Source organism: Hypanus sabinus, chromosome 27 (genome assembly GCF_030144855.1).
Source record: "Hypanus sabinus isolate sHypSab1 chromosome 27, sHypSab1.hap1, whole genome shotgun sequence".
NCBI lineage: Eukaryota > Metazoa > Chordata > Chondrichthyes > Myliobatiformes > Dasyatidae > Hypanus > Hypanus sabinus.
This window is the reverse complement of record NC_082732.1, coordinates 16,160,017-16,304,195: the sequence shown is the minus strand read 5'-3', so window position 1 is coordinate 16,304,195 and position 144,179 is coordinate 16,160,017. Positions and strand designations below refer to the sequence as shown.

General features: G+C 41.6%; 4 protein-coding genes across 7 annotated transcripts in view; 2 read left to right on the top strand and 2 right to left on the bottom strand.

Annotated features, from left to right (window-relative positions):
* The window catches only part of LOC132382011 (claudin-19-like), an 8,877-nt gene extending 2,138 nt beyond the window's left edge, over nt 1-6,739 (top strand). Inside the window, exons 3-5 of the mRNA XM_059951798.1 lie at nt 1,138-1,222; nt 4,359-4,505; nt 6,375-6,739. Of these exons, the coding sequence (XP_059807781.1) occupies nt 1,138-1,222; nt 4,359-4,505; nt 6,375-6,423 (281 nt within the window). The 3' untranslated portion in view covers nt 6,424-6,739. The remainder of the gene's footprint in view (nt 1-1,137; nt 1,223-4,358; nt 4,506-6,374) is intronic.
* Nucleotides 6,740-16,228: 9,489 nt separating this feature from the next.
* Nucleotides 16,229-29,037, top strand: LOC132382010 (claudin-16-like). Of its 2 annotated transcripts, none has more exons than XM_059951797.1 (6): nt 16,229-16,249; nt 16,741-16,874; nt 21,158-21,260; nt 25,103-25,267; nt 26,471-26,662; nt 28,620-29,037. In XM_059951797.1, exons 2-6 carry the CDS (start codon nt 16,761-16,763, stop codon nt 28,706-28,708), a joined length of 663 nt encoding a protein of 220 aa, XP_059807780.1. In that variant the 5' UTR covers nt 16,229-16,249; nt 16,741-16,760; the 3' UTR covers nt 28,709-29,037. The 2 variants fall into 2 exon arrangements, with proteins under 2 accessions (XP_059807780.1, XP_059807779.1); XM_059951796.1 differs by lacking the exon at nt 16,229-16,249 and adding an exon at nt 16,436-16,588.
* A 12,377-nt stretch (nt 29,038-41,414) lies between these two features.
* On the bottom strand, nt 41,415-101,146 carry LOC132382009 (CTD nuclear envelope phosphatase 1-like). 3 transcript variants are annotated; one of them, XR_009508175.1, is made up of 9 exons: nt 100,796-101,142; nt 85,891-85,957; nt 82,359-82,477; nt 76,336-76,407; nt 73,274-73,390; nt 67,595-67,706; nt 63,959-64,043; nt 50,921-58,622; nt 41,472-46,072 (listed from the first exon to the last, which is right to left on the bottom strand). XR_009508175.1 is itself a non-coding variant. In XM_059951795.1 (8 exons), the coding sequence occupies exons 1-8, from the start codon at nt 100,895-100,897 to the stop codon at nt 58,562-58,564; spliced, it is 690 nt and encodes a 229-aa protein (XP_059807778.1). In that variant the 5' UTR covers nt 100,898-101,146; the 3' UTR covers nt 41,415-58,561. The 3 variants fall into 3 exon arrangements, 2 of the variants coding, with proteins under 2 accessions (XP_059807778.1, XP_059807776.1); XM_059951795.1 differs by having other exon boundaries at nt 41,415-58,622; nt 100,841-101,146; XM_059951793.1 differs by having other exon boundaries at nt 41,417-58,622.
* A 13,363-nt stretch (nt 101,147-114,509) lies between these two features.
* Nucleotides 114,510-132,543, bottom strand: LOC132381926 (proproteinase E-like). The gene is made up of 8 exons (XM_059951638.1): nt 132,507-132,543; nt 131,295-131,380; nt 126,288-126,385; nt 124,322-124,450; nt 121,604-121,740; nt 119,254-119,396; nt 116,538-116,690; nt 114,510-114,578 (listed from the first exon to the last, which is right to left on the bottom strand). Exons 1-8 carry the CDS (start codon nt 132,541-132,543, stop codon nt 114,561-114,563), a joined length of 801 nt encoding a protein of 266 aa, XP_059807621.1. The 3' UTR covers nt 114,510-114,560.
* Between the last annotated feature and the right edge of the window lie 11,636 nt (nt 132,544-144,179).

The following is a 144,179-nucleotide window of genomic DNA, read 5'->3' as shown; positions in this document are numbered from 1 at the left end:
GTAACTTCAGCAGTGCGAATTGAAGATGATCTTGCCCCACCTCTGCCCTGTCACAGTGTCCCTTGTTTATTGTGTTTCTGGACTTCAAAACTCAGGCACCCTGATCACGCGAATCCTTAATCCCTACTGCAGTCTGCAGACTTGCAAAAACCCATGTGTGGAGTCATTTTAAAATGACTTTATTTATCTTAATACCTTGTCCACTCTTTCGGACTATGGCCATCCCTGCACCATGCATAATCCTTCACTTGGATTGCTTTCCATAAATATTATTGATGCTTTAATTATCTAGAGCTCTTGAATGCTATTTGGTTCTAATTGGGTATTGTTAAAAACTATGAGTTAATACTGTTAGCGTAGACCAGATATATCTTGGCATTTCCTACAAAGTGCCCTCATAAAGCTTTAGTAACTAGTTGTGTTGTAGAGCGTGATCCTGCAGTACTTCCACTCTTAACCCATTATTACCCTCCATAGATGTCCTGAAAATGAAAGTGAACAGCCTGTTTGAATGCAGGAGAGTAAACAATGAGTATCCTCATCACATTCTGCTTCAGCAGATTAAAGCACACTCATGGAGAGTTAATGTTTAAAGCTGATGAGCATTCTTCCAAATCTATTCTTCTAGTGAAAGGTTTGCAGGACCTGCAACAGGAACTCAATTTCTCCATCCACAGCTGTTGCCTGATCATCTGAGTATCGCCAGCATTACATTTTTGTTTCAGATTTGCCGCATCTGCAGTACATTGCTACTGTGTGAGTTTAAGGTTGAGGTTCATTTATTTGGATATTCCAGCTCGTGTCACTGTCGTGGTTTGGGATTTGTTTGGCTCCCCCATTCATCTTTCTGTCCCAGGATCACAGAGATCAGTTCTGGTTTTCCCACCACTTAACCTGCAGTTGGAGAGCTCAGTAGATACTGAATCTTGGGAATGTATTGGTCTGTTTTGGGACACATTTCCATTTAGGATGCTTGAAGATGAGGAAAGTTCCATAAGTGAGATACTCATTTCTCCTGCCTGGCAATCTTTAATCGTGCAAAGCCAGACTGCAGTCTGCCCATTCATGTCTTTACTGTTGACTTGAAGCTTTACAGAAAACTGACCACTGACTCCTGTCTTGTTGTTTGTTCCACAGGACTCTGCACCCTTGTGGCAGTATCTTGGTATGCAACGAATGTTTCAAATGAGTTCTTTGACCCTTTAACACCAGTCAATGCCAGGTAAATAGTGCAGAGACGAGAATGGATCGGCGATTGTATGGATTGATGATCCAACTACAGACACAGGAGCAAAAATTAATCTTAAGACAATATTGAGACAAATTAACCCATGTCCTGGAGACTAAAAATCTCCTCTCCTTTTGTCCTGGGTGAAGTGATTGATGTGGTGTACAGACTTGTGAGCAATGAGTGTCCCTAAGCGATTTACAGATGGGGGTGCAGGTGTGGGTGCAATGTCATGTAAGTTGGTGCTGTCTCTATCTAAGTACGATCACTGGCCTGCAGGGACTCTCCGTTATGACGCTGGCTTTGGTGGGGCTTCTTCAGGAGTTCTGATATGACTTGCCTGCTCCATCTGCCCCATGTCATCAGCCCCTTCTCTAATACCTTCATAACTAATGAACTGAGTTGTTTCACGGAAATGAAATAAGACACATAAATCATTTACTGATGATATTACTGTTCATTTGCATATTGATATTGCTGTGATGATGGTCAATGAATGACATCACATGTGATATATTGAATCATATATGATTACCTATCTGGACTTGTCTGCATCTGTTTGATAGGTTGACCACACAGTCTTCACCAATGTCTCTCCAATAATATCCAGCTGGGTGGGTATACATTTGCCTCGTTCAAGTCTTATCCAACCAGTCAGAACTAAAAAACTAGAAGCAATGGCTTGCATGAGTGGTTGTTCTTTGATCTGATGCCAGTTCTCATTGGCACAATGCAATTCAGGAATGTTGGTCAAAGACATAGCATAGATTTCTTGTATACTTTGATCACATACCACTTCACCAACCACCATTTCTCTTGATCTCCTACTTTCTCTAAACTGGCAGATTGCTCAAACTGACTTTCATACTAGATGAACAAATAATTCATCCGAGTAATGTGAGGACTGAAGATATCGCGTTTGAGCCGAGTATCAAACTGTGTTCTGAGCTAGTGGCTCCATCTCGTTCCCTGGCATCAGTATGAAACCAGACTGTTCCCAATCTGGAGTTCAGTTTTGCACCTCACACCTGCATCATAACTACAACTGCCCACTCACATCTGGGCTGGCCCAGTCCTACCTGTTGCTAAAGCTTCATCTGTTTCTTTGTTGCCTCTGAGTGTAACTGCTCCAATCCAAAGTGGTGTCCTGTTGCCTACAAACCTTAGATTATCCAAAACTTTGTTACCCCTGTCCTAATTCTCCCCATTCACCCATCACATCTCTGTTTCTGGTTTGACGATTCAATGAAGTGGCTAAAGAAAAGAAGTTTCTGTTTACTTTAATACCTGAAGTTGCCTGAAGTTGCAGTTTCTGCAATGTGATCATTGTCAGTATCCATGGATTTAAGAACCTAGGAGAATGACCCTGAACTCTGCCCCTGAAATCATTCTTGTTAAACTGCTATTGTGTAGAGGGAAGCTGAGAACAGGGCAACAACAACCATCGTACCCTGACCCTCTCTATCCCAATTTGGAAAACTACTACACACTGTCCTGTTTGAGCATGATTCTGCATCTTTTTATATTGATAGTTGCAATGGTATAGCATTTTCAGCCACATTACTGAAATATTAATTTTGCTGCTAATTTCTACCCTGTTCTTATCTTCCCTAATCCATAAACAACAGTTCTATACGCCTTGTTGACACCCCTATTCTCTCTGAGAATTAGGTTCATGAACAGTTTCTATTATAAGCCCATCAGCTCCAAAAGTTATCTCAACTAAACCTCCTTCCACTTGTCTCTTTACTCTGTTCTCTGTACCTCCATCATATCTGCTCTAATGATGGGATTTCTACTCCAACGTCTTTACGATGTATTTCTTTAACTATGGCTATCCTTCTATCAAGTTGATAAGGTTCTCAACCACATCTCCTCTATTTTCTGCATTTTGGGCTCTTACCCCTTCTCTTCCCAACCAGAACAATGATAGTTCCCCTTGTTCTTTTCTTCCAAGCTACCATCCTTCATAATTAATGGATTATCTTCCATAATTTCTGTCAATTTCAATGTGATTCCATTGCAGATGCATTTTCCACCAGCCTTTTAGCATCCCAAAGAGATGTTATATTTACACCTCCCTGGTCCATTTTTTCATCTCCTCAAAGATGCTCAAGCCACTTTCCCATGCAAGCACTGGAGATGTAACATCTTTTACCTCTTCCTTGCTCACCATCCAGCAACCCAAGCAATCTTTCAAGATACAGAAGTGATTCATTTGCTCTTTGTCCAATCTGTAGTGAATTGTATTAATGCTCTTAGTGTGGTCTCCTCCACACTGGGGAAAACAAACACCAACTGGGTGACCACTTTACATAACATTTCAGTTCAAGTGGGTTATCCTGAGCTCCCAGTCACCTGCCACACACAGTCCCATTTCACTTTTATATCGTTGGCTGTAACCTCTTATGTTGGTCTAACAACGTTCAGTGAAAGCTCAAGCAACCACACCTCATCTTTTGTCTGGGGTCTCCGGACCTCGACGTTGGGTTCAACAATTTAAGTTACCATCCCACTGTCTCTGTTCATGGATTAAAGTTTTTAAACTTTTTTTTCTGGTGCCAACTTTTACCTTGATAACACTGGTCAGCACATTATCACAGACTCATTGCCTCTGGTCCCTCTAATCCCCCAGCAACACAAAACAAGATTATTTCCTTGACAATCCTGATCTGGTGATGGGTGCTGAACCTGAAGCATAAATTCTCTTTTTTTCCCCACGGATGCTGCCTGACCTGCTGAGTGTTTCTTGCAATATATATTTCTGTTTTGGATTTCCAGTTCTTGTTTTCTTTTGCTCCAGTTACAGTTTGGAAGTAGTTATATAATTTAAATTTGCTACATTCCTATTTTTATACCTCACACATATTCACAGATATGCACACAGTATGGAAAAATGTTTCTTGGAGGTATAAACATTAGGAAAATATATGCCATGGTTTAAAGTTTGTCCAGAGAAATATGTTTGAAATCCCAGCTGCTAATCAAAATTGTAATTTGTTCAGCATTCAGAATTTTAAAAATTATTATGTATTTAAAGGCAGAAGAGAATATTATTTAGGCCTTAAGTGTCAGTTTTCTGCAAGAATGAAGTTTCCTTCAATAACCACTTACCCATTGATGTTTGCAGGTATGAGTTTGGCTCGGCCCTGTTTGTTGGGTGGGCATCTGCGAGCCTCACAATCTTGGGAGGGTCCTTCCTATGCTGCTCCTGTCCAAATGAAGAAAGAAGGAGCCAGTTGTACTACAGATCATCTCAACTATCCTCAGCCAAAGAGTAGGTTTGAATCACAATTTACGTAAGATGCTCCAATAAAGCAAGAATTAGTAATCTTTCAGCATTAACCTAGCATCCCAAGGACTTACAGAGTTAGTGACAAGATGAAGCAAGGCATTGGAAGCTTGCTGCTTTTATTTTTTCATTTTCTGTGCATACCTCCACCCCTTCAGCTGCCACCACAGAGATATCGGAGAGAACTGACAATCACAGGTCATTTGCCAGGAAATGAACAGTTTCCAATTGATCTATGGAGGTAGTGCTTTGTAAAGATGGATATTAGTGGTGACCACAGGTGGGAGTAGAGGCAGGGCAGAAGGAAGCAAAAGTCAAGTGAAACAACATCCATCTAACCTGCCAAATCATATCCCAGGACAGAACTATTACACAATTGAAATTGGTTACATTCCCATTTTTATACCTTGCACATATTCACACAGCATAGAAATGTTTCCTTCAGCTTACCAAACCAGAACTGACCATCAACCATCCACTTACACAAATCCTAAACTAATCTCATTTTTGTTTTCTTTAGCCTCATTACAATCAATTTGCCAGACCTTTTGCCACTCACCTACACGCTTAGGGTGATTCATAGTGGTTGATTAACCTACCAAGCCACATGGCTTTGGGATGTTGGAAAAGACCAGGACATCCAGAGAAAAGCCATGCAGTCAGAGGGAGAAGCCAGTACTTACTGGGCTCTCCGACCCAGCAGAACTTGCTAAGCAGAGCATGTGTAGAAGGTGCCATTAAATATTGCATAGTAGAGTTACTGTATAATGTTGCATTGTATTCCACTCGCTCCAAGGCAGTTTGCAAATCAGAATCAGAGGCATGTTTATTATCACAGACACATGTTGTGAAACTTCTTGTTCTGCAGCAGCAGTACACACTGCAGTGTATAAAAATATATAGTAATTCATAGTAGGAAATATATAAAAGTAAATAGTGTAAGAAGAGAAGCAAGTGGGGGGAGTAGTGTTCATGGTTTCATGGACCATTTCAAAATCTGTTGGCAGAGGGTAAGAAGCTGTTCCTAAAATATTGAGTATCTATCTTTAGGTTCCTGTACCTCTTGCAAAGAGACCCGGGTGGTGAGCGTCCTTAATTACTAAAATAGGGATTGTTTTTATTTTAGCGTATCATCTGTCATTAACAAACTTGATAAGTTCTGATGGCCAAGAGGCTATTGAGTTGCTTTTAGAGCCCCACTAATGGGGACCTTGCAGATGTCACCATTCTGGTCTGTAGGTGTCTCCAAGCTCTGCAGTTACTGGGAATGAGGTACTGCTGTTGAATTTGCCTGGTATGAGCACCTCTAGAAAACGAATATGTTAATACAAAGCGACTTAGAGCCTATAGTTGTTACCGGCGGATGCAGTAGGTAAAGTAGGCACCAACCAAAACGTAGTATGATTTCACTCTAAGTTTAAGAGTGGCCATAACAAAGAATTTGAGAGTGCAAATGATATCCTATTCATGGAATACTTAAATGTTCCAGAAAACAGACTGGTCTATCGGTCCTGCTGTAGTTGAAGTTGTTAGTCAGTCATCAAGTCGAGTCCGACTCTTCAAGACCATAGGGTCAGTAGGGTTTTCGTGGAGGGAATCAAAAGTATACAACCTTTCTTCTGTGCAGACACTGCCACTGCCCAGGTTGGGACCCGGCTGGATTTGAACTCAGGACCATCTGCCTTGAAGTCCAGTGCTGATGCCACTAAACCACCAGTCAGCTTGAAATGTTGATATCACAGGGTTACTTTATATATTGCTGAGCGCTTCTGATTGCAATTGACAGGGTTGTGATGAGATGATCAAAGAGTTTAGCCAAGTTACTAAAGCTCTGCTTTTTCTTTTAAATTACAGGTCAAATTTAAAGAAAGCAACGTCTGTCAAGGGGGAGCAGTATTTGTAGCAAGCCACTCCTGTGGCATCTCAAAACAATATCCTGTATTTTGTTCATGTGAAGGATTCAGTCAATGGCAAAATAAAACATAATTTTAAAACTTTCTGACTTTACTGAGAAGGTACTTGGAATTTTGGTCAATGTACAAGGCATTGGGTAGCACAGTCGTGATCCCTGTTGCTTAAAGAGAGGCCTGGAATTAGATCTCAAAAACACATACACTCTCTGGTTATTTGTGCTTTAAGGAAACTGAATTTTTGTGTTTATTTACTGATTATACTGGATTCAGGAAGGGAAAATCCTTCAATAAAAACTGATGAAGTGATCTCAGTGTGTCTCACAGTAAATGAATCGCATTGGGGTAGTTGTGCATCCAAATTAGGTTGCTCTATTGCACAGAATATTCAACAGAGAGCTGATGATGAGTTGCCTGCTGCTCTGTTTGATTAAGGGAAGAACATCTTCCAGCAGAATTAATAGTTGTTATTGATTCATATCGATGTATGAAAATCTAAGGGTGGGAGGTCTTAATTTTATATCTGTTCCATATACTAACACCTCTGACAATAGGAACTGGGATGTAATTTCAGAGTACTGCTCAAAACCTTTGTGATTTATGCCAGAGACGAGTGACTTTGACATAAATGGTTTAGCAATTGTCTTATTCACAAAATCATGCAATTTTATGAACAAGGGCCATGAACTACCAAACCCTTTCTCCATATAAAACAGTTCACTATACTTACCATGGACCCAAGCACCAATCTGAGCAACATATTTTGTGATGATGGAGAGGATACTTCAGCCATCTGCTACCATATTTAAAACTGCACAACACCCCCGATGCTTATTTTAAGATTTGTAGCACTTTAAAATAACATTTTCTCTCAATAACTTGTACATTTTCCATTTATCTGATCTGCTTTCTTTCGGATAAGTCACATGGACATTTGAAGTCCAGCTCCTGTTTCCTAAACACAAAGTGTCTCGACTTTATTTATTAATACACAGTGCAGAGCTGGCCTTCTCCGGCCCTTTGAGTTACACTGCCCAGCAATCCCTGATTTAACCCTAGCCTAACCGTGAGACAATTTACAATGACCAAATAACCTACCAATAGGTGTGTCTTTGCATCGCGGGAGGAAACTGGAACTTTCGGAGGAAACTCCCAGAGAGAACGTTCAAACTCCCTACAGGTAGTGGCAGGAATTGAACCCAGGTCGCTGGTACTGTAAAGTGTTGTGTTAATCACCATGCTACCATGCCATCCCAGGGATGTATACACCCAAATAAAGTGCAAAGGTGTTAACCTTGCACTGGCCCACCTATTCTCCATCAAGAAGCAGCTGAAAAGATTGCACACTCAGAAATATGGAGTAACTATCGGGAGTATTTACCTTGAAGGAAACTTGGTTGATGGACGATAAACATCTTATTCCTAGGTACTACATGTTTTCTCCACCCAAGATATCATGGTAACGGTGTGGTTCTCATCAAATTCCACTTTGGTCTGGCACTTACTGTTTCTTGCAAATCACAAAGGTTCATCCCTTTTGTCTTTCATTTAAAATTGTCATTCTCAATCAGGTAAACAAAATCCATAAATATGTTCTCACCAAGATATCAAGGAGTGTTGATAGTGATATATATATAAATGATATGTATGAACTTGTACATGGGCTGATTAGTGAGTTTGCAGATGATACAAAAATCGGTGGAATTGTGGATTGTTTAATTCGGAAAAGCATGAGGTGTTGCACAGTGGGAGGTTAAATATAAAAGGAAAAGATACATTAAAAGCCTGGACCCGTAGAAGCATTGATGTCCGGAGGGATGTTGAGGGCAAGTCTGTAACCCCTTTAGTCTATGGTCAATGTCTATAGCTCCTGTTTTGCCACTATTTCCTACAAGAGGCGACTCAAATGGACGAGGTGGTAAGGAAGGCATACCGTGTGCTCTCTTTCATCAGTTAGGGCATTGAGTATAAAAGTTGAGAAGTTGTGGTTTTGTAAAACTTTGGTAAGGCCACTTTTGGAGTATCATGTGCAGATCTGGTCACTACCGTACAAGAAGGATGTGGATGTTTTGGAGAAGGCACAGAAGAGGTTCAACAGGACGTTGTGTAGATTAGAGCGTTTTAGCTATGAGAGGTTGGACAAACTTGAATTTTTTCCCTGGATCTTCAGAGGTTGTGTGGTGACATGACTGAAGTTTATAAGATAATGGCAGGCATCGGAGTGAGTAACCATCTGAGTCTTGAGTAGAGATGGGATAGCATTAAAATAAGCCAGGAAAAAATGTAGAGGAGACTGTTCAGCTATATTTTTGCACAGACAGCATTAGGCACCTAAGATGCACTGCTAGGGGGTGGAGATAGAGACAGAATTGATAGCTGTGTTCAAGAGACTTTAAATAACCCTGTGACTAGGCAGGGAATGAAGGGATACATACCATGTATTTGCAGGTGGGATTACTCTGGACTGGCATCATGGTCGACACTGTCATTATGGGCTGAAGGGCCTGTTCCTATACTGTGCCGTGTTCCATATCTTCCCTACTTATCTCCCTCAGTCCCTTCATCATCAATAATTTCAACCACCATCCAACTCACCTTCTCTGCCCTCTTAATTGTATTTTTTTTACCATTTGTCCCTCTAATCAACCCATGTTTCAGACCATACTGTTTCTTCAGACAGAGCCCCCAGTGATCCCTTATTCCCTTCTTCCTAACCCTACGCTGTTGCTGGGTAAAGCTCTCTACCAATTCACTCATATCCGCACTCCCACTTTGCCAGTCATCTAATCTTTGACCCTCTGCTTGCTCAGTTTCTGCAGCAGTAATCAAACCACTCCAAACACCTTCACGCCCAACCAAATACATAGTCCTCAAGTGCAGCACAGTGGCACAAAGAGTGTAGATGGAGCTTCACATCTTCAGTGACCCATGTTCAATTCTAACCCCCAGACTCCTGTGTGGAGATCTCATGCTCTCCCTGTGACCCTGTGGCTTTCCTCTGCATACTCCGGTTGCCTCTCACATCCTCAAGATGCCCAGGACACGTAGATAAATGGGAGAACCTGAGGGGAATTGATGGGACTGTAAGAAGAATTCAATTGTATTTTGTTAGATCAGTGCAAATTTTTGCCTGAACTAGACTCGGCAGACTGAAGGACATGTTTCTGTCCTCATACTCTATGACTATGATGTTACTGCCCTCATCACTGATCTTTTACACTTAAGGAACACAGAGCTGAACTGATATAGTAATTAAGCCATTGATCAATGGGCTGCTTTTATCCCTGTAGAATTGTGCTCAGAAGTCCACGGTTATCAACACACTGCTTTCTCTGGTGTATCTCTTACCTCCCCTTCTGCCTTTCCTAATACATGTCCACAATTTTCAACTTTGTTCCCTCTAAGCCCAAAAGACCACTTAACTTGCCCTCCCGACTCAGTGATAGCTGATATTGTTGACAGTTGTTCCTCAAGCACCCAGTCTTTGTATATACGTAAATGTGCTGACTTTAGTCTATTTTCATTGGTCAAGTCTTGAAGAATTTGATATATTGAAGATCACCCATTGCCAAACTGGCTTTCCTTTCCAAAGTGTTTGACTATATTGCAGCCTCCAAGATTTATTCCCATCTTACCCAGAGCTTCTTGTTAGAACAGACCCATTTAAGTTTCCACCATCAATACCAAAACGGTTACCATCAAAATCCCTTACATCAAATGGCATCTGGAGTAAATGTAAAAGAGGATTTATCCTTTACTCTTCGCAACCCACCTGCTGCCCTTAATAGATTGAACATATCATTTTTCTCTGTTTCTCCATTCTCACCTAGCTGAGCTGGGTCTCACTTGCCAGTCTTATTTTTATCTATCAGTCAAAACCTGTGTGGATCTAACAATCGTCTCTTTTCCCATACTTAGAATGCTTCTCCTAACATTCACCCAAGGGCCGTCCATCCTCTCATTTACCTGCTGACCCACAGCAACATCACCCATCAAATGCACATCAGTTTCCACATGTCTACTGATTGTTCACAGCTTGGCATCAAAAACCACTTGACCTCTCCACAGACTCTAAACTGTCCAACCGCTTGTTGGGCATGAAACGCTAAATGTGCAGAAATGATATGCAAATTATTATTGAATTTATTACGGAATAGAAGGATGTCCTTTTCGACCGAGATGAGGAGGAATTTCTTCAGCCAGAGAGTGATGAATCTGTGGAATTCATTGCCACAGACAGCTGTGGAGGCTAAATCATTGGGTATATTTAAAGTGGAGGTTGATAGGCTTTGATTAGTCAAGAAGGCAAAGGTTATGGGAGAAAGCAGGAGAATGGGGGTTGAGAGGTATAATAAATCAGCCATGATGGAATGACCGAGCAGACTTGATAGTCAAAATGGCCTAATTCTGCTCCTATGTTTTATGCTCCACTATTGAGCAGTGTGAAACACAACTAGACTATCGTGACATTTGATCTATGGCCCAAATGTTCATGGTGTTACAAGCCAGTGTCTTCATCCCTTTGGCCTAACTCCACAGCTGTTGAGGACATCATGCCTTCTTTTGTCACCTCCATTCCTCGGAGCTCCCCCCTGCTCCCACTTACTCTTGTCCCTGAGAACTACCACCAGTGTCCTCACCTGCTGCAGATCCTAATCACACTTCAGCTCTGTGCCGTCGTCTGTAACGCAGTAGCAGAATAGGTCAGAAACTCAGCTGTACTACCCACGTTAGCACCCTGACCGGCAGAAAAAGTTTTCCCAACCACAGTGGTCAGGCTAGCTGGTCTATAATTTCCTTTCTTCTTCCTCACTCCCTTCTTGAAGAGCGGAGTGGCATTTATTATTTTCCACTCCTCTGGACCCATGCTAGAACCTAGTGATTCTTGAAAGACCATTACTAATGCCTCCACAATCATTTTGGCTACCCCCTTCAGAACACCAGTGTGTAGACCATCTAGTCTGAGTGACTTATCAACCTTCAGACCTTTCAGTTTCCCAAGCACCTTCTCCTTAGTAATAGTAGCAGTACTCACTTCTGCCTCCTGACACTCCTAAGCCTCCGGCATAGTGCTGGTGCCTTCCATAGTGAAGGCTGAGCAAGTACTTGTTCAATTTGTCCGCCATTTTCTTGATCCCATCATACCTCTCCAGCGTCATTTTCCACTGGCCCAATTTCTACTATTCCCGCTCTTCTACTCTATGTACATCGGAGAAAGCTTTCAGTATCCTCTTTGATATTGCTGGCTAGCTTCTTTTCGTATTTCATCTTTTCCCCCCTTTTGGTTGCCTTCTGTTGGGTTTTAAAAGTTTCCCAATCCTCCAACTTCCCACAAATCTTTGCTCTACTATATTCACTCTGTTATGCTTTTATGTTGGCTTTGACTTCCTTCCTTAGCCACAGTTGTGTCATCCTGTCTTTAGAATTCTTCTTGTTCTATGGGATGTATCTGTCCTGCACCTTCTGAATTGCTACCAGAAACTCCAGCCATTGCTGCTCTGCTATCATTCCTGCATGTGTATCTTTCCAATCAACTTTGGCCAGCTCCTCTCTGCAATTTCCTTTACTCCACTGCAATACCGATACATCTGACTTAGGTTCTCCCTCTTAAATTGCAGGGTGAATTCAATTCTGTCATATTATGATCACTGCCTCCTAAGGGCTCCTTTGCCTTCAGCTCTCTAATCAAATCCAGTACATTACAGAACAGCTATCCAGAATAGCTCACCCCGTAGTGTGCTCAAACACAAGTGGCTCTAAAAAACCATCTTGTTGGTTTTCTACAATTTCTCTCTCAGCGTTCAGCAGCAACATAATTTTCCTAATTTACCTGAATACTGAAACCCTGTTCTTACATTCCTATATAGTAATTGACAAATTCAAAGAAGGGCCACAACTATGACACATCCTTTGACCTTTTGTGGCATCCAAAACAGTTTCAATTTTCTCAGCACATCTGTGAAATGCTTGTGAGGCAATGATGTGACCACATTAAGTGATGCTTGATTCAAAGACTAAACACTTGTTGCATTGTGCTCTGAGCCCAATATCTTTTTCTCGTTTTACCACTATTTTGAGATTTTTGGAGATGTTCCTTGACATCTTCGCTAGTACCAACAATGTCATCCGGGTAACACTGAGGGAACTCAGCAGGAAACATGGACAGTACTCTTTCCCATAGATGCTGCCTGGCCTGCCAAATTTGTCCAGCATTTTGTGTGCGTTGCGAGGCCTCAGCTAATTCCTCTTTGCAGAAGTGTTTTCCTATGGAAAGGTTTGCAAATATATCCTCTATCTTGGGCAGAGATTTGCATTCATTACTGGGTTGATGGTGACCTTAAAATCATCACAGATCCTGAAAGACCCATCTTTATTGGATACTGGGACCACTGGTGTTGCCCATGGACTCCACTCAACTTTGGAAAGAATTCCTTCAGCCTCCATGTGATCTAGCTCACTGGCTACTTTATCACAGATGGTATAGGAACTGGGCAGGATGTGTAAATCTTGGGAGTGTCATTTTTGTTTAACACTATTTTACCCTTGAAATGTTTGATACATTTCCTATGAATGCTGCTTTAACATCATCTATACCTTTCTTAGTTTGCTTTCAGTTGACTCTCTTGCAGGGGATGGCTGGATCTCAAATCAAGTTGTAGTTTTCTCAGCCACTCATTACCCCACAATGCTGGCACTTCTGTTTTTAACATATACAAGCCCAATGTGGTTTGTTGGTTGTTGTATTTCACTGTTATGAATGTAATAACAGGAGTTCTCTCATTTCAGTAGAAGTTCTTCATTGGACATCTGCAGGCTTCAGCTCTGTGTCTTGGAAATGTCATTCAAACTCATTTTGTGAAATGACTGAAATAGCTGAGCTAGTGTCCAATTCCATTTTAATTAATTTTCAGTTCACTTTTAGTGTAAGCCATCTTCTTGTCCCTCTTGACGAAGGGTCTCGGCCCGAAACATTGACAGCACTTCTCCCTATAGATGCTGCCTGGCCTGCTGTGTTCCACCAACATTTTGTGTGTGTTGTTTCTTGCCTCTCGTTAGTTTTCACGTTGTAAATCTCAAGGCTTCTCAGTCCTGTACCACTCATCATTATCAGAGTTTTCATCAACAGCATGCAGAGTACTGCTCTTTCTGAAACTGCCACTTGAATTTTTATCTTTTTCTCTTCCCTGTGCAGTCCATTGTCTGCCTGATACTCTCTTCGAAGGTGTCCAACCTTGTCACATTTTCTGTAAGTTTTTCCTTTAAGCCTGCGTTGGTCTGGTGTATGTGAGCCCCTGCCTCAATGGTAACATAATTTGTTTGACCAGGCAGATTTCTGTACAGGCTGCAAATTTGTTCATGCTTACTTTTATTCCTGACTGCACCTCTATTGCGTCTTTGGCTGCTGTTCCTGTTGATACAGTGATTTCAGCTGCTCTTTTAAATGTGAGTTGTGCTTCAATTAGGAGCCTTTCTTGAATTCTTTCTGGTAAGATTTCACAAACTAAACAATCTCTCGGTGCAATATTAGCACATCACTGAGCTGACAAGGCTTGGACAATTTCTTCAGTTCAGCCACATAAGCTGAAATAGATTCTCCTTCCTTTTGATTCTGCTTAGAAATCCAACATGTTCTGCAGTCAGTCATGGTTTCAGTTCTAAATGTTCATGCATTACAATGATGATATCAACAAAGCCCATTTTAGCTGCTTTGGTTGGAGCATCAAATGTCTAAGCAAAATCTATGCCCCTTTACCAATTGCCCTCAGAAAATCTGACACTTACTTCTCATTGGATATTACATTTGCTTCAAAATACTGCTCAATTCACTCAGTATACTTCAACTGCTTATCATTAGTGCAATCAAATTAATGTATCTTTCCAACTTAGCAATCCATTTCTGTTTTATTAAAAAAATCGTAATTATTATCATTATCACCTCCTGGAAATGAATATTATTAAGAAGTGGCACAGAAAGTACCCACTATTCAGAAATCTGATGGTGGGGTGCAAGAAGCTTTTCTTAAAATGTTGAGTGAGGGTCTTTAGGCTCCTGTATATCCCGATGGTAATAATGAGAATGTCCAGGATGTTGAGGATCATTTATAATGGTACTGCCTTCCTCAGGTGCTGCCTTTATAGATGTTCTCGATGGTGGGCAGGTTTGTGCCCATGTTGGAGCTGGTTAAGTCTACAACCCTCTGCACTTTCTTTTGGTCCTATGAACTGAAGCCTCCATACCAGACAATGATGCAGCCAGTCAGAATGCTCTCCATGGTACATCTGTCGAAATATGTTTGGCCAAGCCACAAAACCATAAACTTTCCTTTTGGTTTCCACAATCTAGATGCCATAGGGAGTGAGGAAGTCAGATTATGTGGGTATCAGAGAGAGGGTACCTTACATTACAGCATAGAAACTGTCCTTGGGGTGCATGTTTTCAAGCATTTTTATCTTGGGAGGATTAAAGGGAGAAGAAGAGAGAGTGACCGGCATGAGAGGGGCCTTTGATTATGTGGGCTGAAATGGAGGGGAGGTTGGTTTTCACTTGGTGTGTTCACAACTCTGCAGTTCCTTGAAGTCAGGTAGGACACCAAGTTCTGATGCTTGGATTGAAATGATAAACCAAAAAAAAGGCAATCACACTGTTAGCACTAATCTAGACACCCCTAACTAGTCTGAGGGAAGTCATAGGACAGGCGTGCAAACAGATTTCTAACAGTAGGGCAGTAATAGTGGGACACTTCCAATGTGTTACTGTTAACAGAGAGTAAAAAGTGATACGTGGCTCACGTCACTAAGTTGCTTTCACAAAACTCTTTAGTAGGCTCATTACTACTCAGCTACTCCAACAAATGTAGGGTCAATTCTGGATTTGGTTTTATGGAATGAAACTGAAGTGGGGGGAAGGAATATCTGTGGCAATGATCATAATTCAATTAGATTTAGCATTTGTGGTGAACTACGTGTGCCTGTCTGGACACGTCCCCTGCTGACTGCTTCTGTAGCTCCTCCCACAGACCCCTGTATAAAGGCGATCGAGGCCTGGGGCCGGCCTCTCAGTCTCCAGGATGTAGTATGGTGGTCACTCACTGCCTGTTCCTTCTTCCAGTCAATAAAAGCCGATATCTCGCCTTTACGTCTCAGAGTGCGTTATTGATGGTGCATCAGCATTATTGTGGAAAAAGAATCATACTCATATTATAGCATGGAAACTGCCCCCATGATCATCAAGTACTCATTTATTCAAATCCAAACAAAAGAAAGATCTGTTTTCCTCAGGAAAGGGGTCTTAAATTAAGGCTCAGGATTTTAAATCATCTGGTAGAAGGAGTAGGAGGAGATGAGGGAAAATATTTTAACCCAGAGAGTGGTAAGGAATTAATTGGCTGAAGTGGTGACAGAGGCAGGAATTCTCACCACATTTCAACATGGCTTGAGTGTTTTCTGTGGGCCTGGTGCAGGAGAATGGGATTGGATTGGCTAGCCCAGTTTTAATTGGTGCAGAGACCTCTTGTGTTGCAAATTTTCCGAGCCCATGCTCCCTTTAATGGGCAGGATAACATAGAGCAGATGGATTCCAGGTTTGATTCTCAGTCTGTGCTGAGTTGGGACAACGTAGTCAACGCTCCACCAGGAGTGTCACAGGAGCTCACAGCCCAAGTCACTGTCACAAAGTTAGGGAGTGAATATGCATCCATACTATTGGTTGAGGACAGAATCAGCACTGCAGCCCAACTTATAGTGTCCAATGTACCTTTGACATTTGTCCTTTGTTGCTGGGTCTCTGAGGGATTACAGGGTGCAAGAGCTGGGCAACAGGTATGTAAGAGGGAAGGAAAATTTGTGAAATTGTTTGAATATTCTTGTAATGAAATGAGAATATGAAATGTTATATTTCTTTATCTGATCGAAGAACTACTACAGCGGGTAAAAGTCGCATAGAAATCCCAGCACAAAAGAGTGAATAAATATTCAAGCGATAAAGAGGTGAATGGGCTGTCTGGATTTTTCCAGCTCAAACTAGCTGTCAAGTCAAAATTTCCGGCTGTACAATGGATTTTTATGGGTCTCTGAGCACAGGAAGGTCAGAATAATTAGGTCCTGTGGCTCTGAAAGTGACTGAATATTTACAATGATTCCTGAGAGTGTCGGGCGGAGGTAATGTTGGTGTAAACCTTTTCTTTCAAATAATTTTTATCATAATTACATGTTTAACTCAAACGAGCGAATGGATCAGGGTATTTTGTTTTGACATTTGAATCCATTCCCTTTCATTAAAAATTCTAACAATGAATATTCTTTTCCTTCAGTGCTCCAGCCTAGAGTGAAGATGATTTTTATGCTGCAACTTATGTCCTTCAGTCTGGCCTTTGTGTCAACGTTTTTCTTGATAGTGGCGACCTGGACGGATTGTTGGATGGTGAATGCAGACGATAGTTTGGAGGTGAGTGAGCACCTGCTGCTTTTGCAATTTATTACCCACTCCGTCGCTCTCTCCACCTAGTCAGCCTCAGTCTCCTGAGTTTTGCAAACCAGTATCTTAAGGAGCTCGTTGTTCTGATTCCTAGCACTCTTGGATACTGGGGTGCTCAAGAGGGTATTAAGGAAGTGGCCTAGCCTCTGTAATGCTGTGGTTGTGAGTTTTGGATTCCATCCCAGAGATACAGTATGCACCACAAGATCAAGATAGCACCAAGGGTACCCTCCTTCCAAAGAAACGTAACACCATTACCTGCTGTGCCTCTACGGGTGAACGGCACTGTCGTGCCATTTTGAAGAGCAGGGTCATTCTCCCAGGTACCCTGGCAAATAGTTATTGCTTAACCAAGCAGTAAAACAGAGTTCGGAGGCATAGTCTCATTGCTGTCTGTGGGATCTTACGGTATATAATTTTTTTGCTCCTGCAATTCTATATGGCACCTGCTCATCAAATATAATTATTTGGCTTTAAGATGATATGCAATATTTTATAGCTGTCAAAGGTACCAACAAAGTCAAGGTTATGTCCACAAGCTTTGAAACTAAGAGGCGTTGTTGTAAAGAGGCATCATCAGAGTTCTTTGTCTTTTGTCATCTGCACTTGTCCTATGTCGGCAAGCCGAACGCTGGTCTGTAGCTCCTGTCTAGTGGGGAGAGGGCAACGGTAATGACCACTGCCCTGCGACACTGAGTTATCATAGGAGAGCACTGGGGAGACAATTAAATGCAGGGTTATTCTTTCAGGGGATGCAATAAACCCTGATCTACAATATTTTAAATGGGACTTGGAACTTGCATTTCTGAATGTTCTGTAAGATTTACTGTAGTCAACCCTGTTGGATTCATGGCAACTGAAGAAATTAAATATCAAAGTTCATAACATTTCATGACAGAGGATTTACTGATATTTGTGAATTTGTCTCCATTGTGTGTATTGTCTCGCAAAATAGACAAATTAGTAAGTGAATTACAAAGTATTCTGCAGGGAGCTGAGTAGGAGAGAAGCTAAATTGAATAATCTCATCAATTAGGAAAAAAGGGATAGATTTCACAATTCACCCTCCTATTTTTTCACTTTTGGTCTGTTAGCAAAAAGCAAAGCCTTTAAATGAATGCTTATTACCTAAGTTACTGTTGCATGCCAGTGGCAGTAAATTAATTGCCTTAATTTGCACTTAAAATATGCTCTGATGATGGCACAAGTTGCATTTATTCTGTAACCATTATTTTTTGTAATAAAACCATGTTAAAACATTATGTAATGGATTATATATGGGCAATATGCCAGTATTTTTTAGGGCAGCAATGAAGGTCCTCCATCTCTGGCAGTGTTCAGGGCTTCCTTCATCATGTCAGCAGCTTCCTCGTGGTTTTCACTACTGTCAGTCATGCAAATCCCAGGTGGAGACTCAAGAATACTGTCACACTCAGATGTAGAAGGATTCTTCATTGCTGTTTCTGTAACAATTTTGTTTTACCAGTCAGGGTCGTTAGCCCTAAGCTGAACATCCAAACCTGGAGGACCACTCTTAACCTGGCCTCTACCCTTTAACCTGTTCAGCATGGGTGATCCTATCAAAAGCCAAAGCGTAAAGCCCTGATTCCAGCCAACATAGCACTCTGGGTCATTGAGGCAGGCAAACCTCCAAACCATGGCCAAGCCAGTATAAGCCCCGTTAAAACATCCCATGTTTGGTTATGGTGACAGTATGCCTTGATAAAACCTATTTGGCCACTCTCATGAGGAAGAGATGCTGGATATGTGATCCACAAAAGAAAAGCATCAGTATTATATCATTGTAGCCTCAAAATGCCATAGTACATGGGCCCCAATCAAGACAGACTTAAACCTCATTTGGATTAAGCAGTGGGTATTGTGTGTACTCGTAGCTTCAGTGACTCAAATTATTTTCCAACCACTGTTGCTGTCTTTATGGAGTTCACACGCTCTGTCAGTGACCACCTGGGTTTCCTTTGAGTGCTCTGATTTCCTCCCACATTCCAAAGATGTGCAGTTCAATAGATTAATTGGTCACTGTAAATTGTCGCTAGTGTGTGAGTGACTGGAAGAATCTAGGGAGATTGATGGAAATGTAGTGAGATTTAAGAAAAGGGATTTAGTGTAAGATTTACGTACATGAGTGGTAGATAGGAGGCATGAACTTGAGAACATGAATGGCCTGTTCTGTGCAGATATCTCAGGCCAATTCAGTGTTTCCAGGTCTGCAATTTACTCAGGAAAAATTCAGGAAGACTTTTGTTCTGAGCTGCATCAATCTACAATTCGTATTCAGACCCGAAGACTGATTGCTATTGAAATTCATATTTGCTATTTTGCATATCTCCAGAATACACACTAACACTATGAGAAACATGGTTTGACAGCCAATTGGGCAAGATCTGGAAGTCTTGATTGGGGAGGGGAGATGGGTATGTCAAAAGCATGGATGTCCTTCCCATTCCCACAGTCAGAACATCTAAACTTGTCTTTTTTTGGAAAAGGTTCTACAGATCCATTTTAGATGGTTAGCATGAACTAGATAGGTCAAAGGTCTTGTACTCTTTAGTACTTTATGACCCTAACTTCCGCATTGTTCTTTCCAGAGGATATTCCTACAATCTATCTCCTCCAACATTACCCACCATCATCTGCGTGGCTAACCCACCTTAATGCCAATCTCTGCTCTAAACACTGGGATTGAGTACATATCAGGATCTCACAAGGGGTGATGAGGAAGTGTTCTCTCAAGGCTACTCACAATTGATTTAACATCAACACCAGTGGAGTTTAAGAGGGTGAAGAGGAGGGTGGGTGGATAAGAAGTAGGATGAACTGGGACTGGGTGATGTATGGTAATTCTGTGCAAGGGCCCTGTTATGGGAGTCAAACTGGACACACTGGAGACTGTGGTAGAACAAAGGACCCTACAGAAAATCTTGGCAATTCTGGACAATGTTTCTCACCCTCTGCATGACACCTTGGCTGAACAGAGGAGCACTTTAGTAATAGACTAAGACAACTGCACTGCTCCAAAGAGCGCTATAGGAGGTAATTCTTGCCCTTGGCCTTTAGGTTTTGTAATGAATCAACCTATGGCCAGGGAAGTGATGATCCCCTCCTGTTAGACTGCTGGGGGTAACTTATTTTTTTATTCTTTCTTACTTCTCTTCTGATATTTGTATACTTGTGCACTTGTAATGCTATTGTGACATCGTTCCTTCCTTTGGGATGGACAAAGTATCTATCTATCTATCTATCTATGATGGCACGGTAGCACAACCAGTAAAGTTGCTGCCTCAGGTGCAAAGACCTGCATTCAATCCGGATTGCCAGTGATGTCCATGTGCATTTGTACCTTTTCCCTATGACTGCATGGATTTTTACTCAGTACTCCTGTTCCCACCCACATCCCAGATACCTTTCCCAGGCAAGTACTTTACTAACAGAAGACAGCAATGGCTTCTGAAAAACTACTCCAATGGAACAGCATTTGGCGAGATACCAGTGGCTTCCCTTTGACTCTGGGACAATTATCTGGAGAGGGCATAGACGATGAGGTGATGGGTTTAGAAAATTTAATGAATAAAGTAATCAAAGCCACAACCAGACCATTCTGCATGTTTCTCTATGGTGAGATGAAGCAAACAGAATGGAAGACTTTAATGGCCAGATATTGTTAATTCCAACAATTATAGGTTATTCTGGCTGGCCTGCTGATCAGTATAGATGGTTGGTGTGCATTCAGTGGGCACAGGGGTAGAAACATTCCTTTTGGCCCAATAAGTGCACACTAAGCATCAGGTGCCCATTTTACACTAATCCAACTTGAATTTCAGTTTATTCTCCCCAAATTCCCGTCATCTCCCCACGTTCTTCTAGTCTACACACTAGGACCAATTTCCATGGCCAGTTAATGTACCAGCCCTCACGTTGTTGGTACGTAGGATGTAACTAGAGTACTGAGATAGAAACACACACAGTCACGGACTGAGTGTGCAGACTCCATGCACACAGCTCTGGTGGTTCGGTTTGAACGCAGGTCTTTGGAGCTGGGAAGCTGAAGCTCTCCCACTCGCACCAGTGTGGGATCTAGTATGGTCAGGCTGGCCTGTAGTCACTAGTGTTCAGCTGGGCTGTACGGAAATGCCCAGGCTAACTTGGAACACCGGTGGCGGAGATAACTGGAGTCTGACTGGTGAGAAACAGACACAAGTGTTCATAACTCTGTTTCTGGCTCACATTCCCAGGTCAGCCAAAAATGCAGGGGTTTGTGGTGGGAGTGTGTCACAAATTCCATGGATGGGATCAGGACGTGTGATCAATATGACTCCATATTAGCAGAACATCCACGTAAGTACCTACAGAAGAACAGATGCTTGAAACATTGAACCAGTTGTCCATCGAACAAATTAGAGGGACATCTGTTGCACACCTAGTCTGTAGAATGTGATTTTTAAGTGTGGAAAACTGTTACTAAAACAATCAAATTGAAAGCATTATGTAGGTAAGTACTCCTGTTGAAAAGTAGGCCAATGTTCTACTATTGTAAGAATCGTAACGGCTGCCAAATATTCCCTGGTTTTCTCTCTGTCATTAGTAATTAATGCCTTTCAGGAGAATTAATGTGATGTGAAGTGCTATTGAAAGGACATAAAGCAAATGTAATTATTTAAAATAAGATGGAGAAATGGGGCAGAAATCTATGTCAGCAAAGTTCATGATTCACAACATGTACCATAATTAACAAGGCTTTACCCTTTCAAACAAATTTGAACACTTACATGTCCAATTCTGGCCAATTTATTTTGTGTTCTCATTTCAGAATTTGGCAGTTGTGGGTCAGAATGTGAAGTGGGTATATAGTTTGTAATCCAAGGAGAATCTTCAGAATACTGTATATTTGTGTGTGCTGTCCTTCCAATAGTTGTATGTGATGTGGTGGTGTTAATGGATGAAAAACTATAGGTGTAATTTAAAGAGATTGGAGGGTTCACCATGTCCTAAACTACATTCATCCTCCAACCAGCAGATTAACAACAGATTAACTGACCATTTATAGAGTACTGAATTGCTGTTCGGTTTCCTACATTGTAACTTTGGCTTCAGAAGTGACTCATTGGCTTGAAGCATTTCGGGAAGTGCTGAGGATATAAAAGATGATGTACACATACAAATGTTCCTTTTCTAGTAAAAGACTGGTTAACTTAAACAGCGTTAAGGATACTTTTGAGAGCTATTCAAAATTCAAAGTTCAAAGTACATGTTTCAAAGGTTTCAAAGGTACATTTAATGCCAGAGAAATGTATACAATATACATTCTGAAATGCTTTTTCTTCACAACCACCTGCGAAAACAGAGGAGTGCCCCAAAGAATGAGCGACAGTTAAATTTTAGAAACCCAAAGACCCCCCCCAGCTCCCCTCCCTCCTGCACGTAAGCAACAGCAAAGCATTGGCACCCATCACCGAGCACTCAAGCCCGCAGCAAAGCAACAACAAAGACACAGGCTTGCAGTACCCCATAGACGACTCGTTCACCCAGTATTCGACATAACACAGGCTCTCTTGCTCCCTAATAAGGGAGAAAGATGTGTCTCCGTTTCATAGCGAGAGAGGAGACATAACAAACAACTCACTGGTTTACGATGTTAGAAGTCCGTTGCTTTGTTTTTTCCGAGCTCTTTGCCCAAAGATCTCGAGTCTCTAGGCACAAAGCCAGAGATCTTCTGACTCCCACGATACACTGATCTCCTGCCGGGACACGAACTTTCGATCTGCCTATCTCCAGAGCCACGAAATCTTGACCACCAAACGTGAGCTAAGCCCTTAGGCCACACCTTTGGCATGTTGGATAACGACCCGTCATGAAACCCCGAGAACAGGTCCCATTCCCGCAAAGAACCGAAGTCAGTGTGTAACTCCAGGTCAGGGTCCTCAAAAGAACCCTGAAGGGGAAAAATAGAGATATTAAAGATGGAAATAGAGCTGTTTCCGAAGATGCAAGCAAAGGAGTTGCTGTTTTTGTGCCATCATAACTAAGCACCACCCTCCTCTTCACCACATGTCACCATATACAACCTTGAGATTCATTTTCCTGTGGGCATAGTCAGCAAACCTATAGCAGGATCAACGAAAGATCAACCAGAGTGCAGAAGACAACGAACCGTGCAAAAGCAGATATAATTAAGTATGAAGAACATGAGCTAATGACATAAAAAGTCCTTAAAGTATGATCAGTGATTGTAGGAGCATTTCAGTGATGGGGCAAGTGGGTGTGGTTATCCCCTTTTATTCAAGAACCTGATGGCTGAGGGGTAGATGGTCGATGATTCACAAATACACCCTCTGAAGTGCAAGACTGGGAAACAGGAGCAAAATAAACTCTGGGAGGCAGCTGACAAACTCCAATATTCCAAAAACAAGTCAGAAAAGTAGCAACAATACAGCTGCTTTGAAAATCTGAACAGAGACGTTATATCCTCACACAGATCTTTTCCGCATTTCCTTCATCCTCATCCAATTCCAGAGCAACTAATAGCCCACAGATCTTTTGCAAGAGTGATAAATTAGTTAATGTGAATGATGTGAAGAGTGGTCTGTTGGAGATTGGATACACTAGAGATATGCTTATCCCCCACAGACAAAGACTCCACCTACAGAACAAGAACTTCACATCAGTTATCTTCAAGTAATCTAACATAGTTTGCTGAAGAATTCATGGTGGTGACTGAACTTTACTCAGAGGCCGAGACAACTCTAACTAGTTTCATTTTGGATTTTCCTGACCACAGAATGGGGGAAAATTCCATCCCGTGCCAGGGTTACTGGGAATATTAAAGAAAGATCAAGGCTGGGAATCTTCAACGTCCAGACTCTACAACAGGGGCTCCCAACCTTTTTTATGCCATATACCCCTACCATTAACAGGGTTGAGAGACCCTGAAGAAATTTCAAGGGCAAATTATGTGTAAAATTATGGTGCCCTCTCTGAGCAGTTTATACATCTCCCTGTGGAACGCATGGATTCTTCTCTGGGTTCTTTCCACAGTCCAAAGATGAACTGGTGAGTAGGTTAATTGGTCTTTCTAAATTGTCCTGTGATTAGGTTAGGGTTAAATTGGGGGTTGCTGACCGGTGTGGCTTGTAGGACCTATTTTGTACTGTATCTCTAAATAAAATAAAAATGCAATTTGCTTTTAATGGGACCCAAAAAAAAAAAGAAAACTTGCTCTAAAAGACTCAGTGATATAACGAAAATAATCAGCCCCAAGCTGTGTAGAAAATTAAGAGCAAGGAAGTTTGGGAAAAGGGATAAGTTGCTAGGCGAAGTAAGTGGAAAACAAGGAGGGTTAAGTCACGGGAATGCAGAGTTGGAGAGCAGCGCTGATTATAGAAATAATAAAGAGCAAGTCCACAGGAAAATATAACACCAAAGCATGTTAAGTGTGAAGGTGTACTAGATATTCAACAGTAATCACAAGATTCAACCAACGATAAAAAGTGGGAAACAACAACAAACATGTTTGCCATTAGCTCTCAGAAGTAGCCATGATACAAAGGCCAGTTAATCTGTGCAAATGGTTGGAAGACAAACATTATTCGGATCCTGGGAAAACCCTACTGAACTTATGTGAAAAGTTTCACAACTTACGAACATTTACCGGTAAAATTTACTTGAAAGATAGCATTCCAGGACTTAGTGACCACTGCAGAGATGCTTCAGGATAGATTATGCATTTATTTATCTGGAGTTGTACAAAACAGATCAGCAGAGAGACCAGTACCGTATCTTTAGATAGAAGGCCCACTAATGCCCTTTGCGGAAGGAAACCTATCAGACTGATCGGTCTGGGAGTGTGTGATTCTCATTCCACAGCAACGAGGTTGCCTTTTAACTGCCTTCCTGATTAATCCACCCACTCTGGCAAAGTATGACAAGTGCCCCTAGGAGGCGCCACCACCTTATTTCAGCCTTTCCAGCAGCCGTGACATCCCGAGAGCATTTGAGAACGGTTGTCAGGAACAGTTTTGAGGCCAGGTTACTGAATCCATTTGGAGACTGCTAAATACTGGAAAAATACTAGTGGTCAAAGAGGATGAGGGAGAAGCTTCACTATGTGGAGACATTTCTGATGTTAAACATGTATATGCACAGAGAGTTTAAAAAAAAAATTTACCCTTGTTTTCTTCCAGTGAAGATAGTGTTGACTCGAGCACTTATGATCACGGCGGACATTCTTGCCAGCTTTGCACTCATTATATTAGTTTTGGGATTGGACTGTGTGAAGATACTAAGAGATGAACCTCAGATTAAATTACGGATCTGCTACATGGCAGGTTTCATTTTTGGAATTGGAGGTAAGGTTGACTCCCTTCGTTGATCTAGTAGCTTATTTCCAAAAAGACGTGTGATTAAGTAACTGAGGTGGCCTCCTGAAGGACTGGTTGGTACGTGCCAGCCTGCTGTTGATCTGAGGACCATTGAGCAGGAGTATCCTGCCAGCACCTGAACTCAGTGATATGTAGAATTGCTGCCATCTCCCTCCATATTCCATGCAGCAAGGTGGGACAATCAACCCAGAACCCACTCACTGAGGCAAAGTGCTCACATCCAGCGAGGCGAGAGTCAGGAATTAATTCAATGCCTCGGATTGCTGAATAGTCTCAGTTTTCATCCAAGTCTAGAGTTTCTGATTGGTATGTTACAACGTCAATCAGTGAAAGCTAGGCTTCACTAAGAGTTACAGGATCTTACAGAACCCAGCAGGTCAATATCTTCAGGAAAAATGGAAGGGATTAAAAATGATTTTAAGCACAATGACATAAGCTGTTCATTACTTTTTCAAAATGTGTATGTGAAACAGGAACCAAGATAGTTTAAAGAGGGTCTGGAGTCAGGGAATATCCCCAGCTTAATACTCTAAGATATTAAGACATGGAATATCCTTTGGACCCGACAGAAGCAATTTGACATTGTTCATCTTCAAGCCAATATAATGCCTGCAAGACAGTAGGGTCAGCATCAGGATTCCCTGAGATAAAGCTTTAAACTGATATGATAGTAAACGGAGGAAAGAATGCTGGTAATAGAGAAACAAAAATGATTACCAATGGGAAGGGAACAGGCACTGAGAAATATTTCAATGACTGCTGGCATTGGTATCACGGGAAACCAGTGAGTCCCATTTCTTTGAATGAAAACTCCAGCTATTCACTCTCCTTAGACGCCCCCATCCTCATAAGTGACAACGATGTCATGATGTTCCTTTTAAAGAGCTGGGTCTGCCCAGAAAATCAAGAGAATCACTAGCAGCCTTAAAGCCAGGACATTGAGGATGCTGAGTATATTGATGACTTGCATTTACTTCTTGTTCGTGAACTTTCCATTAAACTACTTCCATATCGTTGAAGTTCCTCAGACCCTTCCACTGAAGTGGTCACAACTCCCAACTCCTCGCCAGCCGTGGCTGGGGGAGCCTCCGGCATCTGAGTTCTGTCTCGTGTCTTTGCTGAGCCTGAAGGGGGATGGAATATGTTGACGAGGCGCCTGACTGTCTACAGGTGTCCCAGGTATGATTGGATCTGTATGGTACGCCGTGGATGTGTACGTGGAGCGAGCTACTCTGGTCCTGCAGCACGTGTTTTTGGGAATTCAGTATGAATTCGGGTGGTCCTGCTGGCTGGGGATGGCCGGATCAACGGGCTGTTTCCTAGCCTCCATCATGTTAACCTGCTGCCTTTACCTCTTCAGAGGTGAGTTAAATTATTTCATTCCACAGTAATTCTCTCTGTTCCTACATTCTTACCTAAAAGTTCTAAAGCATTCGAAGATTGCAAGCTGCTGTGTTCAAGGGGTTTTGGGAGTGGGAGGGTGGCTGGAATTGGGAGGGAGGGGAAAGATAGAGGTAAGTATCCCAACCACCTAACTGGCATCCCAGAACACCAGAAGCGACAACCACAAGTTTAATTATCATTTAACCATACATCAATACCCAGGAATACAGCCAAACGGAACAGCGTTCCTCCAGGACCAGGGTGCAAAACACAGTACTGATGATCATACACAGCACTAGCACTTATAAGATAGCAGTAAACATACAGTCATGCACAAACAAATAATATAGCCCGTTACTAAGTGAAATTTCCATAGACTGACGGAGCATGAGTGCCGTCTGCAGGGGCGAGCTCTCAACAGTCCACAGATGGATATGCGCATGCAGACACCTAGGGAATCCAGCTTGTCTTCCTCCGGGCCAACATTGGAGAGCAGCACCACCCCGCACTGCCTCCGGTGTCTCCCCTCCTGGTGGCTGCAACAGGCAACACCGCAGCCCTCATTACAACCAAGGCCACACAAGCTCTCCAGCTGTCGGTCTTGCAGTGCTCCGCGTTACCAGTGGGCGACAGGGGATCGCGAGCACGAGAAAAACATCTGAGGCAATCGCTCGCTGTAACACCGCACACCATCTTCGCGCCCCGTGGCAGGCAGCCACACGGTCCGCACCAAGCCCAGCCACCCCCGTGCCTCTGCCAATGGGCAACCCACTGACGGGGTAGACCGACGGTGCTTGATGCTCTCAATGCCCAGCAATCTCTTGCAATCTTAAAAAAAGACAAGGAGACCTTTGGTTGCAAGACAATGTGAGCTGCATTCCCATGCAGTGCTGCCCTACACTCCATAAGCCCTCTTTAAACAGCTTGGGCATTCATGATAGCAAGGTAACCTCCAGTTAGATTCTCAGTTGGCTGTGAAACAACCTGGAAGTGGCCAATGTTGTATTTCACACTGCATTAGCTGTAATCACTTCACAGAATTAAATTACTTTATCCACCACCCCTTTCTCCTTGTACACTTCTGTCTTCTCCTTCCTGTGCTGTCCCTTGGGATTAAGGATGACTTACTTCCATTCCAGTTTGTGTGGTCAGAGATGGCCGTTGAGGCAACATGATAAATGCAAGCTCAGATGGGTCGGGGGGTAATTGGCAGGACAAGTGAGGAGGTTAAGCAGGGCCTCTGTGCACTCTCAGTGTGTGGATCTGAGGTTCTCCATTTTGAACAGTCATGGTCCAGGGTCTCCCAGGAGTCACGGGGAGCCATACGGAAGCCATTCCTTCAATGAGGCGTTAAGTGCATCCTTGCAGCGTTACCTGTGTGTGTGTGTGTGGTAGTCGCTTCCCATGGCAGAGCTGGGAATATAGTGCTTCAGTTTAGTGTCGAGCATGCAAACAACGTGGCCGACACAACTTTGGTAATCTAATGCAGGAATGTATAAACACAGACACACACATGCACACGCACACACACGCACACAGTACAAACAACAATATTCAGACACACACACACACACACACACAGAGTACAACAACAATATTCAGACACACGCACACAGTACAAACAACAATATTCAGACACACACACACACACACACACACAGAGTACAACAACAATATTCAGACACACACACACAGTACAACAACAATATTCAGACGTGCATGCACACACAGTACAAACACCAATATTCAGATGTGCATGCACACAGTACAACAACAATATTCAGGTGTGCATTCACACACACGAACACACACACACGAAGTACAAACACCAATATTCAGATACGCACACAGTACAAACAGCAATATTCAGGTGTGCATAAACACACACACACAAAACCTTCTCTACAATGACACTCATTTCTCTTTCCCCAAACAGATGCTAGAACTGCCCGATACAACCTGTCCTTCTACCAGTATGGAAGAACAGCCACTGGCAAAATGTATGCCATGGATTCGCGAGTCTAGGACCATCTCTTCTGGAACTGTGTTCCAGATTTAAATGCAACAGCTTCTCCAGTCCCTCAAAGGACATATTGCACCCTTCAAAAAGGTGAAAGGCTACATATTGCAGCTGGATTTAATTGTTAATGCTTTCAAATTGCTTTGTTTTGTGTATACTGAATCGCAAAGAGGAGGCATTGATGTAGTTTATTTAAGTGCAATCAATGAGTAGGATCAAAAGTTTTTATTTAGAGCAACAATTTGTCCTAATGAACCCTTTACATGGAGTTGCGATGAAAAGTTCAGTGCAACGTGATGAAAAGAATAAAATGTACCTTTCCAAAGTGTGAAAAGATTCTATATTTACAATCTCTGTTGTGCCTGAAGTAAATTATGAATGAAAGAACATACTAATTGCTCAATGAAATCTTAAGTAGGGTAATTAACTGAATATATCCTGAAAGTTTTTGCCCAAGGAATATAAACAATGGCTTGAACCTTGATGCCTTAACTCTCAAGGGCAAAGACGGACAAGTAGTTCACACACTTAGATTTTTGATTTTATTTAAAAATTGGGGAACAAGAGGAAATGGTGAGAGCTAAAAATGCAGGAGAGGGAATTTGGAATATGCATCCTCTAATGATGAAAGCAAGGTCATCTTTTTAAGCACTATGACTTTAGAAAGATGAGTTAAGAACTTTTAGTGTTACTTGATTCACTGGGGAGATAAAGTTAGTGCTGGCCATTCTGATGAGGTCTTCTATCACTGGGAGAGAACAACTTACTGCAGACCAATTCAATGAGCTCTTGATTCACTGGAATAATCAATCCGATGAGATCTTGATTCACTGGGAGAATCAATCAGATGAGATTTCGTTTTACTAAGAGAATCAATCAGATGAGATCTTGTTTCACTAAGAGAATCAATCTGATGAGGTCCTGATACACTGGAATAATCAATCTGATGAGGTCCTGATTCACTGGAATAATCGATCTGATGAGCTCTTGTTTCACTAAGAGAATCAATCTGATGAGGTCCTGATTCACTGGAATAATCGATCTGATGAGCTCTTGTTTCACTAAGAGAATCAATCTGATGAGGTCCTGATTCACTGGAATAATCAATCTGATGAGGCCCTGATTCACTGGGAGAGAACAATTCAGTGCAAGCCGAACCGATGAGGTCTTGATCAGTATTCATGGACTTCTCAAATCTTAAAGGACACAATCTCTTGACTGTGAGTGTAGATGAAGGAGGATCTCTCTCACCACCATTACCTGGCTAATTCTCTCTTTCTCAACATCTGGCTCATATTTGGACAATTTCTCCACCAGATCAGTGTGAAACTGTACTATCAAATGTGGTATTAGTTTAGACACGGGGAGGAAAATCCCAGTAAATTTCTGCCTACAATAGAAACTCTAAAGCTTTCAAAGCCCTGATTACTAACTAATGTACAAACCAGAATTGTGGCTTCTAACACTGCCTGGTTACTCCTGCTCTAATTCAAGTTTATTGGCATCTGATGACATATATACAATGAAATGAGATGATGTTCCTCCAGACCACGAAGCACCCACTAAACAGAAATCACTCACGGCACATAAAGCTCCATGGACCATGTATTTCTTGACTCGGTTTTGTGGTCAGGAGCTCACAAGCTAGGCTTGCATGATGACTGGCCTCCTGGAGGAAACTGACTCCTTATCTCAGTACAAATCAGCAATGTATGAGCCATAGCTGAGGACAGGCATAAGCTTAAGAAGAGGAGTGGAGGCACGTGCCAATCATTCTATACTTCATGCTTCTTTTCACCATAAAAGCAGGCCATTCAGCCCCTCCAAACTGCTGTCCCATTCAATATGATCCAACCACAGTCTCAATATCATATCCCCACAAACATGACTCCTTTGCAGTTTGCTGAGACAATTAACTGTTTTCGCTCCTATTATGTTTTGAGAGAGACTGCAATGTCATGCTCCAGTGGGTCATAGGACAATAGAAAACTACAGCACAGACAGGGACATCTTACCAAATGCCAGCAACGCTCTCAGCTCCATTCTTTACACTATGGCTCTTTGGGCGCTCATCAGATATTTCCAAACTGAGATATGGGTTTCTCCTTCTCCCACATTTTCAGGCAGTGAGTTCCCAGAGCCTTCCAACTCTTTGAGTAAGAAGAAATTACCTCAAATCATCTCAAACATGTCCACCAATTATCTTAAAACAATGTTCTTGAGCTATTGATTTCTGTCCCAGGCAAAGCAGGCCTGTTAATCTAGTCCTGGCCTTCAATAACCTTAATCACCTTGTTCAGTCTGCAAGTATGCAGAGGTATCTCTCAGCAAACCTAGAGCAGTCAGGAAAGGTCTGATTATGGAAGATTAAGAGAGGTCTGATTATTGTTCTCCCCTTATTTCTTTCAAGCTGTAAATAGTCTATTTTTTCTGGAAGAGTACTGAATGACTATTATTTATTTAATGGATGCATCTACTCCCCATATTTGCCTCTGAGTTAGAGGATGTAGTTTAAGGTACAGTTCGGGGCATGTCTGTTGAAGGCTGGCTGACCTTTGAGCAAATCTGATTAGAATAAAGTCCAGTTATTTAACCCCATTGTAGTGGGATTCCCTGGCATTATTCTGGAAACATCCCTCTCCTATTCTATCCAGAATTTGTAAAAGACCAAAATCCTTATTTATTTGATTGTGGTTTCCGAGCCTAGAGATGGGATGGAAGAAATTTATTTAGTTAATCTCATTTTAATGTTTTAATGTTTTTCTTAGACTTAATAAGTTTTAGTAAATTAAAAAAAATTCTTTTAGTTGTTTATATCCATGAAAGGCTTATCATATGAGGAGCAATTAATGTCTCTTTGCCTATACTTGTTGAAATTTAGAAGAATGAGGGTGGGATCTCAATTGGAATCTCTGGACTGTTGAAAGGCCTATATAGAGTGGATGTGGAGAGGATGTTTCCTATAGTGGAGGAGTCTAGAACCAGAGGTCACAGCCTTGGAATGGAGGGATGTTCATTTAAAATGGAGTTGAGGAGGAATCTCTTTAGACAGAGGGTGGTGAATCTGTGGAATTTGGTGCGACGGGTGGCTATGGAGGCCGGGTATTTAAGGCAAAGGTTGATAAGGTTTTTAATTAACTAGGGTGTGAGAAGTTACAGGTGAGAAGGCAGGAGAATGGGGTTGAGAGGGAGACTGATCAGTCATGATGAAATGGTGGAGCAGACTCAATGGACTGAAGGGCCTAACTCTGCTCCTGTGTCATGAGCTTATTGTAATAGTTTCCAATGGGAATGGCCGAAGCTTTTTGGAGTCTCACATTTAAAGCCACTATCTCCAGTTGTCAAGGACTGGCTCTGCAGTTCAGGGGAAGAGCCTCAGTTGTGGTTTATTCACTGGTGAGGTTGCACCATGGTTCAGCACTTGGAATATGGAAAAAATTGCAGAATGATTGAATTTTTACAGCAGTAGACCCATGACTGATGAAACTGTTGGGCCACAACATGGTGACTCTACGACAAACCTATAACTTAGTTATTACAGAAGAGAAGGAGTCAAAACAAAATCAGAAGTTGCCTGCAGTTTCAAAATAAGCCCTGTAATTGTTCGAACACTTAACATTTTAATTTCTCTGCTATCCGTTATAAGTGGGGACAGAAATCCAAATATATCATTGTTGGTGAATAAACTTTACTTCTGTACCCTGAGCAAAAGTCAAAGCACACACAAGTGGCGAAGATTTGATTACTGAAGGTCAATATATGGACACAGCAAAACAGTCAAAAATACGAGAAATTCTGCAGATGCTGGAAATCCAAAGCAACACACACAAAATGCTGGAGGAACTCAGCAGGTCGGACAGCATCTATGGCAATGAATAAACAGTCAACATATTGGGCCAAGACTCTTCTTCAGGACTCAGTAAAAAGTTCTTCCACTTATATTTCAAGGGGTAAAGGGGAATTTTTAAAAGAGCAATATTGTCTGTTGGTCTACATACTTAGTAAATTATCCTGCAAATCTGTGTTTAAGTTAACAAATTGCAGAGTGTCTGCATTTGCCTTGATACTGATCCACCCAGTTTTTTGAGGTGACCTGAACCTTGTCCTGCTCGAACAATGCAACTGTGAGGTAAAAAGGGTTTTGGCAGCTTCAATCCATTTGCCTGTAGGCTAAAATTTAACAAGCAAGGCTGCCTATAATTCTGGAACAGGCTTGATTACAGAAACATCAAGACTAGCTTCATACATGATGTGGAAAAATACACCCAGACACAGAGTGTACTTCTTTGAACTGTATGTGAGGTGGGACAGTGTAAGGGAACATTTTCACTGCATTTCCTCCATTGGTAATCCTTTCTAAAGTTAATTCCACCAAGCTTCAGGCTTCAATGTGAGTCCAAATACAAGTTTATTCAAAAACAAAAATACCATCATAGTTGCACCATAAACTCACACAACCTAGTTTCTATTTTTAAAAAAAAATCACCCTTTAATAACTAGCAAGGCAAATATCTGTCCATCGCCAAGTAAGTGAACATTTTAAAATGCTGTACACTAGAAAATTAAAATAATGATAGAAAACGCTGTGGACACTCAGTAAGTCGGAGTGCATCTGTAGGAAGAGAAAAAGAGTTCTCATTTTGGGTCAGACAAAGTGACTGTCTCCCTGAGTAGATCCAGCATTTTCTGCTACTTGTCCTTCCTCAGTTGCCCTTGATGAGATGGTCCTGAGCAACCTTCTTGAACCACTGCCATCATCCTGCTGAAGTTGCTCGCTCAGTTCCGAAAGGGGAGAGAATTCCTGGATTTAGACTGAGCATTGATGAAAAAACAGTGTTACCTTTTTCAAGCCCTGTTGTTATGTAAGAGGGAGAGAGGAATATGTGAATGGTGGTGCTCACGTCCACCTACTGCTTGTGTTCTCGTAGACAACAGAGGTCTCAGGTTGGGATGCACCATCAGGTTAACCTAAACAAGTAACAGCAGTGAATTTTTTGATTATGTATGCTCTAGACTCTACAACACTGCAACAGTGGTGAGAGAATGTTTAGGGCTGGGGATGGAGTGCCTACTGGGTAGACAGTTTCATATGGAGAGTTGTTGGAGCTTCTGCCATCTAGAAAGGGGACAGTACTCCATCAGAATCCTTGAAGATAGTCAAAATGCTCTTTAAATACTCCTCTTTAGACTAATGGTCCTTACTGATCACTCTGGACATATAGACAGTCTACATGACTGACAGTTCTCAGTATCTTTCCTTTTCCTTACACCCAAATATTGATATTTATGGCTAAATAATTTCTTTAAACGGCTTTCCCAGCTCCTAATTCCAGCCTCACACATTTGTTTCTTTGAAAATGAGTTACTCCATTTTGGAAATCTCCATAGCTACATTTGACACACGTATGCTGGCAGTTCCTCGGGTGCTGACAACAGTCGTCAATGTTAGGTGCAGAATGGTCTTCTCAAAGCTTACCTCAAACCTAATGACAGCTGCATACCAAATCACTCCAATGCTGCCTGCAATTTGTATTCAGTAAGATAATGCAAGCTACAGAAAACATCACCCGACTAACGATTTGATCTGTATGAAAAGTGCAAGCCAAACTTTTCGAAGTCCCTCGGTACATGTGACAGTGATAAACCAATTCCAGTTCCAAGATATATCCTGTACATATTAGGCTTTGTAACTTGTGCATTCTTCCCATCTTAATTTCTGCTTTGGCCTACAGAGGAGATTCATTCAGACTGCAATAGGCATCACAGTCAGTTGATGCCTTGTCCACACATCTGTGAGAATGCACACCGAGTGGATGAGTGGCTAAACTACTTTAATCCTTATTCCCATTTCTGTTCTGACATGTCGGCCCATGGCCTCTACTTCTGCCACAATGAGGCCACTCTCAGGTTGGAGGAGCAAGACCTCATATTCTGTCCAGGTACCCTCCAAAATGAAGCATGGCCAACAATTTCTCCCAGTATTATTCACCTTCCCCCTTCCCTCTACTTCGTCCCCACTTTAGCCTCTTACCTCTTCTCCTCTCCTGCCTATCTACCCTTGGTGCCCGCTCCTCCTCACCTTTCTCACATGATCCACTCCCCTCTCCTATCAGATTCCTTCTTCTCTAGCCCTTTACCTTTTCCACCTATCACCTCCAGGTTTCTTACTTATCCCCACACCCCCACAAATCCGGCTTCACCTATCACCTTCCAGCTTTTTCCCCCTTCCCCCTTCCTTTCCAGTCCTGATGAAGGGTCTCGACTTGAATCGTCCACTGTTTATTCCTCTCCATAGGTGCTGCCTGACCTGCTGAGTTGCTCCAGCATTTTGTGGGCATAGTTTGTGATTTCCAGCACGTGTTTTTTCTGAGTGGATAAGGGTTGTTCCCAGTGGAAGGAAGTTGTCATCTAGATGGACACAAGGTGGACTGATCTGATTGCCAGAGTTTACTTTTGGGGTGGGACCTGCAGTCTTGGACTGATGGAGCAACAACTGGAGAAAAATCCTCAGTTGTTGGTGCTTGGCCTCTGCTGAATGTTGCCTCCAGATTGAAAGGAACTGCATTTTACAGGTCAAGTGCAATGTGATTTAGTAACTATTTGACATATTCAGTGCCACTGACCAGGAGATAGTTTCTGAGCAAACATGTTTCTACCAGCTCCCAAGTACAACAATATCTGGACTTGGAAAGTACTCTACTGGCTGTAAGGTGCTCAGGACATCCCATACTTTGAAAAGTACAAGTTCACCTTTCCAGAACTTTTCATTTTCTTAGCTTTGCACACTTTTTTTTGCATTTCAAGTATTTTTTTCGTTGTCTCTTGTATTAAGTTTTATTAAGTGAAAACATTAGAGGTCCTGTCATTCAGTAACATCCTTTCTATGACCAGCGTCTCTTCCCCCTATACGTTTCTTCTCCTGTACCACTTCTAGTTCCCCATTCTGGCAAGAATTTGACCTAATTTTTATTTCCTTTCAATCACCACAGACCTTCTGTATATGTTCAACATGTTTTTTTCTCCTGCTTTAGAATGCCTGTATCTGTAGAGACCTTTCCCCTCAATTACCATCTAAAGTGCCTAGTGCCATTTGCTTCTGGAAGGTGCTATATAAAGGTACACTGTTGTTATGGCATTTCTGTCCCAGGTTCAGCTGGTTCAGAACCAGAGTAGGTGGCTGAGTGTTCACACATCGCCTACACGCAGTTGGCTATTTTGGCGTCGTGCATGTGGTATTAATATCATCAGTCAGAGGTTTGTCATTTCATGCATTTGAACGTCAGCCACTGTGCATTCATGTAACCCTGCTTCCAAAGAAGAAGGTCACTCTGGCACTGTGGATCGATTTGTCTTCCCCCGTCCCACTCCAGATTTTTTTCATTATATCCCACCACCACAGTTACCATGGCATGGGTAATCACAAAATCAGCAAACACGGAAATTAATCTCATATTCTTAAGCTTAGATATTTTGAAATAAGGACCATCACTACAACCGTCTGCTGGACAAAGTCTCTCACGTGCAGACTAGAGCCAGAATCCTTATTCTTTGTCCGAAGGTCATGATCTCCACATTTTCAGACTTTCCCTTTCATTTTCCTATCTCTATCCCCTCTTCTCCATCTCAAAAGCCTGTCGTTTCTAACTTTTCCAAGTTTCAATAAAAGGCTATTGGTCTAAAACATTTAACTGTTTCTCTGTCTAAGTGACCAGCTGTGTTTTCCTTTTTTACTTCATATTTCTGATATCTGAAATGTTTTGCTTTTTTGACACTTCTCCTCCACTGAATTGCCATCACCAGTGCTCCGGGAACTTTCCTCATCTATTCCCTTCCCCAGAGGATTAGCTAAAGGCTATAAATAGGCGGAGCATCACAGGAGAGAAGTAGGATGCCCCGAAAATGAACTTTGGATGTCACCGGTGCAATAGCCTGCTACAGTTTCATTGATGCATTCACCTCAGGACCCCCAACAACAGAGAGTTAAATTAACCAAAGAAGGTGCATCTTTTGCATTGTTCAACTGAAGAAAAATGAAAAGAATTCAAGAGTTGCAGAATTCCCAGATTTTCCTCAGGCAGTTTATATTTTATAAAGTTCATATACCCCAGTCATTACTTTAGCAGTCTACTCACTTAGCTTTCTACATTTTAATTAGTTTAGGAGTAGTTGCTTAATAAAAAAGCGAGATGTGTTTTTATATCTTATTGGCTTCACCTTCCTCTTTACCAAAGAATTCTCTCTTTTCAGAGATTGGTAAATCATGGTCAATTGCTCAGTTGAGTAAGAGAAAGCACGCTCACGATGGACAAGGAGAGCCCGCAGGGGAGGGATCATGGTGCAGAGGAGGGAATACATGGTAGGGTGAGGAGTTTGCCAAGACTGGGAGGAGTCAAGGTGGCCAAGGACAATGAACAATAAATTCCATGGATTGAATCAGCTTCTCTAGTGTCTGACCTTTAATGCTCTCCTGGAGAAATGGATCATGTATTTATTAACTCTCCTGGTCACTGATCAACAACACCTCACTAATTTATCTTTATAAACTCCGTAACGCTCTGAATAAGATGCATTGGAGGGTCAAGAGTTACTTAGTAACTCTTCACAAGGTAAAGGCCAGCAGCACACTTCCAGCGACTCCTACATGGACTGAAGCAAATATGATATGGGTCTATGATTCCACTCCACTATACTCAGTGGAGGATTCCCTGCCAGTTAATGCCAGACACAGCCTGCTACAGCTTCACAGATGCACTCATCCCACATCCCCAACAGCAGATACTTGACCAAAGCAGCCTAAACACAGACTTAGGCTAGACCACACTTAGAGCACAGTGTACAGCTCGGGACATCCCACTAGAGGAAGGAGATTGTGGAAAGAGTTTACCGGGATGCTGTCTGGATTATAGGATATGAGTTCCAAGGACAGGATGGACTAATATGGGTTTTCTTCAGAGTGTTGGGGTTGAGTGGAGACCTGATAGAGGGTTTTTAAACTAGGAGAGGCATGGAAAGAGTAGATGGTTAGAATCTGTTCTCTGGGGTAGAAATGTCAAATGCAAGATGGGTGCTGGAGTGGGGATTCTTATGTTTAACTGTCATTCATTCTTTGGGGCACTCCTCTGTTCTCATGGGTGGTTGCGAAGAAAAAGCAGTTCAGGGTGTATATTGTATGCATTTCTCTGACATTAAATTGGATCTTTGAACATACTTTTAATGTTAGAGCGGGAAGTTGAAAGGCAACATGAGGGGGCAAGATTTTACACAGAGTGGTAGGTATCTGGAATGGCTTACCAGGGTTAGTTGTGAAATTAGGCAAATTGGTGGGAAAAAATGCTTTTATATGGGTAGTAAAAGGAGGGACGATGTTTAGTCATGAAGTTTAAAGTGATTTCAGAGCTTGCTGTTGAACCTAAGTGAGAAGTGGAGCTGTGTGGAACATTAACACACAACGTGAATACAGTCAGCATCTCCAGGTCATGCCAAGTAATAAAGCCACATCAATAAGACGCTCCCCTTTGTCACAGGAGGAAGGATGCCGGGTTTCTTTCTCTTTAGTTGCATTTCACAGTTTGATGGGGCTTAAATCCCACCCGCTGCTCTTGCATGAGTGTAGAGAAACTCCCGTGCTGGTGATTGACTGCCTAGTTCATACAGACTGATTGTATGCCACTCACTGCTTGCTGTAACTATAACGCACAAAGATTGCAATTTGTATTTTCTTCAGACTTAATCTTGAACTAGCTCCCCTCTTTGCTGAAGGTGCCAGCTCGTGCTGGAGGTGTACAAATGTACCTAGCGTTCTGCTCTCTGCGGCGATCGTCAGCCGCTCGTCCCTGTGTTGGGGTGGGAGGGAGCAAATCTCGCTCCTGTCCTCATCTCCACAGAGGTGTTCTTTCAGAGGGGCCAATTACCCTCATCCGGGTGCCACAACGCACGGTGAGAGTCAAAAGCAATCCAGACCACTTCCTGTGCTCACAGTTCCCAGACAGCATTCCCAATCAGAATCAGGTTTAGTATCACTGGCATGTGTCATGAAATCTGTTGTTTTGTGGCAGCAGTACATGGCAATACAGGATAATAAAAAATCAATTACAGTGAGTATACATATTTAAAAAGATAGATTAAATAAGTAGTACAAAACAGTAGTGAGGTAGAGTTCATGGGTCCATTTAGAGTCCACTTAGAAATCGGATGGCAGAAGGGAAGAAGCTGTTCCTGAATCATTGGGTGGGTGCCTTCAGGCTCCTGTACCTCCTACCTGATTGTAGCAATGAGAAGAGGGTATGTACTGGGTAATAAGGTCCTTAATGATGGACGCTGCCTTTTATTGAAGCATCGCTCCTTAAAGATGTTCTGGATGCCGGGGAGGCTAGTGCCCATGATGGTGCTACCTAAGTTTACACCTCTCTGCAGTTTACTTCAATCCTGTATGGTGCAACTCCCCCACCCCCACTGATATCAAGCTGTGAGGCAGACAGTTAGAATGCTCTCCACAGCACAGCTGGAGAAACTTGCGAGTGTCTTTGGAGACATACCAAATCTCCTCAAACTCCTAATGAAGTTTAGAGGCTGCCACGTCTTCTGTGTAACTGCATCAGTGTGTTAGGCCCAGGGTAGATCCTCAGAGATCTGACTGTCACTAATAACACACAGAAGTTTAATGAACTTTATTGTTCATCCTGATTGGAAAGATTCATTTTCATCCAATTTAACAGAACTGGAAGGGAGCAATGTGCATTCTCTTGCTCATTAGGTGCATAGTTATCTCTGACGAAGTAAGAACAGTACAGGCCTTACCTGCTCATCTGCAATAAAGCAAGGCTGTTGCATTTGGATGAAAAGGTAACGAGAGGCAATGCTTACAAAGCAAAGGGTGCCAATGCAAATAGAGTCAGTCAAGGAAAATGGAAATAAAACAAAGTTAAAGGTGTTTGTCAAAATGTGCAGTGTTGAAGACAGACAAATTGAAAGCACAAGAAGAAATAAATAAGTGTAAACGTGGGGGTGGTGGCATATTGCCCCCATTTCCTGGACATCTGGCCACATCCCGTCTTTCTGCCAACTTGACAGTGATAGAGATCCTCTTGCCTTTATCTACCATCCCATGAGCCTTTGCATCCTGTATATCATTCCCCACAACTTCTGCCATCTTCAACAGGACCCTACCACCTTTATCACTCCTCCACTCTAAGCTTCTTGCAGGTTCTCTCCATGTCTCCTTTGTCCATTCATCCCTCCTCACCAGTCTCTCTCCAGGCACTTATTGGTGCAAGCAGAAGTGTTACACCTGCCCATTCACCTGCTCCCTCATCTCCATTCAGGGCCCAAACAGGCCTTCTAGGTGAGGCAATACTTTGCCTTCAAGTCTGTTGGGATCGTCTACTAGTCCCAGTGCTCCCAATAGGACAACCTCAAAATTTGTGAGACCCGGCATGAACTGGGGGACCTCATTGTTGAGCACCTTCGCTCTGTCTGTAACAAGCAGGGTTTCCCCAATGGCTAGCCATTTTAATTCCAACCCCCCTTCCCATTCTGACATGTAGGTCCATAGCCTCCTCTGTGGCCATAATGAGACAACTCTCAGGTTGGAGGAGCAACACCTCATATTCTGTCTGTGTGGCATGAACATCAATTCCTCTAAATTCTGGTAATTTTTTCCCTCCCCTCTTACCTCTCCATGGAGCCCCTCCTCCTTCCTTTTTACCAATGTTCCACTCTCCTCTCCTATCAGATTCCTTCTTCTTCAGCCCTATCACCTCCCAGCTTCTCATTTCATACACCCTCCCCCACCCTACTGGCTTCACCTATCACCTTCTAGCATGTAATCCTTCTCTTCCCCACCCCCACCCCACCTTCTAACTAACCTGTTTCCTCCTTCCTTTCTAGTCTTGATGAAGGGACTCATCCCAAAATATTGATTTGTTTATTCCTTTCCATAGATGCTGCTTGACTTGCTGAGTTCCTCCAACATTTTGTATGTAATGGGTATAAACTGACAAGTTGAGGAATGTGACCAAGGCTGGTGGCTAGTAGAGATGTTGTCTCACAGGTACGGTGACCCAACTTCAATCCCGTTCTCAGGTGTGGTCTGTGTGGTGACTGCAAGTTCTTGTGTGATTGCACGGCTTTCCCCAGTACTCTAGCTTCCTCATACAACACAAAATAGGCTGGTTGGTAAGTTAATTGGCCACTGACATTGCCCTTAGTGTAGCTGTGTGGCACACTTCAGGGGCAGTTGACGGGAGAGTAGGGAGGAGATCTCTTCCTACAGATGCAGCCAAACCTATTGACTATTTCCAGAAAGGAAAGTGGAGTGGAGTAGATCTGGTAATAAGGAATGATATCAGTACCATGGTGAAAAGTGAAGATAAGATTTGGAATCAGATGGGCAGAGATGAGAAGCAAGGTGGATGAAACTTAAAAAAAAACACAAATCTGGAAATCTTTTGTTATTGGTGGGAGCAGTCTATAAGCCTCATGACAGCAGTTGCCCTGCAAGGGAGCATAAATCAAGAAATAGGGATACAGAGCCATAAAACACAGAGAATGGGCCATTTGGCCCAACTCATTCATGCTAACCAAAATGCCAATCCAATCTAGACCCACTGGCCCATGTTTGCCCCTGGAAAAGAGTGGCAATAGATGATAAACTATAAGTACAGTGAGGCCTTCCCGCCAAGGCTTCACTATTTTCATATCACTGTATTGGTAAGTGTGATAAAGGACCAAACTTGTTATATCATCATTTTCTGGTGCCTCAGTGATAGGCAAGAAAGCGAGTTCTGAGGAAGATATCGGGTCCACAAAGGGACATGAAGTGAGTGGGCATAAACTTGGCAAATGTGGGGAATACTTGGGCAGGAAATGTAATTAAGCAGACCGTTGCTTGAATGGATTGAGACTGCAAAGTGCTGTGGTGGAAGGGATCTGGAAACACTTTGCAACCCAGAACTTGGCATGCACATACAGTAAGTGTTAGCAACTTGAACAATACAAAGAAACTGAATTAATCTACTTGGTATGGGGTACTACATAACCATGATATTAGTTATGTGCTACTTCAGGTACAGTACCCTCCCCGCACCAATTTCCTCACTCTGGCCTTTTACCTCTTCTCACCTGCCTATCACTCCTCCTGGGACCTCTCCTCCTTCCCTTTCACCCATGGTCCACTCTCCTCTTCTATCACATCCCTTCTTCTCCACCCCTTGAACTCTCCCACCCACCTGGCCTCACCTATCACCTTCAAGCAAGCCTCCACCCCCTTCCCCCACCCTTATATTCTGGCATCTGCCTCTTCCTTTGCAGTCCCAAATAAATGTCTCGGCCCAAAAGGCCGACTGTTTATTCATTTCCATAGATGCTGCCCGACTTGAGTTCCTCCAGCATTTTCTGTGCATTGCTTTGAACTATTAACTTGCTTCTCCTCCTCCTCTGCCTTTGAAATACCATCAGGACTCATTATTCAAATTAATACTGCGCTGGTCAAAAGAAAGAACAATTGGGCTTTCTTTGTGCTCCCTTAATTTTTAAAGCCAATCAACCACTTCTAATAGGGATTTACCTCATCAAAATTTGGACTAATATTATTATATTTCTTAATGATGCATTAAAATAAGAACAGTTTTCCTTCATGTTCCAGCAGCATAAGATTAGAAATAATCACCAGCCAAAACTCCGTCAAAAAGTTTGTAAGTCCTCATAATTAATTTCTTGCAGCAAAGATAATGGTGCAGCAAATGCAAAAACACATCATAGAGTCAGGGATCAAGGACATGGAACAACACTCTAATTTATTTGGATATTATTGTTTATTGGGTGGAGCAATGGCACAGATGGCAGATCTGCTGCCTCACAATTCCAGTCACACCGGTTCAGTCCTGACCTTCAGCACTGTCTGGGCTGAATTTGCATGGTCTTTCTGCATACATTTCCTCCCACATCCTGAACGTGTGGGTTGGCAAGTTAAATGGCCACCATTAGTTATCCCTGGAATGTAGGCTTTTGATTCCCAGGGCATTTGATGGAGAGTGAGAAGAATTTAAAAATCAGTGTAGGATTAGTGGAAAAAAATGGATGCCTGGTGATCAGTAAAGATTTGGTGAGTCGAAGGGCCTCTTTTCATAACTTTCTCTCACTATACCTTAAAATCCCTTCTTATTGGCGTAGCTTGCTTAGATACATCAAATTAAAAAAAAATAAATTCAGACACAGCACCAAGTAAGGCTTTTCAGTCCTTTAAGCCATGCCACCCAGCAACACTCGGTCTAACCCTACCCTAATCACGAGACAATTTACAATGACCAGTTTCTCTCCCAACTGGTAGCGTGGGAGGAAACGGGAGCACCCAGAGGAAACCCACGTGGTCACGGGAGAACGGACAAACCCCTTACAGGCAGCGGCGGGAACTAAACTCAGATGGCTGGTACTGTAAAGCGTTGCACTAGCCACTATGCTGTGTTCATTGTAACTCCATCATTGTTAAGACAACAGGGAGTGTTTCAGATCATAAGTGCCAATAGATAGAAATAGATAGACATTCTCTCTATCTAGTGGTTCACAATGCAGGACACTGCATCACAATGCAGGACAGCTTTGTGTTCTCGAATTGTCAGGAAGATCCCAGGCAAACTTTTACTAGATAAATCTAACACATGGCACCATTACCTTGAAAAGAAGTAATAGAGAAAATTACATAATGGTTTGATTAAAACAAAGTTTTGGCAAGACACATTAACGGCACAAAATAAAGCTAAAATACATCAGGGTTTGTCAACAAAGGCTTCACATTTCCATGACAGGTTGTAAATTGAGCTTATAGAACTATCAAGCTTGGATTCTATTAATGTCCTTCACAACCTTCCTATCAGCACTTTTCAATAAAGGGAAGGAGTGTCCCTTGTTACTGTAACGTATTAGCGGCTCAGTAGGAGTATGCAAAGTATAATATTGCATTTAATGGAAGCTTATTCTGTCTACCTTTAAATATAGAACAGTTAAACAGGATCCAACCTCACAAGCTTGTCTTATGCAACTTAGATCATTGTACTTTGTCCATAACTATTAACACACTTGTCACAGAAACTAACAAACTTACTATCGAAACAGAACACCACTTAAAACAAAATTTACATCACAAATATTTACATCTTTCCTCAAGATGCTATTTTAGTCACTTTAGCAGCTGGATTTAAAATACCAACTCTTCATTTCTTGGTGGTATTTGTAGGAGCAGCTTCAGTAAAGCTGATCATCGACTTACCCACATAGAAAATGATTCAATGAGTGTCTGTTTTGAATGTGTACATCATGCATAAATGTGATTTAATCCAGGGTAGATCATACAAGAGATCATTTCTGGGTGAAATGGTTCCCATTGAGAACCTGGACCCAGCACATCTGTGAGCTATTTATTCTACATTTGACATTATCCTGCATAAGTCACATGGCTAAAAACATCATTATTTGTGCAATGATCATTTTCGCCCTTCCTAAGTTAGGTCTCAAAGTTGCAATCTACAATCTTTGTTGAGTAGTCACAATAACTTTATCTCATACTGAAAAAACTAAGGAGTCTCTTTCCTCATATAAATAAAAGCTTTGATCAAAGTAGAGGGTCATGTTCCACTTGTCAAAAATACTTACCCAAGCATTTCCCCACTCCACAACTGTTTCTGACCTTTCAGCTTTATGACCATCAAAGCAGCTTGCCTCACCAATTGTCCTGTATTGTGGCACGAGGTGACTTGCAGCGTGGGATTCCACCAGGACCAAGGACCACCACGTTCCCCTGGCTTTTCCCTCGGCTTCATGCACACTGTTATACAACACATTAATGGCTGCTGTTAGGGTTCACTCCATCAAAGTTTGCCAACTGTTCTATACATAGTCCCACAGATGCAGCGATGGTGATGGATCCTATTGGTTCTGTCTCAGCATATTTTCCCAAATGTAAACAGCTTCCTTGCTGCTTTAAGGTGTATTTTTGACAAATCTTTTCTGCCAGGGTAAGGCATAAGAGGACATGAATCCCACATCTTGTAGTCCTGGTCTTAGCTAATCCCCATGCATTGTTTAGATTGCTGTGTATGTACAATTCCACTGTCAAGATGTTTGTGTTTTAACTAATGAACGGAGAAACTAACACTGGTTCACTGCAATCTCAACCAACGACAGACCTATCAGACGTAAAAAGTCTTTTAAGTCGGAGTTACACTTCAAGGAGTCTTAAAATGGCACTTGAAAGACATTCTTCATAAGTGTGGTCCTACATGAAAGATTTAATCCCAGTGTTAGGGAATCCTAGAAAGCTTACAGTATGGAAAGACACCACACAGCCTATCGAGTTCATGCTTCTGTATTCAAGTGCAGTCCTGCTGGCCCTCTGTCCACAAACAAGCCAATATTTCCCTGCTGAGCGAGCCAGGAGTCCATCTGCTGCCAATACTCTTCCTTGTAGGGAAATTCAGATCCAATAACTTGCTTTCACACAGTTCACACAGCAAGAAGCACATGGAAGAAATATGATAAAAATATATATATCAATAATTCACTGTAGTGCAGGAGTTCCCAAACTCTTTTATGCCATTAAGCAAGGGTCCATGGACCCTACGTTGGGAACTCATGCAAGTGACTTTCCAATTTACATTAGTTCACTAGGCAGCTTTTAATAGAACAAAGCACAGAAATCTCTCGGAGACAGATTAACATTCATAACTTTTGACACATTTTTAAGCTTAAAAATAATCAATTTAATTAATTCTTTATTTAACTTTTAAGAGTTTTTAAAAGTTTTTGAATGTCAGTGACAATTTAAGATTCTTTGCTCTACAAGATTCACATTTAGTGGAGTACTTACAGAAATACAATTCTCCCAAGTTAAATGGTTCTGTGCTCTGTGTCAAAGTCACAAAAATACGCAATGCAGTAATTTAAAACATAATTACTTCATGTTATTCAAACATTTTTCTTATCATTTGGATGCCCCAGTTACACCAACTTGTAGACAATTCCAGCAATTGGGTTCAACCCTGACCTCTGGAGCTGCCTGTGTGGAGTTTGCATGTTCTCCTGGTGACAGTGTGTTTCCCCTGAGTATTCTGGTTTCCCAAAATACACCCATGGCTACCCCTTGAGTTTGGAAAAAGTAGGAGGAGCCAAAAGAGAGATTATTGAGGGCGAGGACCATCCTTCCAGATAGAGGAGGGTGACGGTGGCGGGGAACTGGTAGGGTCTTTTGTTGAGAAAGCAGTGGAGAGCTTTAAGTCCTTTTTTATGGGAGATAGAAGTGTATAGGGACTCAGCAAGTTAGAGGTCATTCCTCTCAACAGTGTGCTTCAGTGACTGTTCTTCCAACAATTTCTGGTAGGCTAAAGGAAAGAATTATAGGGAATTAGTACAAAACCAAATACTATCTCTAGCAGACATGTGTATTTTAAACCAAATAAATTTAAACTTCTGAATTCAGCATGGCTGAACCTATAGTATACTCCTGTAACAGAGCAGGAAGAGTGAACTAGTTCCCAGGCAGTGTTCTAGGTATCAAGCACTATGTGTGTGAAGATTTTCCCCTCTGATTTCTTCTAGACCTCCTCCTTCTCACTTTAAATCTTTGCTCACTTGTTTTTTTTTCAATCAAATGGTGCAAGCTGAACCATCTGCCATTCAAGGAGATGGTGATGGACTTTAGGAAGACTAAGCCTGTTGCTGTTGAGGACGTGGATGTGGTGAGGACCTACAAGTACCTGGGGGTGCACCTGGATGACAAACCTGAATGGAGAACCAATGCAGCTGCTGTGCATAAGAAGGGCCAGAGTGACCTCTACTTCCTGAGGAGACTGAGGGCCTTTGGAGTATGCAGGCCTCTCCTTCACATGTTCTACCAGTCTGTTGTTGCCAGTACAATCTTCTATGCAGTGGTGTGCTGGGGCAATGGCATCAACATGGGTGATGCCAGCAGGCTCAATAAACTGATTAGAAAGGCTGGCTTTGTTACAGGAGACAAACTGGACACACTAGAGGCTGTGGTACAACAAAGGACACTACCAAAAATCCTGGCAATTCTGGACAATGTTTCTCACCCTCTGCATGCCACCTTGGCTGAATAGAGAAGCACTTTCAGTAACAGACTAAGTCAACCGCGTTGCTCCGAAGAGTGCTACATGAGGTCATTCTTACCCTTAGCCATTAGGCTCTATAATGAGTCAACCTGTAGCCGGGGAGGTGATAACTACCTCCTAAGCAGTTTGTGCTAACTTATTTTTCATTCTTTCTTACATCTCTTCTAATATTTGTGTATCTGTGCACTTCTAATGCTACTGTGACACTGTAATTTCCTTTAGGATCAATAAAGTATCTTTATCTTTTTGATGCTCCCACCATGGGAAGTAGATTCTTACCAACTATTCCGTCTATGCCTCTCATAATTTTATACAACTCCTTTGGATTGGCCCTCAGCTTCCTTCAGTCTAGGGAAGACAAACTACACCTATTCAGTCTCTCCGCATAACCAAGGATCTCCAGTCTAGATAATATCCTGTCGAATCTCCACAATGCCCTCTTCAGCTGTCAGATACTACAGTGAAGCTTTTCAGGCTTGTTCAGTGTTTGATACTCAACTGAGCAATAATTAAGAGTTCCTCTTTTCTGCATTGTGTATTATTTTAAATACTAACCTATTGACTTCCACTATTTCCATGACCAAATCTGCAGTAATTTATTTATTCTGCTCAATTAAATGGATTCTTATGTTGAACATAATCATCCTCTGCGACATACATTTGCATCATTGGTTCTCCTGACTTCGTTGTAGTTTGGAGAATATTATTCAAGCTTGGCAGATTAAGTTATCACCTTAAGCTGAATTGTCGCAGCATTTGCTTTAGGCACAAGTCCTTCACACTCACACGCTGTCGAAACTGCTTCTGAACGCCCCCCGAAACTCAGTGCTTACCTTTTGAGATTCGCGCAGGACTTCATTTACAAATGGCAGCAATCCAATTACCTGATTTATGTTGCTTTTCCCACATTAGGAAATGATGTATATTTTGAGTTGGCTAATGAAGTCCTTTGCATGGTGTTTCAACAAAAGTCTTGCTAATCTAGCCAGATGTTCAAATATAAACCTAAAAGTTTTCGTAGAACTGGCACACACCACTTAGGAGGTCAGTATAGGGGAGGGGAGCAGTAGAACCAGATTGCAAGAGGAAATTTGACATGTACTTGGGCAATATCCACATACAGAACTATGCAGTGGAGCATGGGCAGGGCCTGGATTACACTACAAGAAGGGCTGAATTTCTAGCCTGAGGAAAAGATTCTGACCACCACCTATCTGTAGGCTGGCCAGTGGTATAGTGGTATCAGCATTGAACGGAGCCAAATAGTCCCGAGTTCAAGTCCAGTTGGCTCCTTACACTCTTTCCATCTGCACTCGCAGCTAGCAACTCGGACCTGTAAAAGGCAGCCAGATGCTACAGAAATGGCAAAAATGCCACCCGGCACAAAAAGTAACAACCCTATCTATGCGCTCATGATTTAAAAAAACTTTTATTGACATCTCCCCTCACCTCCAACAGTCTAGGGAGACTAACCCAAGTTTGTCCAACCTTTCCTTATAGCTCACTCTCTCTCTAATCCAGGCAGAATCCTGATAAATCTTTTCTGTACCCATTCCACACCCCTGTAGTAACGGCGCAGCCAGAACACAAACTGTACTCCAAGTATGGTTTAACCAAAATTTTCATAGCTGAGGCTTTACTTACTCTTAATGAAGGCAAGCATGCCATACGCCTTCTTTGCTACTTTATCCACTATCAGTGAACTATGGACCTGGACACCAAGATTCTTCTGTACCTCAAAGCTAGTAAAAGGGTCTAACATTAACTGTATACTTTTTCCATTCATTTGACTTTCCAAAGCACAACATCACACACTTGTCTGGATTAAATGTTACCTGCCACTTCTCTGCCAGTGTCTATATCCTGCTGTGCTCTCGGATAGTCCTTTACACTGTCTGCAAGACCACCAACATTGGCATCACCTGCAAGTTTGCTAATCCACTCTTCTACATTTTCATCCAAATCATTTATACCCTTAGGTTTGTTATAGTTTAAGGTGTTAATGAGGATACTGTAAGCTCCCATTACCTATTAAATGATCCCAATGGCATGTATCTCAAACAGCCTCTGACAACCAAATCTAGCTCTTGGCCTTCATGTGTGGCTAGGCTACTAAGCATGGCAGAACCATTTCTACTGACAGAAGAGGCAAAAGTGAGCTACTGGCACCTTAAAGCCAGTTGTTTTGGGTAGATGAGGGTCATCAGCCATGGTTGGCAATTCATCAAGAATTATCTTATCTCAAGCCTCCTCTGCCACTTATGGGGAAGGCTTTGGGACTAAACCCTGAGGGAAAAATTCCTACAGAGGTCCTATGTTGAGTTCAACCCTGACTGGCAACTCCTGCAATGCTAGTGTTGCCAAACTGTGTCAGTCTCTGCCATTCCTTTGGGTTCATCAGATGCATAGAGAGGGGAGCTTGCTACATGGGCAACAGCTTGTTCTCCACGTCATACTGTCCTGGCTTTGCACATCGAGACAGCTAGGATGCAACATCCATGGTCGACCCCGAACATCAGAGGCCTCAGACATCAAAAGCACATGTTCCAGCACAGATCCTTGTGGAACACCACTGGTCACAGATCTCCAGCCAGAATAACAACCTTCTACTCTTACTTTGTCTTCTATGGGAAAGACAATTCTGAATCCAAACTTTCAATCCATTGTGGATGCCATGGGTATTTATCTTGTGAATCAACCTACCATGAAGGTACCTTATTAAAAGCCTTGCTAAAGTCCATGTAGATAATGCCTACTAACTTACCCTCAACAATCTCCTTTGTCACTTCCTCAAAAAGCTTGATCAAGTTTTTAAGACATGACTTACCCTGCACAAAGCTATGCTGACTGTCCTTAAGTGGGCTATTCCTTTCCAAATGCACTTACACATTCAGCATCTTCCCTACCACTGACACAAGGGTCACTAGCTGATAATTACAAATTGCTAGCATCTTCCACAGTAAAGACTGATGCAAAATACTGATTTATTTCATCTGTCACCCCCTTGTCCTCCATTATTATTTCTCCAGTCTCATTTTCTAGCGGTCCTGTATCCACTCTCATGTTTGTTTGTTTTTTTTTTACATACTTGAAAAAGCTTTTATATTTGATATTGTTTGCTAGTTGCTTTCATATTTCATCTTTTCCCTTCTAATGATTCTTTTAGTTGCCCTCTGTAGGTGTTTTAAAGCTTCCCAATCCTGTATCTTCCTGCTAATTTTTGCTTTATTGTATGCCCTCTCTTTTGTTAGCTTTGAACCCCTTGTCAGCTATAGATGTATTATTTTGGCATTTAATTATTTATTTTTGGAATACATCTATCCTGAACCTTCCTCATTCCCCCCACCCCCAGAAACTCACACCATTGCTGCTCTGCTGTCATCCCTGCCAGCAGCTCCTTCCAATTTACTTTGGCCGACTCCTCTCTCATACCACTGTAATTTTCTTTACTTTGCTGAAATACAACTACTTCAGACTTTACATTCTCCCTATCAATATCCAAATTGAACTCAATCATATTGTGAGCACTAGCTCCCAAGAGCTTTTACCTTAAGCTCCTTAATCACCTCTGGTTCAGTTACATAACACTTGATACAGTATAGCTGATCCTCCAGTAGGCTTACAACAAATTGCTCTAAAAAGCCATCTAGTAGGCATTCAACAAACTCATTCTCTTGAGATCCATTACCAACCTGATTTTCCCAATTGACCTGAATGTTAAAATCTCCCATGGCTATCACAACTTTGCTTTTTTGACACACCTTTTCTATTTCTGGTTGCAATTTGTGGTCTACATCCCAGCTACTGTTGGGAGGCCTGTATATAACTTCTTTCAAGGTTCTTTTACCCTTGCCGTTTCTTAACTCAACCCACAAAGATTCAACATTTAAGGTGGAGTTTGATAGATTCTTGATTAGTCAGGGCATGAAGGGATACAGGGTGAAGGCAGAAGATTGGGGGTGAGAGGAAAAATGGATCAGCCATGATGGGCCAAATGGACTAACTGCTCCTATGTCTTATGGTCTTTTATAATTTTTCTTGCAACAAGAAATACGTTTTCTTTAGGTTTATTGACAGTTTAATAAATTGAACACAAACCTCACTGCATAAGTCGTAATTGTGACTTCCCCTTGGAAAGTGGACCTACTATCTGCATCCTCAACATGTTTAGAAGGAACAGCAAGCACTTTCCAGATTTCTTTTAAACTTATTGATCCTGAATGTATTTGCCCTAGGTTCAATAGTTTTCCACTGCCTATAGAGAGAGAAAAAAAATCAGGACATTGATGTAGTCAGCTAACTTCAATATTTGATCAAAAGTAACCCCCAAATATTGACAATGGGGTAATAACCACATTATCAGTGTTAGAGGAAAGCAGTAAGATATTCTCTCATGACTAAATGCATTGCCTGATCAGGCAAAAATCAGAATGTTGCTGGTTTGACTAATCTTGATATCTGCAGAAGATAGTCTTATTTCACATTCCTGCTTGTGCAATTTATGGGCCTAGAGCTTATTATCTTAGGATGTGATAAGTGACTTTAAGTGCAAATCCTCCAACTCTATATTCAGATCTACTTTTCAAAAATTAAAATGGCAAATTCATATTTCCTTCAAATCTATCACTTATAATTTCTATTTTTAGTAGAAAGTTACCTTAACTCTCACTGAATGCAAACCTTTCAACATTAAATAGTATGTGGTCCTAAAAGATTAATGAGATTATATGCCCATCAAAACTTGTGTTCTCTTTCATATTAACAATGAAAGGACTTATCTCAAAATCCAGTGATTATCCTTCCTTACAGTGGGTACAGCAGTTGACTTATGTCCTAAATGTATTGAGAATGTGATCCATTTTTGGCTGGTCAAAAACCCATCACCTATGGAGCCAACAGAGACTTCATTATCGTAGAACATAATTAAGGTGCCCTGCACTGACAATCATTGCTTGATCACCACAAATATGGTTTGGTGATATTCTAGTGTTCAGGGGAAGTATACCAGGTTATCTCAGCAGTAACCAAGATTCACTTTGCTCCAAAATACATATTTAATTAGCAATGTACACTACAATATAAAATATGACAGAGAAGAGTTAGTTCAGTTTTTTTTTCATTTATTCTTCTCTTGAAGATCCAACTTTGTTTGGGTTTTGGCATTTGTAAATAAATTTCAAAATACATCATTTAAAAAACACTGCCTCCATTCATCAAGTAATAACAAAGGTATTAATATCCAGCCAATGGCCTTTAATAGCTATCAGCATGATTAGGTCATGTTTAAACATACAAAAATATTTTGCACTCTTTGCATGTAAAGTGATACAAAAACTTGTCTAGCTTCAAATCTCAATATAAACAGAGTGTGAGCCACAGAAGAAGAGTCCATATGCAACACGAGCACTTCAGACCATGGGCTTTTGTATGTCCATATTTATTATTTTAATCAGGCTTGAACATACTGGTGTTATTATCCTATAAGAAAAAGTGCACACTTATCGGTGATGTGCTCACCAATGACAAACCTGAAATGTGTTGCTCTGGTCTACCTGCAAGATTGTCGGATTTGAACAGAGGTTTGTGCTACAGTGCCTTGCCAGATTATAATTCAACTACAAATTTCCACCTCATTTCATCTGATATGGTTGACTGTCAACTTGAGTGTGACAATCCCACCCTTTGAAGATTAATACTTCTTCAGGAACAAGTTAAGATCATTTACAACCTACATCTCGTAGCACTATTTGACATTATGGAGCATGCAAAACTAACGTTCCAAAGGAGAAATGGAGCCAGGAAGACACAAGTGTTAAAAGGTACAGAAACCAGAGGTATCACAAAGTGGAGAGCTGTACAAAGAATGGTCTTCTCAGGTGGCACACAAATCGCTCAAGAACATGATGAAAGGAGTAAGACAAATAAGGCAAGTTGAGAAGAACACTCAGTGAAATTTAGCTGAAGGATTTAAAAAGTTAAGGAAATAAAGACCAAAGTAGAATCAAAAGAAGGCTGGAATTTTGATATTGCATTAGGGAAGTCAATTACTTAAGATTAGGGCTTGTAAGAGACAAAGTGCAGAAGGCTGGATAAGTTGCATTGTACATAACCCATCTGATAATCTATTTTCATTATTTTAATTTTTTTTAAAGGAAAAAAGATTACTTACTGAAGCAAGAGTAGGACATTTTGAAATAAAAAGCAGCAAAGTGTTGCAATTTCATCCACAAGTGTTTTCCACCAATGTTTCAAGTAATCTCTTTGCTCTCGACTTAATTGCTAAAAAATATATTTCATTTTTGACAAGGCCTAACCATTTACTTACTATGCAGTGCCAGCATTTGTTTCATTAACATTCTTGGCAGCTAAATGGTGTTATCATTCAGTTAAAGCTAATCAGAAAGCAAAAACTGTTTCTCAGACCACAATAAGAAAATGAAAGTTACACAACTAATCAGTGGCTTAGTACAAAATGGAGGTTCTTATTATATGGAGGTTTTCAATATCCAGTTTGGAATTAATACAACAGATCTTTTAAAATCTCAACTGTACAAAAAGATCTTCATTTCTTTGGTTCATCCTTAGTGATTAATGGAAAACAAAGTGTAGTTAAACCGTAACAGAGAGTGGGGAAAGAAGGGGATTCCAGAAGAGGTCACACATTCCAAAAATGTCAGGGTACAAAACTTTATGACATGGGACTAAAGTGCTAAAACAAGTTCAGATACATTTCCTTATTTCATCAGAAGAAATGGGAGAGCGGGGATATTGAGAGCTCATACATTTACTGGCATCTCCATTTTTCTTTGCAATACAAATTTCAAATGTTACTGGAACAAGGTTGAGTCCTGCAATGAATTTTCAAAGTTACTAATAGAAATAATTTAAGTTTTATCTACAATACCGTTCCAGCATAGAAATGTTTACTATACTTCTTATACAAAGAAAGTGAATTGTCAATGGAAAATACAAGTTACAGCTTTAGATTCACTCAAATTATTAAACTTTTTAAAAAACAATGATACATGCACTTTGAGTACCATCTACAGCCAATTCATTTTTCCAACTGTCAACTGGTAACATTAGTGGCAGACAATACATTAGCTTGCTAGCATCAGGGGAGCTTTATGAGAAAGTCAAGCTCCATCCTACCTACCCTACATCCATTAGCCTCATCTTTCACTTTTATTACAGTTAGTATTTACAGGTGCCAGCAACTAACTTTCAAATGAGTTAAGGAGGAACAATAATGAACCACAACCTCAATATCCATCCAAGTGTGCACCATCCACAAAATGAATCATCAGGATCTGGACCATTCTCCCTTTCCAACACCAGTGCTGATGAAGGTAAAATTAAAGCACCTCTGACTAGGATCAGCCTGAATGGGTGCTATTCCTGGTGTGTGGAAATACCGATGCAGACTATGCATTTACCCACTTAATCTTATCTGGGGAAACATTACCACAAAGAGATACAGACTAGAGGCACTTGAGCCTCTAATTCAATTAAGTCTTAATCTCACTTAAGAAATGTTTTAATGGATCCTTGGAAAGTCATTATTAAAAGTAGATTGACTCCTCAAGAATCCACCCAGCCAAGTGCACAGCCCTAGGAATTGAATCCTGATGGTTTAAAGAGATGGAGCTAAACTTCTATAAATGCTGGCACCTATTAAAGTGATATTCTAAGATGGCAAATCTCTTTCAGACCATGTTTTGGGCTATCATTGGGCTTTGGATGTATATTGCTCCTGAATGGTCAAATGGTGCTCAATGGCAATTCATACAAAGTGTTCTGTTAATTGTGCAAGATTGCAGAGCTGCTCTTTAATCCTGATTTAGGTCAGAGTTACATCTATGTTCTTCAATTATAAATACTCAAATACAAAAAGACGATTAGCACTTTCAGCTATCAAAATCAATTTATAAAATTGGTACGGCTCAAGTCCAATGAAGCACAGCTAGTATTCACTGTCACTATACACAGCTCCACATGCTCAGTGCTGCTTTTGAATTAAAAACACTGAAAGTAGCACATCAATTAGGAGACATTGAACAATGCACTAATTCACCTGCTGTTTGAATCCAACATAAAAACACCCTATATAACTAATTTACATTGATCAATACAATGGATTGAAAACTACAGAATCTCGGTTTTGGTGCTACTTAAGCACTGGATGCAGATTCATCCCCTGAAGACTCCTGTATTTACATAGCATCCTCCCATTCGAGCATTTGTGGCACAAAGTACCTCAATCCAGTTTGGAATATGTTAAACTACTTCAATCCAGTTATTAATATTTTGAACTTATTTAACTCTAGGGCAAGAATGCAATCTGGCACATGCAAAAGGCCAATTTAGTAGATTTTAATCAATCAAGCCTCATTTGCAATTAATATGCCAACTAAAATTATGCAGTTACTAACAGAAAGCAGAAAAATGCTGCTCGGTTGTGCAAGGTAAAAACAACTCCTGTGGAGCACTGTGGTCTACGAAGAGGGATGGGAAATAGCAAGGAAGATTCAAAGCTTCCTTGTAGAGCCAGCTGCAATGCCTCACTTAATAAAGCAAATTGTATTCTAGCCCCCTTTCCGACACTGACTACTGTTTTTTGTGGGCTTGGACATTAATCACGTCAAACCCTGAAAGGTATTTTCAAAAACTCAAGATTATTCTTGTGCCTGAAACTGCAGTTGGTCAAACCCATTACAGTGCCACTTCCCCTTTGCACCCACAACCCTCCATCACCAGTTCTGAATGCCACCTGTGCGGTTTAAAATTAAATCCAGAAAGTACAGATGGTAAAAAGAATTTTGATTATAAAAGCACGTAAGTATAAGATGCATTCTGGCTTTGGAATTGCTATCACACCCTGAAAATGGATCTTTTTAAAATACCCTTTATGAAATGCAGCTTAAAATTCCAAAAAAAAAAATCAAAAATGTCACTGAAAAATCTAATGACTGATGTCTTTTCAAAAGGTGCACAAATTACTCCCAGTTTTGAAAGCCTGAGCAAATTAAATTGTTGAAAACATAGCAACACACACAAAATGCTGGAGGAACTCATCAGGCCAGGCAGCATCAATGGAAAAGAGTACAGTCAACGTTTTGGGCCAAGACCCTTCAGAAGGACTGGAGAAAAAAAGATGAGAGTAGATTTAAAAGGTGGGGGGGGGAGGGGAGAGAGAAACACAAGGTGATAGGTGAAACCAGAAGGGGGACGGATGAAGTAAAGAGCTGGGAAATTTATTGGTGGAAGATACAGAGCGAGAGAAGTGGGAGCCCATAGGAGAGAACAGAAGGCCATAAAAGAAAGAAATGGAGGGAGGATCACCAGATAGAGGTGATGCGCAGGCAAGGAAATAAGGTGAGAGGGAAAAGGGGATGGGGAATGGTGAAGGAGACTGGGATGAGCCATTACTGGAAGTTCCAGAAATCAACATTCATGCCATCAGGTTGGATGCTACCCAGACAGAATACAAGGTGTTCCTCCAATCTGAGTGTGGCCTCATCGCGACAGTTGAGGAGGCTCTGAATTGACATATTGGAATGGGAAGTGGAATTAAAATGGGTGGCCACTGGGAGGTCCCATTTCTTCTGGCAAACGGAGTGCAGGTGGGTCTCCCAATCTACGCCGGGTCTCACTGATATACAGGAGGCCACACCTGGAGCACCAGACACAGTATATAACCCCAGCAGACTCACAGGTGAAGTGTTGCCTCATCTGGATGAACTGTTTGGAGCCTTGAATGGTAGTGGGGGAGGAGGTATAGGGGCAGGTGTAGCACTTGTTCTGCTTGCATGGGCAAATACCAGCATTTTGTGTGTGTTGCTTGCATTTCCAGCATCTGCAGATTTTCTCTTGTTGTGTATTGAAAATATACAGTAGTTGATAAATGATGTTGAGGGAAAATGCACTTTTGTGCTCTGGGACACAATTCATGCACAAAGGATTAAACTCAACGAAAGGCCATATGAAAATGCTGGAAACACCCACTAGGCTAGGCAGCACCTATAGAAAAAGAAACAAAAGTTAATGGTTCAAGTCTTAGAAAAAGGGGTTGCCAACAGGAAAAATTAACTCTATTCCTCTTTTCCCAGATGCTTGTTAACCTGTTCAGTGTGTCCAGCATTTTCTACTTTAATTTTGGCATTTGTCACATTTGCAGTTTGAATTGTTTAGTAATGAAAGGCTAGATAACTATTGTAAATCCCTCATTTCTCACAGCTTCAATCTCAGAGACAAGTACAAAATAATTCATCATATCCAGCACCAAACATTGACCAGGAAGGAACAAAACCTTTAAACCAGCCAGCATACAACATTTATGTGATCTCAGCCTTTCCTGGGTTCAGCCTATTATACCAAAACCAGATTAACTCCTTACCCCCAGGAACCGCCTTAGGCCAAAGGTCAATACTATCAACCTGGGATGGGACTATCACCAACAGTGGCATATAAAATCAAAAGGCTACTTCGTGAACTAGAAGTTCTATGCATTTATATACATGTATAAAAACATTGAAGTCAGAGTGCAATGAATACATTATTGATTCCTGTCTTCAGCCGTCAAAAGTCTTTGCCCTTACTGACTTGAAGCACTTTGTGTTCCTTTGCTACATGTATCTGTTATCACTTTACCCACCGCTAGACGTGAAGCTTTTCTGATTGGATTTACAAGACACTGACATACAAAAGCAAGGGAATCAAGGGCATTTACAACGCTATCTGAATGGAGAGTTTGTTACCTGACAAAGAGGGTTCTTACCAGCTGTACAATTTTACTTGGAGTAAAGTGCTTTACAATGTGATTGCAGTAAAACAAATTAGTTCAAATTCCAATATTCTCTACAAGATTCCTTCAATGAACAATACTTTGTGCAACCCAAGACAATGAATGTCAGCTAAACATTCAATTGACAACAGATCCCGCCTTCACTTGTTACTCCCATCTCCCTCAAATACAAGTTTAAGGAAAACTACCACTGTCATTAATTACTGAAAAATAAATTTTAAGTATATTATAATTAATCTGTGCCCCTGAAGGCCATAAATATGATACAAATCATCCACAATTGTACTATAGATGAGATTTTATTCATTTGATATGAAATTATTAATACTTTTGATAAAAGCAGCATTGACAATTATTCAGATTAGGGACCAGCTGAAAAATAAATCTAAATGCAAACCATACCTTGATTTAGATTTGTGGTTTAGCACCATTAACAGGGTCAGGATTAGGATTGCTTTTCCTAGTCAAATTTCAGTGAAAATTGGCATCACATAGAAGGACGGAGAAGAATGACAGTGAAACTGCTTCCTCTTTAAAGAAGCAGCAGCCTGAACACCTTGTTTCTTTTGGAGTGAAATTCATTTGTACTTTCTTTAAAAACATTATCTAATCCTAAAAGGCAGAATAGTCTTTAAAAGAGAAAAAAAAATTACCAACCAGAGCAGAACTGAGCTCAAAAATATCATTTTTATAAACGAAAGATACAATGTATCATATGATGCACCATTTCACCATTGAATTTAACAAGTGCAAAATTCACACATAGATCTGATGACACAGAAGTAAACCAGGTTGTCTTGACTGTTCCACTGAGGTTGTTTCACTTCATGCAAACTCAGATCCCCTCCCTGGAGTGCAGTTTTTGCCACGCTCAAATCATAAAGGGCATAACAAGGAATGCCTCAAGTGACCATAAGCAGAAACCTTATTCAATGTCACCATAGCCTGTGTTGATGCAAATTCCGACTGAGGACGGACCGGACATCTGACGTGAACCTGGAAGATGCAGGAAAGAAAAATTAATTGAAAGCACAAGCATTTCTAATTATTTATCCCTCCAAAGCTCACTTCACTGAGATAGGCGTGGACATTTTTCCCAAGTGCAGGAGACGAGAGGAGTGACTTTTTTTGAGGTTTATAAGATCACGAGGGGCACAGATAAAGTGAATAGCCACAAACTTTACCCCCCAGGACCTGGACGAAGGGTCTCGGCCTGAAATGTCGACAGCGCTTCTCCCTTATAGATGCTACCTGACCTGCTGCATTCCACCAGCATTTTGTGTGAGCAACTAATAATGTTATTAGGGACATTAGGTTGAGTGTTTTGTAGAGAGTCACCCGGTCGGGGAGAGTGCTAGTAAAACAGAATGGTGTCTGCCAGTAAAGTACAAACCCCATTTCCAGAAAAGTTGGGATATTTTCCAAAATGCAATAAAAACAAAAATCTGTGATATGTTAATTCACGTGAACCTTTATTTAACTGACAAAAGTACAAAGAAAAGATTTTCAATAGTTTTACTGACCAACTTAATTGTATTTTGTAAATATACACAAATTTAGAATCTGATGGCTGCAACACATTCAACAAAAGTTGGGTCAAGAGGCATGTTTACCATTGTGTTACATCACCTTTCCTTTTAATAACACTTATTAATCATTTTGGAACAAAACTACTAATTGTAGTAGATTTGCAATTGGAAATTTTGTCCATTCTTGCTTGATATAAGACTTCAGCTGCTCAACAGTCCGTGGTCTCCATTGTCTGATTCTCCTCTTCATGCTGCACCATACATTTTCAATAGGAGATAGATCTGGACTGGTAGCAGGCCAGTCAAGCACACGCACTCTGTGTTTACAAAGCCACGCTGTTGTAGCCTGTGCAGAACGTAGTCTGGCATTGTCCTGCTGAAATAAGCATGGACGTCCCCGGAAGGGACGTCGCCTTGATGGCAACATATGTCTCTCTAAAATCCTAATATGCGGCTCAGAGTCATTGGTGCCTTCACATACATGCAACTCACCCATGCCGTGGGCACTGATGCACCCCCATGCCATCACAGATGCTGGCTTTTGCACCTTTGGCACGGAGAACTCGACGCCTGTTTTTTCCAAAAACTAGCTGAAATGTGGACTCATCTGACCACAGCACACGGTTCCACAGTCTTTCAGTCCATCTGAGATGAGCTCGGGCCCAGAGAACTCGCCAGCGTTTCTGCATAGAGTTGATATAAGGCTTCCTCCTTGCGTAATAGTTTCAAGTTGCATTTCTGGATGCAGCGACGGACTATGTTAAGTGACAATGGTTTTCCGAAGTACTCTCGAGCCCAGGTGGCTATAATTGTCACAGTAGCATGACGGTTTCTTAGGCAGTGCCGCCTGAGGGCTCGAAGATCACGCGCATTCAACAGTGGTTTCCGACCTTGCCCTTTACGCACTGAGATGTCTCTGAATTCTCGGAATCTTTTCACAATATTATGTACTGTAGATGTTGAAAGACCTAAATTCTCTCCAATCTTGCGTTGGGAAATGTTCCTTTTGAACTGACTAACAATCCTCTTACGAATTTTGGCACAAAGGGGTGAGCCAAGACCCACCCTTGCTTGCAAAGACTGGGCCTTTGATAGACGCTACTTTTATACCCAGTCATGATACCTCACCTGCTACCAATTAGCCTGCTTAATGTGGAGTCTTCCAAACCGGTGTTACTTGGATATTCTGTGCACTTTTCAATCTTATTTCAACTCTTTCCCAACTTTTGTTGAGTGTGTTGCAGCCATCAAATTCTAAATTTGTGTATATTTACAAAATATAATTAAGTTGGTCAGTAAAGCTATTGAAAATCTTTTCTTTGTACTTTTGTCAGTTAAATAAGGGTTCATGTGAATTAACATATCACAGATTTTTGTCTTTATTCCATTTTGGAAAATATCCCAACTTTTCTGGAAACGGGGTTTGTGGATAATTCAAGAGACCTTGGGGCTCCTCAGCCTCCAATAAGTATTCAGTTCAGAGTAAAGCTGGGGGAATAATTATTTCCCCTGAAGAGTATGCTACATAGAGAAAAGGATCAGAAAGCTCTAAAACGGGTAGTCAAAACTGTTCAACAAACCACTGACACCAGCCCACTCGGCATCGAGGATATTTATATAATATCTTATATAGATATCCGATGTATTAATATTTATTGTTTTTATTATTATTGCATTCTTTATCTTATTATGGTTTTTTGTGCTGTATTAGATCCAGAGTAACAATTATTTTGTTTTCCTTTACACTCGTGTACTGGAAATGATAATCTTGAATGTTTGAATGCTTTAAGCTTCCAGCTGGTGAGGAGGAAGGCTGCAGAGGAACTACAGAGACCTGTAAAACCCTCCGAGCACCAATAATGGGAAACTTTAACTGTTCAAATACAAACTCAGATAGCAGAATTTTAAAAAAATGGGAAGGAGACTCTGAAATGTGTTCAGAAGGATATTACTCTGCTCCAATAAGGTAATGGTATTGGATTTAGTTCTGTAATTATCATTGAAGGGGGTGGGAAGAGAGTGAGAGAGGAGGAGACCTAGGAAAGAACAATTATAATAGTATTACGCTAAGAATAGATATGTTAATGGATATAGATAATTCTAAGGTTTAAAAAAGCCAATTAAGTAAAAGGCAATTTCACTGAGAACAAATCTAGGGAAAGTTGGCATCAGAGCTTCTCAGGCATTAAGTGAACGATTTTTTCCAGCTTGGTATGTTCCCCTGCGGATATAGGGAATTGGATGAACAAGAAGCTAAAGTAGAACATCAAGTAAGATGGAAACTCAACTGTTTGCCAAGAGTTCAGAAAGAAGAGAGCCCCAATAAAACGTCTGCATGAAAATTAGAAGGAGCTAAAATGAAAAGTGGTGGGCCAATCAATGACAAAAGCAAGATGCAAATTTCTCCTTTAGTCTCCGACTGGTACACCACTACCCTTCCTAGCTTCTTCCAATTCTCATACTAATTTTTTGAGGGCTCACTTTCATGGATATGAAGAGCATGGCCAAAATACTAAATGAAGACTTTACATAGCCTTCATTAAAGAAAATGTTCGGACAAAAGATGTGGTTAAGATTTTGAATGAACTAAAAGCTGGTAGAAGGACTAGAAATGCTTGTTGCAATTTGAAGGGATTAACCACCTGTCCAGATGGTATAAAATCCTGGGTTTTAGAGGGAAGGAAAAGAGAAAATTGCAGAGGCTCTGGCAAAAATCTTCCAAACATTACAGATTTACGATGATACCTGAAGACTGGAAAATTACAAATATTAAATCTTTGTTTAAAAAAAATATGCAGGGATAAACCTAGTAATTGCAGACCAATCTATTTATCCTTTGTGGGAAGAATCCTAGAAATAAATTAGGCCCATTTTTAGATGAATTAGTGGTAGCTGGCATGGATTTGTTAAAGGCAATTTATGTCTAATCAAATTTGATTATTGTCTTTTGACAGAGAAGTGACAAAGGGCCAACAGTAGTGAGGTGCTGGAGGCAACATACACAAAAATGCTGAAGGAACTTAGGAGGTCGAGCAGCATATACAGTAGGAATTTAATAGCTAACTTTTTGGGCCAAGACCCTTAATAAGGTGCCTGATTAATAGGGAATAAAAGAGAATGTAGCAGCATCGATAAAAAACTGGTCAAGTAACAGGAAACAGTAGCCATCATGACAGTATATTTTTGATCAGAGAACTATAGAATTCCCCTGGATTCTGTACAAAGTCTCGACTTTCCTTAATAAATATTAATGATTTGGATTTGGGTTTAGAGAGTGCAATCTCCAAATATGCAGATGATGAGAAGGCATAATAAACGATGCGGAGGATAATCAAAGACTAAGCAGACACTGAGAGCTGATGAAGTGGGTGGATAGGTGACAGATGAAATTTAATGTTGAGAAATGCGTGGTGTTGAGCACAATTCTAAAAAGGGAGCAAGCACAGAGAAACCTGGGGTGTATACATGCAGAGTTCATTGAAAGCAGCAGGGTAGGGTTTAGAAAATGATTTACACACACACACACACACACACACACACAAAATCCTGGTCTTAGAGGCATTAAGTACATGTATAAAGGGGATCACAAATTTTTACTAAACAGTGGTTTGATAACAAATGAAGTATCATGTCCAGTTTCCAGTACCACTCTTTCAGAAAGATATGAAAAGCTCTGATGAGCAGAAATGATTTACCAAAATGATTACATGGATGAGGAACTTTTGGTTATGTGAAGAAATTTGGGGGTGTTCTCACCAGAACCGAGGTTACAAGGACCTCTGACAAAAAGTATTTAATATCATGAAGGATGTGCATAGAACAGGTCATGCAAAGCTATTCTCTTCAGCAGAGGGATCAAGAACCAGGTGACACAGAGCAACAATTATTGACAAAAGAACCAACACTGACAAGTGGATGGGGCTATTAACACGTCATAGAGAGAGATGGTGGAAGATACCAATAATGGTATTCAAAATGTCATGAAAAATTTCTGAATGAATAAAAATTTTAGGGCCATATGGAATGGCAAGGACTGGGACTGGGTGGACAGTGGGTATGAAATTAGAGAGGCCAAATTGTGTCATTCTGTGCAGCAACCATTCTGTAGTTCCACACTGAGGAGGAACTAAATTCTCACTGAAATGCCTGCAGGCATTCGATACCTACTACCATTTCAGACAATGCCCATACATTTAGGTTCAGTGGGGAACCAAACAGGAATGTTGGGGAAGAAACATCTACTTCCATAAGTGGACTGGGTCACCTCAACATGCACAGCACAGATCAACAATCAAAATTTAGCAGCAACTCTAATTCAGTAGGAAATGCTGACGTGACTAAGGTTAGACAAATTAGGTTGAAAGAGGTCCTCGTGAAGCATGTGAGCCTGGGTCTGTGTTGTAAATTCTACAATTCATCCTTCAGTGCCAGAGTTGAAGAACCAACTGCTGGATGTTTTGATACAATGGGTGGTGGAGGGCGGGTGAGGGGACAGTACATCAACAAATCTTAGTTTAACTAATACAGCACAGACCTGCAATTGAACCTATATCTACCTTAGGCAGTAGAGTTTTAATACATTAAAGTCTTCTCCACTTTTGAAACTACTACATGTGATATTATAAGCTCAAATGTTGACATAAGGAACACAAAATAGATTAAGAATACTTTGAACAATCTCTTGGAAAGCCATGCAAATAAATTCACAATTATTAAATAACTTAAAGTGAAAGCAAAACCTATCAGTTGAGGGTAGAACAAAAATCAAAACATCCGGTACTTCAGAATTCAGAGTCAACCTACCTTAATGCATCAAGCATAGGTAAAAGGTTTAATAAAGCTGTATCTCCAGGATCACTGAACCAGGATTTGATAGGAATAGCATTATCTGTGAAAGTGAAAATGAAACAAAAACAGGAGAAACATAATTTTACTCCAGATGAAGGTTTCAGCCCGAAACATCGTTATTACCTCCTCCCATAGATGCTGTCTGGCCTGCTGAGTTCTGCCAGCATTTCGTGTTTTTTTAGAACCATAACTTTCCCAGCTAAACAAGGCAACAGCAAAGTGTTCTCTTCTGTCCCCTCAGCACCTTCCTATATATTCACAAGTTCTACTCATTTTAATGTAAGTAATGTAGGAACAACCTCAACACTATCACTTGTCAAAAAATATTTCATATTGTAAATCCATGTTGACATTAACCAACTTTATTACTGACCTGATATTATTTCTTTATTAAAAGATTCCAACATTTTCTTCTTACTTAAGTCAGGTGAACAGGTTTATAATTTCCTACTTTTTTTCTCTCTTCTGCTACCTTAAATAATGATGTTATATTTGCTACCTTAAAATCTGTGGGAACTTTTCCAGAATCCAAGGAATTTCGGAATGTAACAATTGTGCATTCCCCTCCTTCAAATTACAAGTCAGAGTTATTCAGTATGAAAACAGGCCTTTGACCCAACTCCTCCATTCCAATTGCCTAGTGAGCTAGTCCCATCTTCCTGCATGTGGCCCATAGCCTTCCAACTTCCCAGTGAGTTAGTCCTATCTGCCTGCAATTGCCCTCTAAACCTTACCTATTCATGTACTTATCTAAATGGCTTTTAAATGCTACTAATGTGCCCGCCTCAACCACAGTTTCTGGCAGCTCATCCCACATATACATGACCCTTTTCTGAAGAAACAGGACCTGATGTCCCTTTGCAATCTCTTGCCTCTGATTTTAAACCTATACCCTCTTCCTTAGTACAGCCCCCCGGGGGGGGGGGGGGGGGGGGAAAGACTATTACCATCACCTTGTCTATGCCTCTCATAATCTTTTTTATAGAATGTAGAAATTTACAGCACATTACAGGCCCTTCGGCCCAAAATGTTGTGCCAACCATGTAACCTACTCTAGAGACTGCCTAGAATTTCCCTAGCGTATAAACCTCTATTTTTCTAAGCTCCATGTACCTGTCTAAGAGGCTCTTAAAAGACCCTACTGTATTGATAAACTTCTATCAGGTCTCCCCTGCACCTCTGATGCTCCGGAGAAAGTAAACCAAATTTGTCAAAAATCTTCTTGCATCCTCCAATCTCTCTTCTGCACCCTCTCTAAAGCCTTCACATCCAGGTCCTGAGACTTAATTGCTTCAGACTCATTAATATCTCTATTAGTCATCTTTTAACTAATGTTAATATCCTTCATTTGTTATTTACTATATTCATGCAGTTTTCTACCGTTTATAGAGTTTACTGTTTCCTTCAACAAAATGGTTCTTGAATATGTCATTTCCTGATTTAATTTCTTACAATCTGGCCTAACGTTTCTGGCTAGTACAGGCTCATATTCTATTTTTCCCTTCTTTATTAATGCTTTCTTGCTGCTTTGCTGAAATGTTGCCTCATGCTAAATACTTTGGGGCGAGAGTTACAAACCTCTTCCTTTGATCTAATATTTTCTTTTAACTTCTCATGTTTGCCACAGTGAGACCACTTTTGGGTGTTTTGTCTTAAAGGATATACACTTATCATAATCCATATACAATTCTTGAAAATTAGCCACATCTGATTTACTGTTGCACATTTTAGGTGTAGTTTCTCAATCTCTCACGGCCTATTCACAACTCATTCTTTTTGCAATTTGCTATCTGTAGTCACTCAGAGCCAAGCCCTAAGCTTTAGACTAAACTGAACCACTTTTCAATTTTTATATGAAATTCTTTATTATAATCACCCTTCCCCAAAGGCCACTTAACTACCAGGTCATCAATTAATCTTTTTTCATTACACAATACTCTATCCAAAATAGCCTGCTCCCTTGATGATTCCTCAATATACTGTACTAGAAAACCAATTCATCCTCCACCTATTTGAACTGCTAATTTGATTTAACTTCTCTATGCCAACTAATGATTATTATAATACCTCTGTTTAACTCACCTCCAATTTGTACTATGGCCTGCTGGAGAAGGTGGAGATGCATGTACAACTCCCATCACTGTTTTCTGTCCCAGGTTGTTTCTTAGCTTCACTCCAATTTATCTTTCTGCATGATTTTCACAGTCAAATATCTTCACCTACACTGCCTTTACTCCATTGTTTAGTTTTAGGACCACCCTGCTCTTTTTCCACGATATCCACCTCTGCTATGTTATATGTTCTAGAATATTTAATTTCAAATCTTTGTCACTGCAACCACATCAAATTAATTGCTACTAAATTGTACACATCTATTTCTATATTCAGAATTAGCTCACTATCTGGTTTCAAACGCTACATGCTTTCAGATAAGGAACAGTTTTATCTTTCTACCATTTTTCCACTATTCTACTCTAATTGGAGGCCTACTTATATCATAGTCATAGAAAATTCCACCACAGAAATTGGCCCTTCAGACCATCTACTCCATGCCAAACCATTTAAACTGCTGACTCCAATCAACCTGTACCTGGACCAAAGCCTTCCGTACCCTTACCATCATGTACCTATCCAAACTTCTCTTAAAATATTGAAATCAAGCTCACATGCACCACTTACACAGGCAGCTTGTTCCACATTCTCATGAGCCTCAGTGAAAAAGTTTCCCCTCATGTCCCCCTTAAACTTTTCACCTTTCACTTAGCCCATGACCTCCAATTGTAGTCCCACCCAACCCCAGTGGAAAAAGCCTGTTTGCATTTACCCTATCTATACCCCTCATAAATTTTTATACCTCTATTAAATCTACCCTCAATCTTCTACACTCCAAAGTCCTAATCTATTCAATCTTTCTTTATAACTCAGGCCCATCAGTCTCAGGAACATCCTTTGAACTTTCTCTGTACTCTTTCAACCTTATTTACAACTTTCCTGTATTTACGTCTTTCCATTTGTATGCACGATCCCTTCTGACAGGCTCTGGTTTTCATTATCCATTTTGCAATCTTGTATCATTGCCTTAGTTCTTTTCCCTTCCTGTCAAACCCATGAAATCTTCTTAGCAATGTAAAATACTTCAACTACTGCATTTGACACACAAAAAGGAATTATCAAGTTTATGCCACCTATCCTCCAAACCTCACCTGGGTGTTTTACCAGTAACAAATAGTTGGCATTTATCATCTAGACTGAAGGCACATTGACATATGAAATATACTACAGTTAGAGGAGATCACATACAGTAGCCTTTAAGAACCTTTTAAAAGGATACATGACTGGTTATGCAATGAGAATATATTTCTGGTGCTATCACTAAATACACTGCACTATTCCTTGGCAGGAAAAGCATGCAATAAAAATTATTCCACCTCCAGTCAAAGTCTTAAAAATCTGCTTCAATTTTATTGACTGACAATTAACGTTTAATCATCCAGAAGCTTTGCACTCCTCAAATTTTCACATTTGAAACTCTAGAAGAGCACAACAGGAAAAGCTAAAAATGACTGAAGAATTATGAAGTCGCCATCTTACCTGGATGCCCTCTGTATGCACTTGGTGAATTATCTAATATTACAATGCTGGAGAGGTCGTTGTGAATGGCTGCAAGATCTTTCACATAGCTGCCCAATTCAAGTGTACAATGCTATGCAAAAAAAATAATAATTTCAGAAAGGTACAAGATTGCGCTCAGTGTAATTTCTTTTTAAAAATGGATTAAACAAGCCATTTTCAATGTGTTTGTTTTTTCATTCATGTCAACAGGCATTACTATCGCTCAATTGACACCATTTGTTACCTATCAATTCAGGCGAGTATCATTTAAAATAGAACAGGGATATGCTGCAAAGTTTCCTTTGTATGGCAACATTTTATAGACTCACACTTTTTAAATAATAACTTGCTGCTTTGATGATTCATCCAAAGTGGATTACCTAATATTTCCATTACATTCTGTCTGACATCTTCTCACTTAACCTACCTATACCCCTTTAAAGGCTCTGTGCGCCCTCCACAGTAGCTGCCAACCCTTCTATCTTTGTAGCACAAGTTAACCTGACTATGATACACTCAATCCCTCCGTCCAAGTCAATACCAGAGGTTGAAAATAGTCAAGGCTCTAATACTCAACCCTATGGCCTAGTCAAAAATGATCGGTTAATATTGACTAAGTCTTCTGTTATTCCATATCCATATATTACCCTCAAACACTAAACCAGTGCATCTTTGCAAGCACCTTTCTAGAAAGAGAGATGCACTACAAACAATGGTTTCTCCTTAACCACCCTCTTGGTTAAATTCTCAAAGAAAAATATAAATATGAAAGGGAAATGTGTTTGACATATTCACGGGGGAGGGGGAGGGGGAGGGGGAGGGGGGGAGGGGGAGGGGGGGAGGGGGAGGGGGAGGGGGAGGGGGAGGGGGAGGGGGAGGGGGAGGGGGAGGGGGAGGGGGAGGGGGAGGGGGAGGGGGAGGGGGAGAGGGAGAGGGAGAGGGAGGGAGAGGGAGAGGGAGGGAGAGGGAGGGAGAGGGAGGGAGAGGGAGGGAGAGGGAGGGAGAGGGAGGGAGAGGGGGAATATATTATTTATTTATTTTTTCTTTTACTGGATATATACATACACACACACACACATATATATATATATATATATGAATCACAATTCCAATTTCATAAAATAATGTGACTTTGATCGATTGTTTTATGATTCTCTAAACTGTCCGACAATCTCAATGAGGGCTTCCAGCATAGTCAACTGACCTACAACACCCTGATTTGGCTCTCTCATTACATTTGTAGCTTTCTGATCCTCTGAGACTTCTCCAGAGCCCAGAGAACTTTGGTAGATCATAACCAACAATCACCATTTCAGCAGTTAATAGACAATAGGTGCCGAAGTAGACCGTTCGGCCCTTCGAACCTGCACTGCCATTTTGAGATCATGGCTGATCATCTACTATCAATACCCGGTTCCTGCCTTGTCCCCATATCCCTTGATTCCCCTATCCATAAGATACCTATCTAGCTCCTTCTTGAAAACATTCAGAGAATTGGCCTCCACTGCCTTCCGAGGCAGTGCATTCCAGACCCCCACAACTCTCTGGGAGAAGAAGTTTTTCCTTAACTCTGTCCTAAATGACCTACCTACCCCTTATTCTCAAAACATGCCCTCTGGTACTGGACTCTCCCAGCATCTGGAACATATTTCCTGCCTCTATCTTGTCCAATCCCTTAATAATCTTAAATGTTTCAATCAGATCCCCTCTCAATCTCCTTAATTCCAGCGTGTACAAGCACAGTCTCTCTAACCTCTCAGCACAAGACAGTCCAGACATCCCAGGAATTAACCTCGTGAATCTACACTGCACTTCCTCTACAGCCAGGATGTCCTTCCTTAACCCTGGAGACCAAAACTGTACACAATATTCCAGGTGTGGTCTCACCAGGGCTCTGTACAAGTGAAAGAGGATTTCCTTGCTCTTGTACTCAATTCCCTTTGTAATAAAGGCCAACATTCCATTAGCCTTCTTCAATGCCTGCTGCACTTGCTCATTCACCTTCAGTGACTGATGAACAAGGACTCCTAGATCTCTTTGTATTTCTCCCTTACCCAACTCTACACCGTTCAGATAATAATCTGCCTTCCTGTCCTTACTCACAAAGTAGATAACCTCACACATATTCACATTAAACATCATCTGCCAAATATCTGCCCACTCACCCAGCCTATCCAAGTCACCCTGAATTCTCCTAACATCCTCATCACATGTCACACTGCCACTCAGCTTAGTATCATCAGCAAATTTACTGATGTTATTCTCAATGCCTTCATCTAAATCGTTGATGTAAATCGTAAACAGCTGTGGTCCCAATACCGAGCCCTATGGCACCCCACTAGTCACCACCTGCCATTCCGTGAAACACCCATTCACCGTTACCCTTTGCTTTCTATCTGCCAACCAGTTTGCTATTCATGAAAATGTCTTCCCCCCAATGCCATGAGCTTTGATTTTACCCACCAATCTCCTATGTGGGACCTTATCAAATGCCCTCTGAAAATCGAGGTACACTACATCCATTGGATCTCCCCCGTCTAACTTACTGGTTACATCCTTGAAAAACTCCAACAGATTAGTCAAGCATGATTTACCCTTGGTAAATCCATGCTGGCTCGGCCCAATCCTATCACTGCTATCTAGGTATGCCACTATTTCATCTTTAGTAATGGACTTCTAGCATCTTCCCCACCACCGATGTCAGACTGACAGGTCGATAGTTCTGTTTTCTCCCTCCCTCCTTTCTTAAAAAGTGGGATAACATTAGCCATTCTCCAATCCTCAGGAACTGAACCTGAATCTAAGGAACATTGGAAAATGATTACCAATGCATCCGCAATTTCCAGGGCCACCTCCTTTAGTACCCTAGGATGCAGACCATCTGGACCTGGGGATTTGTCAGCCTTCAGTCCCATCAGTCTACTCACCACCATTTCCCTCCTAATGTTTCATTTCCTCTGTTACCCTATGTCCTTGGCCCATCCATACATCTGGGAGATTGCTTGTGTCTTCCCTAGTGAAGACAGATCTAAAGTCTTCATTAAATTCTTCCGCCATTTCTCTGTTTCCCATAACAATTTCACCCAATTCATTCTTCAAGGGCTCAACATTGTCCCTAAATATCTTCTTTCTCTTCACATACCTAAAAAAGCTTTTGCTATCTTCCTTTATATTCCTGGCTAGCTTGCGTTCGTACCTCATTTTTTCTCCCCGTATTGCCTTTTTAGATAAGTTCTGTTGTTCCTTAAAAATTTCCCAATCATCTGTCCTCCCAATCACCTTAGCTCTGTCATACTTCCTTTTTTTTTAAAAATGCTATGCAATCTCTGACTTCCTTTGTCAACCACTGTGGCCCCTTTCCCCACTTTGAATCCTTCCTTCTCCGGGGGATGAACTGATTTTGCACCTTGCGCATTATTCCCAAGAATACCTGCCATTGCTGTTTCACTGTCTTTTCTGCTAGGCTATCCGTCCAGTCAACTTTGTCCAGCTCCTCCCTCATGGCTCCATAGTTTCCCCTGTTCAACTGTCACTGACACCTCCGAGCTGCCCTTATCCTTCTCAAATTGCAGATAAAAATTTATCATATTATGATCACTGCCTCCTAATGGCTCCTTTACTTCAAGATCGCTTATCAAATCCTGTTCATTACATAACACTAAATCCAGAATAGCCTTGTCCCTGGTTGGCTCTTGTACAAGCTGTTCCAAGAATGCATCCCGTAGGCACTCTACAAACTCCCTATCTTGGGGTCCAGCACCAACCTGATTCTCCCAGTTCACCTGCATGTTGAAATCCCCCATAACTACTGCGACATTACCTTTGCCACATGCCAATGTTAACTCCCTATTCAACTTGCACCCAATATCCATGCTACTGTTTGGTGCCCTGTAGACAACACCCATTAGGGTCCTTTTGCCCTTACTGTTCCTCAGTTCTATCCACACAGACTCTACTTCTCCTGATCCTATGTCCCCCCTTGCAAAGGACTGAATCTCATTCCTCACCAACAGGGCCACCCCACCCCTTCTGCCCACATTTCTGTCCCTACGATAGCACCTATATCCTTGTACATTCATTTCCCAGGTCTGATCTCCCTGCAGCCATGTCTCCGTTATCCCAACATCATTGTTACCCATTCGCACCTGAGCTTCAAGCTCATCCGCCTTATTTCTGACACTTTGTGCATCCAGATATAGAATTTTAAGCCCATTTCTCTTCTCTCTGTTTGAATCGCTACCTATTGTGCTTAACCCAGCTCCCCAAACTCCCATCGGGCTATACACCCCTAGAATTTTGTTGTCCTTCCTAAATTTACTTATTCTTTCTGCACATTTAACTCCATGCTCCATCAGACCATCCCTCTGTACGTGTCCTCCTCATCACTTGTTCCACCTCTCCTTTCTCTACTACACACTTAAGATTCCGGAACCATGTAGTCCCCATCTGTCTTTTATTCTTCCTCTCGCTATCCTCTCTCACATTCTGGATCCCCGCCCCCTGCAAATTTAGTTCAACCCCCCCCCCAGAAGCACTAGCAAACTTTCCTGAAAGTATGTTAGTACCGCTCCAGTTCAGGTGTAAACCGTCCCTTCGGAACAGATCCCACCTTCCCTGGAACAAAGCCCAATTCTCTAAACACCAGAAGCCCTCCCTCCTGCACCATCCTCTCAGCCACGTATTAATCTGTATAATCTTTCTGTTCCTTGCCTCACTCGCACGTGGCACAGGTAGCAATCCTGAGATTGTTACCCTCGAGGTTAATTCCTCAACACCTTAGGCTTCAGAAATTGGTGACTTGGTAGCCTTTAACTCATTAGTTTTCCCTTAGTACACTCTCTTCTGATGAAAGATTGTTTTAAATTCTTTCCTCCCTATAACTCTTGATTACTTATAATTGCAGGGACGCTTTTAATGTCTTTAACCATCAACTAAAAATAATTATTCAGAATGTCCGTCACTTTTCTATTTCCCATTGATATTTTCCTTGATACATCCTCAAACTGACTTAGATTTATTCCTGTTACTACCTTCCTTTTCAAAAAAAACATACTTGTGGAAGATCTTATATTTATCTTATTCTTCAACTTTTGTCTCTATTGACTTCTAAAAAATGGGAAAGGTACACTCACATGAAAACCACTACTCTGCAATTTAAACCAATGACAGTAATTCACTACATGTATGGAACTTCCCCTCAACCGTGGCTTAAAAGGTCACTTTCTGGTGTAGTTTAAAGTCAATCATATTATTGGATCTTGTGCCACATTATGTTCAAAGTAGGTAAGATTGGCCAATTTCATTCTTCAAATGGAAGTCATCGTGATATCTCCTTTAGTTAAAATGGTGACCCCTCTGAGTCAAGCAGCAATGCTCAATGCTAAAGATAGAGTATGAAGTTTACTTATGACAAGGTATCAAGTTTAAAACCAGACGAGGTTTGACACATCAGCAGTGGGAACAAACCCTTAAATATGCACTACTAACAACTTGAATGCATAAGAGAAAATAAGTGAAGATAAAATCTAGTTTTAAGAAAATGACACATGTCCAGGAGGAGGACAGAACACCCTCAAGACAGCAACATTTCACGCAATAAAATGTTTCAGACACACCCTCACTTTCTGTAGTGAGGCTAGATACTGTGTTGCTACTTACTTGTCTGTAGTAGCGTCGGTTTAATATTTTCTTGTTGTTGTCTAGTTTGTCTGCTACAGCCGCACCATAAATCTCCATACTAGCAGTGAAAATCACCAACTCGTACCATTGGCTGGCCTGGTTAAAAAACAAATAATTTGTGATATGCAATTACAATTCAAATTGAAACTGTCTCTTTATGATGAAAAAAAATCAGTGTATGCATTACATTAAAGTTTATTCAATATTTTGAATGCTGCAATGGGCTACTTCCAAATGTGAATGTCAGAAAGCCTCCTCGGTAAACAGATCAACAGGCTGCTTAGCAGTAACTAATTGAAACAAATAAAACAGGAAATTTACTACAATGCACACACTAGTGAGGTCACAGAAGTGAAAGTATAACTAAAGTGTGAAGAGTCATGCCCTCCGGAAGCTGGTTTACACTGAAAATTAGATCATTCAAAAGCAGGAATTTCCATTCAGCATCGCCTTTAGCATCTCATGGGTGCATAATCAACTTGTTATAATTTTGTTCACCTCCAACAACTCACATTAACATAGCACCATGAATGTAGCAATATATTCCTGACTGATTCCATGAAGTATTAAAAGACAATGAGCTGTAAACATGCCAAGTGTCAAATACAAAGTAAGTCAAAATAAATTTATTATCATATATGTCACCATATATTACCTCAAAATTAATTTTCTTGCTGGCATTCACAGAAAATACAAAGAAACACTAGAGAATCAATAAAACACACACACACACACACACACAAAGACAGACAAACAACCAATGTGCAAATACAAAAAAAAAATCAGGACCATAAGTTGTAGATTCTATAAATCTGAGTCTACAGGCTATGGAATGTTGAGGTGAGTGAAGTTATTTCCTATGGTTCAAGAGCCTGATGATTGAGGGGTAATAACTGCTCCTGAACATGGTGGTGTGTACTTGAGGCTCTTGTACCTCATTCACGGTGACACCAGTGAGAAGAAAGCACGACCTGGATGCTGGAAGTCCTTGATGATGGATGCTGCTTTCCAGTGACAGAGCTCCTTGTAGGTATGCTCCGTGGTGGGAAGGGCTTTATGTGTTATGGACTGTGCTGTATCCACTACTGTTCAAGTTTTTTGCCATCCAAGGGCATTGGTGTTTCCATACCAGAGTGCAATAAAACCACTCAGCACACTCTCCACTGCACTTCTAAAGGAGTTTCTCAAAGTTTTAGATGACATGCCAAATCACACAGACTACCAAGCAAGTAGAGGTGCTGCTGTGCCTTATTTATAAATGGTACTTACTTGCTGAACCCAGGATAAATCCTCTAAATTAATAACACTGAAGAATTTAAAGTTGCTGACTCTCCAACTCTAATCTCTGATGAGGACTGGCTCATGGACCTTCGGTTTCCCCCACCTGTAATCAATAATCAGCTCCTTGGTTTCGCTGACAGGTTTTGAGAGGCTGTTGTTGGGGAACTATTCAGCAATATTTTCAATCTCTCCTGCACCGATCCGTCACCACCTTTGATTCAGCCAGTAACAGTGGTGTCATCAGCAAACTTAAATATGGCATTGGAGCTGTACTTAGGCTCACAGCCGTAAGTATGAAACACATTGAGCAACTGTCTAAGCACATAGTCTTCTGATAATTGTGGAGGAGATATTGTTGGCCATCTGAACTGACTGGGATCTGCAAGTGAGGAAATCACAGATCCAGTTGCACAAGGAGGTATTGAGGCCTAGGTCTTGGAGCTTATTGATTGTTACCCCCTCAAAATTAGAGTTGAGTGCAGGGCTGCGGTCAATGAAGACAATCCAGATGTATGGATCCTCACTGTACAGATATGCCAGGGTTGGGTGAAGAGCTAATGTCAAAGCTATTGACCTGTTGTGACGTTCAGCAAATTGGAGTGGATTCAAGTTGTTGCTCAGGCAGGAGTTGATGTGCTTCATCACAGTGGATGTATAGGATATGAGCTTATAGTCACTGAGGAAAGTTACCACTGTCTTCTTGGGCACCCGTATAACTGAAGCCTGCTTGAAGCATGTGGGTACCTTAGACTGCCGATGCAAGAGGTTAAAGATATCAATGAACACTCCAGCCAAGTGATTAGCACGGGTCTTCAGTACTTGGCCAGGTACACTGCCTGGGTCAGATGCTTTCAGTAGGCATGAAGGTGCCTCCATGTTTTGTTGGTCAAAGCAAGCATAAAAGTAACTGAGCTCATCTGGGAAAGAAACCCTGTTGTCACCTATGTCACTTGGTTTTACTTTGTAGGAGATGATAGCATTCAAGCCCTGCAACAGCTGTCCAGCATTCAAAAAGAGAGGCTATATCAAATTCCTAGTTTTGCTAAGTGCAAAACTGCAAGCTAAAGCAGTAAAATCATACCTCAGTATTCTATTTTTGTGATACTAAGTGGTTCAGGGTCTGAGATGTTTTGTCTCAACCAGACAACCAATGGAGAATATTATGACTGATCATCGGTACCATTTAAAAGGAATACAAAAATAAACAAATTCAAATAATTTGGAACTCCTGCTCCAAGTCTTATTTATGGTTTCACAGAGTTATGGAAAGAGACCACTCTGTCTATCGAGTTTGTGCACAATTACCAGTCACGTTAGTTCCATAACTCACAACCTTTTCCCTCTCTATAGTCTTACCATTACTTTCCCTTTCACGAAAGAGCATGTGTTTGGAGACAACAGCAAGAACAATCTCCAGTCAAGTGGCTATTACAGTTCGGTAGGACACACCTGAATGACCACCAGGATGAAGCTCAAAATTGAAGCAGTGCTCATTGAACAATAAACCAAGCAATAGATCACTTTTTAATTCCTTTGTAAATACACCTCTGCACAATAAACTTTCAGCACGACACAGCACACTGTAGACAGCAAGATAGTGGAAAGTCAGATTGTTCTTTTTCCTCCCCTTGTCACGCACAAATCATTCAGGCAGATTACTGTCATCAAATAATTTTGCTTACAAATGAAAGCTTTGTTCCTTATAGATATGAATTTTTCTTTAGAACTTGAAAAGCTAATTATGTTTCCAGGTAACTTACCACTTCTAGAAAGAAGTCCACATGAGGCCTTTTATGTACAAAAAATCTGATTGGTTGTCTATCAACAAGAACCTGAATTAAAAAATAAAGCATACTTAAATAGTCATTCTTAAAGCACACAGAATATGACTTGCACTCAAAGCAAAATGATCCCTGGCCAAGCTTAAAACTCAAACCAAAAATCAAGTCCATCTTTCAGTACTCACAAATTCAATTTACTGTAATTAAAATTTATTACATACATACAAAAACCTCTTTCAATAAATCTGTTCATCCCTTTAACCATCCCTCTTAGGTAAAAAGAACTGTTAACTACTACTGTAGTCAAACATCAAAACAATTTATATAAACCTATACCTCAAAATAGTAATGCTTTCACTTCCGTGGTCCACCTATGTACAGCAACCCTTGTTCATCTCAACTTCATCTCCAAGTATTGAAGGGACTCTAGGTCAGCAGCTCTATCTTTGCTCACTCAACATCTCTTACAAGCAATCACAATCTGCACTGGCCCCTTCCCCTTCAGACAGTACCAACCAAAACCTATCATCTGCACCCCACCCCATTCTCTCTCCAAACTCTTTCACCACTGTACTTCCATCTCCATTCTATGCAGAACCTATCTCTAACTATAATTTGTCATTTGCAGAACACCTGAAGTATCACGAGGATGAATTAATGAGGATATCATCACACAAGGAACTGCTGACCTAGAGTCCCCTCAATACTTGGATGTTTCACCTGAATTTAATATTTTGATATTCTAATACTCAAGTAATTCACATTATCAGAAGTATCCCTTCCCCACCATCACACCATACACAGCCAGGGAATAAATCCCTGTTATGCTATTATCAGTTGTACTGTCTTAAAGTACCTGTTTTCTTTGCTCAAGCAGATGGAGGGCAGGAAACATTTGTGGTTAACAATCAAATTAGGAACAGTAGAGCACAAATTTCCAATGCTGAATACTTCACATCCGCCAAATAACCAAATGATCTCCAAATTAGAAGTCTTCAGCAGTTCCTTATTTGGAAACAGCATAATATTCTTTTCAGCAGATAACTGCTTACAACAACCCTTTTCCTGCACTTAATGACCCATTCGTTGCATGACTGCAACTTCTGAGTGGAAGTTCCTATATAAAAATTAGCACTGTATTTTGGTAACAATGTTTAATCAGGATAAAATATTTTCAGTACATTTTCATGTAGGTCCTTAGGAAAGAATTAATCCCTTGTTTTTTGAAGTATGCCTTTGCGACTTTAATCTCAACACAAGGCTTATTATCATGTCTGAAGAAGAAAACAAAAGATAGCCATGTAATTGTCCATGAGGAAGGCAGCTTTGGATAGATATAATGGAACAGAAAACGGCAAAGGAAACTTAATCTAGAAAAGTGATTCAATTATACTAATTGAAAATATAATACAGCCCCAAAATGACACCAGGCCCAAATTATCAGAATATAAAATATTCATATACATTCTAACTCCATTTGAGTTTGGGGCTAAATTCTTCAACACAATTAACTTACAAAAAGATTAAAACATTTGTAGGGTTATAAAGAAAGACAACCAACAGTAGATTGTGTTCTGCACATGGTTATTTATTGTTGGCCTCAGCACCCACATGCTTGTTGAAAGTCCACACCAAGGGGTGACTGTGGTTTGGGAGGGCACTGTATTGCCAGAAGTTATATGAAAATGCTGGAAACACTCAACATGTCACAAACCATCTATAGAGAGAAATGGAGTTGATGTTTCAAGTCCAAGTCCCATCCTGTACTATCACATTTGCATCATTGCTTCATGTCTGCTAGCAGAGCAAAAAGAAGAATGAAGTTCTGCAAGGAACATCTTTTGTTTACAGTTATTACTTGCTGACATAAATTCTCCTATTGTTCAATAAAAATATCAAATTAATCAAAAAGCTGCTAAATAATAGTCACGAGGAAACATACTCTAGACAAGAGGTCCCTGAACTTACTTTGGGTAACTGCCCCTTGGCTCCTAGACCACATCCCCACAACTCCCCTCTCCCTTTCCAACCATTACATAAAACATTTAAAGTGTTATGAATGTACCACAGCTCTGAGGGACTGAAGGGTGCAGGGTAGCCTCCTCCTTTGTGAGAATCACAAGATCACTATTGAGTCAGTTCAGGAGACCCAGGAAATGAGAGAGAGACGTTTGGAATGTCTTGACCCCTCCGGCAATATAAAGCTACGGGAAACGGCCATTGTCTCTTGGAGATGGAATTGTGTATTAAAATACTGTGCTTCATGGAAGCCCTCAGGCAAAGTGGGCTGGTGGTTGCATCATCCCTACCTGATTGACATCTGCGACCCTGTGAGTCAGGATAAAAGAGGGTCTGTGGGAACAGCCCCTCAGACGCACCAGAAGAAACGCTAGCGATCCCGTAATAGCAAAAGCCGGTGGAAGGCCACGTGCGTCTGTTTCCACTTCCCCCAGAATCGGTGTGCCTTGACCACGGAAGAACGGTTTTTAGCTAACAACGGGGAAATCAACTCCCAATGACTCTCGAAGGATTGACATCATAAAAGAACTGGGCACGTTTTAACCCGTCCTTCAATCAAACCAAAACGCTGCAACTTGAATGAACTAAAGTGACTTTTATATTTCCATCGGACAATACATTATCCCCTAGACAACAATAGAGCTATTTCTTATTGATTATTATTAGACCCGCGCTTTTAGATTTAGTATTGATGACGTATATTAACTGTATGTTTGCATTGATATTGTTTTGTGTATTTTTAATCAATAAATACTGTTAAAAATAATACCATCAGACTTCAACGGACCTCTCTATCTTTGCTGGTAAGTGACTCAGTTACAGGGTACGTAACAAAAGAATTTTGATTTATGATGCACAGTGAAAGAAAAATAGGAGCTGCCAATTCAAAACAGTGACAAATAATTGCAAAAATTAATCAAATCTATTTAAAGCTACAAATAAAATTATTTCTTTGTTAAAAGCAATTTTCATCAACAATTTTAGAGTTTATATTAGTAACCTAACTATTAAAAACTCATTGCTTTTTCACCTTACAATGAGATTGATGGGCTTGATACAAGGATATCAACTTCACAACATCAGGCTGGAGGTCACTCAGAAGGAATCTCAGATCCCCATGTTCAGCAATTTGCAGTCTGTTTTGTTGCTTTAAAAGAAGTTGGGTGACCGCACTGAAACCTTGCTCCATAAAATATGTTAGAAAGGCGCTAACGAAAATCTGGAACTTTTCCCCCCATAGTGCAAGATAGCATTCAGAGATTTATTTCTGCAACCAAGAATCTCGAGATGATTTTTTAAACTTCTGCTTCAGCTCAAATTCATTTTGTAGTGAGATCAGTTCTTCAGTTCATTTATCCTGTTAATTCCTCATTGCAAGCTTTCAGGAAAGGATTTATTACCTAATCTGGAACTTGAACCAAGTGCAGATCCTGAAATCTCTCCGATATGCCTTTATGCAGCTCACCCAAGTGAGCAGAGTACGCTTGAAGTTTATCATCTGGTATTTTCTCTCTTTTCTAACTCAGAGAGGATTGGAAATTGGACAAGGTCACAAAGCCGAAGTTGCACTTAGTGTTAATATGGGCAGAAATGTGGAGAGGGCTGATTTGACTTTGAAAAGATTCATACCATTTCATTGTAATTGAAGAATAACTTAATCTTTGCAAATAACTATGACAAAAAAGTAATGGCATGCCTAATATTCTTGAGTAAATTACTGAAATAAGCATTCAAGTTCTCAAAGGATTTTATCTCAGTTTCCTCAAAATAGTCAAGAATTGAGAACATGGATCTTAATTTTATTTACTGCTGTGATTACAATATTTGATTATTTATGCAGCCAATCACTTGGGGTTTTTTTTGCAGTAAATTGTCTGTGAATTACACGGGGGGGGGGGGGGGTGTGTGTGTGTGTGTGTGTGTGTGTGTCTGTACCTCAAATGCCGCAATCAATAAAGGAGCCAGTTCCCTTGCAAATATGCAATAACTCTTGAAGCATGCTTTCAACTTTTATTAAGTAAACATTAAGTAGTAAAGATTAGTTGACCTATACAACTGCAGAGCAAATTCTGTTGTCCCAAGTATGTTGCTCAATGTGTCTTCCACATTCTCATATATTTCATCTATTCATTTTTGAACAGATTGTTGTTCAGCAGATTCACTTTAATTATTTGGTTTGGTGACTTATGCAAAACCATACTCAGAACTTCCCTTACTGCTGGCAGCATCAGTTCTTCCTTAATTGTATAGGGCTTTGCAAATTTAGCAATGAGCAAAGAAATGTTGTATGAAACACACAAACCATCACTACTCTGTTGCGAAGTGGTGGCAAATATGTTTTGAAGCGTTTTCCGTTTCTAAAAGTTTTCAAAAAGGGACTGAAAATAAGCTAAGTTCTTGTTGCTTTATCAGAATGTATTCTCCTCAACTGTTTAATGAGCCTAGATGGTTTCATTCCTCACAAAACTTTTTCGCACAAAAGATACATTGACTGCTGACGGCTGCTTGGGTGCTGATATAAATCCATATTTCAGACACTGTTTACACTTTTTTTTCCATTTGGTCTGCGTCTGCCATTTTCGTTATGAATTAATCACCACGGTCAATTCCCTATTGTTTAAGTCCAACCTCAAATGCCGCAATCAATAAAGGAGAAAGTTGTGATGTCATCAAAGCACAGACAAAACCTTACTCTGCTCGAAGGTACATAAACTGGGGCACCAATGTCCCAGTTTGGCCGTGGGCTAAGAGAAATGTGATCACAGCCATTTGAAAGGGAAGATTCTGAACTTTTTCCCATTGAATGCCACATCCTAATTGAAAGGAACTGCGCCACTGCGTAACTAGAGCATGCTAATTGTACTAGATAGTTAACACTGTACTATAGTAGAGAAAGACAATAATGCATGGACCAGGCCCATAAATAACAGTTTCTTCAGTCCTTATTTTCATGATATGCTAAACACAGATTTGTCGCATTGCTTTTCAACAACTATAACAAGCTTTGAGCAAAGTTTATAAAAGAATGGTGGGTTAGCAAGGGATGAGTTGATTACATGATTATTGTAATCAATCATATGGCAAAGGAGGAGGAAATAATAAGTTATTCATTTCTGAAATTAAGCCGGTAATCCCTCAGCTGCCCCTCTTGGTACAGAGCGCACCACCTGCCCCTTATAAACTTGTCTTCCCCCAGGGGGTGGTATCGTCCACTTTGGGAACCACTGTTCTAGGCTATTCTAAGAGGCAAGTGAGGAAACTGAAGAGCCTCTTCCTACAATCTATTCTCTTGTTAACTTTCCACAGAGGAAATGAAGTAATTTCTTTAACTTTAGTAGCGGACAAGTTACTAAGAACACAAGAACTAGGGAGCAGGAGTAGGCCTAATGGATTATTGGAATCCAAAAAAGATAGTGCAAACATTTATTTAAAAATGCGCAGAATAATCAAAACCTCAATAAAATGGTCACATCCAATTCATTTAACCAATTTTTTTGGAAAAGGTAACAAAAAAGGTCAATGAGGTCAGAACTTTTGATGTTACTTGCATGGATTTTAGTGAAGTATTTGGCAAGGTCCCACACACCAGGCTAATCAAGAATACTGACAAGATTCTAGGGATGGTGGCAAACTGGATGTGCTCTGGTCACCAGATTACAAGAAAGATGTGATTAAACTGAAGAATGTCCAAATGTTACCAGGATTGGGATATTGTAGCCAAGAAAAAAGATTTGATAGATTACGATCGCTTTCTTTGACACAAAGGAAAACTTAATTGAAATGTATACACTTATGAGGAGTTCAGGTAGTACAAATAGGAAGGACCCATTTTCCTGGGTGGGGGGGGGGGGGGGGGGAGTCATAAACCATAAATCTGTGGGATGAGTGGGGATTTGTGAAAAACAAAACTATTTAATACTGTATCTATTTCAAATAAAAACAGATCAAATTAAACTTTTGTCCACATTACTTTACTCTCTCACCTTCAGCATGAAGTCTGGCGGTGTACCTGGCCTCACTGTTGGCTTCAAGACTCCATCATGATGCGAATGTATTAATGTTTCATCTAAATCCAAAACCAGAATCTTCCTTTTCATTTGATCTGCAGAGAGATAGGTAGAAGGAAGATGAATCTGATGTCCTTCAACCTGTGACAAGTGCTGTTCTATAACGATCAGCGCTGGGACCCTTGTTCTTTATATTCAAATCTTAATATATGCAAATGATTTGGATGTAGTTGTGGGAGACACGATCACTGAATTTGCAGAGCTCACAAAGATCAGTGAAGCTACTGACAGAGTGGATGATAGCATCAAGGTACTGAATGATATTGATGTGTTGGTGAAATGGGCTAAGTAACAGCAGATGGAATTTAATCCAGATAAATGCAAAGTGATATATTTTGAGAGTACAATAAGGTTAGGCATACACCATGGATGGTGGGTCTTAGGGAGTATTAAATAAAGGGATCTTGGTGCACAAACCCAAAGATCCTTGAATGTGGTAGTGCAGACAGGTACTGTGGTTAAGCAATATGTGATGTTGGTCTTCATTAATCAGGGCAAGAGGAGGAAAATTATACTCCAAGCTTATAAAAATCAGTCAGAACTCAACTGGAGTATTGTGTGCATTTTTGGTTATTACGCTGTAGTAAAGACATGATAACGCTGGAGAGGGTGCAGTAGAAATTCACCAGAATGTTGCCTGGCATAGAGCATTTTAGTTATAAAACGTCTACACATGCTAGGTCAGTTTTCCCTAGGGAATTTTAAAAATTATTAGGTGGGTAGATAGGGTAGATGGCAGGAAACATGCCCATATCAGAGGTAGATAAAGCTAAAGAAGATAGATTTAGGGTAAAGGGCAAGAGAGTTAAAGGTCATCTGAGAAATTTTTGTCACCAAGAATGACAAGGACCTGAATTTCACTGCCTGAGACAGTGGAAGCAGAGTAGCTGACACAGTTTCAACAAGTGTCTAGGGACAATCACTTGAACTGCCTAGGCATAGAAAGCTAAATGCAGGAAGGTGGGATTAATATGGTCTCTCCCACTGTAATAATACTAATCTCATCAATCCAATGACCTGACTCCTCTGTAAACCAATCTCTTTCATCTGCCCATCAATGTCCCTTTGATTCTTTTGCCCACACTAAAACTAATTTAGACAGTAATTCACCAAGCAGTGCAATTGGAATGACTGGAAACCCAAGTGATCACAGTAGAAGCTCTAGAAAGGCAACTGCTGAGAAAAAAAATACAACCCAGGTTCTTAAAGCCATGAAGTCTGTAATCAGACTATTTTAATCTAGATCATGATGCTCTGTGCACATTCCATAAATTTTACAACACAAAGCAGTGAGCTATCCTATGTCTATACTCTTAATATTAACATAATGAAGAAATTCAAATCACAAGAAAACTCTCCCTTATTAAATCAATCTCCCTCCCGGCAATAAAATCACAAGCAAAGTTTAAATGAGCAATAAATCAGAGTCAAAAAGATAACACAAGCAATTAAAGTGCACAAATACGGCAACTCAAGATCTGTTTATTGTCTTCAGTCTTATTTTCTTTCAATTTTTTTCCCTATTATACACACACACTTGTTTACTTTGCATGACTATATGTGTGCTTGCTAACTTACATGAGCTGTGTGACTTGTGCTGTGTATGCTTTGCACCTTGGCTCTAGAGGAACTGTTACTGTATTCATGTATGGTTTAATGATAATTAAACTTGAATTTGTATAGCTCTTGTTACATAATAGTGAAAAAAAAAACATCAGTAACAAACTGTTTACATCACCAAAGGACCCCATATAACACCAGGAAAATTCAATGAACCCTAATTTGACACTAGATTTTCAGATTTTGTGCAAGGATCCAGTGACTTCGACTTGCTTTTAATGAATGTCTGCCAACATTCACTTTCGGTATTCACATCAACAACACAAGTCCCTGCAGAGAAAATTGACAAAACCAAAATAACCAGGATGCTGAATAGCTGAAATATGAACAAAAAGTGCTGAAAATAGTCAGCAGCAGACAGTGACTTCAGAGATAATATACAAGGTTTAGGAGCAGATATACTCCATGATTTGAAAGACATGATCAAAACTCATGGAATCACACAATTCTAAATACAGTCGGCCCTCCTTATCCGCGGGGGATTGGTTCCGAAACCCCCCTGCAGATACCAAAAATCGCAGATGCTCAAGTCCCTTATTTAACCTGGCTCAGTGCAGTGGTCTTTAGCACCCAGCGGATCCCCGGACTTTACTTAACATGCTCAGTGCAGCGGACATTAGGACCTGGCGGTGCAGTTCTGAATCCGCAGTGTTTCTGTTCACGAAAATAATCACAATCACGACTGAGAATAAGGTGGAAGTAATAAAGCGATCGGAAAGAAGTGAAACGTCATTGGAAAAGCATTAGGCTACAGTCAGTCAACAATCAGAACCATTTTAATGGAGCATGTGAAAGGCCCTGCCCTGATGAAAGCTACAATTATTACTAAGCAACACAGTGGTTTAATTACTGAAATACGTATGTTTCTTAAGAGTTTTATATGAATAAAAAGGTAAAATATGTACTAAATACTAAGAAAAATGTTTGACTAATTGATGCTAAATAATACCAGATATATCTGTTCCGAATTCAAATCCGACTAAAAGACAGACTCAGGAACGGAACTTGTTCATAACCTTGGAACTGCATGTACTTTCAAGTCATTTCTAGATTACTTATAACACCTAATACAACGTAAATGCTATGTAAATAGTTGTTATACTGTATTGTTTAGGGAATAATGACAAGAAAAAATAGTCTGTATATGCTAAAATAACGAGTGCTGGAGAGAGAACTTCCGGGTTTTCCCAAACCGTGGTTGGTTGAATCTGCGGATAAGGAGGGCCGACTGTATAAGCAAAGATACGATTAAACACCAAGCATTCTGCAAATAAAAAGGTATTTAGCCAGAGTAATTTATCTTCCCCTATAGACAGCCAACATCTACAATTCGAAAATTATTGAAAGGTCAATCGCCCCAGCTGAATTATCTCATTCTCCATCCATTGCCTCCCCCCACCCCGTTTCCTCGCTCCCTGCCTATCACTCGCCTGCTGCAGTCTTCCATCTCCACCCCTGCTCACCTCCTCTACCTGGCACGACCAACTCGTCTTGCACAGTCCACAAATCGCCTTGCAATTCTTTCTTGCCATTACCCTTCTCCACTCTTTGCTGCCCATCTGGCCTCTCTAACTCCTGATGCAGGGTTTCAGCCCAAAACATCGACAATTTATTTCCACCCACTAATGCGGCTTGACCCAGTGAGTTCCCCTAGCAGATTGTTCGTTTCCTTCACAAAACTAAATTATGTTCTGCATGTATCTGCCACAACATATGAACTACAAGCTATGCATGAAATATACAGAATTTTAAAGGTTACGTCTGAATGTCACAATCTGCACAGACACATACCAAAACAACATAACTGGATCACAGGATTAATACTTACTTATTCTGATGCGGGAAAGAGGAGATAGAGGCAAAATGTCATAGCGCACTGTCTGGTATTGGATTATCTACAAAATAAAATTAACAACATTAGGTAGGTTGGACAGCAATGTCCCAGCTTTTATTCACTCAATCTTCTTGGGTCATAAACTTGCTAGTTTATGCACATCATCACTGCAGATTACTGAAACTGTGAGACAAGTCCAATAATCTCTTGGAAATCCTCAACACAAAATCAATTTCAGACACGACGGCCAAACATTACTCTGGTCAAGGCTGCAATGAATAGGTGTCTGACTGGCAAACTGTAAAACGGTAGACATTTTCTGCTGTTTCTACCCGCCACCTCCTCGCCCTGTTCTCCCCTCACCAGGATGAACTGGACCATGTCCCATCATACATGTATTATCATAAAGTTAGTAGATCAGGCATCAAGATAATCAAATCTGTTCTTATCAAATTTACATGTTGTCACATAGCACAATTCCCGAATTACATTCCAAATGGCTTAAGAGGTGAGGCCAATGGAATCCCTGCAGGAAAAATATATCGTAATTGTCAAACTGGAGGCTTAATCCTGATCTAAGAGTCAGATTCAAATTGGGCGGCCCATATGTCTGTGCACCAGCTTGATAACATCACAAGTGTCTTTCATTCAACATGCCACTAACTAACAGGCCACCACTTTGCAGATATTTCACTCTACATAACTGCACTTGCTCTAATAAGAGCAAGAAAAGCCCATTTGACCTCAAGTCTGTTCCATCATTCAACAAAATCATAGCTAATCTATAATACATGATCTTCCTGAGGAGTTCCTTGTCTAATTTTCTTGAACCATGCTATTATAAAAGAGAACAATCATGCAGAACCCATATCAGGCATATGGCTTGATCAAACCCGAACCCAAGCAGAACTGATAACCCCCAATGTGGTTTGAATCCTGTCCTACTGCAGCTCATTGCAATATAAATGCAAGCCTCTTTGGCTTCCTGCTATTCAGAATGCAACTTAATAATACGTGCATGTCATGCGTACACTGCAGGGACAGGCAGATCATAAAGACACCAGAGATAACAGCAGGGGGAAATCAACCACATGTTCAGTCTTGCTCCCCCATTCAACAAGATACTGGCTGATTTTCTCACTCAACTCCATTTTCCTGCACTCTCCCCATATCCTAATTTGTTTATCATCCAGAAGTTTATCACTGTCACTCAGATAGATTCACCACCCTCTGACTAAAAGAATCTCTCATCCCAATCCTACCAGCCTACCCCTTACTCTGAAGCCTCACCACCCAATTCCAGACTCCCCAGCCAGAATAAACATCCTTTGCAACCAGGCTAGTCTATCAAATTTCATGTAACCTCCTCTCATTCTTCGAAATAATCGGCTCATTTCACATTTAAATAGATGGATTGAAATTCCACAGTAAGCTTTGAATTTCAAATAAAAAGATCTAAATAACATAGGCAGCATAACATCAACATCTTTTCAGTAAATTGGAAGCAAGGAGGCAAAACAGTATTTATATCATTTCAAAGATTAACAACCACAACTGCACCATCTGGATGCAAGCTCTGGATTTTTAAAAAAAAACTTTCTTTCAAGTCAATTGTCATTCAACTGTACACATATATACTACCAAACAAATGAACGTTCCTCCAGATCAAGGTACACAACACAGTACTGTACATGTAATTCACACACAGCACAAAGTAATACAGGTTGCGAACCCCTAATCAGAAATGCTCTGAATTTACGTGCTACATGTAAGCAGCCTTTTGTCTTACACTTGTTCATCTCACATATGTATTTAAACTGACATGCCATTAATAAAATGAAAATATAATGTGCACGGTAACAAAATACAGTGCACTGTATTTGTATTTTATTTCTTTTTTTTAAATATCTTACACAAAACCTATCAGCATCATAGGCTTGTTCTGGTGCCAGATTTTCATGATCAGTAGTCTGGAATTTAAAAATTTAATGCCATGTCTTTTCTTAAATTTCTGCAGCCAGCCTGCTGAATATTCACAATTATCTTCAATTTTCAGTTTGTCGTGATGGATCTTGGCTAGTTTCATGATCAGCATATCGTTAAGCGGCATATGTTCACCCCAATGCTGATGATACAAGACTGAGATCTTCATTTTTGCTTTATGCAGTGTTTTTCTATTTTTCCATTAACTTCTGTTCATTACAAATGTGAGGTCACCTCTCAAAATTGTCTGTGGTGTGCAGAGAGCCTGGTCTTGTGCAATTTTCCCAGCATTTTGTGGAATTTTCCATTTGTGACATCACATCACCACTCAAAAAATTCAGATTTTGGAGGTTTTTGGATTTTGGAATTTCAGATAAGGAGTACTCAACCTGTGTTACCACAAATAAATTAACAAATAATAAGGTGCATTTAAAACCTTAACAGTATAACATTACTGGTGCTTCATATTTGATGAGACCAGGGTGGTGGCAGGTAGTTCAGTGATGTCACGGCCTGGGGTAAGAAGCTGTTTCCCATCCTAACGCTATGGTACCTCTTGCCTGATGGTGTGGGGGAGGGGAGGGGGTTTAAACAAGATTGTGGATTGGATTCCGTGACAACCTCAAATAGAATAGGATCGAAGAGGTACTGATTATTTCGAACAGTGAAATGCAATTTATCCTGTTATACTAATTCTGTTTTCAGCAAATAAACATTGAAACTAACTCTCGGAAAGAAGTTTCTATTAATGCCTCTTTTTCTAATTTATTTATATTTATTTGAGATACAGTGTGGAACAGACCTATCTAGCCCCTCGAGTCACACCCCCCAGCAATCCCCCAATTTAATCCTAGCCTAATCACGGGACAATTTACAAGGACCAATTAACCTACCAACTGATAAGTCTTTGGACTGTTGGAAGAAACCAGAGCACTGGAGGAAACCCACATGGTTATGAGGAGAACGTACAAACTCTTTACAGGCAGTGGCGGGAATTAAACCCGAGTCACCTTTACTGTAAATCATTGTGCTAACCACTGCACTGCCATATTGAACAGTCTCTCAGAAATAGTCCTCTAGTGAGGCATTATGGATTCTACATTCCCCCAGCATCTCTTGGTGCCTAGAGTTTGATCCCAAAAGATAACAAGGCTCAACTCTGCACTCAGTTGCACCATTAAGGAGAGTCTCTCAGGAGAGGGAGTGGAGGGTCAAGTCTGGGTGATTTTCCACTTTAACCCAAGAGGAGGGATATTAATGGTAGTTGAAGTTACCAGTTCACCACAGATTCTGGATAAAACCTAGTTCCCAGTTAAAGGACAGCTTTTACTAGCAAGGATATTTCAGTCCTTACTTTTGGATGCAGCAAGACTGTTTTAATTATTGGCAAACACGAGGAAATCTGCAGATGCTGGAAATTCAAACAACACACACAAAATGCTGGTGGAACACAGCAGGCCAGGCAGCATCTATAAGGAGAAGCACTGACGACGTTTCAGGCCGAGACCCTTCGTCAGGACTAACTGAAAGGATTTATCTCTTACTATCTTTCCTTTCAGTTAGTCCTAACGAAGGGTCTCGGCCAAAAACGTCGAATGTGCTTCTCCTTATAGATGCTGCCTGGCCTGCTGTGTTCCACCAGCATTTTGTGTGTTTAATTATTGGCCCCCGCTTCAACTTTAGTTTTGTTTTCACCATTATGAAGAAAATGGATTTCACACAACTACAAACAAAACACAATGTTAGAAGCAATACTCATACAAAATGCTAGAGGAACTCAGCAGGCCAGGCAGCATTTATGGAAAAAAGTACAGTCGACGGTTTGGGCGAGACCCTTTGGCAGGCCAGTCGAAGGGTCTCGGCCTGAAATGTTTGCTGTACTTTTTCCCCCCCATAGATGCTACCTGCCATGCTGACTTCCTCCAGGTGTGTGTGTGGAAATTCAACTAGGGACTTCCTGGCATGGGATTAGATTTAATTAATTTAGTCTCTCCATAAAGAGTTGACCAATCTTCCCATGCAATGGTCCCCAAGCAATCTTACATAGGCAACGTTATCTCAGGAGGGATCAACACTGGGCGCAACCTGGTTAACCAGACCTTCATTTGATCCCTATCAGAAACTGAATGTCTGTCATCTCTTGCCCCATGCCTCCCAAAAGAGAAACAACTCTGTAGCCCGGATTCTTTTGCTTTACCACACTTTCTGGACTGGTCAATGAACACTGAGGCTGTCTACAAGAAAGGGCAGAGCCGTCTCTACTTCTTGAGGAGACTGAGGTCCTTTAACATCTGCCGGACAATGCTGAGGATGTTCTACGAGTCTGCGGTGGCCAGTGCTATCATGTTTGCTGTTGTGTGCTGGGGTAGCAGACACCAACAGAATCAACAAACTCATTCGTAAGGCCAGTGATGTTGTGGGGGTGGAACTGGACTCTCTGACGGTGGTGTTTGAAAAGAGGATGCTGTCCAAGTTGCATGCCATCTTGGACAATGTCTCCCATCCACTCCATAATGTACTGGTTAGGCACAGGAGTACATTCAGCCAGAGACTCATTCCACCGAGATATAACACTGAGCGGCATCATTCCTACCTGTGGCCATCAAACTTTACAACTCCTCCCTCGAAGTGTCAGACACCCTGAGCCAATAGGCTGGTCCTGGACTTATTTCCACTTGGCATGATTAACTTATTATTTAATTATTTATGGTTTTACATTGCTATATTTCTTCACTATTCTTGGCGCAGTTGTAATGAAACCCAATTTCTCTTGGGATCAATAAAGTATGTCTGCCTGTCTGCCTGTCTGACAATGTAGCACAAGCCTCCCATGTCTGTTTCCCCGCTGCCTTTTCTCCAATCACCTATTGCTACTGGACTCTAGTTTTATGCCCTCCAGCAGCACTACCCCAAACACCCTCCCTCCAGCCTGTCTTCTATTCTCTCAACAATCTTCCTGAATGAATGCCATCAGGCTCCAGTGGCTGCACACCATGCATGTCAATGGCCATGCTGATCCCAGCTTCCGACTAATAGCACCTCTTCAAACTGATAAATGAAACTTTGAAAAGATATACCCAGGTGAAGATGAACAAATACAGTATACATCTTTCAATTAAGCAGTTAAGGTAACTTCATTGTCAAAACAACCAAACCCAGACACATTGTTTTAGCAAATGTCAGATCCAATCACTCATCTGCTTTTTATAACCAGTGTAACATACCTTATTTCACAGGCTAAAGCTAGCAATGATGAATTTCAGACCATACACTGCCAATACTTTAGTAGTACTGATAAATAGTACAGTACAAGATTTTTTAAAAGTCTGCAGATGCTGGAAACCCAAAGCAACACACACAAAATGCTGGGGGAACTCAGCGGGTCAGGCAGCATCTAAGGAAATGAATAGATCATCGACATTTCGAGCTGAGACCCTTCTTCACAACTGAGAAAGAAGGGGGACGATGCTAGAATAAAACAGTGAAGGGAGGGGAAGGAGGCTAGCTGGAAGGTGATAGGTGAGACCAGGTGGGTGACACAGCTCAAGGGCTGGAGAAGGAGGAATCTGATAGGGGAGGAAAGTGGACCATAGGAGAAAGGGTAGGAGGCGGGGATCCAGAGGGAAGTGGTAGGCAGGTAAGTAGTACCAAAAAGACAGAATGGGAAATGAGGGTGGGGGGGGGGGGGCAGAGAAAAAGGAAATTTGCTTACCAGAAGAAAATCGATATTCATGCTATCAGGTTGGAGTACCCAGACAGAACAAGGTGTTGCTCCTCTACCCCTGATGGTGGCTTCATCTTGGCACATGCCCATTGCCTCCAGTACAAGATAAATACCAGTTTCTTCGCACCATTTTTTGTCACTCAACATGAATCTTGCAAAGAGCTACCTCTTAATCCAAAATTGTGCCAGAATATATCACCAAGTCAGACTATACAATAAACAATAACAAAATGAATGGGCTTTGCTTGAGATGCTACGGCAATGATGAATTTAACTTCACTTTCACTGGCATACTTGTTTTCCCTCTGCTGTCTCTAGGCCAGGGGTCGGCAACCTTTACCACTGAAAGAGCCATATGGACCCTTTTCCCACAGAAAAGAAAACACTGGGAGCCACAAAACCTGTTCGACATGTAACATGAAATAACACTGCATACAACGTTTTTTTTTTTGCCATTATGCTATGTATAAACAAACTATAACGTGCTGCATTTATGAAATCGATGAACTCCTGCAGAGAAAACGAAATTACATTTCTGCATGCAACAAAAACATTTTGAACTCCGAAAAAAAGACGTTGGGTTGAAGGTTACTCCATAGTTAGCCTACCTTGGATCGAAGAATTAAAAGAAATAGCGCACTGGCCGGTGTCAGGCATTGGCAGTGGTGACGTATATTGATAGCGATAAAAACACGCTAAAATAACGACACGGAGTCGGTAAACTGCAGTCAAAGATAACTTTATTCGAACTACACAGCCTTGCTTTTAAGCCTCTCTCAACCTGCCCGCCCCCCCCTCCCGTGGGCGCGGATGCTCCAAAAGACATGTACTCATAAACCCCCGTAGGCCGTCTCCCTTAGCTGGAATGCTGGCTAATTGTGAGCTGGTTTGGATGTGCCAGGAAATGGGTCGCCACAACGTTTTATTTAGATTGTACAAGATCACCATAATCTTCAAATTTAGAATTACATTTCAAAAACTAACAAACTAACATAAAATACATTTTAATTAAATACTCATCATTTATTTTCCAAAGCCACAGGGAACCGCAGCACAGAGATGAAAGAGCCGCGGGTTGCTGACCCCTGCTCTAGGCTCACCGCTCCTCTCCCAAATCAAATCTCACACGGCCCTGCCTTAGAATTTTTCTTCCAGAAATGCAGCAAGCGTGGAATGAAAGGAGAGGCAGTACCACCAATATAAACTACACAAATTGCACATAACAAGTGGGTAATTATGCAGTCTTTTGAAGCAGAGAACTGGATGGCTTTTAGTGTAGGGAACGATGGAAAGAATTACTGAAATCAATTTGATGCAACTTAAAAGTAGAGTCTTGGGATAATTTGTCCGCCTCAAAAAGGCCACAAATTGCAAATTATTTTTGCTGCTGTACACTAACAATGAAAAATATCACTTGCATTTATGCAGCCCTTTAACCATGGAAGTAGGGGCTATTGCCAAGATTGGTTGCAGAGCACTAGTAGCCTTCCCTACTCATTCTTACCCAGATTAAGCAGATGAAGGCATGGGTTTAAATGGAGATGTTTAAGAGATCAAAACCAAGGAAGGTTGTGAGTATTTTGACAAGTGCTCAAAGCCAACAAGTTGTCAGTAAACTATTCAACCATGTCAGACGAGCCCAATTTCAGCCTTGAGATATTCACAGGCATCATTACATACGGGAAAACGCTTAGAGTAAACATCCTGCCTTAATTTTTCCCTTTCAGGCCAAGACAGTCAAGGACACTGCAGTATTCCACTTGACTACATGATTGAGATTTCATGGCAAACAAAACAAATGAGGACCACAGCATAGGCTATGCTTTGTGAGTATGGATCAAGATTAGTGCCCAATAGGGCATTTTTCAAAATGACACATTTGTATCATTGACCCCCATAATCAATCTTTGCTTTATTCCTTTTCTCTCCCCAAAAATTATGCTAGACTTTGAGTAACTTCTGCTTTTATTTAATCTTCCTCTAGACCTAATTGACCTGTACATGGAATATTAGAGATGGCCTGATATACAAGCAAAAAAATAAAAAGTAAATGAAACCATGGAACTGGTTGTATTAGCATAACTTGCATCATATGATAATTTTAATGTGGCAAAATATTCCAAATTATCCAACACCAAGGCCACACAAACATGAGAAATCACAAAGTACACTGCAGATGCTGTGGTCAAATCAACACGTACAAACAAGCTGGAGGAACTCAGCAGGTCGGGAAGCATCCGTGGAAACCAGCTGCCAAAGTTTCAGGCCGAGACCCTTCGTCAGGACTGAAGGAGGAGGGTGCAGGGGTCCTATGAAGAAGGTGGGAGGAGAGGGGGAAGGTGCAGGTGAAAAACCAATCAGAGGAAAGATCAAGGGGTGGGGGAGGGGAAGCAGGGAGGGGATAGGCAGGAAAGGTGAAGAAGGACTGTAAGGGGAAAACACTATGGGTAGAAGAAGGAGGCAAAATCATGAGAGAGGTGATAGGCAGCTGGAAGAGGAGGCAGAGTGAAACTGGGATGGGGGAAGGGAGAGGGAGGAAATTACTGGAAGTTGGAGAATTCGATGTTCATGCCAAGGGGCTGGAGACTACCCAGACGGTATATGAGGTGTTGCTCCTCCAACCTGAGTTTGGCCTCATCATGGCAGTAGAGGCGGCCATGTATGGACATATCCGAATGGGAACGTGAAGCAGAGTTGAAGTGGGTGGCAACCGGGAGATCCTGTCTGTGTGGCAGATGGAGCGGAGGTGCTCGACCAAGCGGTCCCCCAATCTGCAGAGGAGGAACTGGGAATAGGGAATAGCATTTTTACATTTGGCAGGGTGGGAAGAGATATAGTCCCTCTTTCTTCAGTCCTGACGAAGGGTCTCGGCCTGAAACATTGACTGTTCGTTTCCACGGATGCTGCCTGAGCTGCTGAGTTCCTCCAGCTTGTTTGTACATTTTGATACAAACATGAGAAAGTCTGCAGATGCTGGAAATCCAAAGAAAAACACACATAAAATGCTGGAGGAACTCAGCAGGTCAGACAATGTCTATGAAAATAATGAACAGTTGACATTTCAAGCCGAGACCCTTCTTCAGGACTGGAAAGGGGGAAGATGCCAGAATAAAAAAGTGGAGGAAGGGGAAGAAGGCTAACTAAAAGGTGACAGGTGAAACCAGGCGGGTGGGACAGGTCAAGGCTTGGAGAAGAAGGAATCTGATACGACAGGAGAGTGGACCACAGGAGAAAGCGAAAGAGAGGTAAGAGTGGGAAATAAAGGGGGGAGGGGATTTGTTTCATGCCACAGTACGAAATGTTTCAAAAATGGCAGAGAAGCAGAAAATTCTTGGGTTCTTGACAGACAGTATGGATTTAAATCATGGAGTGATTAAAATTGGAGAGGCCAAAAATGAAGGAAATTATGAATAGGCCAGATGATGTCTAAAATGACAAAAGCAGCACACAATTGAAGAAAGAAAGATGTAGTGACAAAGGGGCATAGAGGCACAACTAAATACTGGAGATACACACAAAAGATTAAGGATTAAAATGCAGAGGTTATGCTCAGTTATCAAATGAGGAAGTGCCTGAATCCCTTTTACAACAGTTAGAGAAAAGGTGGGGGGAGGCAGCGAAATCAGAGCTAGCATGGAGAATCAACAGTCACATACATTGGATTGAGCCACTTGTTCATGTACTGGGATTCCCATGTAAATCTCTACTGTATTTATTGTGAATCCTGGTATGACCCAAGAGATTCTGGAAATTGATCCTGGACACCTTGAGCTCCAAATTATCTGCAACTGACAGCTCTGGGAAAATGAATGTGCCGTGCAGCATTTTAAAAGCCTGCTGGCAGTGGGAGCTAAATTTAGACCCAACACAGCAATTAGAGGAGTGAGTGGTTCCTGCAGCAGGAGATTTTGAAGGATCATATTCTTCCTTTACAAAACTGTTGGGAGGGAGAAAAAAAGAAAATGAAAATCAAAAGGATAATTGGGACACTTGTCTGTAAAGATACTCGATAGCTTACTGTCTCTGAAATACTGCTGTTTGCTGCAAACATGGAAAAACTCAAACTTCTGGTTAATTCAGTCATTCTTGTTCAAATTGAAATACAAAACATCCAGAAATCCAAATAGCGCAAAACAAAAAAAAAAAAATCAACTATATTGACATTGTATTATGCCCTGGATGTCCTGATGTGAAAGTCCACCATTGAGTACACGTACATGGAGTGCTGCCATAGGAATGCACCAAAAACACCAACATGCAGGCCAATCCCTCCTCCTTCTTGCTGCTACCATCAGGAAGGAGGTTTAGAGACTTAGCTCCCATGCCACCAGGGACAATTATTACCCAGCATCCATCAGGCTCCTGAACCAGAGAGGGCAACTTTATCCACTGCTACTCTAAACCAGTTCTATGACCTACAGACTCACTTTCAAGGACTCTTTGCAACTGATGTTCTCAGTATTAATTTATTTGAGCCATGCTTGTTTGTAAAATTCTACTGTATTTTTTTCCTGTAAATGCTTAAAAATGAATCTCAAGGTAGTACATGGTAGCATACTGTATATGTTCTTAGATAATAAATTTGCTTTGAACTTGAACTATGACTTTGAATCAATTGATAGTATATTATATCAGGATCCCACACTACCAAAACATTAAGATCTTCTTTTAGGCATGGCAAAAAAAACTACCAATTTATTTTTTTGTTTTCATATTGCTACAAAAAAAATCTCACGTATGTTCTTCCACCTAACAAAAATGTGCCTTCTACCCCATCCCATGAAATATATTTTTCTCATAATTTAAAATGCCAGGTGTCCTTATCTAATTTTCATCCACTCTTTGAGCTGCTGATTCACACCACAGTTATACTTACTGCTACTCCCCCACATTCAATCATTTAGTTTAATACAAAGAAATCAATGCCCTTCATAATTCAGAGCTACAGCAGACAGTGCAATGGCACTTCACAAAGTCCTAATGTTGATTTTAAGCACTTTCTCCAGTATCTCCCTTTACCATTCTCTCAAGTACAGCGAATGTGAAAACAAGTTCAAAAGTCTAGACTTTTTTTAAAACATAAATGTGCTCTTCTAATGAACCTGTGGAAATCCCCATCAACAAATTGTATTACGACCACAAATAATTTGCATTCCAAACAATCTATTCCAAAATATTGGCTTTACGTGTTATTTGTGAAATAATCAAAGCGGCTCATATTTCAGAATCAGAAGCAGGTTTATTATCACCGGCATGTGACGTGAAATTTGTTCACCAAGGGTGGTGTGCTCAAGACAGCATGCACAAAATTTTGTTGGCACATGGCATGCAGTGCCACCCCTTGATTCTTTAAACTACACCCATAATAAAAAGATAATCATTACCTTTACTGCCAAATAAAACAGCAAATATTTTGTTTTATAACCCAAGACAAGTGAGATGTTTTTATAGGAAACATGTCATGCCAGCTTGGCACCAGCAGTTGTGAGAACGTGACATTGGACGATACATTTTGAAATCCTCTCGGATCTGGTGTAAACACCAGTATTTGGATAGTAAACAGTTACAATAGTATTAAAAATTACATTGATTTTCAAAAAGATTAATAATTTTTAAACTGGTTTTCTAAAATACTTCATTTATTTCAATCTATCACTGTTGTTGAATTCAAAGTAAAATTTATTACCAGAGTACATACATGTCACCACATACAACCCTGAGATTCTTTTTCTACGGACACACTTAGCAAATCAGTAGAACAGTAACTGTAAACAGTAAACAAACTGTGCAAAAGCAGGTAACAAATAAATAGCAATAAATAAGGATCATGAAATAAAATACAAGTTTTGAAAATGAGTGTAGTTATCCTCTTTTATTCACAAGCCTGATGGTTGAGGGATAGTAACTGTCTTGAACTTGGTGGTGAAAGTCCTGGTGGTGGTACTTCTATTAGTAAAACAATTAATTTGCTTAAATAAGCACCAGGACTCACCATTTTTTCTTAAAACGGTCCATTATTATTGTTACTAATTCATTAATTAATGATAATCTCGACTGATAATTACCATACCAAGCAAAAGATTTTTTTTAAAGTTTTTCGCCAATTTGGGCAAACACTGTCAAAAAGTTTACCACCCCTGTATCAAGGCTTTACAGTATTTGCTTTATATTTGTTCTGCACACTGCCAAACAAACGTTTGCATTTATGCATAATCATAGTGTTATGCCATATAATTAGTGAGGTCACTAAAAGCACCCGACAAATTGTGGTGTACAAACTATAGTAAAAGTCACACCGGGAACAATTGTTTAATTTTGATCACTTATTTCTACTATTTCTTCAACCCAAACACACCAACACAGGTTTTGGAGATAAATCAAAAACAAACAAAAAAAAATCAGTTAAAACTGCACAGTGTCCAGGTTAAAACACATTAGTCATATCTAATACCAGTTCACAAAGCTATCCAAGCACAGGGGCAGTGCAAAGAAAACAGAATTATTTAGAATGAATGATGAACAGGCCCCACTGAAAGGAGACATTCATGAACAATCTTGGATACACATTTAAAAGGCAAATTCAGGAAACAACTCAATTAAAGTACATTGCTAGTAAGAAAGTTTAAACTAGCAAAAGGAGAAATCTATCACTAACCTTCTTCATTAAGATCAAGTATCATGAAGAACAAACTCCCACACAAACAATAACATCTAATAATGAGTGAAAGACGGATGTGGCAACCAGGACTGAAACATTTCCCTTGTTAAAACTGCTTTAAAGATTTCATTGAATAGCACACCAAGCATTACAGGTCAAAATCCCTCTTTAGACATCAACACATATCTGGAGCCCTTCCTTTCCCTTCGTCACTTCCATTCACTGTAATTTGCTCACCTTCCCTACTCACTGCTGATCTCCTAGCTCACTTTCCCACAGTATCCACACACACCCCTTCCATTCATATCATACCCAACACTTCTTCCCATCTCCCCTACCCTCAGTACCCACACCTGCTCCCAAATCCTGTGTCCAACGGGGCTCCCCACCCCAATCAAACCTTTCATCTACATTCAGTTCCCTCACCCTCAGTGGGCAGTTTACTCACACCTCCCCCTACACACCCTCAATCCTCCCCCTAATTCCCTCCACACCTCCCTTGATCTCATTCCCTCTCCCCAATCTGGACTCCTCCTATACCTAACTCAGTGACCATTCTTTCCTATTCTCCTGATCTCAGCCCTCAATATCCTCTTCTCCATGCCAACTCATCCCAGAATTTCTCTCCACTGCTTCCCCCAATTCCCCCCGTCCCATCTCACACTCCCTCCTCCCCCAGATCCTCCACTTCTATGTCTCTCTCCAATCTCCTCCCGTGGATATTCCCACTACATCCATTTATACCCCTTCCACTAATCTCCACCCCCCATTCCATCCTCCGCAACTCCCCTCATCTCCTACCCATCGATCCCACCAATCTTATTCACTCATCTCAGTCCCGGTCTCCTCCTAACATTGCCACCACTCCTCAAACTATCCCCCCACCTCCTCCACGCCTCTCTGATCAAAGCCCTCATTATTCCCCTTGAATTACACCCTCTCTCTCCCTATTCCACTATTCCTTCGCCATCCCCTCCAAACCCTTACGCCCCCCTCCCCATTATCCATCCTACCCCATTCCCCCTCTCTCTACTCTCACCCCCGGTTTCCTCCCCTCGCCCCTGGACCTTCCCCCATTATCCATCCTACCCCATTCCCCCTCTCTCTACTCTCGCCCCCGGTTTCCTCCCCTCGCCCCTGGACCTTCCCCCATTATCCATCCTACCCCATTCCCTCTCTCTCTACTCTCGCCCCCGGTTTCCTCCCCTCGCCCCTGGACCTTCCCCCATTATCCATCCTACCCCATTCCCCCTCTCTCTACTCTCGCCCCCGGTTTCCTCCCCTCGCCCCTGGACCTTCCCCCATTATCCATCCTACCCCATTCCCCCTCTCTCTACTCTCGCCCCCGGTTTCCTCCCCTCGCCCCTGGACCTTCCCCCATTATCCATCCTACCCCATTCCCCCTCTCTCTACTCTCGCCCCCGGTTTCCTCCCCTCGCCCCTGGACCTTCCCCCATTATCCATCCTACCCCATTCCCCCTCTCTCTACTCTCGCCCCCGGTTTCCTCCCCTCGCCCCTGGACCTCCCCCCATTATCCATCCTACCCCATTCCCCCTCTCTCTACTCTCGCCCCCGGTTTCCTCCCCTCGCCCCTGGACCTTCCCCCATTATCCATCCTACCCCATTCCCCCTCTCCCTACTCTCGCCCCCGGTTTCCTCCCCTCGCCCCTGGACCTTCCCCCATTATCCATCCTACCCCATTCCCCCTCTCTCTACTCTCGCCCCCGGTTTCCTCCCCTCGCCCCTGGACCTTCCCCCATTATCCATCCTACCCCATTCCCCCTCTCTCTACTCTCGCCCCCGGTTTCCTCCCCTCGCCCCTGGACCTTCCCCCATTATCCATCCTACCCCATTCCCCCTCTCTCTACTCTCGCCCCCGGTTTCCTCCCCTCGCCCCTGGACCTTCCCCCATTATCCATCCTACCTCATTCCCCCTCTCTCTACTCTCGCCCCCGGTTTCCTCCCCTCGCCCCTGGACCTTCCCCCATTATCCATCCTACCCCATTCCCCCTCTCTCTACTCTCGCCCCCGGTTTCCTCCCCTCGCCCCTGGACCTTCCCCCATTATCCATCCTACCCCATTCCCCCTCTCTACTCTCGCCCCCGGTTTCCTCCCCTCGCCCCTGGACCTTCCCCCATTATCCATCCTACCCCATTCCCTCTCTCTCTACTCTCGCCCCCGGTTTCCTCCCCTCGCCCCTGGACCTTCCCCCATTATCCATCCTACCCCATTCCCGCTCTCTCTACTCTCGCCCCCGGTTTCCTCCCCTCGCCCCTGGACCTTCCCCCATTATCCATCCTACCCCATTCCCTCTCTCTCTACTCTCGCCCCCGGTTTCCTCCCCTCGCCCCTGGACCTTCCCCCATTATCCATCCTACCCCATTCCCCCTCTCTCTACTCTCGCCCCCGGTTCCCTCCCCTCGCCCCTGGACCTTCCCCCATTATCCATCCTACCCCATTCCCCCTCTCTCTACTCTCGCCCCCGGTTTCCTCCCCTCGCCCCTGGACCTTCCCCCCCGCCGCCCGCACTCACCGAGCGGAGTTGCCTCCGCGCCGCCTCCACACACACGCTCCACACCTTCACGGCGAACCACACGAAGTTGTGGAGGCCCATCAGGAAATACTTGCTGAACATGGTACGGATGCGAGGAGCGAGCTCAGCCCCGAGAGCCGACGGCCACTCCACACCGGCTCGGGTCCGGAGCCTGCTCGCCCATCACCGCGACGCCGCCACTATCGCCATCTTCACCTTACGCTCCGTTAAAGGGATGCGGCGTTCGCTCTTAAAGGCAACGTCTCCTGGTCTTCGCCGACCGGCTGGCTGGCGGCGGCGCGCTCCCAGCTTGCAGAACTCAGATCACTTCACCCTCCCGGGGAAGTTCTTCCACAATTACTCCGTGTCAGGCCTGAAAATGATGATCAACCTCAAATCCACTTTAATATCTGCAGTTATGCATTCACATCACGGTAGCAAGACATTTAACAACAGCAAAATGCAAAGCTGAAACAACTGTCAAATAAAACTGGACTAAAATTTATTATTCTTACATTTATTTCAAAGGCAAACTTTATTCATTATTATATGTACAAAGACAAAAGAATAAAATTTGTCAAGCTCATTACAGTTAGTGTCATTCAGTCTGTACGTTCACTGGTGCCAACGTGTTTTATTTTACATAAATATGAGAAAATCTGCAGATACTGGAAATCCAAAGCAACAGACACATTTTGTCGGAACTCAGCGGGTCAAACAGCTACTGTGGAAAACAGTCGACATTTCAGGACAGGAAAGGAAGGGGAGAAGACAGAACGATAAGGTGGGGGAGGGGAGGATGAAGTACAAGGTGGTAGGTGATAGGTGGAACAAGGAGAGGGGAGGGGTAAAGTCAAGAGCTGGGAAGTTGATTGGTGAACGAGGTAAGGGCTGGAGAAGGGGGAATCTGATAGGAGAGGGCAGGACCATGGAAGAAAAGGGAAGGGGAAGAGACACCAAAGAGAGGTGCTGGGTAGATAAGGTGAGAGATGGAAAAAGGCAATTACCAGAAGTTTAAAAAATTGATGTTCATGCCATCAGGTTGGAGGGTACCCTGAAGGAATATAACGTGTTGCTCCTTCAACCTGAGTGTGGCCTCATCATAGCAGAACCAGAGCCCATGGACTGACGTGTCAGAATAGAATTGAAATGCATGGCCACAGGGAGGTCCCACTTTTTGCAGCAGATGGCGTGAAGGTGCTCGACAAAGCGGTCTCCCAATCTACGTCAGGTCTCTCCGATATACAGGAGGCCACAGGATGCAGTAGATGACCCCAACAGACTCGCAGGTGTATTGTCGCCTCACCTGGAAGGACTGTTTATGGCCCTCAATAGGAGTGAGGGAGGAGGTGTAGGGACAGGTGTGGTACTTATTTTGCTTGCAAGGATAAGTACCAGGAGGGAAATAAGTGGGGAGGCATGAGTGGGCAAGGGAGTTACGTAGGGAGCAATCCCTGCAGAAAGTGGGGGGAGGGAAAGATGTATTCAGTGGTGGGGTCCCGTTCGAGATGACAGAAGTTTTGGAGAATTATGTGCTGAATGCGGAGGCTGGTGGGGTAGTAGCTGAGGACAAGAGGAACCCTGTGGGAGGAAGCAGACATTTGTGAAATGGAAGAGGTAAGGGTGAGGGCAGTGTTGATGGTGGAGGAAAGGAAACTCCTTGCTTTGAAGGAGGAGGACATCTCACTTGTTCTGCAATACAAAGCATCTCTGGGAGCTGATGTGGCGGAGAAGGAAGAACTGCGAGAGGGGGGTGGCATTTTGACAAGTGACGGGGTGGGAAGAGTATAGAAGTACAGAGGTTTATAGGCTATTTCTGACACCTCTCTCCCCTTTCTCCAGTCTATCTACTAATATCTTTTATAAACCCACTGTCTCCCACACACTGTCCTGACGAAGGGTCTTGGCCCAAAACGTCGACATTGCTTCTCCTGATAGATGCTGCCTGGCCCGCTGTGTTCCACCAGCATATTGTGTGTGTTGTTTGAATTTCCAGCATCTGCAGATTTCCTCGTGTTTGTCTCCCACAACTATCAGGACTATACTACTTCCCACTGTCACTTGCTCGTACACCTCCTGCCTAACTACCCTTCTGTAGCTGGAGGAGCAACACCTTATATTCTGTCTGAATAGCCTCCAACCTGATGACATGAACATCAATTTCTCAAACTTCTGGTAGTTACGCCCACCTCTTCTATTTCACCATTCCCCATTCCAGTTTCCCTCTCTCACCTTATCTCCTTACCTGCCCAACACCTCCCACTGGTGCTCCTCCCCCTTTTTCCATAGCTTTCTGTCCTCTCCTATCAGATTCCCCCTTCTCCAGCTCTTTATCTCTTTCACCAATAACTTCCCAGCAATTTTCTTCACACCCTCCCCCTCTCCTGGTTTCTCCTATCACCTGCCACCTTGTACTTCTTCCTCCCCTCCCCCTACTTTCTTACTCTGATTTATTCCTTTCCTTTCCAGTCCTGATGAAGTGTCCCAGCCCAAAATGTTGACTCTTTACTCTTTTCCCTAGATGCTGCCTGATCTGCTAAGTTCCTCCAGCATTTTGTGTGTGTTGTTTTACATAACACCATCGCTGGTCATTTTGCCCCCTGGGCGATTCACTATTTCAATGCTTGAGGGACTGCCCAACCGGACTCAAACCCCAGTGCCCACTATTGGAAAGAGTCTAGGTTGTGCTCCTTCCCCACAAAGCCTTTGCATTGGCTGCAAATTTCAGCGCACCTCCCAGTATGCACTCCTGCAGCCTGGAATATACCATTGTGGACATCTCGCTATGCTGCATCCTAGCAAGTTTCAGTGGTATCTTTTGAAGCAGTCGGCTATGGGTCACATTCCAGAAAGAACAATCTATGGCCGAACCACGTTGTCAAGGATATTCCCCTTTCAGTAGAAGCACTAAGTCTTTTTTTCTTTTTCCAAATTTTTATTGGTGAAGCGCTAAGTCAAAGCTGGGTTTGCATGTGTAAATGAATGTCAGTAGTCACAAAACATCAGATTAGATGCAGGGTCATCGTTCATAGAACAGATTGGCCAATTATCTCATGACATTGGCCATGCATAGAAAAGACAAAAGTCTTTCAGGGTATATAAAGAGTGAAAGAGAGGTGAGAGCGAATATCAGTCCCACTAGAAAATAACGCTGGAGAGATAGTAATGGGAGACAAAGAAATGCAGACGAACTCAATAAGTATTTTGTGTTAACACACTAGCAGTATGCGAGAATCTCAAATGTCAGGGGGCAGAAGTGAGTGGAGTCACTATTACTAAGGAGGAGGTGCTTGGGAAGATGAAAGGTCTGAAGATCAGTCACCCGGCCCAGGTGGACTATACCCCAAGGTTCTGAAAGAAGGAGCTGAAGAGATTGTCGAGGCAATCTTTCAAAAATAACTAGATTCTGGAATGGTTCAGGAGGACTGGAAAATTGCAAGTGTCATCCACTCTTTCAAAAGAGAGGGAAGCAAAAGACCGTGAAATTATAGACCAGCTTGCTTGACTTCAGTGGTTGGGAAGATGGTGAGGTCCATTATTAAGGAACACACACAAAATGCTGGTGGAACACAGCAGGCCAGGGAGCATCTATAAGGAGATGCTACTATCCATTTCAAGAGGACTAGTACACAAAAGCAAGGATATAGTGCTGAAGCTTTATAAGGCATTGGTCAGACCAATTTTGGGCCGTTTATCTAAAAAGGATATGCTGGCATTGGAGAGAAGGTCCAGAAGAGATTCACAAGAACGAACCCAGAAATGAAAGGATTAACATATGAGGAGTGTTTGATGCCTCTAGGCCTCTACTCAATGGAGTTCAGAAGATTGAGCGAGGATCTCATTGAAACATATTGAATATTGAAAGACATCGGGGTCAAAGGTTATGGGGAGAAGGCAGGAGAAAGGGATAATAAATCAACCGTGATGGAATGGCAGAGCAGACTCGATCAGTGGAATGTTCTAATTCTGCTGCTGTGTCTGATGGTCTTATGGTCTAGTAGGATAAATAGGAGATGCAGAAAGAGATAGTCTCTTGGTTTTTGGACACCATGCATTGGGACAGATTAAGAAATTAAATAGTAATTTTCAAAGGATCCTTGGATTTGTAAATTAGAGACACAAAACTAGCAAGAAATGATAACCCTTGATAAATCACTAATTTGTCCTGGTCAGAATACTGCTCCAGTTCATTCAAATAAGACTAGTTGGCTTAGGAAAGGATGTAAAGGTGATTTGTTAGAGTAGTTTCTAATATGAACCACAGAAACACAGAAAATTCCTGCTCAAACTGAAGCAATTTGAAAATGGACATAACTTCAGCGGTCAATCAGACCTCTCATTAGAGATGTCTGTTCCAACGGAAACAATCCCAACACAAACAGTTCTTCCTCATGTCTATAATTTGCCAGTCCTGGTCGCATGCTCATAAACCTCACAAATGCTCTATGCATTTTTAGTAGGACCACTCTGTGCTTGTATCCTAACGCTTGGCCAGAGAAAACGAATATCGCTGTGCTTGGACAGGACCTGCCCTCCTTGGATTAGGGAACGTTAAGGGGGAAAGGAAACATGTCCACATTGAGCCAATCATGGCCTTTGATGGCGCCGGGGGCGGTGACTCTTTGCGAGCTGCTCGCTGCAGATACATCCATTGCTTCTACGATAGTTATTCTGCCACTTTAAATTTCAATCCTCTATCTCTAAGAATGATTACGTTTTTTTCTGTATTGTTATTGTTCTGCTTCAATGTACTGCGTAAAGATTTGACCCGTATGAACAGTTCGCAAGAAATGCTTTTCAATGTACCTGTGGCAACAATAAACCAATAACAATAACTTAAGGATGCTGTGTGCTTCAATAACAGCACCCCTCTTTCTTCTAATTAATCACGAAGATTAATGTAGAATCAGTATCATTGGGTGGTTGATGGGCAGCGTGAAGCTGGTGGGCTGAAAGACCTACCGACATGCTGACTTCCTTTATGACTTTATTAGTTGAAAAATATTTCAAGTGGATTCACCAGAGTAAATGAAGTGAAACTTCCTCACAATTGAAGAGTTGTTGACCAGAGGACACAGCTAAAGGTTCAGCAAATAAACCAGAAGTAACTTGAGGAAAATCTTCTTCGAACCACTGTTTAAGATTTGGAATACACCATTTGATAGTTTGACGAATATGCATTCTCTTCTCTGATTTCTGCATTAAGGAATATTCTCCTGCACGTTGGTCCTTGTGGTTCATGTTAATCAGTTGCCAGCCCTAGAGCCAAAAGCAGTTTCTTCTCATTTACTTTATTAAAATCTATGACATTCCAGTTGAAAACTCATCAAAGTTCAAAGTAAAGTCTATTATCAGAGTACAGACATGTCACCACAGACAACCCGGAGGTTCCTTTTCTGCGGGCATACTTAGCAAATCTATAGAACAGTAACTGTAAACTGTAACAAACTGTACAAATGCAGATATAAATAAATTACAATAAATAACAAGTATGAAATAACAATATAACAGAATCCTTAAATGAACGTAGTTATCCCCTTTTGTTCAAGAGCCTGATGGTTGAGGGGTAGAAAATGTTCTTGAACTTGGTGGTGTGAGTCCTGAGGCACCTGTACCTTCTACCTGAGGCCTGGGTGGTGAAGATCTTTGATGACGGATACTGCTTTTCTACGACAATGTTTCATGTAGATGTGCTCAATGGTTGGGAGGGTTTTACCCGTGATGCACTGGACTGAATCCACTACCTATTGTAGGATTTTCCACTCAAAGGCATTGGTGTTCCCATACCAGGCCGTACTGCAGCCAGTCAATACACTTTCCACCACACGTCTATAGAGGTTTGTCAAGGTTTTCGATGACATGCCGAACTTCTGCAGACCCTTGAGGAAGTTGAGGCGCTATCGTGCTTTTTTCACAATAACATTCATATGATCGGTCTGGGACATTTCCTCTGAGACAGCAACACCCAGGAACTTAAAGTTACTGATACTCTCCATCTCTGATCTTCCAATGATTACTGGCTCATGGACCTTTGGTTTCTTTCTCTTGAAGTCTACAATCTGTTCCCTGGTCTTATTGACATTGAGTGAGAGGTTGTTGTCATTACACTACTTAGCCAAGTTTTCAATCTCCCTCTAGTATGCCAATTCATCACCCTCTTTGATACAGTCCACAACAGTGGTGTCATCAGCAAACTTGTACATGGTGTTGGTGCTGCACTTAGCCACGCAGTCATAGGTGTGAGGCGAGGAGAGCAGGGGGCTAAGTACTCATCCCTGTGGTGCTCCTGTGCTGATGGAGATTGTGAAGGAGGTAATTTTGCTAATCCAAACTGACTGGGGTCTACAAGTGAGGAATTCCAGAATCTAGTTGCACAAGGGGGTATTGAGACCCAGGCCTTGGAGTTTGCTGATGAGTTTTAAGGGGATGATGGTGTTAAATGTTGAGCTGTAATCCATAAGGAGCATCCTGATATATGCATCTCTGCTGTCCAGATGTCCCAGGGGTGTATGAAGAGCCAACGAGATAGCATCTGCTGTAGACTCATTGCTTTGGTAGAGAAATTGGAGCAGATCCAAGTCACGACTCAGACAGGAGCTGATATACTTCAAAACCAGATTCTCAAAACACTTCATTACTGAGGATGTAAGTGCCACTGGGCGATAGTTTTTTAGACAGGTTGCCACACTCTTCTTGGGCACTGGCACCAATTGAAGCCTCCTCGAAGCAGGTGGGTACCACACATGCCAGGGCGAGAGGTTAAAGATATTTGTGAACACACAGTCATATGGACAGCATAAGCCTTCAGTGCTTGTCAGATACTCTATCCAGACCAGATGCTTTCCTTGGATTCACTCTCCTGAAGGCAGCCTGCATGTCATCTTCAGAGACTGAGACCAAATGATCATCAGGAGACATGGGGGGGGGGTGTGCAATGGTTTCTCCCTGTTTGGGTGGTCAAAGCAAGTGTAGAAGCCATTGAGCACATCAGGAAGCAAAGCTCTTCTTGTTGGAGCTCTCCTTGCTGAACAATAATTTTGTCTGCTGAGAGACCTTAGTGCTTCTTTTCAGCGAAAGAACTACATGCATGGATTGATTCATGCACTGTAATACCAAGTGCTTCGCCCAACAAAGAAAATAATATTAATCCTTAAGTGGATTACCATCTTTTGATAGTGCTGACATTTACTCAGCCTTGACTGTATGACAGCAATTACAGATTCATGTAGAGTTGTATTCATAACACAGGGGAATGGACAGTGAACAAAATGTTGATGTATTTTTACTTCCACTGGTTTAAGAATCACCTGAATGTTATTTTGTTCAAAAGCAGGCTTTATTTGCAGAGCTGCATGTCGTGTTTGACATTCAGTTTCAGAGCTTGTTAAAGCATCTGCAAGAGATCAGCCACAATGGACCTTCAGAGAACAAGGAGGGACCCCTGGCCACTCAAATAGTTTTACAGAGTTGACGTTAACATTCACCCATCCCGTACCAATTTCTACACCCCCTGTCATTTCATCCCTTCAGGTGAACTTTATGACTTTCTTCCCTCAAGATATGGCTGGACCCTCTGAGTTCCTCAAACAGTTTTTGGTTTTGCCCCCATCTACAATGATCACCTCATCAATTGAATTCTTCTGAAATGCCCCTTCTAATCTCAAGCGGAAACCTTATCTCCACACGTACCCTCTTAAATTTCCACAATTGTCAAGTCTTTTATCATGTCACCCTCCAGACTACCTCAACCTATCTGTTCATTCCCAATAATGATAACTAGTCGATGACTGCAGATAGCCAGCCAGTGGTGTAGCGGCATCCATACTGTACTTCAAAGCGAGTGGTCCCCAGTTCAAATCCAGCCGGCTCCTTGCACACTTTCCATCTGTGCCGGGTTGAGGGGCGAGCTAGCAACTCGGCCTTGCAAAAGACAGACAAATGCTAAAGAAATGACAAGGTTGATACCTGATCTGCCACAAGGCATGGAGCGGAACAACAACAACAATTACTGCATCATGCTTAAGGACTTTTCCTGCATCTTCACCAGTGTCCTCTTATTCATTAGGGCTTTGTTTCCACTTCTTCCATCCTGAAGCTGCCACAAAAACCAGCCATCCTTCAACATTCCTCATACTTAACTAGTGAGAGATGGCAAGAGATGTCAAATTATCCATCTGGGTTTGGTGTTGCATCAAGCCAGAGGCAGCCCTCACCTGAAACAGCATTAATGCACTCTGCTCTGCATTAAGGGTTGGGTAAATGTTATTCCTATCAAAAGATGGGAATGAGAAGCATAACTGATATCTTCCTTTCCAAAGCTGGCATTCAAGGCTTAATTTTGGATTTCTCTCTCAAGGAATCAGAGCGTTGTGATAAGAGTAAGGGACCTCCAGATTCATAGTGTCACACAGCACAGACTAGACCTTTCCACCCATCATGGCAATGCTGGCCATCCATCCAGTACCCATCAACTCATTCCCATTTGTCCGCACTTGGTCCACTGCCTTTTATGCCTTGGAAGCTTGAATGCTCATCTAGATACTTAAATGTGATGAAAGTACCTGACTTTATTACCTACTCGACTGTGGGGGGGGGGGGTGCATTCTCACCCTCTGGCATGAGAAACCTCATCCTCATCCTCACATCCCCTCTAAACTCTTCCGCCTTACCTTAAACCTCCCACCTCTAACTTCAGAGTCCTTCATCATGGGGAAAAGCCTACAATTGCCTGTCCTTTCTATGCTCCTCATAATTTTGCGTTCCTCAATCAGGTCCCCCCTCAGCCTTTTTTGCTTCAAGAATAGCAAATCCAGCTTACCCAGCACTGGCCATAACTGAAACGCTGCATCAAGAGCAACATATTGATGAACCTCCTCTACACCTTGCCACACACTGCACCTGTCCTGCGCCTAGACCAATGTTTTATAAATTTGTACCATGATCATCCAGCTCTCATGTCCCACACCCTGGCTAATAAAAGCAATTATCAAGTGTGTCTTCTTTGTTACTCCATCTGCCTGTACTGCCACCTTCAGGGATCCTTGAACTTGTACATCAATGTCCACCTCTTCCTAGGCCAGGGATGGCCAACTGATGACACATGTGCCAAAAGTGGCACATCGCACCCCAGTGATAGTAATAAAAAAGTAAGCCTACTCATGCAAAAAGTATTAACCAAAAACTGATCTGTAGAAAAAAAAATCTGTAACAGGAATTCAAGTAGCTTAGAGCTAGCAATGGGTTTTACTGACAATAATTCTGAACCTTAGCAATTATTTTTAGTGATTTTATTATTTCGTGCTCATCTTTTGGCGAATTTTATCTTCTTTCACATTAATCCGTTTCCAGTTAAAAAAAGTTCAATGAGTCAAACTAGGAAAGAAGGACTTCTGTTCTGCAGTCGCTCCCCAACTGTTCAATACACATTTGATAGTTGTTTGATCCTGAGGCGCCAGGCGTCTGCACCAGCAGTGCGTCGCAGGTTCTTGCCAGTCAGTTTACAATTGACGCTCGTGCGCTACGGAGTTGTGCTTTGTTCGTGCGTTGTGAACATTTGCAGTTTGGTACTTTTTCAAAAATTAAGCCTTGTTTATACATTCAGTTACCCATCACAGTGCAAAAGAAAAGCAGTAAGTGATAGTAAGCGTGAATTCAATGACCAGTGGAAAAATGAGTTCTTATTTATAGCGGTTCCATCAGAAAAACTGTTGTGCATTATTTGTGAAAACACTTCCTCACATAATAGAAGATATGATCTTAATAGACACTATAAAACACAACATCAGACTGAAATAGAAGGAAAACTGAAGCTAGTGCTTGGGTCTGAGTTACGGAAAGAATATGTGATTAAGAAAAAGGAAGAAATCAAAAAAAAGACAAAATAAATTTGTTAAAAGTCACGTTAAGATAAGTAATGTTTATCTTGTTTTTATATTAAATCAGTATATCATGTAAAAATGCTAAATATGTCTATATTAACATATTTTTACGAGAATGGAATGGGGGTACAAGAGCTGTATGGCACATCTGAACTCATGCGTGAAAAAATTGACGCATGGAATGTCAAAGGTTGGCCACCCCTGCTCTAGGCCTTTAGCATTGCAGCTTTTACTACAATGAGATTGCAGTTGTAAACGCAGGAGGTCCTTATTGAGCATCAGCAATGAGACCTGGTGCTAAAAACCCTTGGAAGAACTTTTCTGATCTCAAGGTATGTTGTGGTCTTGAAAGTGCAGAGTAACAGGAGGTGATTAAATAGAATTTCAGTGATTCCAATTGCAGAGTTTACTTCAACATGCTGTGTGTGAACAAATAACTCCATACAACTACAGATCTTAACTGACAAGACTAATTCTGATCTTTATACCCCACTATTGGGAGATAGAAGCTCATTTTGTTAGCCTATAAACTTCTGAGGGCCAAACTGCAGATACCCAAAATATCCTTCTGCCACAGTATTGTGAGAGGGTGATCTTTGGATACACGTACACTAGTACTTACTGACAGGACAAATATGACCGTGTATTATGTGGTACACAGCCTCTCTGGAACCTTATTAATTCCAGAGGAGAGAGGGGTACTGGGGCAAAGGGCATGGTTCAATGTAGTCTAATTAATGCAGCACTATTTATCTATCCAAGGCATAGATTGGGTGGTTGGCATGGACAGAATGGGTCGAAGGGCTTTTTTCCATTCTGCAGGAGAGGGGCATCAAGTTTAAATTCCTCAGTGTTATTATTTCAAAGGGCCTGTCCTGAGCCAAGCACATAAATGTAATTATGAAGAAAGCGCAGTGGCACCTTAGGAGCTTGCAAAGATTCCGCATGACGTCTAAAATTTTTGACAGGCTTCTACAGACGTGTGGTGGAGAGAGCCTGGTATGACCTTGAAAGAAAAATCTTACGAAATTGCAGTGGATATGGTCAATCCATCACGGGTAAAGCCCTCCACACCACTGAACACATCAACATGAAACATTGTCACAGGAAAGCTGAGTTCCTCCAGCATTTTGTGAGTGCTGCTTGGATTTACAGCATCTACAGATTTCCTCTTGTTTGTCATCCAGCATCAGGGACCCCCTCCTCCCCACCCCCTCCACCCAGGACATGGCCTCTTCTTGTAAAAATAGTCAGCTCCATCATGGGTACTAGCCTTCACAGTATCCAAGGAGCGGTGCCTTAGGGAGGCGGTATCCATCGTTAAACATTTCCACCACCTAGGCAGGGCATGCTCTCTTCTCATTGTTACCACTGGCAAGGAAATACAGAAGCCCGAAGGCACACACTCAGCAATTCAGAAACAGGTTCTTCTCCTCTGTCATCCAATTTCTAAAATGAACCCAGTAGTACCTTACTACTTTCTAATTTCAGTTTTTATTTTGCACCGCTTACTTTAATTTTATTTAATAGACATATGTATACTTCCTCTGAGTCTGAGCTTTTTCTCTATACTTATTTCTCATGGATTTCGTTCTACTGCTGCCCTTAAGCTAACAGGTTTCATGACGTACGCCGGTGATATTAAACCTGATTCTGATTATTCTCGCTGCTGCCATCAGGAAGATGCAGGAACCTGAGGACTCACAACACCAGGTTCAGGAATAGTTATTAACCCTCAACCACCAAGCTCTTGAACCAAAGGGGATGACTTCACTCAACTTCACTTCATCATTGATATGTTCCCACAACCTTTGCACTCACTTTAAAGGACTCGATGTTCTCGATATTTATTGCCTACTTATTTATTATGATTATTCCTTTCTTCTTGTATTTGCACAGTTTGTGTCTTTTGCACCCTGGTTGAACACTTGAGTTGATGCAGTCTTTCACTGAGGCTATTATGTTTATGTAATGCCCCAGTTCAGATTTTTACTGCTGTGCTGTAGGTATTTCTTTTTAACAGTTCTGTCAGAGCAGTCGGTTCCCCTTTCAGCCTGTTTGGGTTTGAGGTGAGATAAGGGGCTTTGTTGTTCAGCTTCGGAAAACGGTGTCAGCCCATCAGAATGGTGGAATTGGGGGAAGGCTCTAGAGAATGCTGGTTTGAGAGTTTTTGCAAGGAACACCGGTGTGGGTCTAGGTCCTTATTAGCAGGAGCTGGGGGCAGACAGGAAGGAAGGTGGCTGAGGATGCCGACTCCGTGCACAACATGCTTTGTGCAGTTGAATGGTTTTAAGGAGGAAGCCCGTGGGAGAGCCCAGTTGTTCGAAAAGGATTTCAAGCGATATTCTGAAGGTTCTGTGTGTACATTGTAAACAACCGCCTCTGGAAGATTTGAACTCCACCATGCACATGTGTTTAAGTATAATGGGCCTTTTTTTTCCTTATCTCCTTTAATAACCGGTTGCTTAAGTTACCATTCTTAAATATACTTTTTTATAACTGTATGCAGTGTACCATCTGCTATTACTTGCCGATGGGTGGGAGCAGGGGCAGTAAGTCACACAGACCAGCATTTGGGTGTGCCAGCCATCCCAACCTCACGGATTTGGCAGGACCAAAGTCGTATACACCCTAGACGTACGAAGCCCAAGAAAGATGGGGTTTCTCACCGCGGAATCCAGTAGCTGTTAGTAGGGTGCTAACGAGCTGCAATTCCAGAGACGCCAGGTAAAAAGGCGTTTCATTTATTTTTCTATCGTGGATTTATTGAGCATGCCTGCAAGAAAATTAACCTCAAGGTTGTATATGGTGACATACCTGTACTTTGATAGTAAATTTACTTTGAACTCTTACGGCTCTGAATTCCCCTATTTGTGTTACAAATCACTTCTAATGGCTGATTCCATTGTCATGAACAAGCTCTTGGTCTGATGGAAATCACATCATTGAACAGAATAGATACATATCTGGTCAGGGATTGCTTTGTCATTTTCCAAAGCAAACCTATGTACTGAGCTTCCACAGCCAGACATCTATCTCCACTCAGTCTCCATAATCATGCATCTGTCTTTATAATTTAAACCTCGTGACTGCTTGTAGGTGACATTCTGCCTTTATTGGGTAAGTAGGGATTTCCAATGATGGATTCATTTAATTCCACTCAAAACTCCTCAGAAGAAGCCTCCAAGAGGCAGCACCTAACTTACATTCAAAATGTGTGTGGAGAAGCAGAACTTGTACTACAAAAAAAGTGCAGGAAAATTATCCCTACCTACAACAAAAATGTCTAACTACTTACTACTGACATTCACCAGAACTATCCTTATCAAAGCCTCCATACCATCCAACAGAGGTGCCACAATTGGGCCGAAACTTAGCAAATGCGGCTACTGGAGCAGGACGGTCAGAAGCTGAGCCCTTGTGAGGTCTTTAGACCTCAAGACAGTAAAGCTATTCTTGGACTAAGTTGTGTGAAGCTGTGCAACAGTCACTTTCCCACTCCATGTGCAGAGCATGACAAAACTGATTCTCAGGTAAATAGCCCGTAGTTGAAATGTAGTTGATTGAAATCAAATACACAATCTGAGAAAAGAATGGGAGGGCTGCAAACGCTCAGCTGGTCAGGCAGCATCAGCGAAAAGGGAAACAGAATTGAAGTTTCATATTGAAACTTCAGCAGAAGTCGTCGTGACTTTGTCAGTGTTTTCAGCATTATTTTTACTTATACTGGGTTGAAGCAAACTTCCCAGAATCATGAAGGTGGCACTGCGGATGTGACAAGGTATTTTCCAGGAACAATATCACCACAATGGTCAGGTTCTTTGCCTAATGGAATAGTTTATTCATTTCACTTATCGGGAGATGTTGAAATATTGTTGTCTGGCCTTTCAATTATTAGCCATTATCTGAAAATAAAATGCAAAGGAAGAGATATTAGGAATAATAAAATGAGGTCATACTCAAGATAGCAATTTGCGAGACCAAAGATCTCTGATTTTACCTATGCTGAGCTTGGATCATAAAACAGCTGAAGCTGGCAGCCCACATTGTTAAAAGCTGAACTCCTTGACCATTCCTGTCCTTTCATTTCTCTCATTATCCATGCAAAAAGAACTAATGGGAATAAATTCATCAAAATCTAGATACTATAGACTAATATCTACCTTAGACCTATACCAGCTCTTCACAGTCACAATGCTGACACTGGAAACTTAGCAGATATGACCACACAGAACCTCTGTTCTACTCTTTCATTAAATTCTTCGTCATAATGCTCTGCATGATGGGGCAGCTCTCCAGATGCATAAACCACCTTCCTGAAATGGAGTGCTTTCATCAATGTGGCTTTCAGGATTCTGTTTCACATTAATTGAATTTTCCACCACTTGTTTCTTAGATCCTTCCCGAAGATGAGCTGGTGACTTTAAGAATTATCAAGATAGTCTAGACAAACTATCATTGTTGACTAGAATAAATCACCCATTCTGTTAATTACATAATATCTCTTTCACAATTTCACAGGTGGAAAATGATGAAAACATCAGATCCCTTTAAAGAAATTAACTTAGGAGTTTAGACATTTAACAGAAATGTATAAGAAATACATGACAATGAATTAAAATACATTCCATAGTGAATTCAACTTCACAAAAAGAAAACAAAATTGTTGGCCATGAAGGAATTAAAATATGGAAGACAACATCGAACTCGAGAGGATCAAAGGCAGTGGAAGAAGACAAACCAAATGTTTTTGTTCTTGCCATGCACTTGAAGGAATGAAGGCTGCCATTTTGTGAAGCTTCTCTGTAACTTTTTGTGAACTGTTCAATGAACTGATTCTTGTTCTGTGATACCTTAATCAGATCAATTGAACATGGACAGAAGGAGATTCTGCTATTGGTTTGCTAAACCTGAGATCATTCTCAGAAAACCATGTATTGTGTACAATGCCATGTTTGCAGAATTCATCTTGTTTTTTCCCAGCATCTGGATGAACTGGTTGGACTGGTTGACTGGTTTTGAATAGAACAAAAGAAATCACCTAAGGTACAAAGTTGTGCAGCCCTTGGACTACATCCAATGTGAAGGTGACATAGGTTAATCAGATGACCTCAAGCCAACAAAAATGAAGTGCAAGTGAACTGATAAGGAACGTTTCAAAGTAAAGAGCTTCAAATGCAAAGGGGAAAGAACTCTGGAGATTAACCATTGGAAGAAAAACCTCCCTCATGCTGGGGCCTGTAGAAGAAAGGCCAATAGGAGATCTCTATTTCAGTGTTATAAATTGGAAAAGTGGTCTAAGTGAGTATTGGTACAGATGGAATAGTAGAACTCATATTTTAAGTTGTCAGCCTGGGTGGGGGGGGGGGGGGTCAAAATCGTTACGTTGCAAGCTTTGATTAATTAAGGGTTGCGTAGTAAATTGCCGATTCTAGATCAGTAGACAATAGTAAAAAAAAATTCACAATGATAAGCAGTTCCTGTTTCATAGCTTTCCTTGTTAAGTATTTTCTGATTTCTTGGCACTATAGGAATGTACTTAACTGACTTATAGTTCTTAGAGGCATGAAACTGTTCTAATGGTTCTGCACTCTAAGTATCCCTAAGCATTGTTGTCAAGACTCCAGAGTTTGAAGATGCTTGGCAATAACTGAGTGCCAACATAAAATGTTAAAATATTTATTTAGGATGCACTTGTTCAGTTTATCTCCTCTTTTATTCTTTGCCATTAATCAATGCAGCCCATAACATTTTCAGTGACTGAAAGTCGGTGCACGATCCTGGCCGTAGTTGGCTGAAATAAAGGAATGTCCACAAATGTAAAACAAGGCAAACAACATAACTTTTGTCTCTGTGTTACTTACTGAATCCATCCAGGAGTTGAAAGCCGATACTCGGGTGAAGACAGTTGGTTTCTGAGGGGTGTTGCAGCCTCTACTTGACCCAAAGCTGACTACACCATAAACATACCACAATCCATTAGACCCTTGGCAGTTCAAAGGACCACCAGAATCTCCCTAAATTAAAGAAAAGTTAGTCAGTAGCAATATTAAGCATTATCACCAAAATCAGCCTGAATCAAAGCATGATAAGGCCATATAAATCCAATATAAGACAGTGTTCAAAGTTCAAAGTAAATTTATTATTAACATATGTATATGTCACCATATACAACTGTGAGATGCATTTTCTTGTGGGCATACTCAATAAATCAATGGTATAATAACCATAACAGAATCAAAGACCATCCCACATGGACATTCAACCAGAGTGCAGAAGGCAACAAACTGGACAAATACAAATTAAAGAAGAATAATAAATAAATAGATAGATAAATAAATAAAGCAATAAATATCAAGAACATGAGATGAAGAGTCCTTGGAAGTGAGTCTATTGGTTGTGGGGACATTTCAATGATGGTGCAAGTGATGTTGAATGAAGTTATTCCCTTTATTTCAAGAGCTTGAGCAGTACCTGTCCTGGAACCTGGTGATGTGAGCCCCAAGACTTCTGTAACCTCTTCCTGATGGCAGCAGTGAGAAGGAAGCATGTCTGGGGTGTTGTGGGTCCCTGATGATGGTTGCAGCTTTCCAGTGACAGTGTTTCATGTAGATGTGTTCAATGGCTTTACTCCATTATGGACAGGTGGTATCCACTGCTTTTTGTAGAGTTTTCCATTCAAGAGCATTGGTGTTTCCATACCAGGCAGTAATGCAGCCGGTTGATATACTCTCCACTGCACATCTATAGAAGTTTGTCAAAGTTTTAGAGGGCATGCCAAATCTCTGCAAACTCCTTAGGAGGTAGATACGTTGCTGTGGTTTCTTCATAGTTGCACTTACGTGCTGTGCCCAGGACAGGTCCTCTGAAATAATAACACTGGGACGTTTAAAGTTGCCAACCCTCTTCACCTCTGGTCCTCTGATGAGAACAGGCTCATGGACCTCTGGTTTCCTTCTCCTGAAGTCAATAATCAGCTCCTTAGTCTTGTTAACACTGAGTTGTTGTTGTTGTTATGACAGCTCTCAACCCAATTTTCAATCTCCCTTCTATATTTTGATTCATCACCACTTTTGATTTGGCCTGTGACAGTGGGGTCATCAGCAAATTTGAATATGACATTGGAGCTGTGCTTAGCCACACAATCATGGATGCAAACTAGGTAGAGCAGGGGGCTAAGCACCCAGCCTTGTGGTGCACCTGTGCTGATAGGGATTGTGGAGGAGATCCCAACAGACTGGGGTCTGCAAGTGACACAATCAAGGATCCAATGCACAAGGAGCTATTGAGGCCAAGGTCTTGAAGCTTATTGATTAGCTTTGAGGGGATGATGGTATTCAGTTGAGCTGTAGTCAATAAAGAGCCATTGATGAAAGTGTGCTTTTTTTTAAATCAAAAAACAACATGTTGATTTTCATGAGATCCAAAATAGCATGGATGCTTCCCAGTTATGAAAAAAATGGCAACTCTGGATGACTAATAAAGAACCATCAGCAGTGTTAGTGAATCTCCTCACTTCACTGGGTTGTGCCTCAAGTGAATGTATCTTTCTCATCTCAGATACATTAACAATGTCAATGCAATATTTGTCAATTGGGTACCATTGAGGTGTAGTCACTCATGAGGTGCAAGAAACGTGGGAGCCAAATAGGGAGCAGAATCTCACAAATATCAGATTATTTATTATAATCAATTTATACAGATAAAAATAAGCCAAGGCACCAGATGAACTTCCTACACATGGAATCAAAGAGTTATGTAGCACAGAAATTGGCCCACCAGACAACTATGATCACTAAATGCCATTCACGAGCTCGTACTCCATGGCCTTCTATACCTTGTCAATTCAATTTCTTTAATATCGCTTTAGGGGCACATTTTGTGCCCAAGTCCTAGTAGTAATAGGGCCTGTGTTTAATAAGTATTCCAAAAGACGCAGTAGCATGGCTTTAATACTCAAGTCACCTGTTTTGATTGTGATTGAGCCCACAATCTGTTCATTCAAAAGGTAAAAAGTACTCTCCACAAACTGAAACCACAGCACGAGAAGACAAGAATGGGAGCAGGGGTAAACTGTCTAGCATATCAATCATGCCCCATATTTAGAATGATTCTCGCTGACCAGCTGCCAGCCTCATCTCATCGCCTTCTCTTTCCCATTCTTTGAGAAATATTCCTATCACCTCCTTGAATGAATCTCTGGGTTGTATACAGTGACATATATGTACTTTGATAATAAATTTATTTTGAACTTTAAATACTCCAGTGATCAAACCTCTACAACCCTCCAGGGTGGAATTCCAGAGATTCACCACCCACTGTGGGAAGGAGTTTTTATGCACCTCAGGCTTAGATAACCACCCCCTTGTTTTGAAACTATGTCTTCTCTTTCAAGATTCTCCTATTAGTTAAAACCACTCATCATGTTCCCCGCAGATACCCCTTTAGGGCCTTCCACACTTCAATAAGAATACAGATCTAAAATTTAAAAAATTTAGGAATGATCAGTTTCCCGGATCTGCTTGTCACATCCTCTGAAACACAAAGTATTTAAAGTTGAAGTGCGCAGAAATGACATACGTTACATCCAGACTTCTCATATCCTCCGGCGCAAACCATGGTGGTCCTCACGCTGCTCCCCCACCAGTCTCTCTGCTCGCATGTCTGATGATCAACAACTGGCAGTAGTGCTTGTTGCAACTTTGCTGGGAGTGGGCCACCAGCTATGAAAGCAGATATGAGCGAGCATGCATTCAAAGGAAGAAAGAGAATATGTAAGAAATAGCAATTCTCACAGCCCTCTGGTTAGACTTTACAGGTATTTCATAAGGTGGGAGTAATATTTTTCTTCACAAAAGGAAGGCTACTTCAATTTCAGAATATTATCCTACACTTATACCAATGGTTCCCTTAATTTAACATTCAGCGATAATAATGAATTAGGTTTAATATAAACTAATATAAACTGTCCTCTGGCATCTTGCCCTCTGACCTCTCCTGAAATCAATTGACCTTTGAAGACATAGTGTAGTGGGCTCATTCCAGTACATCACAGGTACATTCATCACCCACTATCAGCAGGTGATGCCGCAGGAGGTGCCGCCTCAAGAAGGTAATATTCATCACCAAAGATCACCACAATCATGGGCTGTGCCACCTTCTTGCAGTTAACATTGGGCAGGAAGTACACACTACCACATTCAAACGCAGCTATTTCCCTTCAACCATTTCCTTCTAACCAGCCCAACCCTAATCACTACAGTTTAGCAACGCTACGACTATTTTGATCACTTTTCACTATTTTTTTGTTCAAATTGTTTTTCTTGTAAAATTGTAAAATTTATACTTAATGTAATTTTTTTCTTGTGATTTTACGTCCCTGTGATGCTGCATTAAGATGTTCATTCCACTTGTGCATACATGCATCTAACTATAAGCTTGACTTTTTGAAAATGTATGTAGTAAATTAAACTTGTAGAATGTCTTCACTGGATGTTAATCTATTAGCCTTAGTACTGAACTGAATAAGAACAATCAGTGAATAACATTCAAGCCCTTAATTCCTTTGATAGTGTGAGTTTTAGCTGGTCTTTAAAAGGAGCAGTTGCTGAGTGGTGGGTTACAGACATTGGGAATAGGTCTACCCTGGAGTAGGCATCTTCTCAGTGAGATGTCGACAACTCTGTTGACTTCAGGCAAAGTCCAGGGCTATCTGGCAGAAGACAGCAATACAAATGAATAGGAAAGACAAAAATTGGAATATACCAGCCCTCAGGAAAGTGCAGCACCATCAAATATTGCAGTAACTGTCATTAGGTGGGCATTGGGAACAGACCCAAAAGCAAGACACAGACACTAAAGTACTAGGGAAAGGACCAGGTGTGTCAGAAAGCAAGGGAAGTGGGGGAGAAACAATGCTGGACAAGACTAGGATACAGGGCTTGGGCTAGGACTAGACTAGGAAAGTGGGACCTGGACAGGGAACTAGGAACCAGGAACCTGGATAAGGACTCCGAGCCAGAGACTGGACAGGGACCCAGAAACTGGGTCTTGGCTCAGGCTTGGTCTCCAGATCCAGGCGAGGACTGGACGTGGCAAGGCAACAGTACTGGAGGCAGGACTCCAGGGCTGGACGAGGTCATGAAGCTCAGACTTGGTCTTGGTCGAGGGAGAGCAAAGCAGAGGCAGGGAGAGGCGTAGCTGGGCACAGACACTGGCCCCGGATGAGACCAGGACTCAGGACTTGGGCACAGACTGGAAACCTCCTCAGAGCCTTGGACTTGAGCACAGGAACACAGAACCAGGACCCCTCCTTGGGACCAGGACATAAGGCCAGAACTCAGACACAGGGACACAGAAAGACAGTTCCAAGCTCAACAATAGATAGTTCCTTCTGATGGCATGGCAAGGCTCCAGTCTCACTCCAGCAGCCAAACTTGACAGCAATACAGGCAAGGACACAGGCAAGATTGCAGGTAAGAAGGAGAAGGGAAGGAAACAGTCCGGCCTCAGGGTAACAGCAAAGACAGCCTGTCTTACCCCACAGAGGGAAGGACAGACCCAACCACAGGGTAACAGCAAAGATGACAAGGACAAGAAACTGACAAGACAAACCAGCACCTACACGCAAATCCAGGGCCACTTATATTCCCAGCTCCAAGATGAGAATCAGGTGCCTATGATTAAGCCCAAATGAAACAAGGGACGGAGTCTGGAGTCCGTGGACCGGACCGTGAACTGGAATGCGGACTTTATGGACTGGACCATGACAGTAACATCTATGGCACAGAAGTGGGAGTCTTTTAGATCCAATCCGCTATCATCATTCACAAGTAAATCAATACAACTGCCAAAGGAAAGATGGATGATTTTGGCGGAAGGAACTCTTCCTACCAGAAAAGGACCATGAACTGAAGCATGGACTACTTACAGTAAAGTCTTCCCCATCCAGTCACGTAACAGGGATAGTTATTCCCAAATATGTAACCAGCTGGAGGAATGCAGGCTGTCTTGACTTTGTCATTCAGTACGGCAGGCTTTGTAAGTTTGATCAGAGCAATGTCATTCCTAAAGGAATAATGTTTCAGAAAGCAGGCAGGTAACAAACATTAGTTTATCATCTGTACGCATGATTTAAAGTGAACTTCAATGTTGGCTGCTCAGTGAAATTGGTGGATACAACAGTCCATCACAGGCAAAGCCCTCCCCACCATTGAGCGTATGTCCACGCTCAATAAGTAAGCAGCACCCATCAGTAAGGACCCCACCTTCCAGGCTATGCTCTCTTCTCGCTCCTACCGCTGGGCGGGAGGTACAGGAGCATTAGGTCCCACACCACCATGTTCAGGAAAAGGTCTTACCCTGTTACCATCAGACGCTTGAACGAGTGTGGATAACTTCACTCAGCACAGCTTTCAACTGATTCCACAGCCCACAGACTCACTTTCCAAAATGTTTGTTAGTCTTTGCTTATGTGTAATTTTTCATAAATTTGTTGTATTTCTTTATTTTTCTGTAAATGAATCTCAGTGTTGTAACATATACATACTTTGACAATAAATATATTTTGACTGCTATATAAGAACATAAGAAATAAGAGCAGGAGTAGGCCATTTGGCCCATCGAGCCTGCTCCATCATTCAATAAGATCATGGCTGATTTGGGCATGGACTTATCTCCACCTACCTGCCTTTCCCCCATAACCTTTAATTCCCCTACTATGCAAAAATCTATCCAACCTTGTCTTAATTATATTTACTGAGGCAACCTCCACTACTTCATTGGGCAGAGAATTCCACAGATTCTCCACTCTCTGGGAAAAGCAGTTCCTCCTCATCTCCATCCTAAATGTACTCCCCGAATCTTGAGGCAATGTCCCTTAGTTCCAGTCTCATCTACCAGTGGAAACAACTTTCCTGCCTCTATCTTTTCCATCCCTTTCATAATTTTATATGTTTTTATAAGATCCCCTCTCACTCTTCTGAATTCCAGTGAGTACACTCCCAGGTGACTCAATCTCCCCTCATAGTCTAACCCCCTCATCTCTGGAATCAACCTGGTGAACCTCCTCTGCACCGCCTCCAAAACCAGTATGTCCTCCTTCAAGTAAGGAGACCAGAAATGCACACAGTACTCCAGGTGTGGCCTCACCAGTACGCTGTACAGTTGCAGCACAACCTCCCTGCTCTTAAATTCAATCCCTCTAGCAATGAAGGCCAATATTCCATTTGCCTTCTTGATAGCCTGCTGCACCCGCAAACCATGGTTGCATGACTCACTTAATGTATCTCTAAGCATGGAACATGCTTCTTTCTTTGTGCTTCTTCAATGACCTGATTAATGACCTGATCAATGACCTGATGTCCGGTCCAAGGAACACATACAGATGCTGGTTGGCCTGCTGAGTTCCTCCAGCAATTTGTGTGTGTTACTTGGATTTTCAGTATCTGCAGATTTTCTCTCGTTAGTTACATGTTCAGTCTGTTTCTCAAATAATGCAACATTTTCCACATCCAGTCTGTAATCTTCAATTTTGTTTCAACGTCTAAATAATATACAGTCTTGTAAGTAAGCCTCTGTCTCTTTGTGTCCCACTGCACTCTGAAGGCATCACCTGTCTGGCAATGAGGATATTAGTTCACTTCAGATTTGTTAAAAAACATTTTTGATCCCAAACTCTCAAGTTTGGACCAAATTTGGGGAATGAAAACTAAATACTTGAGTGTCAAAAACACAATACTCCTGGCAGAAATCTGGCCAGGTACATAAACGTACAAATCTTGCACTGCGAAAGGTCAAAGTGTCTTTTTTAAAGCTGTTGCACCAAACATGGAGATCACTTTGATCTGAAGCCATTGGAAATAACTAAACAGTGTACTTTGATAAATTTATTTTCAAAGTATGTATATGTTACCATATACTAAAAGTTTGGGAGAAGAGTCGAGGCAGGCGAAACATTATATAAGAACTTGCATTGCAATTTTAGCAAATTTATGCGGAAGAAAATAAGAAATAGGAGCAGGAGTGTGCTTTGCTGCTGTTCCCGCTAGTTTATCAAGTTCATGGCTTGTCCTCTGCCTCAGCACCATTCTCCAGGGCTAGTGACCCTGCAGGTTTGTGTACGTGTATGTCCCTTTCAACATCAACGCTGTTTGATCTCTCACCAATTAACAACTATTCTGCATTTCTGTTTAGCGAACCAAGTCAGTGGCTTCACATTTTTCAGCGTCAGTTATTTTCTTTGTATCTGTATGTGTATGCATACTGTGATTCTGTCTGGTGTGTTTGCTTCCTGTAACCATTTCATATATGATCTGCAATGCTGAGTTTATGTAGTCTCAACACGTAAACAGCGTGCTGCCACTCTGGAAATAAGTTCCATGTGCCTCAACGTAAATTGAAACCGGTATGTGATGGACCAGAGGCTTATGAGTCAGCCAATCATGAATCAGTGTGAGTTAAGAATGGGAACTCATCATTCCAGGATCTGGTGGACTCGATCTCATAAAGTTACCAAACTCCCCGGGCAGAGTTAATTCCCTGGCCTCCACTCCCAATTAGAGTACCTTCGATTTGTGCAAGTGTTAAAACTGCAAGTCACTTTGGCAATGAATGCAGACAGAAAGAAAGGACAATTTTAGCACCTTACCCACAGGACAGGCAGCTGGGGTTCCATTGAGGGTGAACAAAGATCTGTGCTGTGTAAATAATCTCCTCTGAACCTTCTTCTATATCTCTGTTGTACTCCCCAAGCACCACTCGATAAGCACGGCCTGAGCTGTGGAGATGATGAATTATTAATACTGTGTAAGGAACCTTGCATTACAGATAAAAGTGTCTTTCTGATCTTTGACATACAGTAGAACATCATAAATATAATCAGTTGGGAAAACTGAGCCAATCAGTCAGTTATGTATCTGTGCAAAGAGAAACAGCATTAACTTTCCGGGATTCTTCATCTCAAACCTGAAATATTAATTCTGTTTCTCTTTCCATAGATACTGCTTGACTCACTCTGTGTTTCCACTGTTTTCTGTTTTTATCCTAAACTTCCAACATCTGCAGTTCATTTGAATTTCACAACATATATGAAGTTGGGGATAGCAGATTTCAAATAAGCCAATTTACATTATGAAGTTCTGAAGACACAAGTCACTGCACAGAAGTGTGGAAAGACCTATCCTCAAGATTAGAAATCTATATTGCTCATTAAGTTACCAACAATGAACAAATTTGTATTTTTTTTTACATCCTTTTCAATGGCGGAATTAATCTAGGCACAGTAGAATACTAGGAAAATGAAATGAGCTGCTTGAACAGCAACATTTGGGTGATATGGTGGCATAGTTACAGAGCCTCAGCCCCAAACCTTCAACGACCCAAATTCACATCTAACTTTCAATGTTGTAAGTGTCGATTATGTACTTTCTCCCTGTGACGACATGGGTTTGCTCAAATTCAAGGTTCAAGATTGTTTATTGTCAGTATTCAGGTGTAAAGGAGAACAGAATGATTGCTACCCTGAATTTGATGCAGCATAAAAATCACAATGTGCATAAAGAAAGGGTAAGACGAGTGAACACACACTAGTCCTCATCGAGGGATCAGAAATGGAAAGGACGAGCAATTTCAAGTTCCTGGTTGTCAGCATCTCTAAAGATCTATCCTGGGCCCAACATATCGATGCAGTTACGAAGAAGGCACAGCGGTGGCTATATCCCATTAGAAGTTTGAAGAGGTTTGGTACATCACCAAAGGCACTTGCAAATTTCTACAGATGTACGATGGAGAGCATTTTAACTGTTATGGTGGGGGAGGGGGCACTGCAGAGAATCAAAATAAGCTGCAGGAAGTCGTAAACTCACTCATCTCCATCATGGGCACTAGCTTCCCCAGGACCTCTTCAAGGAGTGATGCCTCAAAATGGAGGCATCCATCATTGTAGACACCCACCACCCAGGACATGCTCTTTTCTCATTGTTATCATCAGGAAGGAGACACAGAGGCCTTAAGACACACCCTCAATGATTGAGGAACAGCTTCTTCATCTTTGCCACCTAAGTTTTGAATGGACAGAAACCCATGAACACTACCACATTACGTTTCTTTTTCTCCTATCACACTACTTGTTTAATTTAACCTTTTTAATATATACTTCTTACTGCAGTTTACAGCTTTTATTATTGTGAATTGCAAAGTACTGCTGCCAAGGAACAACAGATTTCACAACATATGGCAGTGATATTAAACCAGATTCTGAGGAGCACAATAAAAAAATCCAAAAAACACAATAAATATATTTACAAAAGCAATCCTATAAAACACAATGTACAAGTAATATACACATTCTGATTGAATGCTCTGGTTTCCTCCCACCCCAGAAATGTGTGGGATGGTGAGTTATTAGGACACAGCAGATAGCTCCAAGTGTATCAGTGAGTGGTAGGATGTTGGCGGTGTTGATGGGAGTTTGTAGAGGATAAAATGGATTAGTGTTTACTTAACGGTCAGGGTAATCTTGATAGGCGGAAGGATGGTTTCATGCTGTATGTCTACGACTTTATGCAAAATCTCTATTGGGAACAATGTTTCTTTCTTGCAGAATAAAGACTTACTGGATGCAATGGCCTGCTGTTACTACCCAGTTACTGTCAATGAGGCTTCCGCCACAGGTGTGGGAATAGTATCCCCCTCGATCCACTTGCAAGGAAACCTAGCAACAAACCAGAGAATGTTATCCTAAAAAGAGAGAAACAGGGAGACAGAGAGAGCAAAGAAAAATGGCATACTGATCGATACAAAAGCAAAATATGTCAAATACTGGAAATATGGAATATAAACAGTATGCTACTCCTTCAGACTAATGAACAGCACCTCCTCTTTCGATTAGGCCCATGACAGTCATCAGCCACAGTAGTAAGTTCAATCATTTCAGACAATGATTTGTAAATCCAATTAGCACATAAGAAGCAGATATGTGACAGACTTCAAGGTTCTTTGAGCTGGTTTTGCTACTCATGCATGTTGTGGCTGATCCTGTGTCTCAAACACATTCTCCTGTTTAATCACAAATCTTTTCTGCCTCTTAAGTTCTCGCAGACTCAGCCTTGAGGTATACTATGTTAGGATACCTGCTTTGGAATTTCACTGTTATGTGCAACCGCATGTCAACTTCACAAACTCCGATTATTTCCAACTATTTTGTGCTTTATGTTCTACGCATCTGCCATCAGAGATCTCCACCATCTCCTCACTGTTGCCATCAGGTAGAAGGCACAAGAGCCTTGGGACTGGCACCACCAGGTTCAAGAACAGTTACTACCCCAGATTCTTGAATAAAAGGGGACAACCATACTCACTTGCCCCATTATTGAAATGTTCCTACAACCATTGATGTCACTTTAAGGACTCCTTATCTTCTTATCGCATATTATTGTTACTTATTGCTATTTCAAGTCAAGTCAAGTCAACTTTTATTGTCATTTTGACCATAACTGCTGGTACAGTGCATAGTAAAAATGAGACAACGTTTTTCAGGACCATGATGTTACATGACACAGTACAAAAAACTACACTGAACTACGTAATAAAAAAAAACACAGAGAAAGCTACACTAGACTACAGACCTACACAGGACTGCAAAAAGTGCACAAAAACAGTGCAGGCATTACAATAAATAATAAACAGGACAGTAGGGCAAGGTGTCAGTCCAGGCTCTGGGTATTGAGGAGTCTGATAGCTTGGGGGAAGAAACTGTTACATAGTCTGCATTTTTGCATTTGCATTTGCAAAGTTTGTTGTCTTCTGCACTTTGGTTGATCTTTCACTGATCCCTGTTATAGTTACTATTCTATAGATTTACTGATTATGCCAACAAGAAAATAATTGTCAGGGTGGTATATGGTGACATATATATACTTCGGTAATAAATATAATCTTTGATCATGATTATAAATTACCCCAACCCTAAGACATCTACTTTTATGTAACAAACATTTATGTGGTACGTTATCAATTTCTTTTTGAAAATCTTTATCCACTCTGCTATAGTTATAGCCTCAAATTGACTGTATTAGATTTGTCCAAAATGCTTCTCCGTTTATTCATATTATGTGTCTTTGATTGCAGAGTTAACATGTCCATATCCAGTTAACTAGTTCACCACTTTGCCTATCCCCCTTTGGGAAATGCTACCTTCCAAGTAGCAAGGACACTTTCAGAATCGGCGTTTTTTTTTGTTAGAGATCATCATGAACTCAAGTTCAAGTTTAAGCTGATTCTCAGGGGCCTACATATGCAGGGTATAAATAAACCCTTTGCAACAGTAGTAGCACAGTATATTAAATAGAAATAGGCATCCGTTAGTCTTGTGAGACTATGGATTTGCACCTTGGAAGGTTTCCAGGGTGCAGGCCTGGGCAGGGTTGTATAGGAGACCGGCGGTTGCCCATGCTGCAAGCCTTCCCCTCTCCACGCCACCGATGTTGTTCAAGGGAAGGGCACTGGGACCCAATCAGCTTGGCACCAGTGTCGTCGCAGAGCAATGCGTTGTTAAGTGCCTTGCTCAAGGACACAACATGTTTCCTCAGCTGAGGCTTGAACAAAGTGACCTTTAGATCACTAGACCAATGCCTTATCCACTAAGCCGCACGCCAACACAGCACAGTATATTACAAGCATGTCAAGCATAAGATCCATTCCAAGTTCAACGTCAATTTATTATTTATTATCAAAGTACATACATGTCACCATCTACAACCCTGCAAATAATTTTCTTGTGGGCATACTCAATAAAGCCATAGTAGAATAATAACCATAATAGAATCAATGAAAGGCCACACCAACTTGGACGTTCAGCCAGAGTGCAAAAGACAATAAACAGTGCAAATACAAAAAGAAAGAAATAATAATAATAATATTAATAATACTGTACATTTAAATTAATGTAAATCATGCATAGCTTACACAACATGGAGTCTTTAGACTCCTGAAGCCTGCCTGGTGGCAGCAAAGAGAAGAGGGCATTGCCCGGATGGTAGGGGACCTTAATGAGAGATCCATCTTTCATTCATCTTTCAACCAATGTGTATGTGAACAACTGAGATAGACCTCAAGGTGAAGGCTCTCTATCAGGTCCATGTTTTAATTTCTCCAGCAGTTTCTCTTTAGTGATTTTAATTATCTTAAGTACTTCAGCACCACTGTTGTTTCCCCTTCAATTCTGCTATAACTTCCACAGTGAAGTTATTTACCATCTTTTTCATATTACCGCAAAATTCATACATTTTATATATTTCTTATTAATACAAGATTTCCAAAACTTATCCTTTCTTTTCTATTTTTCCATATATTTGGTTAATCACTGCTATCTTCTATAAACCCTGGCTTATCATTTCTTTGGGCAACGTTATAAACCTTTCCCCTCAGTCTCTTATTATCTTTAGACCCTTTATTTACTGTCGATTAATCATGGTTTTTAATTCTCAGAGAAATGTACAGAGTAATTATTGCTTTTTTCTACAAATGTTTGCCATTCTAACTAATGCACACTTCATACTTATATAAGTGGCTTTTTAATCACAGGATTCTGACTGAATAGTATTCTCCTTGAAAATTTCCTTTGAACAGCATTTTTTTGTTATTCTATAGCCAATCTTTTTTTGCCATCATCATTTTAAATGTCCTGCAATTAAAACCTTCCCTTGTTATTATTTCTCTTATTCCCATTTACACAGCTTCCAAAAATTTGTTTCATCACTTTCTCTATTTCCAATTAAAGCTGTTAGTAATAAAACCTTTTCTCTTTCTGATGATTCTATTTAAACAGGCGAGTATTTCCAACATTTTCTGTTTCTCCAGCACAGCAATAGATGTCAGTCACTAGGATGTGCATGTTTATTTATTTATTTATTTATTTATTTATTTATTTAGTGATACAGTGTGGAGTAGGCCCTTCTGTCCCTTCAAGCCATGCTGTCCCAGCATCCCCAACAAACCCAATTAACCCTAACCTAATCATGGAGCAATATACAATGACCAATTAACTTCTCCAGTACATCTTTGGACTGTTGGAGAAAACCCACGCACTCCACGGGGAGGACGTACAGAGCTTCCATTCAGAACAGCACCAGAATTGAACTCTGACCTCCGGAATGCCCCGAGATGTAATAGCGTTATGCTACTGTGGCGCTCATATTGAATGTGTCCTCTTTTCTCACTTTTAACAGCAGGCACAACTGTGGAACGAGTTCCAAGCAACACATCTGTTCACTTCTGGCTGTCTCTTCTTTTATTTCCATTTTCAAGCTAAAATGTAATTTCAAGCAAATCCCACTTCCTAGCACTTGATCCATACCCCCATAAACCCTTGTTATCTATATACTTGTCCACATACTTCTTAAATGTATCTAATGCCTAATTGTGTGGACATTAACAACTGCACTTAAATAACACTTTTGAGGCTGTTGCTTATCCTTTCCTGGAATCACTAATAAATTAGCCTTGCGCTACAATCAGTGGCCACTTTATTAGGCGAGCATGTTCGTGGTCTTCTGCTGCTGAAGCCCAACCGCTTCAAGGTTTGACAAATTGTGCATTCAGAGATGCTCTGCACACCACTTTTGTAATACATGGTCATCCGCGTTACTGTCACCTTCCTGTCAGATTGAAGCGGTCTGGTCAATCTCCTCTGACCTCTCTCATCATCAGCACCTTTTTGCCCACAGAACTGCCCCTCTCTGGATGGTTCTTTTGTTTCTCCCACCATTCTCTGTAAACTTTGGAGAACATTGTGCAAGAAAATCTCGGGAGATCAGCGGCTTCTGAGTTACTCAAACTGGCGCCAATAATCATTTCACAGTCAAAGTCATTTAGATCACATTTCTTCCCTTTTCGTATGTTTGGTCTGAACAGCAGCCGAACCTCTTGACTGTGCCTGCATGCTTTAAGCATTGAGTTGCTGCCACATGATTGGCTGATACTTGCATTAATGAGCAGGTGTACAGGTGTGTCTAATGAAGTGTCCACTGAGTGAGTAACCTAACTGTTGCACATCAGAAAAAAAAACAGTTTTCTAGGAAAATGACAACCATCAATGATTCTCATTCCCGTTCTGAGTCAGGGCAAGTAAGGGCAGTTGGGATCCTTAGACTGCTGTTCCAGCTGAGTTCAGGTGGTCCAACTGAGAACCTCTCTGTGTGACCATAGACTGGGTAATAAGGGTGGAATCTAACACATACAAACAAGCTGGATGAACTCAGCAGGTCAGGCAGCATCCGTTGAAATGAGCAATCAACGTTTCAGGCCGAGACCCTTCGTCAGGACTGAGGTGGAATTTACCCTTGCCGTCTTGCACAAAATTCATTATGTAGTTACATGCATGCATTCATTCCAATTCATAAGCTTGGGATTAGTACAGATGAGTACTTAATGGTCGACATGTCCACGGTTATAGTCTCTATGCTGTATAACTCTATGGCTTTGATAGGCAATGTACAGCCAATGCTACTTCGTGCATTTAGCATGCAGCTGAAGATAAGCTGATATATCTACTGGCAGACCCTAAGCAGCATGAAGGTTATTCTTATATTTTTCTATCTATAATGCATTCCTCATTAACTCACCTGCCAGGGCCAGCTGTACGGTCTTGCATCGACCCCATTGACTACCCTGGTGTATGCTGGATAGCTGGGAGTTCCGCAGGCATTGGCTGAAAAGACAAATGTTTTTCCTGTTAATATCTGGCACAGTGAACTGCATTTCTATTTGAACGGTAGTGACCTGACCTTAAGAATTATTCAAGACACTTAAAGTAGCTCCATAATTTCATTGAAAATATTTCTAAGAGGAAAGGACACTTATGTAGGGGGAGGGAGATTAACTTCTAATGCTAACAAATTCAGTTAGCATAAAAGAATGATCAGCTTGAGGCAAGCTGAATATAGTTTATCCTTGAAAGCTTCATAATATTTTGCCACCTTACCATCGATGTTGAGAGAATCCTGAGTAAAGAACTAGTAAAATAGAACAAAAACTCCAGGATATGCATTTTAATCTTCCCACGTTTCGCAGAATCACAGAGTTACTGCGAACAGAAATAGGTGCTATCATTCAAACAAATGCACACCAACCATCAAGCACCTGTATACACTAGCTCCATTTTATACTCCCCACTTCCCCTAGATCAGGGGTCCCCAGTCTGGGGTCCACAGAGCCCTCAGTTAATGACAGGAGGCCAGAGATTAAATAGAGGTTGGGACCCCCCCCCCCCCACCCTAGAGCGTAGCACTCAGCTGTATGGGAGGGGCAAGTTACAATGGGCAAGAAACCGATGAACCTGGAACACTTCATGATGTGGGTCAAAACTGATGCGTTTGACGGAAAACCACGCAGTCAAGGTATAAAATCTACACGGATAGCACTGCAGGCCAGGACTGAAGACAGTGCTGGGAGGCTGGTTGTGTCAATTCATTATTTTGAAGGTCATTTCTCACAACTCACTCGAGAGGATCTAACCGAATATTAACTGATTCTAGAGCAATGACTTAACAACCAGAACTAGAAAAAAATTCCTTTAATGATCCAGCCCAAAGGAATAATTATTCTACTTCTGGTTGTTAACTTGGCGGTGGTAACAAATACAGGAATATCTGGAGCTCTCATAGTATTGGTCATTTCCACACTAGCTATTTCATTGTCTCACTCCAATGCCAAATGGAACAATGGGAAGGGTCCAGGATTGTGAGTAAGAGGAGATTCTGCTTCCTATTTAACACTGAATTAGATAGAATAATTATGTTCAGATGAAATACAAATTTAAGCATCAGTTAACTTACCGCCAGCCACAAGCAGAAGGACAAGGAGGGTTTTCATTATCGTTGTTAGTTACAGGCAACATATGAACAGAGGGTATTTATATCAACCCTGGCAATTCAAGGTCAATCATTACTTTCCTGGACTATTAAAACAAACTTAACTCTGAAGTGATGCATTTAATCATACTAACAGTTGACACTTGTTACTTCAGATTTCCACCAAGTTTGCGTCATTTTGTTTACTGTATAAGACTCTGAACAACATGCTTTCTTTCACTGAGGTATGAAGGATGAACCAAACTATGGAAAGAATACCTGTCGTTTCTTGTTCATATCGCTCCAATAACTGCCTTTAACTCTGAAGTTTAAAACATGTTAAAGACAGTCATGGTCTTTGTTTGTTAAAACTAATTTGAAATTGTAGTGAGGATAGTTATTGTTCTTTTAATTCCAGACCTCTACTTTCTCCCAGTTGTTCTCTAGAAGATATAGATCCTTTGCAGAGCCAGACTTCTAAAGGCAGTGTCTGCATTTTGGGACATGGTCCAGATAAACAACATTTGGATACAGTGTAAGCTGCACTTCTGCCAAGATCAGACTACCTTGCATTCACAAGAAGGATCTAAGCATAACGTAGAAGGCAAGAAATCAACTACAGTACAGATCTCCCACACAATTTGTATTGACGTGTTTTTCTAGTTTGCTCACTCAGAAGTGGGTATGCATCTGCTGTTTGCTGATAATGTGCATGGTGGTCAAAAGCAACTCAAGTCCAAATGATAATGGATTCCAAATTTAATCATAGGTGCTACCACTGAAAAGCCCTTATCAAGCTTTTCCTTTTACACCAAGATTGCATTATGTAATGACCAGAGAACTCCTATTGAAAGTATACAACAAAGTGGAATAAATGTGCAGAGAGACCACAATATTCTCAAAGAAAGAGAAAAATGTGGGATGAAAAGCAACGGAATGCACCTGCTCATAGCAATTTATCAAAGAACTGTATCAGCATGCCAGCTACTTCTGCTTATCCAAATAAAGTGAGTCTGGGAGCCATCCAATGGAAAAGGTTATTGATGATAATGGAGTCATTAATGTAACTATTTAATTCACGTGAGCTTTCCCAGAAGCTCATGGCCACCTCAGTGCACGGAAAGATTTGATAACTGGGTTAACATTGCATGGAGGTTATGAGTCCAATAAGCCAAAAGTTTCTGAGTGAGCATCTTAAGTTCTCAAGTTTTAAACCCTGATGGAAAATAATAATGGGGATATTTAATAAAGTCAAGGCCATAGGTCAGCCAAGGGGTAGGGGATGGTGTAGTTAAATATAGCAACTTGAGTCAGCAGTATCCAGTTCACAGAAATTAATCTAAACTGGTGGGTTAGCGTTCAAAATTTGAATATCAGTGCATTACCCCAAAACTTCAATGTAATGAATACGCGAACATGAGGAAATCTGCAGATGCTGGAAATTCAAGCAACACACACAAAATGCTGGTGGAACACGGCAGGCCAGGCAGCATCTATAGGGAGAAGCACTGTCGACGTTTCGGGCCGAGACCCTTCGTCAGGACTAACTGAAAGGAAAGATAGTAAGAGATTTGAAAGTAGGAGGGGGAGGGGAAAATGCGAAATGATAGGAGAAGACCGGAGGGGGTGGGGTGAAGCTGAGAGCCAGAAAGGTGACTGGCAAAAGGGATACAAAGCTAGAGAAGGGAAAGGATCATGGGAATGTTAAGATGAAGCCACACTCAGGTTGGAGGAACAACACCTTATATACCGACTGGGTAGCCTCCAACCTGATGGCATGAACATTAACTTCTCCAACTTCCGTTAATGCCCCTCTTCCCCTTCTTACCCCATTCCTGATATATTTAGTTTATTTTTCCCCTCCCCTTTTTTTTCTCTCTGCCCATCACTCTGCCTGTTCTCCATCTCCCTCTGGTGCTCCCCTCCCCCTTTCTTTTTCCCTAGGCCTCCCATCCCATGATCCTTTCCCTTCTCCAGCTCTGTATCCCTTTTGCCAATCACCTTTCTGGCTCTCAGCTTCACCCCACCCCCTCCGGTCTTCTCCTATCATTTCGTATTTCCCCCTCCCCCTCCTACTTTCAAATCTCTTACTCTCTTTTCTTTCAGTTAGTCCTGACGAAGAGTCTCGGCCCGAAACGTCGACAGTGCTTCTCCTTATAGATGCTGCCTGGCCTGCTGTGTTCCACCAGCATTTTGTGTGTAATGAATATGCTTGTGTTTTCTAGGTGTTGTCATTGAAATCAAAGCTTGAAGAAAAATCCAGGTAGGCTAAGTCATACAATACGGAAATGAGTCACTGAGTTCATTGGGGCTGCTTCCTATCACTGAGCCAATGTTGGATCCAGTTAGCCCCCTTGCAATGTATCCCAAGTGCCTGCCATGTAGGATCTTGCCCAATGCCTTTCTAAAGTTCATATTGACAATGTCTACTACTTTGCTTTCATCACTCACAGGCAGTCAACAGGTGGTCAACAGAGAGGAGGACAGCAGTGGCAATGCCCTCTGGGAACCAGCCTGCCTATTAGGATCCCTGACTGTCCACCACCAAAGGCTTTGAAATGATCGCCATTTATATATCTCTAAATCTTTCCATGGATCCACTACAGGTGTTTTTTTTGGAATGTCCCTCTCCACCTGCACCCAAGTACTGTACTTAGGGTGGGGGGTGGGGCAGTGTATGTAATGGTGACTCTTGTCGTGGCCCAACACTACTTAAGCTCAGAGGGTCGGAGTTCAGATTTCAATACTGGTGATGTGTGTAAGGAGTTTGAACGTTCTCCGTGTAACCTTGTGGATTTCCTCCTGGTGCTCCAGTTTCCTCCCACAGTCCAAAGAGATAACAGTTAGCAGTTTAATTGGTCACTGTAAATTGTCCTGCGACTAGAATAGTGTTAAACAGGTGGATTGCTGAATGGTGTGGCTCTTTGGGCTGGAAACACCTGTTCTGTACTGTATCTCTAAGTAGCTAAAACACCAACTAAATAAATGTCAGGATGAGCAATTGCTGCAGTTAGATCTGAGCACTTTCCCATCGTTGACTGCACGATGCAGGCTCTCTGCACTCTCAGATCAATCTGCATTATTCCACTCCATGTTCAGCTGATGGGCACCCTCTGATTGAATTCCATCCAGCTACTTCCCAAGTCCATAGGGAGCTGCCTCGTGTTGTGAGTGAGTGTGAAAGAATTCCAGTATTAAAATCATAAAACATAGGAGAAGAAGCCATTCAGCCCATCAAGTCTGGTCCATCATTCCATCACGGCTGATTTATTATATCTCTCAGCTCCATTTTCCTGCCTTATCCCTGTAACCTTTGACTCACTCATTAATCAAGAACCCTATCAACCTCCACCTTAAATATATCCAATGTCTTGGCTTACACAGCCATCTGTGGCAATGAATTTCAGATTCATCGCTCTCTGGCTGAAGAAACTTTCCCTCAACTCTGTTCTAAATATATACTGCCCTCTATTATGAGGCAGTGTCCTCTGGTCCTAGAATCCCCCACTATAGGAAACATCCTCTCCACATCCACTCTATCTAGGCCTTTCTATATTCGATAGGTTTTAATGAAAATCCTCCTCATTCTTTTAAACTCCAGTTAATACAGGCCCAGAGCCATCAAATGCTCCTTGTATGCTAACCCTTTTATTTCTAGGATTATTCTTGTGAACCTGCTCTGGACCCTCTCCAATGTTAACACGTCTTTTCTCAGATAAGGGGACAATACTCCAAGTGTGGTCTGACCAATGCCTTATAAAGCCTCACATTACATCCTTGCTTTTATATTCTAGTCCTCTCGAAACGAATGCTAACATTGTATTTGCCTTCCTTTCCACTGACACAACCTGCAGGTTAAACTTCAGCGAATCCTACACAAGGACCTCCAAGCCTGTTTGCACCTTGGATTTTTATATTTTCTCCTCATTTTGAAGATAATCCAAGCCTTTATTCCTTCTCACAAAGTGCACGATCATACACTATATTCTATCTACCACTTCTTTGCCCATTCTCCCAATATGACCAGGTCCTTCTGTAGACCCCCTGCTTCCTCAGCACAACCTAACCCTCCACCTATCTTCTTATCATTCACAAACCTGGCCACAAAGCCATCAATTCTTTTATCCAAATCATTGACAAATAATGTGAAAAGAAGTGGTCCCAATACAACCACTGCAAAAGTACCATTAGTCACCAATAGCCAACCAGAAAGAACCCCTTTCTTGTCACTCTTTGCTTCTTAGAAGTAAGTTAGCCAGTCTTCTATTTTATAATATCATGGGCTCTCATCTTGTTAAGCAGCCTCAGGTGCAATAACCTTGTTAAAGGCCTTTTGAAAATCCAAATAAACTATATCCACTAACTCTTCTTTGTCTATCTTTCCCTGTTATTTCCTCAAAGAATTCCAACAAAGTTCTCAGACAAGATTTTTCCTTAAGGAAACCATGTTGATGTTGACCTATTTTGTCATCTGCCTCTAGGTACCCCCAAACCTCATAATTGATAATAGACTGCGACATCCTTCCAACAACTGAAGTTGGGCTAACTAGCCTATAGTTTCCTTCTTGAAGAGTGGAGTGATATTTTCATATTTTCCAATCCTTTGGAACCATTCTAGATTCTAGTGGTTCTTGAAAGATTATTAATAATGCCTCAGCAATTTCTTCAGCTACCTCTTTCAGAATACTGGGATGTAGTCCATTTTGTCCAGATAGCTTATCTACCTTCAGACTCTTTAACTTCACAAGCAGTTTCTCCCTAGTAATCACAATGATAGTTACTTCTCCCTCCTGACACTGTTGTACTTCCAGCATTCTGCTAGTGTCTTCCACAGAGACTGATACAAATTACCTGTTAATTTTGCACTCCATTTCTTTGTCCCCCATTACTACATCTCCAGCTTTGCTGTTGGTGTTTAAAAGCTTCCCAATCCTCTACCTTCCCACTATTTTTTTTTGCCGTAATATGCCCTTTCTTTTGCTCTTCTGCTTTCATTGGCTTCCCTGTCACCTATGGTTGCCTCATCTCCCCTTCAGAATAATTCTCATCTTTGGAATGTATCTTTCCTGCACCTTCTGGATGGCTGCCAGGAACTCCAGCCGTTGCTGCTCTGCTGTCTTGCCTGCTAGTGTCCCATTCCTGCCAACTTTGGCCAGCTTCTTTCTCTCATGCCTCTGTAATTTTCTTTACTTCACTCTAATACCGATACACCCAATTTTAGCTTCTCCTTCTGAAACTGCAGGATGAATTTTTATCATATTATGATCAGAGCCTCCTAAGGATTCCTTTACCTTAAATTCACTAATCAAATCTCAGTCATTAAATAACACCCAATCCAGAATTGCCATTCCGCTTTTGGGTTCAACCACAAGCTACTCGAAAAAAATTCATCTCGTAAGCTTTCATGATAGTGCCTGCATACATCGCTTCCTCCATCGACATCTTCTGGATAGGCCACAAAACTTTATTTCAATTCTTTTCCATCTGTTTTTCATCTTGAATGTATCTCTGGAATAGTTCAAGCCTGCAATTTACAGTTTTGACATTGATAGATCCAGTGCTTTGCTGTCTCCAGGAATGTTCTGGGAAGCAAGCACAAGCCTCGAGGCGAAGAAACGACAAGGTGAGTTGTGAGCTGGTGTTTGCCTCCATTTTGCTGATTAAAGCTTCCATTATTCACTGATTTAAGCAACGAGGTAGATTGATACACTGAGGTGAATGCAGAAGGCAAGCATGGGCTCAATGCTGACTACATACTTTCTGATCACTGAATGAATCGCTCTGATGCCAGAGAAGGAGCCAGTGGGAACAGGTGCTGTGCTCAAAGCGTACAGCTCTGCGTTCGAGCGGTGTCTCTCTCTTTCAATTATGTCAGAGGATGTTACCAAGGTTCAACGTTTCTGGATTTGGACTGTGGACTTTTTCAGTCTTATTGTTTTTATTTTCTGTGTTGTCACCCATTCTTTCTCATTGTATTTTTGAGCAGGGGAAGGAGCTCTGGGATTCAAAGCACTTGTTCAGATTTTGTTAGGTTCTTTGTACAGGGGAGGGGGATTTCGGGGCTGATGTTCTTGTTGTGTCTCGTGTAGGGGGTGGGTTTTGGAGACCGATGTTCTTGGTACTTTTTGTAGGGGAGGGTTGGTTTCGGGGTTCGGTGATCATGTAGCCTTTCCTTTTGCGTGGGAGTGTGACTTTGCTGTTTTCCTTTGAACTGACTTCCATGGTTTTCTTTGTTTTGTGGCTACCTGGAGACAAAGAATCTCGGAGTTGTGCACTGCATGCACACTTTGAGAATAAGTGAACCTTTGAAACTTTTTGAACCTTTTCTCTACAAGCTTCATCTCTTGGGATCCAGCACCAACCTGTTTTTCCCAGTCTATCCACATAGCAAAATTCCCCATGACTATCACAACATTTCACTTTCACATGCCTTTTCTATCTCCCAGTTAATTTGTAGCCCACACCCGGGCAACTGTTAGGAGGCCTGTATGTAACTCCCATCTTTCTAAGAGGTGACATTGGATCAAAAGACGTATAATCCTTGCAGATAGCGTTAAGAAATTGCACAAATAAAAGGACACTGATGGAGGTTATATATGTCACTTCTTTCTAAGAGGTGACAAGGATTGGAAGATGTTTAATCATTTCATTTCACTTTTTACCAACACAGCCATGTGACCACCTCAGCCTACCTGGGAAATGGAGGCTGCATGGCACAGTATAAAAGATGGGACTGGATCTACAGTATAGGAAGAAAAATGCACTGCGTTTACAGCCACAGCAGATAGATGTAAGCAAGAGGAAGTAGACTGTAACTCCATCTAAGACAGCCCGAGGCAGTTTTAAAACTAGGAATCAATTACTCATCACTACTGATTAATAACCACAGCCAACAGCCATTCATTCCTCCTCTCATTTCACTTACACAAAGCCCTCTCATAATGAGTCAGTTTCCGAGGAAATCTCCCCTCCACCCTTATTTGCCAATAATCAACCAGTAAATGAACAGAGCAAGATTGTACAAAGAGAAAGTGATAGCAGTGTACTGTGGAAAAGTCACAGTGTTAACTTTCCAACACCATTGAGCATTCTCGCACTCCTGGGAAGTGCAAATGCTGTGGTCTGAGTAGAGCTTGTGCTGAGCTGCCCAGACCCTTGCTCTAGCTGTTGGCCAGTAATATCTGAGTGTCTGAGAGCAGAGGAGCCTATCCAGAGTTCATGAGAACTGATCGGTGGGGCTTGAGGTAGCACTTAAAACCAAATAAAATGAGAGCTGGTGATTTTTTTGAATGGAATCTCTACTTCAGCCACTGTATCCCTCTCACATGCTTCAGTCCTTCCACTCTGCTGGAAGGCAGCATATTGCAGATCTGTGTGACATTACCACAGGTAAAGGATTCAACCGTACTTAAAGCACCAAATGCATAGGCATCCGTTCTAAACGGATGCCTCTCTACTCCGAGGCCATGTCCTCTGGTCTTAGACTCTCCCACCACAGAAAACATCCTCTCCACATGCATTCTATCTCCATTCAATAACTTTCAACGAGGTCACCGCTTATTCTTTTGAATTCCAATGAATACAGACCCAGAGCTATCAAACACTCTTCATATAACAAGTCTTTCAATCTTGAATCATTTCCGTGGGCCTCCTTTGAACCCTCTCCAGTTTCAGCACTCCCTTTCTGAGATAAGGGGCCTAAACCTACTCACAACACTCCAAGTGAGGCCTCACCAGTTCTTTATAAAGTTTTGACATTGCATCCTTGCGTCTATATTCTAGTCCTCTTGAAATGAATGCTAACATTGCACTTGCCTTCCTCACCACAGACTCAGCCTGCAAATTAACTTTGCACAAGGACTCCCAAGTCCCTTTGCATCTCAGTTTTTTTTAGTATTTTCTCTCCATTTAGAGAATAGTCAAACCTTTAATTTCTTCTACCAAAGTGCATGATTAAACAATTCCCGACACTATTTTCCATTTTCCCTTTCATTGCCCATTCTCATAATCTGTCCAAGTCTTGCTGTAGCCTTTCTACTTCCTCAAAATGACCTGCCTCTCCATCTGCAAACTTTGCAACAAAGCCATCAATTCCATCACCAAAATCATTGACACACAGCATAAAAAGAATCGGTCCCAACACAGACTCCTGTGAAACAGCTCCAGTCAATGGCAGCTCTCTATTCCCACTCTTTGCTTCCTGTCATCCAGCCACGGTTTGATCCATGCTAGTACCTTTCCTTTAATACCATGGGTATGTGGCTTGTTAAGCAACCTCATGTGTGGCATCTTGACAAAGTCCTTCTGAAAATCCAAGTACTGTACACAACATTAACCGATTCTCCTTTGTCTAGCCTATTTGTTAGTTCTTCGAAGAAGAACAACAGATTTGTCAGGCAAGATTTTCCTTTGAGGAAACCATATTGATTATGGCCTGTTTTATCAAGTGCCTCCAAGTATCCTGAAACCTTATTCTTAACAATCGACTCCAACATCTTCCCAACCACTGAGTTCAGACTAATTGGCCTAAAGTTTCCCTTCTTCTGCCTCTCTCTCTTCTTGAAGTGTGGAGTGACATTTGCAATTTTCCAGCCTTCTGGAAACATTCCAGTACCTACTGATTCTTGAAAGATAATTACTAATGCCTCCACGATATATTCAGCCACCTCTTTCAGAACTCTGGTCCAGGTGACTTATGTACCTTCAGACATTACAGTTTCCCAAGAACTATATGTCTAACTACATTGTTGCATATCGGTTCCTCTTCATCCCTTGTCCTTTTCTCTGACAGCCAGTGGAGTACAACATCTTCACCCAATGGGCAGGGTTTGGGGAGCTTAAAGCAGTGGAAGGCAGAAAGCAGAACTTCATGGTCCGAGCTACCACCTTCAGTAAGAAGGAGAGCAGCAGGTTTTTGACCGGATGTGTGTTGGGGCAGATAGGATAGTAGTCGAGGCTCTATCATTTTAAAAGTTTACAGATTTTCATGGATGGGCATATAGAATTTTTGTTGCAATGAACTCTACCATACTTTGGGGCTTACAGAAAACCCAGGACAGAACTCGTGTTGTTCTGCACCCATGGGAGGGACCACTCTTGGCGGAGTTTCCTGGGTAAAACCTTCAAACTGTTGTTGGGATTTGAGAGAAGATGAGTGAGAGATGCACACATCTTCTCTAGTGATCAAAATGGCGGAGCTGTATGATGAAGCTTTCCCATGTACTCACCTGCATTCAATGTCCCTTTCCTCTCCTCCAGTGGAAGAAATGCTCTACACCTTGCTCTGTTCTCCTGGCAATCTGGATACAATCCTGTCCTCCCAGTGCTCTCTGGGGGGGGGGGGGGGGAGGATGCATATTTTCCCATGTTCCTGTAGGTTTCCCCTAGGTACCTCAGGTTTCCTCCCATATCTCAAATTAGTGGGTGTTCAGAGATTAATCAGCCAATGTAAGTTGTCTCCAGTGTCTGGGCAAGTGGTGGAATGTTGCAGGTGGATGGATGTCACGACATCACAGGGGGAATAAAATGGGAGTGGTGTAAATGGGTAATAATTTGTCTGTGTGGACAAAATGAACTAAAGGGCCTGAGTCCAGATTTTAGGAGAAGCACCAGATGGAGACAGGGTTCCAAGAGTAAAAGACCAGCAAGAATCAGGGCTTCAAAAGTGTGGGACTAGCAGTGGTTACCAACCCAAGAGTAAAGGAGCAGTCGAAGCACTGGATGCGAAGAACCAGCAGAAGTAGGGATCAGGGCTCTCGGAATGGCCTGTAGGAATCCGTACTTCAGGATCAAGGGACCAGTAAGAGTTGGGTACTTGTGAGGCTGGGACCAACAGGAACTTAGGAATATTGAACATATGGGGATTAGGTCAATAGGTGTTGGAGACATGTCAAGGCTAACTTAGAATAAGAGGATCAGAACTCCACAGCCTGTGAAACCCTTCCACTTTTTGTGCCCTGCTGGTGAGGACTTGCTGTTAGGTAATCCACTTCCCAGATTTGGGTGCTCCCAGGGAACACACAGGAACATCAGAAAAAAAAGTATCTAAATGAACCAGTTTAGCACCTGTAGCAGAGAAAAGGCCCCAAAAGCTGCCCACCAGAGGGCGCCTTCATTACACATGGCATTCTGCTGGCTCCATAATCAATCAGCAACTCTATTTTTCTTACACCCTGTGACTACCAGAACACAAACTAGAACAATGTTGACTTTTTGTTAGGTGTTGTCATTCCAGTGTTCTGGGAGTGAAGCCTTGTCATAGGTTGAAACATAGGGGTTGGAATGTTTGAAACTTGACAGAAGCAGAAAATGATTCCCTCAGTTAACACCATCTCCTTTTCATACAAACCTATTTTAAAATGCAAAATGCAAATTAAGTAGATGATATCCACTGTCAGGTATTTTTCAATGAGTTACTTATCAACATGAGTAATAATGGTGGTAAGGAAAGAGAAAGTTTTCACACCTCACATCCATGCATAGTTTGAGACCTATTTCACAAACAAGAGAACATCTGCAAATGTTGGAAATCCAAGTAACACAAACAAAATGCTGGAAGAACTCAGCAGGCCGCGCTTGAGTGGGTTAGATCCTTAAACATTATTTTGAAATGATTTGTAATATACAGCTTCTTTTGTAGCAGGTTAACATGAGGGGATATAGTTTTAAGTTACTTGGAAATAGATGTCAGAGGTAAGTTTTTCACACAGAGAGTGGAATGCGCTGTGGCGGCGGTGGTCAAGGTGGATACAATGGGGTCTTTTAAGAACCTCCTAGATAGGTACATGGAGCTTAGAAAATAGAGGGCTATGCGCTAAGGAAATCCTAGGCAGTTTCTAGAGTAGGCTACATGGTCAGCACAACATTGTGGGCCGAAGGGCCTGTAAGGCGCTGTAGATTTCTATTTTCTATTGAATTGACTCTAAAGTTGCTGCCTCTGAGAAAGAATTAGCTATGAGTGAGTGGGCGGGAGTAGTAGATAATTGTGCAAGAAAAATCTCTTAAAAAAAATGTTGTTAATTTTTCTATGATCCTAAAAGGGACCAATTGGTCCACTATGTTGTCTCTCTGAATGTTCCAGTAGTGCTACCTCCCCATTTATCGCTCTATTACTTACTCTCGCTCACATGCCTAACAACTCACCCCATTATATTAGGCAAGAAATGGTGTTGGATAGACTGTTGAGTCTGAAGGCTGATAAATCCCTGGGACCGGATGGTCTGCATCCCAGGGTACTTAAGGAGGTGGCTCTAGAAATTGTGGACACATTGGTAATCATTTCCAATGTTCTATAGATTCAGGAACTGTTCCTGCTGATTGGAGGGTGGCTAATGTTGTCCCACTTTTCAAGAAAGGAGGGAGAGAGAAAACAGGGAATTATAGACCTGTTAGCCTGACGTCAGTGGTGGGAAAGATGCTGGAGTCAATTATAAAAGAGGAAATTCCAACACATTTGGATAGCAGTAGAAGGATCAGTCCGAGAGAGCATGGATTTATGAAGGGCATATCATGCTTGACTAATCTTCTGGAGTTTTTTGAGGAAGTAACAATGAAAATGGACAAGGGAGAGCCAGTGGATATAGTGTACCTGGACTTCCAGAAAGCTTTTGATAAAGTCCCACATAGGAGATTAGTGGGCAAAATTAGGGCACATGGTAT

Bases quoted from the DNA above. Each gene is read 5' to 3' on its own strand.
- LOC132382009 (XM_059951793.1), bottom strand. From the start codon at position 100,897: ATGTTCAGCAAGTATTTCCTGATGGGCCTCCACAACTTCGTGTGGTTC. The intron at 85,958-100,795 runs GTGAGTGCGGGC...TTTATTTTGTAG, and splicing joins CGCGGAGGCAACTCCGCTCG to ATAATCCAATACCAGACAGT. The intron at 73,391-76,335 runs GTAAGTTACCTG...TTTTTTAACCAG, and splicing joins TGGACTTCTTTCTAGAAGTG to GCCAGCCAATGGTACGAGTT.
- LOC132381926 (XM_059951638.1), bottom strand. From the start codon at position 132,543: ATGAAAACCCTCCTTGTCCTTCTGCTTGTGGCTGGCG. The intron at 119,397-121,603 runs GTAAGTAGTCCA...CTGCTTTCATAG, and splicing joins TGGATGGGGAAGACTTTACT to CTGGTGGCCCACTCCCAGCA. The intron at 116,691-119,253 runs GTATGTCATTTC...TCTTTAATTTAG, and splicing joins ATGAGAAGTCTGGATGTAAC to GGAGATTCTGGTGGTCCTTT.
- LOC132382010 (XM_059951797.1), top strand. From the start codon at position 16,761: ATGATTTTTATGCTGCAACTTATGTCCTTCAGTCTGGCCTTTGTGTCA. The intron at 25,268-26,470 runs GTAAGGTTGACT...GACTGTCTACAG, and splicing joins TTTCATTTTTGGAATTGGAG to GTGTCCCAGGTATGATTGGA. The intron at 26,663-28,619 runs GTGAGTTAAATT...TTCCCCAAACAG, and splicing joins CTGCCTTTACCTCTTCAGAG to ATGCTAGAACTGCCCGATAC.